We start from the raw sequence: 123,354 nt of genomic DNA on the forward strand, positions 1-123,354 counted from the left end.
CAGCGAATAAGAGTACTAGCAGTTGGATTATTGTGCTTCTGCCTCCAATTCCCATTCATGACATGTAAATATTCCTTATGCCTAGCCTTAATCTAGATAAGAGTTGTAGCAAAAAAAATCAACATATCTTCAAAAACAAGCTTATTACGACAAAACCAAAAATGAGATGTTGCAATGCCAAACAGGTTTAACCACTTTGATCTCTTCGAGAGATTGTTTTGCAACCAGTTCAGCATATTAGAATTCAAAAAATGTCGAAATTGATTGGCAGGCAGGAGGTTTCGCCATACGTTTTTAGCAAAAAAAAAAAAATCTCGAATGATATAGAGAGTGAATTCAACATCATTTCTATACCGGGGACAATGATCGTCATTGGTAAGATGGTGCTTCTTCCTTTCCGCATTGGTAAGAATGGAGTCATGAGCAATAAGCCAAAGGAATAAACGCACTCATTCAGGTCCTTTCCAACTTCAAACAAGGCTGAAAATGTTGCTGGAGCTGTCAGTGGTATTCTAGATATCTTGGTAAGCAGATTTGAGCTTGAAGCATCCATCCAAGATGAGAGCCCACGTAATCTGATCTTTATCTTTTCAAGGGGACGGCGTTAGAGGTGTACGCAGATCGGATCGGATCGGATTGGATATGGCCGAAAATTCGATCCGATCCGCATAATTCCCATCAGATCGGATTGGATATGATATCCGTGTTTTTTAGTGTCAGATCCGATCCGCAAAGCGGATCGGATATCGGATATATTTGCATAATTGAACCTTCTCTTTTTAATCATATTTCTATGTAAAAAATTCAATAAAAATATTTCTTTCACATTTTTAAACTTATTTATTCCTAAAATATTTTTAATCAAACTTTTCTTAAATAACAAAAATAAAATAATACAATATATGAATAATAATTACTAACTAAAACATTCAAACAAGTATATATATATATATTTTTAATTATTATTGTGCAGATCTGCGGATCCGCAGATCGGATATGCGGATGTAGAGCAGATATCCGCGATCCGATCCGTAAAGGATGCGGATCAGATCCTATCCGCAATTTTCGAATCGGATACGGATATTTGCCGCGAATCGGTGGATACAATCCGATCCATGAACACCCCTAGACGGCGTGGGATTCACAACAATCTTGCTGACTACGTCATTAGGGAGCCATTCTTTGATTTTGTCAGCGTCCCAATCCCCTGAAATAGAGCGAAAATTCATAAGGTTACTAGAATAATCAATGTTTCTATTACTTACCTGATTAATATGCATATCCAAACTCCCTAAATTAGGAACCCAGTTATATTTCCAGAAGTTGATGCTTTTGCCATTGCTAACCCGCCAAATGGTGTTTTTAGTGACATTCTCCCAATTAGCGCATACTCCTTTTCAGAGGTTTGAGTTGCTTTGCTTTCTATCTTCTCAAGGAATAATGTTATCACCTCCACCATATTTGGATCGTAATACCCTTTATCTACAGGGCATCCTTCTTCTCAATAAGCCTCCAACCAACTTTCATCATGAAAGCCTTGTTAAGAGTATGGGCATGACAAATACCCAAGTCCCCGTTTTTCTTTTGCTGACCCACTTTTTTCTAACTTAACAAGTGGATATTTTTTGTTCGTTCAGTCTCTCCCCAAAAAAAATTTCTGCATTTACGATCAATGAAATTATAAGTAGTAATAGGAAGGAAGTAAGGCAATTTGCATAGTATATAAAGAAATAGAATAAATGATAGAATTCACTAAAATATTTCTTCCTGCGAAGGAAAGAGAGGATGACTTCCAGGAGTTAAGCCTGGTGTTGAGTTTGCTGTCATCAAAAGTGTTATTTGAGACCTTGAAATAATAAAGAGGAACTCCAAGGTACTTTCCCAGATTGTCAGTTCTGGTAAAACCCAAAGCTTCATTGTTCTCCTCTCTGACCGAGCTTTCAACATTTTTAGAGAAAAAAAATGTGTGTTTTTTCTTAGTTGATCTTTTGTCCGGAACTCTCACAAAAGACACTTAGGCATCTATTAATGATACTAGCTTGCTCCATATTACCTTCAGCAAAAATAATCAAGTTGTCCACGAAACAAATGTGAGATAAAGACGACCCTCCTCTCTTAATATAAATAGGCTTCCAGAACCCATAATTCACATCACAGTTAATGAGTTAAGAAAGACGCTCAATGCACAAGACAAAAATGTAAAGAAAAATGGGATCGTCCTGCCGGATACCCTAGTTGGTTTAAGCTCCTCCATCTCCTCTCCATTCAAAAGAACTCTCATTTTGGTCATAGAAATACAGGCCATAATAAGCTCAACGGTATGCGAGGGAAACCCAATGTCAATTAAGGTTTCCTTAACAAAAGACCATTTAAGCTTATCATATGCCTTCTCAAAGTCGATCTTGATAGCCATCCAGCCTTCCTTCCCTTTTTTATTTCTCATCGAATAAATGACTTCCTAAGCAATTTCTCCATAATCTTTCTCATACGACTGGCAAAAATTTTAGTATTAACATTGTATGAAACATTGCACAGGATTATAGGTCTCATCTATCTTGGATTAGAAACAGAGTCGACCTTAGGTATAAGCATGATGAGCATTTCATTAAGGTTCTCAACACTGATCGGATTGTAAAAAATACTCTGCACCAGGTTACAAAGGTCAGGCCCAACTTTATTCCATTGTTGCTGATAAAAAAATAGCTTGAATACCATTTCTACCGAAACTTTTAGGCTTTTCATACCAAAAAGAGCATCCTTAATCTCCTGATACGTCACATGACAGCCTAGAATATTAAGGTCAGTCTCATTGAGAGGTGAAAACTCTTTACGAAGAACGTAGGGGGGTTATCATGGATGTCTTGATACAGGTTGGCAAAAAAAGTAAAGGCATGTTGTTCCAGATCATTCTTTTCTGTGATCCACGAACCATCCTCTTGTTGGAGGGCAATGACTTTATTTCTTCTCCTTCGAATCATAGTATACCCTTGAAAAAATCTTGTATCGCGATCCCCAAATTCAATCCAGTTGCTCCTAGATTTTTGGTACTATAACAATTCCTCTTGAGTAAGAATTTTCTTATAATCTTTACACAACTGAAATTTCCTTAAGAGCACGCTGAAATTGAAATTCATTGACACTAGCTGTCCAAGAAGCTTTAACCTTCCAGCAGTCCCGAACTATGTTGTCAAAATCTGGGTAAGGTAGTCAAACTGCAACAAAGAAAAAAAAATGCCTTTTTCATTTATTGAGCACAGAAATAGAATAAAGCTGAAGGCAGAGGATAGCATGATCAGACTTCAATATAGAAAGATGTTTAATACAATCATCCGAAAAATTTATTTGCCAATCTAAATTGTCAAGAGTTCTGTCCAGTCTAACTATCAAGTTACCTCTCTTTCAAGTAAAAGGTCATCCAACAAACCCTAGGTCAATCAGGCCATAGCCAGAAATGCAATCGCTGAAATCAGAGCAAGCGCCAGACTAAATCCTAGTGGCACCGTCCGCCTCTCATTATCATGGAGGGTGGCATTGAAATTGCCAATCATACATCAGGGATGATTAGTATTTTCCAACAAAAGATGCAAGTTATTCCAAAACAATTTTCTGTTAACCTTTTGGGGGCTTCCATATACAGCAGTAAGAATATCAACCTTCCAGGTACTCAGATCTCAAAAAGTCCAAATATCACCAGAATGCCCAATAGCATCTTCAACAAAACAATCTTCAAATTCTAATTTATTCCGGACTTCCAGACCCCGATCCCTACTAAAGTGAGTTTTGAAGAGAAGCAAAAAATTTGCATCAAATTCACGTCTTAAATCTCTAATAAGAGTGGAAAAGAATTTAGAACCATCACCTCTATCATTCCAACTGATAATATTCATAAAACCAAAAAAGGAGAGGAAGGTTACGGAAAATCTTAAAATCATTGTTGAGCATTCGCCCTTTAATTTGCTTCAGACTGCGATCCCGGGAAAAGCTTCCCTCTTTATTCTTGTTTACTGGCGACACCATCATATAAACATCAGGAGATCTGTTTGTTGGTTATTAACTGCCTTCTTCTTCATAGCGTCACCCGAAAAGGAGCTCGCCCCCAACCGTTGAGTGGAGAGATCCGTTTTTACAGTATGATGCTCCAGCACCTTAATGGACTCATTTGTCACCAAGAAGGCATTGTTCTATTCTTGCTGTAACCGACGCATACTATCAGGCATCACCGTTTCCAAAGTTTCCATATCTGGGTTCCTACTACGCGATCTGGGGGAGGAGACGCATCAGGAGTTTCAAGAGTATTAGCTACTTGTAATATATACTAATGCAAATTTTGGTGTATCAAAGACTGTGTGAGTTTGGATTACAGTTTGAAAATGGGAGTTTGCATAAAATTGACTTTGTAAACTTGATTTTGATGAAAAATAAGTTTTTGTTAACGTGATTTATGTTTGACAATCTTTATATCAAAATGGATCATGATAAAATAAATATTGTTTGAATTATACTACTCAAAATCACTTTTAGATGAAAAATTACTAAAAAAAATATCAATTCAAATAATGTTTTATATTATCCTATCATTTTATTTTAAATATTTGAATAGATCTTATTAATTCATTTTATAAATTTTTTTATATTAACTAAAAAATAATAAGTAATAATATACATGAAAAAAATAGAACACTAAAAAAAATAATATAAAAAAATAAAAGATAGTACTATACATTTTATAATGTCAAACAAAAAGGAAATGTTCTATAATTTTTTTAGTACTGTTAGTATTCTTTAATTTAAAATTATTTTGGACTATAAATTTTTATTATTTATGACTCTTTTGTTACTTATAATTTGTATATAATAAAAACGAGAATAAAGCACAGTAAGAAATACAACAAAATCGAAAAAAATTTTATACAAACATAATATATAATAATTACAACCAACAATATTTATCATAAATTACAATAAGAAGTAAATAAAATTCATATGAATAAAACCAAACAAAAAATAAAAAATTGAGAAAAGGACGAATAAGTCCCTAATCTTTTGCCCCGCGGACATTTTCGTCCCTGACCATTGAAAAATACTTTTAAGTCCCTGACCTTCACAAAACTTGGACGGATCAGTCCCTCCGTCCAAATGCTTCCGTCAGGGACTGATCCATCCAAATACATCCGTCAGGGACTGATCCGTCCAAGTTTTGTGAAGATTAGGGACTTAAAAGTATTTTTCAATGGTTAGGGACAAAAAGTCAGAGACCTATTTATCCTTTCCTCTAAAAAATTTATACACAACATAAATATAGTATAATAAAAGATAGAAAAAAATTTATATAAACAAAAAATAATAAAAATATTATAAAAATTAATAAAAATAAGAATTTATATCAACAATAGTTGTCATATGAATAAAAAATATAATAAAAATATAACATCAGAACACTAAAAAAATAACATCAGAATACTAAAAAAATAATATAAAAAATATTTATCATATAAATAAAAAATATAATAAAAAATATAAAAATTAAAATATGAAAGAGAGTATTAAAAATAATAAAAAATTAAAATATTTACCTTGGTAGATTGAAACAAATCTAAAAGATTTTGATGAAAAGAAGTGGAACAAAAATAATACATAAATAACTACTATGAAAGTTATATGGTTACTTGGATTTTTTTATGAAAAAGTATAGGATATCAACATATTATCTACCAACTTATTACTAACAATAATTAATTATTATATTTTAAACACATATATAAAGAGACACATCCAGAAAACATATCTATAAAGACATTTCTATTAAACACAGTCATAAAAAATATATTTTTATTAGACACATCCACGAAGACACTTCCATTAAACACAATAATAAATAAGAGTTGGCAGAAGTTGGTAGAAATACTGTTGGTAACGTAGCAAAACCATTCTTTATAGAAGAAGATGAAAGGTAGGATTGGTAGAAAAGGAATAAATTTTTCAGCTAATTTCTCCAACAGTAATCAACTTTCTCTAACGTGAACGCATAAACTAAAATTTTTAACTTCACGTAAACGTATGTTTAAAGGTGAAAGTACTTCTGGGTTCAAAGTTTTAAAAAATTACCAAACATAAAAATGAAATGTTTAAAACACTCAAACGAGCTTCTTTTTTTCGGAACGTTACCCCAAATACACCATAGTGTTTGACTGGGTGTTAAGGTTTGTGTGTAATTATCAAATAGGTGTTTTCATTGACATTTTAAATTTATTGGGTACATTTGAGTTAGTAGTTACATTAACTGGTCATACCTCAATTAATAGGACGGCTGTATATGATTGATTTTAAGTATTTATTATTCATACAATTTGCAAGCTTTTATTCAAAGCTATGTGAAGACAAGTATATGCTTCTTTGCAAAAATTATGAAGTCGAACTATAATCTTTAAAATATATAGGCCTGGTTTAACTAATGACAACTTTTCAAAAACATTTGCTATGTTATGTTACTCTTGTATTTTTCTTAAATCATAATTTGACATCTCTTTGTCTGGTTGCAGTCAACAAACAAACTTGTGTAGTTTTAGTATCATTTTTATTTTGCTATCCACGATTAAGGAACAAAACAGGGTATGCCATTTATTTATGATTATGAAATAACTATGGGTAACTAATCTATTGTATATTCTTTTTCTAGTGGGCACTGATGGTACCTCTACAATGGTGGAATGCTCTGTTCATTCTGGAAAAAGTTTTCAGGATCAACTCTAGCCTTCACTTCTACTAGCCGCTTAAAGTTTTGGTTGAAATATTTGAGACCCCAAGATTGTGCTTCAATATAGCTTGTATTCGGACCATTCACGCCCAAATCAAGGTCCCTGTAATTCAAGTATGCTCGCCTTGGCAACTTTGACACATAAGGCGCCAAGTAATCATAGAGTGTTCTTATCCATTTTATGTCCTTAGTTGCATCTTCATTGGAATCCCAACTAACAGAATATTGGATTCCATATAACATACCCTTTCGGTGAGGGAATGGAGTTGCTGATTCTGGAATCTCACTCATTATTCCACCATATGGCGTCAGGATCATGAATTGTGACTCCTCCAAAACCAGCATCTTCCATAGTCCTTCTAAGCCAGTAGATGAAATCGATTCTGTTACGTAATCAGATTTTGTTTTGAAACTTGATGATGTTATGTTCCTGTTGAGCAAGACCTCTAAGGAGTGGTCCACTGAAAAACCTGCAAAGTAAAGAACAGATTGAATCCAACTCATCTCAGTGAAGTTGCTTCGCTGCAACCCGAATTCTGCGAAACTTTCCTGCATCAAAGGGAGGAGGTTCTCTGCGGTTCCAAGGTACATTCCCGTGAAAGAAAACACCACAGTTTTATTACCAAGTCGAGAAGCTGAATTGGAAACTCCAAGAACTGCATGAAGAAAGAGTTCTGCAGGAAGCTTTGGAGCAACAGTTTGCCACTTGGTGAAAATCTCAGAACCACCATCATCAAGATTCCTTGAAACCTCAAAGATGGTAACTGTTGATGGAACTTGGACAAGCTTGATCTTCCATGCTGTGATGACACCAAAGCTTGAACCTCCTCCACCTCTTATGGCCCAAAACAGATCTTCCCCCATTGCTCTTCTGTTCAGTATCGTCCCATTAACATTGATTATCTGCGCATCGATCACATTATCAGCTGCTAGGCCATATTTCCTGAAGATGGTGCCAAATCCACCTCCACTCAAGTGTCCTCCAATGCCAATTGTAGCGCAACTCCCAGCAGGGAAGCCATGGACCTTGCTTCTATTCGCAATTGCATAGTAGAGTTCTCCCAGAGTAGCACCTGATTGAACCCACGCTGTTTCGTCTTCCATGTTAATGGTTATGGACCTGAGGTTGAAAAGGTCAATGATGATGAATGGAACATTAGAGACATAAGAGAGGCCTTCATAGTCATGGCCACCGCTTCGAACTCTGACTTGGAGGTTGCTGTGTTTGGAACATCGCAGTGCTAGTTGGATGTGGAAAAGGTTGTGTGGAGTGACAATGAAGTTTGGTTTTGGGACTGAAGTGGCCAAGAATCTTGAGTTTCTTATAGAAGCATCCAAGATAGGTTCATAAGAAGAACTGGTTTTGGTGAAGACTATTCCTGAACTTGTGTTGCTGTTAACTCCTAGACCGGACTGAAAACATTGAAGGAAACTTTCATGGCTAGCCGAACCTGATGATGATGCAGAGAAAATTGAGATGAAAATTATGGCAGATAGGAGAACTAAGTTTACAACTGATCTAGTCATTTTGGTTTTCCTTCCTACCTTACCAATGCATTGCAACTCTCCTATTTATATAACCGTAATGCTACGGAGACAATAAAAAATTAATTACGTTTAGGTGAATAATGAGAGATACTAATAAAGAGTTGCATTTCAGATTCCCTAACAAACATTATATCTAATTAATTTAAAATTTGTTTACGTTATTTAAAAAAATGACGTTTTTCTACGTTTTTATGAACACAAATTTATCTTATTTAATATTTATTAATTTTAGCGATAATTAATAAATATTAAATAAAACCAATTTAGGTTCTTTTGTTATATGGCAACTCATGGACTGTTCATTTAAGGTTTACTAAAGAAATCAAATAATCATGGTGATCATTTGGACTAAAGAGTTGTGTTGGAAAATTATTATTATTGACGTCAAATTCCCTCAACAAAATAGTTCCAGATCCTCTGAATAATAGGAAAGAAAATCCGTAGCATTAACTTCTTCTGCCCAACCCTATTTTTCTTGTCTTCTTATTCCTATATCAGTTGAGCTTGCCTTTTTAATTTCATCGGTTCATTGCATCCCGCCAAACTATAAACTTTTGAATGGTCATCGAATATTAATTAAATGGATGTAATCACAATTATTAACAGAAATGACTGCTTAAAATATGATTTGTTACGGACTTAAATATTTATTTAAAATTAATAATACCGTATTTATTAGGATCATAAAATACGTGGCGCTCTAAGATTAAGATTACCTAACAATATTTGGTCAACGAAAGTGGTAAAGTCTAATGAGAACATGTTTCGTAGGAAGTGGCATACGACACTTTTGAGTTTAACCAATAATCGGGTTAACTTGGGAAGGTAAAGTGCCTTATTTCCACCATCTCTGCTTAATAAAATTCTAATTAAGAATTGAGAATAGTCAATATTGAAGTCCTAATAAGGTTTCTGTTCCAGAACAACTTGGTTATGTGGTGATTAGTGATTTGTTGCTTCTCCCTGTAAAGGTCCCGAAATGTGTCATTGTGGCTTGCACAATCCTATGTATAATTTGATCCAATAATCTTTCGTTTTCGTGGTTTTGTAGATTTGCGATTAGCCATTGACTCATTTTTGGACAGGCCCGTAATTAACAAATTAAAGTTCTAAATGTAAATGTAAAAGGCCGCATTATATATCATTAGTTTATTAATTATATATTCATAAAGAAAATGGAATCAAATTTGAATACATCAACTCGCAAGATTGGAATTCTTTAATTAGATATGTTTGAAAATAAACCCGAGTAAGCACCTACACAGGACTGTGTGTATAAGCATAACTATAGAAGAGCCAAGACGATTAGTCGTCAAAGTGTGGATTTAGCTTTGTAAACGCTATAAATTATGAAAGTCAACATAATTGTGCATCCAAAAATGAGTAGGGGCCACCAAAACGTATATTGTCATTAAAAATTTGTTATTGTTTTTTAATTCAATTTTAAAACAACAAAATAAAAATTAACCTCGAATTGGCTTACATTATTGAGGTAGAATAAGAATCCATTTATTTATTCACAAAACACTCCAAAAATTCTCTCCAATAAAAGCGCGCCCACGTGTGTATATATATATATATAACGAGGTTAGATATACAAAAATTAATTATTAATATAAAATATATTAAAAATAAATTAAATAATATATAAATATATAATAATTAATTTTAGTAGTTAATTTTAAGTATAAATAATATTTTTAGAAAAAAAAATAAATATTCAAAATATATAAAGATGAATTAGTCTCTTAAAAAAACTTAAATGTCTCATATTTTAAAAATTAAAAAACTTTTTTTATTTTTAATTAATTAATAACTTATTTATTTTTAAAATAAAAAATTAAAGACTTATTTGTCATTTACTCATATTTTTTATAGAAATCACAGATTTGGTTTTCAGTTGCGGAGTTAAAGTTATTTATTTGAAAAAGAGATAATAAAACCAATAGAAAACGTAGCACATTAATTTTCAGAAGATAGAAAACAAATTATATGTTAGCTATGATCATCAATGTAAGTACGTAACCTTCATGCACATACATATCCAACGTAACTTTCTCGATGCTCATCACTAGCCTCTGTCCTCAGATCTCATCTGATTCTTCACTCACCATGAAAATGAAAGAAAATTATTACTCAGACATTCTCATCATCATCCTGTGTACCTTCCAATCCACATCGATCATTTACTTAGTGCTACCTTACATCTGGATATGGTCAAAACCTGCCGGCCCAAACAACCTAATTTAAAATGGGTATAATAATAACTATGTTAATTAAAATAATAAAATTTTGTACTTAATATTAACTTTTTTTTATTACTATCTATTGTATTAATAGATAATTATGTAATTCTAAAGTTGTCATATTATCAAAAGATTAGGTTGATTTATTGGTTAACTCACTAGTTTGGTTAAACAAATGTCAAAAGTTCAAGTCTCACTTTTTTTCTGTATGCAGCAACTCATTGGTCAATAACAATTAACAAACTCATAAACAAAACTCCAATCTATAACAGATTAATTCTTAATTACTGAGTTGGGAGAAAGATAGTCTAAATTTTTATTTGGAGCTCATATAATGATATAACTTAAATAATTTATTTATAGTAAAAGAACTCCTTGCAATAATTAATCATTTTAAGGCCGCAACTTTCGGGAGTTATATCTATACACAGATAAAAAATATTTTTTATCCTCATTCGGCCTTTCTACAATTTCTTTTTCAACAACAATAGCACTAATAATAACAATAATATATTACCGAATTACAATACATATACATAGTTGATACACATGCACAAAAACATTAACTTAACAAATTAAAGCAGCTAATTACTTTTTATTACATCCTATATTCCTATAAAGATTTTTCTATCCTATTTGCGTCCCAGAGGCAAAAGAGAAGGTATACTTTGTTCGTTTCTAAAGAAGTTAAGAGGATCAACCTTGGTCTTCACATGTACCAATCTATTGAAATTATTCTTGAAATACTTAAGACCCCAAACGCTAGCTTTCTTATAACTTGTGTAGCCATTTTTGTTATTGACCCCAATGTCAAGGTCTCTATAATTGACATATGCAGCTCTAGGGGACTTTGACACAAAAGGTTCCATGTAACTATAAACCCTTCTAATCCAATTCATATGCCTTTCTGCCACGTCATCCCCCTCCTCCATCCAATACACTATATGCTGAATCTTACATATGTTCCCAGCTCTATGTGGGAACGGAATCTCAGATTCTGGAATCTCATCCATTCTTCCCCCGTAAGGATTGAATATCATGAGTGCATATTTTGCCTCATCTTCATAAAACAGAGGCCACAAACCTTCTAGACCTGACTCAGGAATTGGAACCGTCACATAATCTGATTTTCCTTTGAAATAAAACACAGAAGATTGAGTTCTGTTCAGCAACACTTGAGGGGATTCATTGCTTGAGAAACCACCCAGGTAAAGCACTGATTGGATCCAACTCATCTCAGAGCAATCTTGTTTAAGCAAACCCAATTCAGGGAAGCGTTCTTGCACCAGTGGAATGAGTTCATCCACAGTTCCAAGAAACATGGATTCAAATGTGGCTTGTACTGTTAAACTCCCTTGTTTATTACTTGATGATGATGAGTTCAGTCTCTGCAAGATGATCCTGATGGTTAGGTTGTCGTCTAGTTTATTTGCCACAAGGTGCCACTTATGAACAAGCTCCGTTGCGTTTTGTTCTAGAGTCCTTGCAACTCTGAACACTGTTACAGTTGATGGAACCGTAACTAGCTTTATCTTCCATGAAATTATTACTCCAAAGCTTGCTCCACCGCCACCTCTAATGGCCCAAAAGAGATCCTCACCTGCGTTTGTTAAATATTTGTATTATTTTTTTATATAAAATAATTTTCCACGTATATCTAAGGTCACATCATAGTTAAATAGTTATTCAAAAAGAATAGATATAAAGAAAAGTTTAGAAACCAGCAACTTTATTAAATTTGGGCCAACATATAACCATTAAAAGAAAAGTGAGTAATCTCACACCATTGGATAAAATCTCACACCATTAAAAACATCATTGATAGCTTAGCTACTTGATGGCTACAAATAACAAAAGTTGCTAACCCCTTACACTCCTCCAGATATAATTGTATGATTAGGTAAAATATAAAAAATACTAAAATACCATCAGAATTTATTAATTTTTACTATCATTTAACTATTATCTCAATTTTTTTAGTCTAATTTCTTTAATCTAATAATCCAACAGCATACTTTATCTTATATTTTTAAACACTGATAGCAAAAAACAATAAATTTCAATAACCTTTAACATTTTTTTTAAAATATTTTATACTTTCCATACATCAAAATTAAACTTATAAAATACAACATTTTTTTTATCTTCTCTCAACTATCACTTAAGTTTTAATATCAAAAGTGAAAAATAAGAGATGTGTATATAAAACTAGTGTTTGTAATATTACTCGACAATAAACTGATTTGACAATTTCATAAAAGATAGAATATATTATATAAAAGTTTAATTTTGATTTATTAATAAACAATATAAAATCAAGTATTTAATATATTTGTCTCTTTGAATTATCATTCACATGTGGTGTAAAAGATGATTACTCAATTATTTAATAAAAAATTCTATTTTTATTAAGTTGCTTCATAATTAAATACATATAAAATCAAAATTAAATTCATTAAATAAATGACAAGATGTAGCATTATAGTTAAATGAAGAAAAAAAAAAAACTCACCCATGGCTTTCCTGTCAAGTAATCTACCATTGACATCAATAATGTGAGCATCGATGATGTTATCAGCAGCGAGGCCGTATTTACGCATCAAGAATCCATAGCCACCGCCACTGAATTGCCCACCAACTCCTACGGTGGAGCACACGGCGGCGGGAAATCCTAGGGTTTTGCTTTTTTGGCTGATTGCATAGTAAAGTTGACCAATAGTTGCACCAGCTTGGACCCATGCAGTACGGTTATCTGCGTCCACGTGGATCTGACTCAAGTTGATGAGGTCAATGATGAGGAACGGAACTTCTGAAACGTATGAGAGGCCTTCATAGTCATGGCCGCCGCTTCGAGTTCTAATCTGCATGCCATGGCGTTTCGAACATATGATTGTGGCTTGGATTTGGGATATTTCTGAGGGTGTTACGATTACAAGGGGCTTTGATGTTGTGTTCGTTTCGAATCTGAGGTTTTGAATGGAGAATTGGAGTACGGATGAGTATGATGAGTTGGATTTTGTGTAAACAAGCTTAGATGTTGATGTTGAATTATTGGAATATTGATAAAGGCATTCCACCAAGTTTTCGTTATTGTTAGTATCATCATCAAGTGTGCTTGCTGATGAACATGTTAAGGATAAAGAGAACAGAAGAACAATGAAATAACAACTTATAAATTTCATTATATTTTGTGTTGAGAATACTATTGTGTGCTTTGTATATGAGTATCAGATTTATATAATAGTCAATACTAGGTAATTTAATTTGATACGTACCCAAAAGTGTGAATGAAGATTTATTTTTTTATATGATATTGAAGTTCAACACTACCTAAAAATAACATTATAATCAAAGTGTTAATATAAGAATAAAAGAGATTAAAAATCAATTTTGATCATGCAGTGGGAGACAATTCAATCACGTAAAAGTAGACAGATGGTTATTTTGAAAAATATATAGAATCCTCAAACTTGTTGAAAATTTGTTTAGACAAGTCTTGAACAATAAAGATATATATTTATTTCCATGGATAATATATATCTAAAGAAGCTTCAACTTAACAAACGCTACAATCAACTTATATCTCGCTCACACGCAAACTACTTGTTTAGACTTTAGACAAGTCGTGTAATTGAATATGTATGACTAACTGGTATGTTTACTGAGGCTTATCACTTTTGATGGAGCTTATCACTTTTGAAATTTGAAGGCAGGATCTACCTCAGATAGGACTACAACAAAGTATAGTTCATAGTTGTTTGTCTCTATTCAGTATTCAGGATTCCATTATTTAGTGTAAACTTCTCGGAATTATTGTAGTATTGCCCAGTCAAATTCTTCTACGTGTGAAAGTCAACTATGCTGATTGACATCCTGGAATAAAATTCAACCAATAAATAAATATCGTGCGTTGAATTTGAATTTAGTGTAATTGTGTCTTTTTAAATCAAAATCCTTCAGTCGGTTTTGTGACAAATATTGTAACAATTGAAAAGTCTTTGTGTAGAGTATACATTTTGTTTCTTAAGATTTTGAAAAATTTTAAAAATATTTTTTATGTTTATTTTAATTTCATCTTTAATGTTTTAATCTTTAAAGTTTTTTTAAAATCAACATATAGTCTATATTGTTGAGGCGATACAAGACATGTCTTTTTTGTTCTTTTATAATTTACATTTTCAAAAAAGAAACATCCGAAGTTTTAAAACATTTAGAACTCTAGAGCATCTATGATTCACATATGAGATAGTCTTTCTTATATTTACATTTAAAACGTTTATAATAGCAAATTCAATATGAGATTGTCTGTCTAATATGATTCACACATCCCATGTGCACTTATCAATTATACTGAGCAACATAATGGCAATAAGTTTTCTCTGTTTTAGACCTTCCAACCTAACAAATTGCATATAATTGTTAGTAATTGTTCATAATTATCTTAAGCTTTTCCTATCTTTCTTCTAAGTAGGAGTTTATGCGCCCTCAAAATTGTTGAAGCAAGCCGGATCACAATGTTTATCCAGAATCATCACCAACTTGTAAGTAATGATTATCTGCATAACCATTTTATGATCACGGCTAAGAAGCTAATTTGGGATTTCAATTAAGAGTTAGCACTGCCAGAATATTCCCAAGCTCTTCCACTCATTTTGATTCAGGATAAGAAAAATTTAGGACACAGTAAACATATTTTTTCATTTTTATAAATAACCATCTTGAAGCTCTCAAGGTCCTCATGCAAAATATATATTAGGCATTGAAGTAGCCTCTGAAATAATATTGTTATGGAAGAAGGACACCCTCCATACACTGATACACAGAAGCAAATGAATAAAGCAGCTTATTTGATTATATATGCTGCTGACATTCCAAGATTTTAGATCTTACATTATCTATTTGTGACTCTTTGACACGAGTGAAGGTATACTCTGTTCATACCTGAAGAAATTAAGAGGATCAACCTTGGTCTTCACATGTGCCAACCTATTGAAGTTGTTCTTGAAATACTTCTCACCCCAAACGCTAGCTTGCTTATAGCTTGTGTAGCCATTAATGTTATTGACCCCAATGTCAAGATCTCTATAGTTGACATATGCAGCTCTAGGGGACTTTGAAACAAACGGTTCCATATAGCTATATAGCCTTCTAAGCCAATGGATGTTCCTTTGTGCGGCTTCATCCCCTTCTTCCTGCCAAAAAACTAGGTAAAGAACTAAGCACAAGTTTCCAGATCTGTGTGGAAATGGAAGTTCAGACTCAGAAATCTCATCCATTCTGCCCCCAAAAGGAAACAATTGCATAAATACACCTTTGCCCTCATCTTCATTGAACAGTGACCATATTCCGTCTAACCCATCTTCAGGAATGGGATGTCTCAAATAGTCAGATTTTGCTTTATAATTAGTTTGCACTGAAGTTGGATTTCTTTGCAGCAAATAACTAAGGGATCGAGCAACTCTAATCATGAAGACAACCGATTCGATCCAGCTCATCTCGGTATAATCTTCCTTGACCAAACCCAATTCTGGGAAGCTTTCTTGCATCAGGGGAATGAGTTGATCCTTACCTCCAAGAAACACGGCTTCAAATGTGGCTTGTGTTGTTAACTCTCCCTTTTTACTTGAATTCACCCTTTGCAATATGAGATTAATGGTTATGTCCTCATGAATTTTACTTGCCACAAGCTGCCACTTAAGAATAAGCTTAGTTGCATTCTGTTCTAATGTTCTTTTAACTCTGAATACTGTTACGGTTGATGGAACTGAAACTAGTTTGACCTTCCATGCTAGGATGACTCCAAAGCTTGCTCCACCACCACCTCTAATGGCCCAGAAAAGGTCCTCACCCATAGCTTTTCTGTCAAGAAGCCTTCCCTTCACATCAATCATGTGAGCATCAACTATGTTATCAGCAGCAAGGCCATATTTACGGATCAAGAATCCATAGCCACCGCCACTGAAGTGTCCACCAACTCCTACAGAGGGGCATACACCCGCTGGAAAAGCCAGAGTTTTGCTTTTCTCATTGATTCTATAATAAAGTTCACCTATAGTCGCCCCGGCTTGAACCCATGCAGTTCTTTTTTCTATGTCCACCTCAATTTTTCTGTACTTTATGAGATCAATGACAACAAATGGAACTCGAGAAGTATAGGAGATGCCCTCAAAGTCATGGCCACCACTTCGGGTTCGAATCTGCAAGCCATGGCGTCGGGCACAAATTATGGTGGCTTGAACATGGGAAGCATGCCGGGGTGTCACAATGACAAGGGGTTTAGGGGTTGTTTTGGTGGCAAATCTATGGTTGTGAACAGAATACTTGAGTATAGATGAATAGGAGGAATTGGTTTTGGTGTAGACAAGCTTAAAGATTGATGCGGAGTTATGAAGTTGAAGACACTGAAGGAAGTCTTCTTCAGTATGAGACACACAAGACACGAATGAAAATAAAAGGACAATTATGAAAACAGTCAAATGTGGTCTTGGGTCCTTCATTTTTGTTGGTGTCTGTGCACCAGAGTTATTGCAAATTCAGAAACACCACTCTACTGCTTTTTAAATTGACTGCTTTGTCCCAAAATTTAGCACTAATATCAGCTGAATTTTTCTAATAAGAAAAGTGAGCAACATAAATGATCACATGTGTTGTATAAACACAAATGACCTCTAATACCGCTTTTTACATGACATTGTGAAATCCTGTTACCTGATCAAACAATATACTTCTTTTTCTATTTTTAATTTTCCATCAGCTTTTGTTTATGACACGCTTATGCTTCCTGTGAAGGGACATTGAGAGCTGACTGCACTATGGAGTTAGTGGTTTTCTTTCCTCTCTGCCATTCTTACGAAATTACCGTCCAAAATGTGTAGATAAATAAAGTTAATGATAGCTAATGCATAGTTGTATACTAGCACAACTGCGAATAGGATTGGGTAAGCATAATTGTATAGACAGCTAATAATTAAGAACTTGAACAGTTCTGAGAACTTATAAATTTCAATTATTTGGTAGAAAGCTATATGCATTATTTAGTCACGTTCATCACGATGTTGGATCCAGCATCAGCATGATGCTGAAGAGTGATAGGAGCAAAATTTGTACACCACTAAGCAGAAAAGATTTATATAATTAACAGCGAATGAGTGGCATTAATCGATGAAGGAGTAGATAATTAGAGAGAGGACAAACACAAACTACCCCACACTGCGAAATCCAGCCAACAGAGTTGGTTAACGTACCTTATCAAGAATCAAGTTGGGCCAACCCAAAATGATGGCAAAAGAGAAAATAAAGAGTAGTGTGGCCTTGAGTGGGGGAAGAATGTGCCCACTGTGAACAAGGAAAAGAATAAAAATAAATAATCTAACCATGATAATGTGAGAGTTGGAACTGTTATTCAAATGGAGTGTATTTTTATCCTTTAGTGATCTTTTCAGGTGTTAATTTTTACCTTGTTCCTTTGGTTTTTGGACTTTATGATCTACTATCTTCGGCTTCTCTTACATCTCTTAGCTATCAAGGGGGAAAAAGAATGAATACCTTCCATGAATTCATCCAAGTAGCTATTTTCTGAATTTCTTCACCCCAAACTGCTCAGCCACCCAACTTTCACAGCTGCAAGACTTCATCTGCAACATAAACCTACATCAGAAACTTCGATTCATTCATTAACAACACAAATGTCAGACAAGTATAGCAAGTCTTGCTCATACAAAAGTAAAACATAAAGATGATAAAGTAAACACAAACGATATCGTTATCCTTTAGTGACTGAAACCGAAAAAAAAACACATAGCCCTCAATAAATTTTGAATTAGGACTTATTAATCTGAGAATTTCACAAAGAATATGTAATATGGAGTATAGACATATATAACTCACAAGTATATAACTTAGAGAAATAAGTGCCTCAACACAACAATTGGAAAAAGATAATATACATAATAAAAATATTCTAGAAATAAAAATTTGTACACCACTTTTTCTCTATTCCAATTATCTACAGTAGATAAGTATATTAAATTTTCAAACAAAAAGACAACAAAAATAAATAATATCTTATTGTTATATTATTGAAGAAGTTTCTTAATAAAATTTTTTAATTGACAAGATAAATATAATCCCCTGTTATACAACTTTTGAATGATACCAATACAAGACATTTAAAACAAACATAACTCTTTATATGGACCAAAAACAAACAAAATAATGACAAAAACTTAAAATAAATGGTTATTGAAATATATTTGGACCTAAATCAAACTTCTATCTATAAGGGTCAAATCTAGAATTGACCATATTTGCAGAAATAAAAGAATAATCAAGCATCATTATTATTATTATTACGGTCAGTTAGCTTTTTGTTTTGTTTTATGGGTTTTAAAATTGGTCAGGTTATTTGTTTCTTTCAAATATATGACTAAATTCAATCCATTTAATGCTTCAAAGGAAGTTTAGACTAATTGAGCACCTCAATCATACAAGTGATAATATCGCTTTTGGCTTTTGCACCTCAATCATATTAGCCCACATCTAATCATTCTCTATAGTTTTTTATTATTGAAGGACTAAACTAATGACAACTTTCTTTAGAGTGCTAAATTTATATCACCTATAACTTTTGGGTATCAAAGTGATCGTTTGCTAATTACTCTTTTTTTAAGACAAGAATTTCATTGAGACTGAGGAGGAAAATCAACATTTAAAAAAAAAAACGAAAAACAAACTTGATATTTCAAGTAATTACACACTGTCAATAACTTGTCTTTGTTAACTTGTCTTTGTTAATACTGAATTCACTTGGCTCCCGCAATTAAATAATTTAGAAAAGATTGCATCAGAAATTCAGATTACATTAAAAAAAAAAGAAGATAAATAAATAAATAAATAAATAACTTACAGCTGCATTCGGTAACTGAATTAATGGGTACGATCAGAACATCACTCCAATCTTCTTTCTTAGACAGTTAGACATGGTTTTACTTCATCAGATTGAAGCATCCTCTCCAAAACCTGATCAATGGCTACATCAATCCGATAAGATAGAAAGTTAAAATTAGAAATGTCAAAAAGAAAGAGATAATATGTTCAGTACATTGTTTATGGCCACTATTCAAATGCAGTTATCCCTGTGTATCCCCCTCCTCACCCCAAAGTCGTTTCAGAACTCAGTTGTTCTGAAATTTTTACAAATTGTTATGTTGAGGTTGAGCAGCAACCCTTAGGAAGCAGTGTATCATATATCGTGTTTTAATGGGGGCAAAAGAAAGGCTAATTCAATAAAAGTTAGTACAGAAATCAAAATCAATAAGCAACTTCTCAAGGTTATTCTAAATAATCTCCAAAAGTTCCAGACATATTATTATATTATAATAATAATATGTGCCATAAAACAACAATTTTTTTTTTTTGAAAAAAAAGTGCAAACATCATTTTAACAGAAAAGAAAAATTGTTTAAATTCAGATTGACATTAGATCAACACACTTTTTTCTCTATTGCACACACCACCTTCCAAGTAAATGAAGGAACAAGAACATACCCCAAGTTGTGAAACCGAATACCAAGCCATACTCTGCATTTGACCAATCACTTATTGGCAGTAAAATCCAAACTTCTTCAGCCTTCATTTATATACCCCGAGAGGCATCCAAAACCTCACTTAAAATCATAACAATCTCCCCACTTGTCTTCCTTCATTCCTGGAAGTGGCATTTTTAAATCATACAAAAACAATGCACAAAATCATTCACCTACACAACTAAACAAAAGAACAAAACAAAGTAGATTCTTTTCTAGACATTGAAAATCATATTTGAACCCTAACTACTTTGTAATTTCAAACTCTTTTAACTAAAAAAAAAACACTAATGCCAAAAGTGCTTCAAGAATTAGCCTGTATGTGCCACGAGAGCATTCTGCGAAACCTTCCGCATCGAAAACTTCCGGGAAGCCAAGCCATGCGGGAGCGCCATTTGCGATTTGGAAGGTTGGAATCGTACAGATGAAACAAACCCCTCAGGGTTTTGGAATGGGTTCTGATGTGGCTTCGGGCGTCGGTTATCGGGGGCAGTTTCCCCCATCGCCACGGCGGTAACGGTGTAGGTACATTCGCGGGAAAATGGAAACGAAATTGCGAAACGATAGTGACAGTTGCGCAAAAAAAAAAATTAAAGACGAATGTATTGAGCAAAACTGAATTATGGAAGCCCAATAAGAGTCCAATGTGAGCCCATTATATATGCTGTGGTTAGCATCTATCTTAAGCCCACTGACTCTTTTGAAGACATGGAACAAAGAGGTGCTTAGGGATGTGTTCAGAAGAAAGGAGAGAGTTCTTAGAAGATTGAATGGGATACAGAAATCTCCAGAGTATGGCAGCATCAATTTCTATACCGGCTGGAGAAAGAACTCACGGAAGAATTAGAGGGAATATTGAAGCAGGAGGAACTCCTATGGCTACAAAAAAGGCAGCTATGAATTACAGAGGGTGATCGTAAAGATTTTACTTTACAAAAACTTTGATAAGAAGAAGGAAGAACCGTATAGTTAAATTGCGAAATAGTGATGGAAAATGGTGTGAAGATATAGAATGTCTCAAAGGATTAGTAATAAAACATTTTGATGACCTTTACACTGAAGATCAACAACAAAGTTTTCAACTAAACACTACACTCACATACCCGCTTATGGAGAGCGAACACTTGGCTATTATGGAAGCTAATCTCAAGCATGATGAGATAAATAAAGCACTGTTTGGAATCAGTTCCCTCAAGGCCCTAGGTGAGGATGGATATCCTGCTCATTTCTTTAAAGAGAATTGGAAACTGGTGCAGGAAGCGTTTTGCTCATATATCAGGTATTTATGGCTGAATCCGGAAGCTATTGCGGAGGTTAACCAAACTTTAATTGCTCTTATACCTAAAATTCCTCAGCCTGAATTTATTACACAATTTCGCCCAATAGCTCTATGTAATGTGGTATATAAATGCATTGCAAAGATCTTAGTTGCGAGAATTAAACCCACTTTAGCCACAAGGATTGCCCCTAACCAAGAGTTTTGTGCCAAAAAGAACTATACATGATAATATTATTATAGCCAAAGAGATGGTTCATGACATGAAGAAGATGAAGGGGGAGAAAAACTTTTATGGCTATAAAAATTGATTTTGAAAAAGCGTATGATCGTATAAGGTGGGATTTCATTCGGAGGAGTCTTGAAGAATTCGAAATTCCACACCACCTAAGACGCATTGTAATATCTTGTGTTGAATCTGTGTCTTATAAACTCTTGTGGAATGGGTGCAAATTGGAGAAATTCCTTCCAACTCGTGGCATAAGACAAGGAGATCTCTCCGTATCTTTTTGTCATTGTAATGGATAAACTATCACAACTCATAGAGGAAAAGGTCAACGAAAGAAGTTGGAAACCAATGAGGGCTGAGAGACAAGGACCAGCCATTTCACACTTGCTTTTTGCAGATGACCTTTTGCTCTTTGTGGAGGCTTCTACAGATCAAATGAATGTGGTAAAAGGGGTTTTTGAGGAGTTCAGGCTTGCCTCAGGTTTTCAGGTGAATGTTACAAAAATATCTATCTTCTTCTCCAGAAATGTGACAGGACAAACTAAAGAGGAAATAAAAAACCAAAGCAGTTTTATAGAAGCAGATTGCTTGGGAAGATACCTCGGAGCGATGCTAACCAATGCCCGAAAAGGTAAAGAGAAATTTAAGAATTTAATTGATAAAGTAGCAGGAAAGTTGAAGGGTTGGAAAAGTAGTTGTTTATCTTTTGCGGGGCGGATAACTTTAGCCAAATCCGTTATAAGCCCTTCTATGAACTTTGATATGATGCATATGAAGATTCCAAAAGGAATATGTTATGAAATTGAAAAAATGCAAAGAAAATTTGTTTGGGGTGGTGATATGGAGAACAGAAAGTTTCATGCTGTTAATTGGAACACTCTTTGCCAACCAAAATATTTGGGAGGATTGGGATTTGTTGATTAAAAATTTTAAATCAACTTGCATAGATTAGAATTTTCATGAAGCATGGTTAAAGAATTGAAGAAGCAAAGTTTGAGTTGAATACAAATAATCATCAATTGGTTAGATATTGCTAGAAGCTAATATTGGAAGCTTGAAGATTTTCTAAGAACATTCAAGAGAATTGCACAACTACAACATTCTACAACATTGAAGAAACTCAAAATCAAATTGAATTGAAATTAGAAGATTATGGAAACAACATGAATGCAAGTTGAAAGAAGATTCATGAAGCCAACTCATAAAATGGTGGTCGTTACAAAATTGATTTGTGATTCATAAATTATTATTTTAGTAGAAAACTTTGCCTATATAAAGGCACATATGCCTTATGTATTTTGTGTGTTCAATAATGAAATGTGTATGTTTTGAAATGTGAAAATTCTCTCCTTTGTTTTATGAGTGTTAGTGAGTTTGAGAGATGAAAAATATGATAGTGTCATTTATATGAGTGAGTGATCCTAGGGCCAATTAGTTGTGGGTATTATACTTACATTTGGTATCAGAGCTGGTTAATACAGCGTCTGGTGTTTGAGAATTTGTGAGGTGTGAGAGAGTTCTCACATAGTTGTTTATCATAGAGTCGGTATGGCAAACACTTTTAATATTGTGTGGTTCGGTCCCAAGTTAGATGGGAAACTTGATTATAGTTATTGGGAGACTTTGATGTCTACCCATTTGAAGGCCCAAAACCTGTGAAATTTTATTGAACCGGGTTTGCAAGAAGGAGCAGATGTTGCCCAACAAAGGAGAGATCAATTGGCGCTATCTCAAATTCATCAAGGAGTAGATTATACGGTGTTTGGCAAAATAGCAAATTCCAAAAGTGCAAAGGAAGCATGAAACACGTTGAAGCTGTCATACAAAGGCGTAGATAAAGCTCAGAAAGCAAAGCTACAGTCTTTGAGAAGAGAATATGAAAGGTATGAGATGTCGAGCTCAGAAACTGTTGAGCAATATTTTACTCGTGTTACAGATCTTGTCAATAAGATGAGAGTCTATGGAGAAGATATGCCCGATAGCAAAGTGGTGGAGAAAATTCTTCGCACCATGCCGATGAAGTATGACCATGTGGTGACTACGATACTAGAGTCCCACGATATGGATACTATGACGATTGCAGAATTGCAAGGAACCATGGAAAGCCACATCAGTAGAATACTGGAGAAGTCAGAAAAATCAACTGAGGAAGCCCTGAAAAGCCGAGTGAATTTCAACAACGTTGCAGAATCAAGCCGTACACAAGAAGGACGAGGTTGTGGTTTCAGTTTTCAAAGTAGAGGTAGAGGAAGTTTCAGAGGTAGAGGTCGTGGCAATTACAACCAAGGAAGTTACAATAACTTTACACCACCTAATCAAGGAAGAGGTGGAACGAATTTCAGGCCTATCAACCGAGGAAGAGGTCGAGAAAATTTTCATCAAGAAAGAACCAATTTCAACTGTTTTCATTGTGGAAAGTATGGACACAAAGCAGCAGATTGCAGATTCAAAGTGATGAATAATAATCAAGCACACGTTGCAGAAAATCAGCATCAAAATACTGATAACAATTCGGGTACTCAGACTTTATTTTTTACAAGTAATTCAAGTGCTGAAGATGAAAATATATGGTACTTGGATAATGCTTGCAGTAATCATATGTCTGGTAGAAAGGAGTTATTTTCTTCATTAGATGATTCAGTTAAACTATTATTGAAGTTTGGTAATAGTACAAAGATCCCTATTGAAGGAAAAGGGCACATACCAATTAGATTGAAAGATGGTTCTCTGAGTTATATTTCTGATGTTTTCTATGCTCCTGAACTTGATTACAATTTACTGAGTATGGGGCAATTATCTGAGAAGGGATATAAGATGATAACTTATCGTGGATATTGCACTGTATTTGACAACAATGGAAGGTTCATTGATAAAGCAAAGATGACTTCAAACAGAATGTTTCCATTAAAAATTCAACATGTTAATCCCTCTTGCATGAGTTCTGTGATACTTGATGATAACTGGCTGTGGCATATGCGGTTTGGGCACTTTCATTTTTCTGGCCTAAACTACCTGTCAAGAAAAGGACTTGTTTCTGGTCTACCACGGATTCATATTCCCAATTGTGTTTGTGAGATTTGTCAATTGGGAAAGAAGCACAGAGATCCATTCCCTACAGGAAAGTCTTGGAGAGCTAGAAGATTACTTGAAATTGTGCATTCAGATCTCTGTTCTGTAGAAGTTCCAAGTAACGGTGGTAGCAGGTATTTTATCACTTTTATTGATGATTTTAGTAGATATACATGGGTATACTTTCTGAAGCAGAAATCAGAAGCATGTGATGTCTTTAAGACATTCAAGGCGTTTGTCGAAAAACAAAGTGGCTATAAAATCAAAATTCTCATAACAGACAGAGGAACAGAATATCTTGCATGTTCAGAATACTTTAAGCAACACGGAATTCAACATCAACTAACAACTAGATACACTCCTCAACAAAATGGAGTTGCTGAAAGAAAGAACAGAACCATCATGGATATGGTCAGGTGCATGCTCAAGTCAAAACAAATGCCTAAAGAATTTTGGGCAGAAGCAGTCACAACAGCAGTTCATATTTTAAACAGGTGTCCAACAAAAAGTGTTCGTGATAAAACACCAGAGGAAGCTTGGAGTGGAAAGCAGCCTTCCATTCATCATTTCAGAGTCTTTGGGTGTATTGCTTATGCCCACGTACCAGATCAATTAAGGAAGAAGTTAGATGACAAAGGCGAAAAGTGTATCTTTATCGGCTATAGTACAGACTCAAAAGCATACAAGCTATACAATCCAGAAACAAAGAAAGTGATCATCAGCAGAGACGTGACGTTTGACGAGAAAGACATGTGGGACTGGAACACAAAGACAACATGACACAACTGAACAACCAGCATCATCTAGAAGATCGCAAAGAGAACGAAGACTACCTGCTAGATTAGCATATTATGAAGTTGGCAATGACAACGATCCGTCCGACGAAGAAATCATAAATTTTGCTCTATTTTCAGATTGTGAGCCATTGAACTTTGAAGAAGCCTCTAAAAACAACAATTGGAAGAAAGCAATGGATGAAGAAATTCATGCCATTGAGAAGAATGACACATGGGAGCTGACAGATTTACCAACAGATAAGAAGTCGATTGGAGTAAAGTGGGTTTACAAGACTAAGTACAAACCCAATGGTGAAGTTGATCGTTTCAAAGCAAGATTAGTTGCAAAGAGATACAAACAAAAACCAGCTCAAAATAAATGGAAGATACATCAAATGGATGTTAAGTCTGCATTTCTAAATGGCACTTTAGAAGAAGAAGTGTATGTTGAGCAACCTGCAGGATATGAAGTTCTTGGAAAAGAAGATAAAGTTTATAAGTTAAAGAAAGCTTTGTACGGGTTAAAACAAGCACCAAGAGCATGGTACAAGAAGATTGATTCTTATTTCATTGAGAATGGTTTTAGAAGATGTCCGTTTGAGCATACTCTTTATATCAAGTTCGTTGAACCTGGAGATATCTTGATCGTGTGTCTTTATGTTGATGATTTGATCTTTACTGGCAACAATTTGAAGATAATTACAGAATTCAGGGAGGCTATGATAAAGCACTTTGAAATGACAGATATGGGCTTGATGTCTTATTTTCTTGGCATTGAAGTGGTTCAAAGAGATGATGGTATTTTCATTTCTCAGAAGAAATATGCAAATGATATTTTGAAGAAATTTCAGATGGAGCACTCAAAACCAGTTTCTACTCCAGTCGAAGAGAAGTTCAAAAGCTTGATTGGAAGTCTGAGGTACTTAACTGCGAATAGACCAGATATTGTGTTTGGAGTTGGTTTGCTTAGCAGATTTATGGAGGAGCCTTGTACCAACCATTTGCAAGCGGCAAAGAGAATTCTTCGATATATCAAAGGTACTTTAAATGATGGAATTTATTATAAGAATACTAATGAAGTAAACCTTGTTGGCTACGCTGATAGTGATTGGGCCGGAGATATAGAAACAAGAAAAAGTACTTCAGGGTTTGTATTTCATCTTGGTTCTGGTGCAATTTCATGGTCGTCAAAGAAACAACCAGTAGTAGCACTATCTGCAGCAGAAGCAGAATATATAGCAGCAGCAAGTTGTGCAACACAAGCAGTTTGGCTAAGAAGAATTCTTGAGGAATTGAACGAGAAACAAAATACTCCAACAACAATATTTTGTGATAACAAGTCAGCTATTGCACTTTGCAAAAATCCAGTATTTCATGGAAGATCGAAGCATATTGATATTCGGGTTCACAAAATCAGAGAATTGGTGAATGAAAAAGAAGTTGTGATCGAGTACTGTCCAACTGAAGAACAAGTTGCAGATATATTTACAAAGCCATTGAGGACTGTATTATTTTACAAATTGAAGAAGATGCTTGGAATGATTAATTCTGCAAGTTTGATTTAAGGGAGGCAATGTTGATTAAAAATTTTAAATCAACTTGCATAGATTAGAATTTTCATGAAGCATGGTTAAAGAATTGAAGAAGCAAAGTTTGAGTTGAATACAAATAATCATCAATTGGTTAGATATTGCTAGAAGCTAATATTGGAAGCTTGAAGATTTTCTAAGAACATTCAAGAGAATTGCACAACTACAACATTCTACAACATTGAAGAAACTCAAAATCAAATTGAATTGAAATTAGAAGATTATGGAAACAACATGAATGCAAGTTGAAAGAAGATTCATGAAGCCAACTCATAAAATGGTGGTCGTTACAAAATTGATTTGTGATTCATAAATTATTATTTTAGTAGAAAACTTTGCCTATATAAAGGCACATATGCCTTATGTATTTTGTGTGTTCAATAATGAAATGTGTATGTTTTGAAATGTGAAAATTCTCTCCTTTGTTTTATGAGTGTTAGTGAGTTTGAGAGATGAAAAATATGATAGTGTCATTTATATGAGTGAGTGATCCTAGGGCCAATTAGTTGTGGGTATTATACTTACAGGATTCAAAAAGCTGGAGACTATGAATGTTACTTTTTTGTTGAAAATTTTATGGAGAATTCACACTGATAAAGAGGCATTATGGGTGCAAACACTGGTGAACAAATATGGAAGGGATAAAATCCTTCTACATAATATGAAGGCCTGTGCTACGGATTCTCCGTTATGGAAGGAGTTAACTAAACTTCAGGGGCTGTTCTACCAAAACATTTCTCACTCTATAGGGGATGGTAAGGAAGCAGATCTGTGGAGAGATAGATGGGTGAAGAATGAACCTCCGCTTTTGCTGAATAGCAAAAAACTTATTGATAACACAAACCTTAATATGACAGTTAGTGAGGCGGTCATACATAGGCAATGGAATTTTGAATTCCTACAACAATTTCTGCATGAGAAAACTTTATGCAAGATCAGAGCTATACCACCAGCTGAACCAGAACTTGGTAGAGATGGGTTGAGATGGAACCCTGCAAATGACGGTAACTTTTCTATTTCAAGTACATATCGAATACTTGAAAATCATGGAGAGGAAACCGACCAAATTTGGAGGATTATTTGGAAGTGGGGAGGACCCGAAAGGATCAAATATTTTATATGGCTAGTCGTCCGTGAAAGAATCATGACTTCACACAGAAGAGCATGGATTTTTGGATGAACTCAAGCTGCCATAGATGTACTGGTGTAGAGAAAAACACAATACATATGCTGCGAGACTGTCCAGTGGCGTCTAGAGTTTGGGTAAAGCTAATCCATCATGAGCACATACATGATTTATTTAGAGCTCCCTTTAATGCTTGGATCCGATGGAATCTTACCATGGATCTTGGAACCACAAAACAAGAAAACTGGAATACACAATTTCTAGTAATTTGTTGGTAGTTATGGAAGTGGAGGAATCAAGAAATATTCAATCCACCATTCCAAAAACCAATGCAACATTTGCCTTTTATCCTAAAACAGGTGAAACTACTCCAGGAAGCTTTCAAGAAGGAGGGTCAGGGGCAAAACAAAATTGAAACAAATATATGCTGGGAATGTCCACCTGAGGATTGGATGAAAGTCAATACAGATGGAGCTGCAAAGGGAAATCCTGGAATGGCTGGATGCGGAGGTTTAATTCGTAATTATCAAGGTAGATGGATTGCAGGTTTTGTTGCAAATATTGGTTATTGTACAGCTTACTATGCAGAGTTATGGGGGGTTTATTATGGACTCAAAACAGCATAGAAATTGGGATTGAGAAAAATCATTCTAGAAGTAGATTCCAAAGCGGTGGTGGACGTGATAAAAGGAGCAACAAATTCCAATAAACACCCAGATGCAATAGTGAGAAAAATAGTGGAGTTCCTCCAGAGAAAATGACAAACTAAACTGGTACATAATTACAGAGAAGGAAATAGAGGAGCAGACTCCATGGCAAATAAAAGCTTATTTACTGAACCAGGATATCATTTCATTGATCAACCAAATACTAAACTTAGGAGCATCTTAACTGATAATTGTAGAGGGACTACCTTACCCCGATTAATTTCTGTTTTGTAATTTTTTTGTTTTGGGTGTTATGTGGCATTTTGTATACAAAAAAAAAAAAATAATAAATTTCGATCTACAGCACCGATAAGGAAATTTTTTTTAAAAACTAAAATAAAAAACATGCTATAGCACTGACCAATAAAAGTCAGTTCTTACATTTTCTTAAATAAGAATAGGAATAGGACAAACAAAGAAGTAAGAACTAATAAAACTAGTAGTTTGTAGTTTTTTAAATAATTTAACAAAATTTAAATTTATCTATTAAAATATGTTTCATTAGATGGTAAAATTAGAATACATTTTCTTATAATAAATCTAACATAAAAATACAAAACTATTTATAAAAAATCATAACACTAATAAAATGATAGTATATTTAACCTTTTATTTATCTGAATATATAAAGGATTAAAAAATAAAATTAGTCAAACAATTATGAGTTTGAATATTATAAATAGTAAAAGGTATTTTTTTATTTGTTTATAGATATACATAATAAAAGATATTTTTAAAATAAAAATTTATATATTAAATTTTTTTATCTTAATTATATACAGTAGATAAGTCATAAGTATTTTAGACTTATAAAAGAACAACCAAAAACAAAATCTTTTGTTATGTTATTGCGGAAGTGATTTTTCTTAAATCAAATTTTTTTAATTGACAAAACATAAATATAATCCTCTATCATATAACTTTTAAATGAGACTTACACAAGACATTTATTAATTTATATAGGAATTTAAAAATTAAAACAAGAGGGGCGTGTTCTTTGAATTCTGCAATACATGCTTAGAATTAACAATTATTGCAACGTCATGGAATTTCTGTCGAGTTCATCTGAAGCGGTAAAATAGAAGTAAAATGGGGGCATTCCGAGAATTGAACTCGGGACCTCTCGCACCCTAAGCGAGAATCATACCACTAGACCAAATGCCCAATGTTGGATGTTATAATTTGATCCGCTAATTATAATAGCAATTTAATGAAGTAATTGCAACATAAATGTCGATTAACAGTTAGTAGAGATACATGGACAATGTCTTCAGATGAAACGAAGTGGTGGTGACACTTTTACATGTAACGTATGTATCTTTGTTCTCCAAACGGGAACATCACTCAATAAAATACTTCAATATCAATTGAACCTTTTGAAAAAGCCAAAAAGAAAACAACAAAATGAAATAAATACTGCTTCTTGACATTTTTGTGAAAATGCAGCATAATCCAACATAGCCACTTTCAGTAGTTTGGACTGTTTGACAACTAACAAAATTGAGATAATAGATCTGAAATACTTGAAAACAATGTCAACTAGCTGATAATTTCCAGCAGTAAATTGTGGACAGATAGATTGTCAATTCTCTTGGAATTTGAGGAGGATGAACTTGATGACATTTATAATTTTATATACATCTATGTATCTTTGATTCCAAGTTTGGTGTATGTGGCAGACAAATTGCTAAATACAAGAACTAATATGTTGCTTTGCCTAGTCAGATATTGACTTCAATTTGTTGCAGCAGAAATCTATGAAGCATGGACACTGACACGGATACGGGATGTCGGGATATGATCCGATACGAGATACGCGAATTTAAAATTTTTATAAAATGCGAAAATATGGTATATATATAAAATATAAAGTATGTTTTAGATAAATTGTAATGATATTTTAGTATTTTATTGATATTAAAATATAAATTAACTTTTTAATTATTTTTAATATTTTTCAAATATATAAAGTATTTAAAATATATTTTTTTTAATAATTAATAATATATACTATTTCTAAACTAATTTTAAGAATACATGTTAAGAATAAAATTGGACACGCTGACAAATGATGGTATTTAAGTGTGTCATCCGAAATTTTTTTTATTTTTTATTAAAACATGATTGGATACAGAAAACATGCATGTCGGACGAATATCAATGTGTGTCCAATACAGGAACACGACAAATAAAAAAAGTGTTCGTACTTTATAGAACAAAATCGATTACTCATAGTACAAGTTCTTTTTTTCTTAAACATATTTAAGACATGTTTTTAATTTTGATGTACTCTTTTTTATACTTTTTCTTTTTTATATTTTTATTAATACAGTCATTTAATTATATTTTTTTAAATAATTATTCATATTATCAATATAAAAAATAGTTATTTTTATTGACATAACTTTGCATAATTAAATGTACATATAAAACTATTTTTATATATGTATTAAAATTAATTTTTTAAGAAAATATAAATTGTTTCATTTTTACTTTTATATACAATTCATAGAATTTAATTTTGATGCACTATCAGTGTAAAATAGTTTTACATATGCACCCAATTACGTAATATCATATCAATAAAAATAATTATTTTTTACATTAATCGCATAAATAATTATATAAAAAAAAAGATGTAATTGTATGAATGTGTAGAATGCTTTACACAATCAGTGCATAAAAATAAACTCATAATTCACAATGCATCAATAAATATAAATCTTTATAATACACATATAAAGCATATATAAAATATGGAAACCTTTTAAGTATACCAATGCACGGTATTTCGATAAATTTTTATGGTAGATCTTAATTATATATTTTTTCTATAATTCTCTCTTTTAAAGTTTTCCTAAAATATGCCAATAAGTAATAGCTCAAATGGCATAGTCTTTCCATACTCAATTAAGAGGTTGCGGGTTCGAGTCTCCTATCTTTAGTAAAAAAAAAAAAAAAGTTTTCCTAAAATATGTGGTAAGAGTATGCAAAATATTTCTATAAAAAGTAATCAATGGGCTATGCAATACAATTAAGAGTTTTACCCCAAACAGAGTCACGGATCATGCATCATTGCGATTAATCTGTTTATAGAACCACACGAAAGGGGATTGCTATTTTGATAGTTAACTATGGCATCATGGTCATCATTATATTCATCAATGACCCAACCATTATAAATCATATTTATCTATCTATCTATAACTTTACAATAGCAAATTCTTTCTAAATTTTCTTCGTTAATAATTGCTGGGACCCCACATTATATAATGTATATGTCGACTGCATTTATAAAGTTATAATCTTCAAGTGAATCTAAGACACTATCACTGTGCTAATCTAGGGAAGTTTGGCTATATTGATTTCACTATAATGCATGTGGTTGGTGAACAAATGAAAAAAAACAAATATTATGTGTAATATTGATAGTTATATATATTATATATAATATTTTAAGTTCAAGTAAAATAACTATAGGACAAATGATATACAATACACTACATGATTCTTTGTTACCAAAAAACACCTTATCCATTAATAGAAGAAAAATGTTTTGTAGCTAGCTTTATTGTTGTTGTCCAACCCTTGTTTGCCCAACCTAGTGACATGTTAGGTAGGCATATCATAACTCTTTATTTTATGATTTTGACAAATTATATTATTTTATCAAATGTTCTAACTTTATGTACCTGTTGTAAAGAAAAATAATTTTAATGTATTAATAGTATAAATAGAGTCATTTAATTAATTTATCTCTTATGTGGTGATTTTAGAAAGCAAAACTATTATTGATAAAACAAATTAACTCAAAATGTCACCAAAAAAAAAATTAACTCAAAATCAATTTTGATACATAACATATGGAGATATGAATAGGAATTAGTTCTTGTAGAATCATTATATGAAAGATAAATAATTATGATTGAAATACTATTAATCTTTAGTATATATATTTTTTGCCCACCCAAACACACCTGAATAAAGTAGCTCTTGGGGTTAGCAATTCAGAACTCAGAAATCTTAACTCTTAACTTAACTGCAGTTAAGTATTTATTTGAATTTATTATTACTCCATTCTAGTTTATATATTGCATTTGTCAAACCTCACGGGGCCCACACCCTTCTTCACGCGTGCTCTAATCCAACGGTCAGAATTTCACCCGCGATGAACGGAAGTGCATTTCCGAGACCCATTCTGATCCAATCCAACGGCCCAGATTCTCCATGTTTGACTCCTCTCTCTCTCTCATCACTCCCTTCAAAATCAAATCTTGCGAGTGCTCAGTGCTCCCCATCTCCAAACACAGGCCCAAATATTATATTCACGTTCTTCAACTCTCTTTCTGATCCTCCCCTCCTTCATAAACCCTAAGTAAGCTCTTGTTCTCTCGCTGATTTATTTACCCCAAATTGTTGCATTCAAAATTATCAAATTCTCAGAAAGGGAAAGTTTTTTCTGCTTGCTTTGAGCTGGACTGATGTTAGTTTGAAGATCTGTTTCTTAAAATGTGTTCTTTTTTTAATTCAGAAAAAATAACCTGCTTGGCTAGGGATTATTGATTGCTAGGGATTTCTTTGTAAAATTGACTTGGTACTGTTTTATGTTTTTTATTACAAAGTTCGGAGCCTTGCTGTGTAGCTGGCTGCAACAATACAGTTTAGTGCATTTGGTATGCTTTTAAAATAATGGGTTTTGAGCTTTAGATTAGAATTATGATTGGTTCTGAGGGGTGTTTCAGCTGCTTTGTTTTTATTGTTTTGTTTAATATGTAGAGTTTATGAATCTTTCTCAATCAGAATGGGATAAATCATGTTCCTTTTTATGGTTCTTGCTTCTTAGTTCTCTGTTGTGCATAGTAGTCTTTTTCATTTACATTGAAGCCATACTTTAACATTTTCAGGTCTGAGGTTTGAGTTTGAATTTTCTGCTAAGCTGGAGTCAAGCTGAATCAAGATGCCGTGGGTTTCTTTGTTTGTGCCTTACAACAGGAAGTGTGTTCGCTTGGTGGTGTTTTTTCGTGTGATTCTGTAATTTATTTAGCTGAGGTTAGCTATTTTGTGCTGCCATTTATTTTATAAATGTTTCCCTTTTAACCCAGGCTATAATTCTATAAATTCTGATGTAAAGAAAATGCATTTATTACCATATGTTTTTTCCTATGATTTTTGCTTGGTTCGCGAAGTGGAAATGTGTAAGCAAGTTTGTAAGTTACTGTATATGAAGCAATATACTGAACAACACTGCTATTGTTTTGCTCTTTTCATGTCATCTTGTATATGGGGCTTTCTCTTTATGTCCGATGTTCTAATATATTTTCCTTATGTTGTAGGTGAAGCTCCATTAGGTGTAGAGAAACTCCTTTTATTAGTACTCTCTTTTCTTTAACTATCAAAACTGTTGGGTTGGTTGAGAATGAACTTTGCGCCATCGATCAAAAGAAACCGAGCTGTGAGGGAAGTTGGGCAGATTACAATGTGTGTTGGTGTTATAGCATACAATCAATTGATGCTAGTTTTCCAGGTAAATATTCTTCTCCATTTCTGGATTGCAATTTGATTGGAATAAAGGGAGTCTGTTGCGGCTGTATTATTTATTGTTCATACAACACTATTTTCTTTTGCAGGCTGAGTATTTCCGTCAGTTACTTAAACCTGTTACGTAGTCTAGTATTACATACCATTGGTTTGGGGTGGGACTACATTATATTGGATTCCATATTTTCATCATTGAAGGCTGAAGAAGATATGAAAGTTTTAATTTGAAGAAAGTTGTTAGATGGGCTCACTTTAGTACCTAGTATTTTTAAGTTTTTGCTTTCCTTTTAGAAACTTCCATCCAGCTTTGGTACAGAATAATTGCCAGTTGCAAAGGTCAAACCAATACCGCTCACTGCCTCACTCACTGCTCAGTGAGAGCGAAAAAGTATCATTATGCAGACTCATGAATATTTTATCCCAGGAAAGATGCCACTTCCTGTGGCAGGTGAATCAGTTGATAATTATATGAATGCCCCACTCGCTTCTACCCTTGATGTAGCCTTGCCTCCAGGTATGAGGCAGGTGATGCCCTTTGGAAGAGTTAAATTGCAGCCGTCTGAGGTCTGCCCAAGGAATTTCATTATCTTTGATCAAACAAATCAACAGAGCAGGATGATGTTCCATCCTGCTGTGACATATAAGTTTAATACTCCTGGTTTTGATTTTCAAGCTACTTGCCCCCAGGATTTTGAAAAGGGTAAAGTCAATCAACCTGAAAGAGATTTGTCATCTCCGTTTGAAGAGGATTCTAATGACATTGCTGCATTGCTGAGCTTGGAAATGGATGATGAACTAGAAGACAGCATGGATGAGGAAGAAGTCAGCACAGCAAGGACTCACGACAACTATGAAAGTACATCAGATACTTGTTCGAGTTACTGCTCAAAACCATCAAAGAAGAGGTTGTCATCGAGTCTAGAGAAGTCTGCCGGGACTAGGGGTGACCACAAAAAGCAACAGGAGATGAAGAGAATGGTGAATATGCTGAGAAGGATTGTGCCCGGCGGTGGTAACCAAATGGATGCAGTTGCTGTTTTAGATGAAGCTGTTAAGTACCTCAAATCTCTTAAGGTTGAAGTGGAGCAATTTGGAGTTGGACCCTGATCATGAAATTCTGGCAAAATTTAAACTTTCCTCAATATATCGGTTGGCCTTTCCATTCTCGCCACCTTCCTAATTCCCGCTCATTGGAATGGTCTTGCAAAGTAATAAATTTCAATGGCAGTGTGTAAGAAATTACTGTCTGAACTGTACTTAAATTATGTTTGGCAGTGATGTTGGTTTATTTCCGTTTTGAATGGATATTCAGGTTGTCAGACATTTTATTATGCTGTTTAATGTACTGTAAATTTTATTTTATGTGATTGAGCTCTGGTTTCCTTTATACTTGTCCTTTATGCCACTTGTATCTTCTTGTCTTCCACTACTACATTCTTGCATTGGATTTTATTTAACACGCATGCTCAATTTGAAGCATGCTTCTCGAAGTTGACTTTTTGAAGTGTTCTCCAGTGGATTTGGTCGAGATACCAAGAAAGGGAGACCACGTTTTTGTTGACCTTGAACGTAACATCACCTTGACCAAGTTGCCATTGTCATTATTTTTGTTATATATGTTCTGGCCATCCCTTTATTTTTATTATTCTTGGTGATGGCCTGATGGGTCTTAACTCTCAAGAAACAGTCACAGAGCACTGTCATGCATTTATTGATTGTGGGTTACTGTCCCCAAGACCCCCCCAATTTTATGGTGTTAGTGGCGCACCAACGAATACTTTTCTCTCAGTGCTGCTCGCCTTGTAATTTTCATGCAGTTTTAGGTCCCACAGTGATTCACACTCCATCTAGTTGCTTGACCTTTGGGGTTCTAAAATTCTATACCAGCGCAAATATTTTATCTTCCTTTACTTTGATCTTTTGTCCAGTCATCACAAAAGAATCCATTGAGATTCCAAACCATTATTGAGAACAAACCAATCAAAATTCACTAGGCTTGATGTAAATATGTGGTTTGTGACTCGAGCTGCATATTATTCTAGAATTTTGCTAAGAAACACTTTAAGAAAACACTTGTTAACGTTTTGACAAACAAGAACACATGTGAACGCGAGCCACATAACTTGTCCTAGCCAGTTACCGGAGTTAGTCGGGTGACAGAGAAATTGATTCAGCGAGAAACCGGGGTGGATGAACATGTTCACTTTGCAAGTGTGTTATTAACATCGGACAAGAGTATTTCCAAAAAGAACCCAAAAACAATGACACATTCATTAGCATTCCAAAATTTGTATAGTAGGAAGGAAGGGAATTTTCATATATCAAATTGCTGATATTTACATTTATATTTAGAATGTAAATACAGTGGGAACGTAGATCTCGATGCCCTAGAGCACTTGCACCTGCCTGCTTTGTTTTATCTCATTTGCATCTTCAGGGTTTGACATTCTTGAGAAATTTCAAGAGTGTGCCCAAAAGTCCATCCGAACAAGATATGTATTTGAAAATGTTATGACATCGATCATATATTCATATAGGGCTCGCTCTAGATGCCTGCAAAAATAACACGGCTTATATTACTACACAGTTCTTCATGTAGGACTTAAGTCTGAAACAGAGACTACCTGGAAACAAATAAAACGATAAAAACCCATATAAATTGGAAATAGTTGAAGTAACCTAAAACAGAGCTAGCTTAAGGAGTCAGAACCATAACTGATATAGAGGTACTAATGATAAAAACAACAAAAACCATGGATAGGAGTACCAAAAATAAAATCTATATAGGAAACATCATACTAGCAGCATGTGAACCATACTGGTTCACTAAAAATTGTCCTTATTATTATTCTTGGATAGATGCACCATTTCTTTATTTATGCTTGATCATCACTTAAATACACCTTCCATCCACACTATTCAGAAACAATATGGTTGTGAATATTTAACTTCTAATAGTCAGTTTAGTTTATTCCATTTGAAGAATAAAATAAATAAAATTCTGAGTTATGTTATCACGGGATTGTGCTCCCCATGAACCTTACAAACTAAATCTGACATGATCTCATCCATTGCCTTTCTAATATCAACATATTTGTAATTATAAAAGATTTTTGAATGGATGGGATCATGCAATGTTTAACAGAACTCTCTGTATTGATAAAGGTAAAGACATGGGGTAAAAATAGGGAAGATTGGGAGAGTCCATCATTATATCACAAATTAATGACTGAATAATGCAAGTATAACTTAGTCTGAGCACAAACGGTTAAGTTACATGATATAGTACCTGATTCTGCATGCTAGTTGTTGTAGTCCAGCGCTGAGGATTATGAGTAGCAACTGAACTATCAGCAACAAAAGTTAATGTTCTTGATTCTTCCTGTACATTAGAAGCTTCTGCAGGTGGCAATTCTCTCATTACCCACAGTACCACTGCTGATGGTAGTGATGAACCTGGGAGAAGTGAAAGCTTCAGATTTACAGGAGATATGAAATTCATTTCAGAAGGCGATTACCAATTGTAAACTCAACTAAAAGTTGAAGGGAAAACATAGACCATGAAAAATATTTTCACAATTATCACTCTCATGAGAGTATGAAACTGTGAAAGGGCATCAATAGTAGATTCCAGTAAATGAGCCATGAGAACTAATAAACAGCACATACCAACGAAATAATACAAAACAAGTAGAAGAGAGGCGTAAATATCATTCAAAGGCCACTGGTGCCAGTGATACAGTAACTGCAATAGAAAAAGTTAAGGAAATCATTAACCTATCAAAAAGAAAAAAGGACATAGAATAACACTCGGAACCATTTATTCATACATACAGGAATATCAGTTAAAAGCTCTACACAGGAACTTGATACGAAGCACAGTACAGATACAATAGTTAAACCTGCAACCTGAGAAACAGAATACATCAATAATCTATTATTTAAATTTAATGCACAAACATGAATGACAGCATAAGTCATTAGATTGTATGCATGCAACAGATCAAGAAGTAAATAAAGTGCGCTTCAAGCTATGGGTGCTATTCGCTGGCAGACCCACCACACCATTTTTGGAACCAAAAGAAGAAGTTAGAATGATAAAAAGATAAAAAAGAAAGGTTGCATATTTCTAATACTCCAGCAGAAACAGCAAACATAGTACCTTCCACATTTCAGATGAAGGTTGCTCAGCTCTAACTTTTCTCATCTTCAAGTACAATAGGATTCCTGTATATATATTTATTTATAATTTATAAAAGGTAATAAATTAGACTGTGTCTACAAAAGTAGGCATCTCACTAGCTACCAAAACTCATCCAAAATATATAATACACATTTTGAAACTACAAACTCATCCAAAATTTCAGATATTGCTCTTCCATTAGATGTACCTAACAAACTATGGCTTACACATGTTTACTATGTCAATGCCATGTGATCATCCATGTGCAATTCGGCCAGATCTGTAGGAAGTACCGTAGTATTGTACATGGTTTAATCTTTATCATCTAGTTACTTCCCAAGATTCCTATTTTACAATTACATAGTGGTAAGAGAGTGTACAGCTTTTTTTTTTTTTTTGAAAAAAAAGGTCAAAACAGAGAACTTATCATGTCACCATAAAAAGCAGGTGTTTTATTAACATATTTTATTCATAAATCTTTTCAATATTGCATAATGCAGTTACACAAATGCTAAGCAATGAGCCTGATAGATAATCAATGAAATATATTTACACGGGACAAAAAAAGTAGAACATCTACTCAAGTACCAATCAATGCCAAATGTACAAAATTTTAGAATGGAAAAAAGCTTGAATAGAAGAAGCTCACCATAACATGCTAAAGCTGCTCCCAACAAAACCATTGCAATAGCAGAAAGATCCAAGTATACCTGCATGATCTTTATAGTCATTTAAACCATGCTTGAAACATTTTGAAAGACTAAACTATGGGAGCATGCATGATTCATGAAAACTTTCAAATTTAAAGAAGAGAATATCACACATCTGAATAACAGTGACAGCTCAGTGCCCTAAGCTAATTTCACATATGTACCAATAACTAAGCACCACTTGTCCAGCAGCTTCACCAAACCTAATACTACCTCCATCAACTAAACTGTTACATACCCTGGAGAGAGAGAGAATGCTGACTCAGCAGCAAAGGCAGCCAAAAAAGGGAAGAAAATAATCCCTTTACCTTATCATTATTCTAGAAGAAGCAATAAAGAAAAGGGAGGGATAATAGGGCAGGAGAAATGTGTAATCATAAGTGACAATAATTGATGATTGGATTAGTCAGATGAGAGCATCAGGGAGGCGTAATCGTAGGAGTTGAATGCTAATTATGATAATTAATTTGAGGGAAGGCAATAAAAGGAGGAGCTGATTAGGTGAGAGGTAGGAAAAGATTTGGAAAGGCCTAGGCTAGGAGAGAAGAGGAGTCTCAAAGTTCCTCTGTTGTCTTTACTATTCTATTTTATTTCTATATTTCCCTTAAAATAAATTCCAGTGTAACAACTGGTATCAGAGCATCATAATTTCCCTAAAATATATTAAAGGAGCATCATAATTTCATCATCATCCTATCAATAAACAGCACAAATTTTTTCATTCGTTTCAGACAGCAAACTTTGGGGAAAACCTCCATTATTCCTATCTAAAACCTGCTATATTTTGAAAGGAAAAAGAATCTACAATATGGATGTACAATCTTCTAACAAGGTTCCACACATCCTCTTGCAAATATGCTAAGAGGTTGGGTGGCTGTGCTTCATCAATAATTTCTTTGTCCTCATTACTTAAGCAAAAAGGGTCCTTCAATATCTTTCGAGTTTGGTATCAACTCAAAATAAATAGAAGCTTCATACTAAGAGCGTAAGCTTAGACTTGCTTTTAAAAATAAATAAAAATAAAAAGAACTCGTTTATATTCAAGGAAAAAGAATAGCAACAATGATTAACATAAAAAAAAGTCAGTTATCACAATGACACTAATATTATCAAAAGCTGGTGCATGACTGCATGGCATGGTAAATAATAAAACAATACTGAAATAACTGTTTACATACTCGAGAAGCCACTTCAGAATCAATGGGATTTTCTCCTAGGCCAATCCAGATTATTACAGCAAATGCCATCATGATGATGAAAAGTAGCAAGGTAACCTGAAGAATAAATTAATGGAAATGATTCAGAAAAGAATAAATAATTAGATAACTGTCAAATGAAACAGGTAATGTGATGCCACAAAATGAATAAAGCATAACTACATGAGAAGAAACTCAAAGAAGAAATTTCACATACCAAAATAACAAGCTTTTGCCGATATCCAATACGAGAAAGACGAACAGGAAAACACTTTCTATGGCTATCTATGTTTGCTAAATTTGCATGTGAAGTTTTTTCTAACAAAGCTTCTTCAATAAAACTTCCTTCATAGTCATCATCATCATCAGGCTGATGGCAAAGGTCGACCCTGCAAAGGGAAACCCAAGTGTAACAACATAAAGTAGTTCATAATTGGCAGAAATGAGAACAAAGTAGGTTAAAATAATATGAAGGATAATCAGATAATAGTAATACATGCACAAAAGGGGACATGCAACCTAGAACCACCTTAGAAGCTAAAAACAGTAAAACACCCAAAAGGACTCAATCCCCCCACATACACACCCCTCTTTTACCACCATGAATCACTCTTAAATAGTTAAGGCAGAATAGTAAGTGGTTTGAAGTACCAATTTCAGGACAAATATATATTTGACTCGCAAATTCTCAAAAAACAAGTTCTTGGCAAATCCTAGAACACCAAACCGAATATTTAATGCCACTCCTAAAAGATGCATTCTTGTTTGTGAATAACGACTAATGAAGCCTGAGAATTGCTCCCATAAAAGAGAACAATATATCAATAGTACAGTTGTAAAGAGGGAAAGCAAAAGAAGAGAAGTAAGTAAAAAGGAACTAATCATTGACAGAGGTTAATAAAAATAAGAGATAACAGTAAAGACCACTTAAGAGAGACTGTAAATATTTGCTATATATAAAATTACTCTAGCAAACACTTCTAGTGAGTCATCATGCATATTCAAGTATAAAAATTCGAACATCACCAAAATAAGCAAGATTACATACCAGAAGGATAAAAGAAGAAGAAATGCTGCAAAAAAAAGTATTTTGGGGAAAGCTGCAAAACAATTTTCAACATTTCAAACTTCAAACATTTTAATCAAGGATATGAACTCATTGTAGATGTCTAGTCAGTAGAGAATGGGGTCATACCCATAAAGATAAAACCACAAGAGTCTGACCAGCATCTCCATCCATTGCAAGCAGCAAAAAGTGCCAACACCAAGTAAACAAAGTAACCTGAAATTTAATACTGATGGAATCAGGATAAAACAGCTGGGATAAAATATGAAATATTGCTAGCTCACAATTTATTCAGGAAAGCATTATTTTTCAAAATAATGTCCAGAAGTTATCATGTCTGCATAAAACCAAGGTGCAAGAAAATAGGTTAAGCACGTATTAAATAGATTTGAGCTACAAAATTAAAATACAACTAACCCAGATTAGAGGAGCCAATCAATACATGAAACACCTGCAACCCATCATATTTACATAGCATGAGAAACTAAAATATATATACAGAAGCTGTTAATCATAAATAATAGCAGCAAGTAATAATTAGTGAACCTGAAAGCAGAGATTGGCATCAAAAAAGCATTTTCTGATCTTTACAATAAAAATAAAGGATCATTGATTAATATCCCCATGCAGTGTACTAAACCCTTTCACATTTTGGAAACTGGTATATAGTAAGGACATAATTCAAACACCATTGCTATACCTAATCTGCAGTGTACTACAGTACTAACCAGTAAATGGTACTCATTCACTTATTACATGTTGAAAACACTCAAATTGGTAGATTCTGTTAAAAAAAACACTGGCCTACTGACTACTGTAGCAATCTCTGACATAATAGCTTGCATAATGTACTTACTTTTTGTCGAGTCCAGCCAAGCTCTTGATTACGCAAGTGAATCCTAAGCAACTGAGATTCCATAGGCAGAAAAACAGACAGTAAGTAAAGGCAAAGAACTACAGTGCAGCACACTCTTGCATACAAGAGCTTAATGTCTCAACGTTAAGGTACACTAGCCGAATTCTTAAACCGTATGATGATCAAGAGCAATTACAAAAGTAAACTTCTACGTTATTAAAATCTGAATCATGCCCTAAAACCTGCATAATCGTACCATGGTAACAGAACTCACTGCTTAATGATAACATCATATATCCCATGCTAATTCTTCTATATTAATTGATGCTAATGAAGCTACCGAATTCATATATAGAAAACATTTTCCTAGGGCAAGGAAAAAAAAGTAGGCTACAGTTTAGGGATAAAACAATATAACAGCTAAAAATATCAAAATTCAAAATGCAAGTTTCGAAATCTGAATATCTTCTCACAAATTCCCCAATTTTTCAAATTACGCCAATCACCCATCCTCTTTTCATCGTTATTTTTCAATTCCCGTTTCCCCACCAAAACAGCCCTCAAATTGTGCACGACACTAAAAAAACCCCTAAAATTTGCAAATGTACGAACCAATTTCATATCCGAAAAGCAATGCCGGCGCGAATTGAAACATGAAAGAAAGAGGAGAGGAACCTGAAACAACGCAACGAAAGCAACGATTCCTTCAACAAGGGCAAGACCGACATTGACACCGAGCAAGAGACGCGGAAAACAGTTGCCGCCTCCGAGCTCCGACATCTTCCCACGTTGTCCCTTGTCGTATTCGCTTTTGGAAGGAATCGGTTAAAAAAGGTATAATCAGAAAACGAGGATGGGGAGGTGGCGCACACGTGCTCCAGTTTCACGCCATTGGGGATTGGATTGAGATCTGTGAATCCGTCACAGATTACTAGCAGCACCACCACAACCACATGACAGAGTCCAGTGTTGGTTCTCGCAGATTTTGTGGAGGGGCATTAATGGTAATTTTAGCTGAAAAATGTGAAAATCTCGAGAGTTAGTGTGTGTGTCAGTGTGTGTGAGAGAGAGAGAGCGCAAGCGAGAGAGAGAAGGTTGTGTTTGTGTGGAGAAAAGACGCGTTGCTCTTCTCCTCTTTTTTTTTTTTTTTTTCTTTTTGATTTGTCACGTTGTCACTTTTTTAGGTTTTTATGAACAAAGAAGATTCCCCTGATCCCCTCTTTGACTTAATCCCTTGACTCTCATAAATCATAATCCTAATATCGCATCTTTCCTTTTTATTTAAAAGATTTAAAATCAATAATAGCATTCTATATGTGATTAACCGTTTCTTTCCCTAATTAACAAGTTATTGTTTACTGATTAATTAACAGAGAAGCTAAATTATTTCTCTATCTTCTCGAATTTGAGCATTAAAAGTTTAAAACCAAAAGCAAAAAAAAAAAAAGTAAAAGTCAAATATATAAATTTACAATCTATTATTTATTATGTATTATATAATATTAAAATTAAATTTCTTGGATTAATAGTTTAGCTAATTTGACATGTTCTTGAAGATGTTTTTATTTATTTTATTTAATTTATTTAAATGCGTTAATTATTTATTTATTTATTTATTTAATTTGATTGAGATAAATATTAAATTATTTAAAATTTTATTTAATTATATTAACTATAAATAATTAATTATATTAATTATTTAATTTGATTGAAATAAATAAATTAAGTTTACATTAATTTATATTATTTTTTGCCTTATATATTTTGATTATCAAATTTTAAAAGTGTTATGATTAATTATTTATTTAATTTGGTAGAGATAAATATCAAATTATTTGATATTTTATTCGATCATATTAATTATAACTAATAAATTACATTAATTATTTAATTTCACAGGAATAAATAAATTAATTTATTTTAATTATATTAATTTTTTGTCTTATGTATTTTGATTAACATTTTTTAAAAGTTTTATAATTAATTATTTATTTTATTTGATTGAAATAAATATCAAATTATTTAATATTTTATTTGATCATATTAATTATAACTAATCAATTACATTAATTATTTGATTTGATTGAAATAAATAAATTGATTTTGTTTTAATTTGTATTAATTTTTTATTTTATGTATTTTTATTAATAATTTTTAAAAGTGTTATAACTAATTATTTATTCAATTTTATTGAGATAAATATTAGATTATTTAATATTTACTATAACTAATCAATCATATTAATATTTGATTTGACTAGAATAAATGGATTGATATTGTTTTTATTTGCATTAATTTTTTGTCTTATGTATTTTGATTAATAATTTTTAAAAGTGTTATAATTTTTACATGATATATTTATAAGATATTTTTTACTTATTTAACTTACTTTATTGAGCCAAAAAATTATAATTAATTGATTATATTAATTATTTAATTTAATTAATTCAAATATGCCTTATTTGATTCAATTTATTATCACGTTAATGTTTGTGTCGTTGTTTACTAAAAGTTTTTTTTATTTTCTTCCTTGATTCTAAATATTTTTATTCATTGTTTATATTTTATTTTTTATTTTAATATCAAATTTAATATTTTTATTAATATTTTTTTATAATTCATTATTTAATAGTTATATGTCTACCATTAATTATACCGTCATGAATATTTTTTTAATTTATTAAAAAAACACAAATTTCATTCCTTCTTCTTTTATTTTATCTATTTCTACATAAGTTATTCACTCTAAAATGTCATATATAATATAAGAGAATCTCATTTTTTTTACCAATTGTTCTTTCATTGAATAATACTTTTTTTTTCTTATGATGTATTATTTCTATTCTTTGATTTTTTTTATTAAACTATAGAATATTATTATTCATTATTATACTCTATCACTTTTATTTTTTATTTTTTCTAATTATTTAAGTTTTATAAATTTTTATTACAAATTTTATCATTTTTATCACATACAAGTTAATTTACCATATTACATGTTGAGTTTTCTCGATGTTTAAATTATATTCCTTGTGCTTAATTTCATTTCTGATTTGGGGGTTGAGTGATAAAATAACATTAATGAAGACTGTCAGTGCGATCTTTTTCTTTATCTTCTTGGCTTACCTTCCTTTATGTAGGGATTATGAGTAATTATATACAATAATACTTCTGTATAAAGGGTAAGTATAAATTATATCTTATCTTTTTTTAGTACAAATTTTACTATTTATCTTGTATTAAAAAAATATTATAAATTATTTTCAACCAATAAATTTATCATCATTGTGGACAAATATAAAATTTTAAAAACTTATAATTATTCAATGGTTACTTCATTTAGTTTAATATGTTAGTTCTTTTAGTCGAATGTTATCTTAGATTTGTGTTGAATTTAAACACAAAGTACAGCTTCATCCCAGTAAATAAGAGGTATAGTGGCTATAGAAAATATAGCTAGACTCATTTTAAATAAGTGTCTATGCTTTCTTTCAGCTAATCTATTTTGCTTAGGGGTATATGAAAAAGAAAATCCGTGATGTATCATGTATGCCTGCTTTGTACAAAAAATCAGTAAAACATCTTGAGGTATATTCAGTTTCATTATTAGTTTGAAGTTCTTTGATTTTATAGTTTGTTTTCTATATAGGTTTTATACTAAAGAAAAGCATGATATACCTGAGACTTGTTAACTAACAAGAACGTACAAGTACACCTAGTATAAGTATACTAGCGTGAAGACCCGTGTAAAAATTAAAATTTTATTAACATTTTAAAAAATAAAATTATTCAAATTACTTAATATATTTTAAAAAAATGTTCATATCTAATATTAATATTATAGTTTAAAAAAAAATAAATGACAAATAGGTTCTTAACCTTTTTTTTTGGACATTTTCGTCTTTAAGAAAAGGAAAATACATTCAAGTCTCTTACCCCCAAAAAATGTGGACATTTCAACCCTTCTGTTGAATTTAGGCGTTTGAACTGGACGGAAAAGTCTGACCTGGCAGAGGTGGCGCTGACCTGGCCGTTACGGAGCCCACGTGGCAGGGAGTTTTTCGAAACAGGACATATAAGTCTCCGGATACGAAAACGACGCCGTTTCGTTACCTCCCCTCTAAACACAGTTGAATCCCCGTATACAATACCCATAAGACCCATACTTGAGTGAGAGAATTACTGAAAACCCTAAGCCAAAGACAATCAAACTCCTTCGTCTCTGTTTCTCCAAAAAATACAACACATAGAAGAGCAATAGGTGCCGGTTAAAGTTGGTGCCAGAAGCTGAGAAGAAACTTGCTCTGAGGTCGTGGTTGCTGTCTTCGTCAGAAGGTAAGATTGCGATGCTTAGCTAGGAAGGAAATGTGTGTGCATCTTTACAGTGTAAGATAGAATATGAATATGATTGAGGTATATTGGGACTGTGTTGAATAGGGAATGAGTGATTTTGGATTAAGAAATTGGTAAAAATTGAAGTTTATAACTTATGGTAAAAATGAATTCTTGGTAAACTTTGTCTGGTCATAACTTATGCATCGGTTTTTAAAAATTGTTGAAAATTTGTTAGAATTGAAGTTTATTGAAAAATCTTCGAATCAATATAAAGTTTGTAAAATTTGGATTTTTGTAGAGGAAGTTATGATCATTCAAAGTTTGGTGTAAAAATCTGAATTCTGAGCTTGCTGCAGAATTTAGGATTTCTGGTTTGTGTGCGCACGCACAGCCTTGTGCGCACGCACAACCTTGTGAAATCTTGAACCTGTGCGTATGCACATGCAGGGAAGGGCTTCCTGTTTGCAGCACTAGCACAACCTGTGCGCGCACACAACCAATGAGGATTTACAACCTGTGCGTACGCACAGCCTTGTGCGCACGCACAGCCTTGTGCGCACACACAAGTTGGGAAGGTCAGTCTGTTGGGGGCGCTAGCACACCTTGTGCGAGTGAACAGACCTGTGAAATTTCGTACCTGTGTGTACGCACACCCATGTGCGTACGCACACATCTTAAACTTCCAGGGCGTGCGCGCGCACACGTCCTATTTCTCAAATTCAACTTTGTTTTTCAACTGTTTCACCTTTCCAACAAGGTTGCAAGCTTCTATAACACTATTTTAGGACTCTTGGGCCTAGTTTTAGATATTTAAAACATGGAAAAGAATCTAAGGGTTTTAAATGATATTATCTTGAAAAATTAGAAAACGGAGGCTTGGGTTTCGAGTGTAATGAGGATGGTTCGATGGTGTGTGAAGGTAGATTGATATGTGAAGTGAGAAATGATGAACTGTTGAGTTTGGAAACTAAAATGTGAATTGATAGTGGGCGAGATGAGTTGAGGACTCTGAATGAGATGATGGATCCATGTTATACTGAAATTGTTTTCTGAAAACCACTGAAGTATTGATTTTATATTGAGTATATGATACGCTATGCGCCCAGTAGGGACAGCTGTTGGATCCCGCCTGTCGAGGTAGCGGCGGCGGCGTAAGGGCGGTGGTTCGTCTTGCTTGTGTTGAGATGTGAGGTCCGTGGCAATAGTATCCCGCTCGCTTCCTTTCGGAATCACTATAGTGTGCTGGCACTATATCCGGGACGGTGATCCGAGCACGATATCTCGGGGGTTCCCATTATGATTTCTGAAAGGCAACATCTCCATGGAGGTGTGTCGGGTTGGCAGTTGAATCGACAATGTGATATCACAGCCAGTAGGACAGGCATTCATCATGTGCATTTTTATCTGCTTGTTTGTTTTGCCGACTTGCAATTGTATGCCTACTTGAATAACATGTCTATTTGTTTACTTGAACTACTTGTATTATATGCTCCTACTTATGTTTTACTTGCATTGTAATTAATTGTGTCTTCTACTGGGATTGAGGAGGTTCGGAAGGCGGTGGCGATGGGATCGCATGGAGGATAGGTTGGTGAAGGCTGTGGGACAGCGGTATTTGGTTAGAGTAGAAATCTCCTAAGATAGATTACCCGGTTCATTTATGTTAAGGTTTATATAGCTATGCTTATCTGTTTTAGTATGCTTTAAGATTGAAATTTTGTGATGGATATAGAGCTTAGGATTGTCTTTGGCGTCCCGGGGTCTTATATCCTACATCACTGGGCACTGTTACCATACTGAGAACCTCCGGTTCTCATACCATATTTCTGTTGTGTTTTTCAGATGCAGGTCGCAACCCACCTCGGTGAGTTGTCTAGTTGGTGACAGAAGCGGAGGATCTGGATATCTCTTTTGAGTCTTTTTGGCTTATTTAGTATATGTCTCTCGTATTTATATTTTTTCTTGTCTAGAGGCTTGTATTTGAGAGAACAAAATTGTATAAGCTGTTTTTATTGTTTGGTTCTTTTTGGTCTGTATATGGCTAGCCGGTTTAAACTCTGCGAGCCGTGGCTAGTTTCTTATGATATTATATACTTATCTTTTGTTATACTGTATCTATTTCTTGTGCCTTAAGTTAGTAGCTTCGCTAGTACGTTTTGCGCTTTTTCAAATCCAGTTTTTGAGCTATATCCTTCATCGGGCTTCTAGAGTATATTATTTCTTCTATATATATTATATATATCAGCTTTAGAACTGTCGTAACCTTTGATTAACCTTTGTTTTACGATGCAAGGTAAAGCTTAGGCTGATTATGGTGTTACAGTTGCAACCCAATGCTTGAATTTTTGAAAGACTGAAGCCAGCACACCGAGACTAAAACCAGAAGATCACAACATTTATTACATCTATGATTTCCATTTTGCACCAAACAATGCTTAGTTTAATACAATAATAAACTGCTAGTCTAGACTAAAAAGATGTGCTAAATATATAATCTGTAATGCACTCCGGATCAATTGCAATACTGGAATATGTTCTATGAACAAATCAAAGAAACAACATAGCAAATCATAAGTATAGTGTAAACTAACCACAACATAAAACTAACATTATGGCCATTGAAACTCAAAATTCTAACAAATAACTTGTATCATAGACTCAAGTAATACTAACAGTACTATCATTTATATAAATTTCAGAATAATTATTATCTAAATATCCAAGCATTGAAATAGATAACCTTTCCAATCTAAAACCATTTAACATTCTACAATGAATGATATCCAAATATAAGAAACAAATTAAATTTAAAAAAAAAACACATTAATAAATAGTCACAGGTTGATAAAAATTATGGAAGGAGCAGTGAAGAATTTACCTTCACCACAAGAAGATTTTTTGGTAGTGATATGAAGAACTTTAGTAGGCATCCCCACGGGTCCCTTCACCCTGAGGAGCCGAGCAGGACAACTAGAAGCGACAGAAATAGAAGGGGACACAGGCGGCAACTGAAGCAGCCGCGGGCAGAGAACCAGAAGCAGCGGTGGACCTGAATGGTGGTTCAAAAAAGGGGTTAGGACAAAAAGGAGTTAGGGTTTAGCAAGTGCCAACAATGTCAAAAAAATAGAAGAAGGAAGGGAAGAATACATACATGGATGAAGGAGGAAGGGTAGCATCGCAACTCATGGAGGCAAGCAGCGACGGCGGCGAACAACGAAGGTAGCAACTCGCAGGGGAGAAACAAGCTCCTCCATGGTAGAAATAAGCTCGAGGTGGACGCTCCTCGACGACAACAATGGCTGGAATCGTGGGAAGTGGTCGTCGATGGCGAAATGACAACGAATGATGGCGGTGGGGATGACGGCGAGAGAGAAAGAGAAAAAGGAGAGAAGTGAGGTTAATGATATTGAAGAAATGAAAGGAAATGGTTCGCAAAATTGAATTTAGGGTCAATTTTACCAGCAGATTTACCGTAAAAAAAATTTATCGGTAACGCAAAATCTGTGACTAAAACGGCGCGTTTCATTTAATTACCTCAACGTCGGATTCTCCCCTCTAAATTCGACGGTAATGATCGTGCCAATTTTTCTTTTTTTTTTTCTCTCCAATTATTACCAGCGAATTTATCATCGAAAAATCGAATCCGACAATAATTTTTCTACTCGATGAATTTATTGTCAAATTCGCTGGTAAATCTGCCGATAAATCCGCCACTAGGTTTCAACAGTACATCCGATCGTATTCAGTGTTTTTCTTACAATGAAAAATAAAATGTTCGTAATTACTTTAAAATAGTTAATGAAGTAAGTTATAAGGTATTATTTTATTTGGATTCTTAATAATTATAAGAATGGCAGGTTAGTAACTATATTAAAATAGGCACCGAAATAAATTTATGGTACTAAATTTATTTGGATTGTAAATATAATTTTATAAATGACAACTTTGTACAAAGAGATTGTTAATAAAAATTTATAATCTTCATATTTATACCTATTTGATTCATCTATTTTATTTTATTTTACTTTGCTCACAAAAAATTTGTTTGGGTGAATTTTTAAGAAAAGATCTTTTTTTGAGTTATTTTTTTTAAAAGATCTTATGAAAAAGTAAAAATAATTTTATGTTTAGATATCTCATACAAAAAAATCTTTTTATCTATTAATTATGTTTGGGTATAACAATATAAAAGTACTTTTTTGTTTATCTATTACGTGAAAAATATCTTTTTTTCTTAAGAAAAAAGATCTTTTAAAAAAAGATGTAAATTGCAACTTTTCAAAAAAGATGTTTTTTTTCTAGTATTTTTACTTTTATTACTAGAAATTTGTCAAACACGCTAAAATTTTTTTTTTATTAAAAAAGATATTTTTTTGAATATGATAATAGTACCCAAATAAACACAAAATTGAGACTTACTTTTCTTTTAATTAATTATTTAAAAAAGATAATGAAATAGTTATATAATATTTTAACTATGTAATATTTTCTATTTTTAATTTTAATTTATCCACAAAATTGAGACTTAATTTTTTTAATTATTTATTTAAAAAGGATAATAAAATAGTTATATGATATTTTAACTATGTAATATTTCTTATTTTTTACTGGAGTGATTAGACATGATTATTGTTGCACTCATATAAAATGTTGTGATATAAATAATATTAGAAAAAATTAAAAGATGTTATAGATGCAAATTACAACTCTTATACCAATTTATTAATTGAATGAAAAAATATTAATAAATATCTATAACAAAATCACTTTAGCGAATGTGACATAAATTGATTGGAGAAAATATATCATTTTATTTTACAATGAGATCACTATCTTTATTTTATATTGAAATGATTTATTATAAAATATATACTTTAATAGTTTTTTTCAAATTCAATAATTATTCCCGTGTCTGTATAGGAATTCCAGTCAAATATTATTAGAAAATTTTAATTATTCATTTGTTAAAACTTTTAATTATCGAAAATAACTTGTTAAATTTGACTTTTAAAAAATATTTTTTAAAAGTTATAATATTTATGTTTAGTAAATTAAACTAAAAATAATATAAATAATTTTTAATAAGTATAAAAAATAAAAATTTTTTGGTAAAAAAATGTTTAAAATAAAAAATTATAATAGATACAAATATAAGAATTAATTTAAATTTTATCACTATAAAATTAGGTTAGACTTTTAATTTTGATAAGTATAAATTAACTTTAAAAAATACCTAAGTTTTAAAAATCTACAAGCACATACAAATGATTTTATTAAACTAAATTAATCATAATTTGTTTAATACATCAATTACTATTAATGAGTAATTATTATACTTTAAAAATAAATAAAATTATTATTCATTGATTTTAAATTTTTTAATATTAAAAATAGTTAAATTTTTAAATTTAATTAATTTTTTAAAAATTAGAAGAATGATTTAAGATGATATATTGTTATTTAAAATAGTTAGGTGAGTTTTAAATTTAATTAGTCTATAATCAATTAATCACCGATTCACTAGTATTAGTATTGGGAATCTGACATTAAGATACCTGCCACTTTATTTTGACGTTTATAATGATGGATTATGTAAGTTAGATTAGATTAACTACTATAAAACAAAACAAGCAGTCAGATTGCAGCATAAAAGGTGGACTGAACTGGATGATTATGCTGTATTTGACATGTGAATATGCAAATTTCACTAGAAAGTGACAAATTTCATAAGAAATGCTATAATTTAGGTACAGTAGTGAAATATGCATATGTAGTGTGTGAAGGCTTAGAAGAATATTCTTAGGGCATATTTTGGTATAGCATTCCATTTAAGGTGCTAATGGAATCAAGCTGATACCGAAACACACTTTTAAGATCGTGCAAGAATATTCTTACCGTACGAAGGAGGAGGATGAAAATTAAATAGCAAAAGTAATTGATCATGGGGAAGGAAATACACACCGTGGTGGCCGTAGGATGTTTAAATCTAAACCAATTTAAATTAAATCGTTTATCCGATTTAATTCAAATCAAAAATCGATTAAAATCGTACTAATTTGGATTTGATTGGATTTTATTTTTTATAAACCATTAGATTGGATCGATTTTCGATTTTCGAATCTACTTTTTATAACCGATCCAATCCAATTCAAACCGTACAATATGCTATAATATTATTATTTTATTATTATATTTACAATTATACTTATAATATGTTCAATTTTTTATATATTTTTATATTATTCATATATTATTATTTAATAAATATTTTATGTTCAAAATGTTATTTATTTATTTTAACTAACCTATAATTTTATTTCTATTATTTTGTTATCGTTAGTTTTTTAAGATATTGTTGATATTTGTTATGTCATTGTTGATTATTTAAAATTTGATGTTGAGACTTGTTATATGTATTTAATTTTTTTAATTTATAAAATCGTAAATCCAATTCAATCCAAACCGCTTGAAATTAAATCAGATCGGATCAATTTTTTTTTTAAAAAATCCAATCCAAACCACACTGCAACTAAAATTAGTGTTTGGATCGGATGAATTTTTGACTCAAAACCAATCCAAACTGCACCATAAACACCCTAGTGGCGTGGTCAACTATTAGTTTAATGAAAATGTTGAGTAACAAAAAAAATTAGTTAAAAGCAACTAAAATTTGTTTATAATAATTAATAAATATTAAATAAAATAATTTTTAGTTGATATTTTTATCTCTTTAGTATTGTTGTTTTAATTATTTTCGGTACACTAGAGAAAAAAGGACGACAACATTTGAGACAATTTTATTTTAAAATAAGTTGTTTGAAAGAGAGAAAAAAAAAGCTAATTTTACGTAGAAATTAATTTTAATATGAAGCTGAATATGGTATTTTAGTTGAATATTAATATTTAAAGTGTATTATAATATTGTGGAAGTGTAAAAAGTGTCCAACACGCATTCTATGTGTTGTCAATATGATGATACATGTCTAACACGTACTTTACATTATGCTAAAATGATAACATGTGTTCAACACGCATCTTACATGTTGATTCTCTACCTGTACAATCTACTCATATGTAATTACATTAAATAATTTTATTTTCAACAAAAATTTAATATTTTTTTTGTATAACAAAAAATTAGCCTATTTTACGTTACATGTACCAAAAATAAATGAAGAAGAAGAAAAATGTACCAAAAATATTACATTTTATTACACTTCTCTCACCCATGAAAGCTGTTGTTTTTGATAAGTTCCTTCTAATTAATGGTAGCGCCAGTCAACTGTCACAAAGAGCATTGTCACACTCGCATCATATTAAAGCAAAAAATAACAAAACACAAAACAAAGTATTTCATGCCAATTATTTTCACTCAAGCTCATTTTCTGCAGAGTTCATATGCAAGACCAAGAGTTTAAAAATAGAAAAAATAAAAATGCAACGGAATAAATAATATCTTAACTTATTGAGGATCCTTGACAATATAATGATAGCTCATGAAACCAAAAGCATTATAACGAGATCATTGAAAAATACAAGAGTAGTATAGGAAGCACTGCAAATACGGGTAGTAGGTGGAGAAGTCGCTTCGTTTCGTTTTGTCCCGCTCCATCCTGTCCTACTTAGTGAGGCAGTCTTAAAATTTTATCCTATTCTGCCTAACTGTAAGTTGATGGGTTAAATCTGTTCAATTTTTTTTATTATTATTAACTATTAAATAATATATAATTTTACAATTATTTTGATAAAATTATAATTTCTAAAGACATAAAAAAATTATAATTTTTATATTCATAAACATTAAAGTCTTTGTAATTATAAATATCTAATAAATATAATTATAAACCAAATTTTCATCCAAAATATAATTATAAATATTGTCTCCAAAGTAAAATAAATATAATCCAAAACACTCACTTTTTATCCATTTTCTTGTAAGTTGGGTTCGAAAAAGTTGGGTTTTGAAAAAAAAATTGCAAAAATACCCTCTTGCCAAAAAAATACTAAAGTCCTGCGGAGACATCCCGCCAAAGCCGGCGGTTTAAGCGGTGTGTGTTAGGCGGACTTTTACTATTTGACAGTTCCAATTTTTCAGCCCGATCCGTCTTTTTTGGCGGGTTACGTGGGCTGATCTGACCGGTTTAGATCCGTTTGCCACCCCTAACTGCAAGGCAAGAAAAGTTATGTGTAATAGATACATGACACATTATTTATACAAGATTTGAAGTTTTGCAATCTGTTTAAAAAATTTTAATGATATGAAATTGAATTGAATTTTAATAATTGAAATGAATTGATAAAATTATAAAATTGAATTATATTTTAGTATTTAAAATATTTTTTAAATAAATTTAAGTTTTATAGTAAATAATTTTATTTTTTATTAATATAATATTATATTTAATAATAAAATATATTTATTCATTAAATTATATGAAATAATTAAAAAATATATTTTTTAATTAAAATTTTTTCAACTAAAATATGTTTATTTCTAATTTTCTTCAATTTTTTATAACAAAAATAAATTTTAAATGGTCTAAGATTAAGTAACAAAATATTTTATTTTATAAATTATATATAATAAAAATATTTAAAAAGAAATAAATTGGACATCAAAGGACTCTTATGTCTCCTGTATTATATATATAATTTTATTAAATTTCAAATTGTTAGAATGGAAGTATTTTTCAAGCTAAAAAAAAAAAAAAGACCGAGTCACGAATATACTTAATTGATTTGACCATAAATTAAGATTAGAAATTTACAAAAATATCGTTTTATACATACAGTAACTCATTAGTTAATAATAGACTCTTAAATAGAACTTAGATCCACGATGAATTAGTCTTTGATTTGTCGGATTGAAGGATATTCACGACCCAAAAAAGAAACTTATGAAAATTGTCGGCAATTATGTTGATGGTAAATTTTTTATTTTAAGTCTTGATTTATGTGGAGGGTAGTGAAAGATCACTTAAACATAGTGACTTGATCGTATACATTTGACATTCGAACAATAAACGGTTACCAAATTAAAATAGTTTGGTCGTGATATAATTATAATTTTATAGTTGTTAAAATTGCATACAAATAGAACTCATATACAAAAAAGGCTTCAATTTATTTAAAAAAGAGAGGCAAAGAAAGGCATGTTAATGACGGCAGCATTGAGAAGGAGGGAGGTAAAGAAGGAGGGATAGGAGGCGTGGAGAGAGAGTGAGAGTACCGTGTGAGAGGAAGGTAAATAAAAGTAATTAGATTATAAAGATATTTTAAATATTTTATAATTTAAGTGAAATTCGAATGGAATTTTAAACTGATGTATTTGGGTGGAAATTAATTTTAGAAAAAAAAAGAATTGACTTGAATTTTATCTTAATTAAGAGCTTGTTTAAAAATTATTTAAAATAAGAAAAGAATTTTATTTTTTTTAAAATATTATTTCTATCTAAGAATCAATTTCATAATTTAAAATAATTATAATATATTAATAGAATTGAATTCAAGTTTGAAGAGTATGTGTGAGTGAATGTGAAAATGAGAAAATCATATTTCTTTTGATTTGATTTACAAATGAAAAAAAAATCAGAATTAAAATTTTTAATTCTGAAATAGGGTATTTTTTTTTTTTGGTGAGTTATGAAAGATGAGCGTATTTTTTTTTTTAAACTAAAAGTGACACTTAATTTAAGAATTCTATTTAAAGAAAGAGAGATTATATTATTTGAGTTATAGCTAAAGAAAAATACATTTAAATCGTTTGTTACAGTTAATTTTAATCTTGATATTTGAATTTGCGTTGATTTAAGGTCTTTTTATATGATGTTAAATATTTACTTATAAAATTCAAAAATAAAAAAATAAGTCCCATTTTACTCTATTTTTACTTTTACTTAAATTAAGTAAAAATTTTGTAAACACCAAAAAATTCACCAAAAATTAATTAGATTGAAAATTTTCTATTTATTTAATGTGAAAATTTTCCATAAAAGAATTTGCCATATTTTTATTATTTAACTAGATACTTATACTCTACCAAACATAAAATACGAAATGCGTTGAGCGTTTAAAAATTAAAAGTAAACTACTAGAAATTAGAGAATTTACGTAAACAATAATTCTCATGATTCCTTAATTATATAATAGGTAGGTACTTAAACGTTATGTCTAGACATGTAATAATTCCCTCCTTATATAGATCTAATTTAAATGATAATATAATTATTATTAAAGTATAACCATTAAACCCCAAAAGAGAATAGAATCATACAAATTTTTAAATGGAAGTTTGAAGACAAAATACGAGTGACACAACATACAGTACAACTTTTCCAGAATACACAATACTGTTAGAATTTATTTAAAGTTAAAAGTTAAAACTCGTCTAGTGATAGTATGTCTCCAAAATCTTTCCACCATTTCGCTGCTTTTTCATTTTGATTCAGCATGGTTAGTACGATGGCCTGCAAATGGAGATGGAATAATAAAGATTAACAATTAAATTTTCTTTAAATTGAATAAAATTAATATGTAACTTTCTTTTCATACAAATATCTGTCATATATAAGCTTTAATACTTTGAATAAACTACTTTTTTTTATAACACTAATCTTATTTTACAGTTTTAGTTTATGTTGTGATATAATAAAAGATTTAGTTATCTTGTGTCTTAATAAAAAATATTTTAAGAGAATAGTAAAAAAAAATTTAAGTTTTTATACATTTAATTAATACTTTGAAAAATGTAGAAAAAATTATTTTTCAATAAAACATTTTTTATAATATTTTTAAAATATGCTTTTACAACATATGTTAACAAGTTCCTATAATAAAAAAATAAAAGTTTTTCAACTTTTTTTAGAGGTATTTTAAAAATAAAAAATACTAGAGAACTATTAGAATTTATTATTTTTAGTTATTAATTAGTTATCAATATTTAAAGTGTGAGGTAAAAGTATGTTGTCGAATTATTAGATTAAAAAAAAAAAAGAAGAGAAAGATGGATCGCTAACCTTGTACAATATCAATTGAGCTGCATGAGTTTTGGTAATTAATAATGGTCCCTCCTCGTTTTTGAGCTTCTCAATAATCCCCTTCCCATCCTTCAATTACAACATTATAATTTATGTCATACTTAAGAGTTTTGTTCTTTTAATTTGAGGAAATAATCCAGAAACAAAATATTAGAGGAAATTTATAAAGAACTTGTAATCGCGTGATATTTTAATAAAAAAAAAATTATTAAATTAGTCTCTAATTTTTTTTACATTTTTTTAGATAAATCAATTTTTATATCAAGATTTTTTATTAGAAGCTAACTGTTCACCTATGTGGAAGAACTAATTTGAGGTTATTTCTTTTAAAATAATAATGAGACTAATTTAAATTGTTTTTCTATAATTGACATGGTGGTTAATTTATTTAACTAAATAAAAGTTTAAAAATTGATTTTGCAGTTAAAATTTAAGCGTATATTAATACATTATACGGAGAAAGTAAGAAATGTAGTGCTCCTTAAACTTTAAAACTTAAATCTTAAATTTTAAACTCTAAACTCTAAATTCTGAATGCTAAATTCTAAACACTAAATTATAAATTATAAAATTTAAACTTTAAATCCTAAATTATGAATTCTAAACTCTAAATTCAAGCTATTGATATAAACTATAATAAATAGAAAGTTAAAATTTGTTTAATTAACAAAAATTGCATCCCTTTTTATTAAATAAAGAGCGTTCAAAGATGAGCGGAAAGATCAAAATATTAATCTAAAAGTTTATTGAAAATTAATTTAAAAAACTATCTAAACTAGAGAAAATGCGACATTAATAAATGACAAATATATTGAACCAATTTTTTTCTTCCAAAAGTTACAACTTTTTATGGCTGTATTAAAATTGTCATATATTTTGAAATAAACAATATATAAGATTCACTTTATCAATGTTTAATAATGTAATTAAAAGATAATTACAGTAGTTATAATTGTATCATACATACATATATCTCATATAAAACCATCTGCGCTATAATAAAACCAACTGGTTAAAATTTTTAAGAATAAATTTCACCACTTTCGAATGGCCATGAAATGAAAAAATATATACTTAATGGCAAATTTATTTCCGTAGATATATACACAAAAAATGTGATAAGTAACACCTCATATCATCAGTTCATTAAATTTTTTTAATAAAATATTTTTCCAACAAATTTTAAAGGCTAAATCAATCTCTATCTATCTTTACCAAAATTTAATTACAGAACCAATCTCTATTTTTTACTTTTTAGATAAATAATTTAAAAAAATTAATATATTGTTCTTCAATAAAAACATGAAATTTTTTAAAAAAATAAACTATTTGACTAACCTGATTGCTTCCAAATTCTTTTTCAATTTCTATATCGAGAATATGTTCTGCTTTTGCAAACTTCTCCTGCAAAATGAAGTAGGGTTGAACACAAAAATTAATTATAATTATCACGTTACGTACTTACATGTACATAAAAAAATCATATTAATCGTTCATATAAAATATATTTTAAAAAAAATACATATTAAAAATATGTAAAACAATATATATATTTTTTATAACAAATATTTTTGTCACATTAATTAAAAGAGAAATATTAGAAAATCATCACGATTTATTATTTTTTACCATTAATATTTAAAAGTATTAAAAATTATTAGACTAAAAAAATTAAATTAATGATTAAATAATGACTGAAAATAATAAATTTTGATAATCTCCTAACGTTTTTCTAATTAAAAATTATCCTACTTAGGGTTGGACACGGATCGGATACTATATCTGCATTTTTTCAAGTCAGATCGGATTGAATATCGGGTATATCCGCATAATTCAAAAAAACTATTTTAAGATTCTTTTTTCCTGTTTTTACAAAAAAATGTCTAAAAAGTCCATTTTTCCACCTGTTTAACTATATTTACTTCTAAAATATTATCAATAAAAGTTCTCTTAAATAACCAAAAAGAAAAATAATAATAACACAATATCTAAGTTTAATTATTCTAAGTTGAAGTACAACATAAAAAATTAAAAACAAGATATCATAAAATTCATAAAACAACACACTAAAATTTATATCACATTAGGATTTAATTTCTTAAACTATGCTATTTATATAAGACGTGCGGATATACGGATCTGCGAATTTCACCGTCAAATTTGCAATTCGATTTTACCATAATGTAGATCGGATATGATCCGATCCGATGATTCTGCGGATCAAATTGTTGGGAATAAGACACAATTCCCCCTTGAGAAAACACCTTTGACAGAGAAATAAAATAGACACAATCACAACACAAGAATTTAACGTGGAAACTCCAATTACCGGAGAAAAAACCACGGCCGTTGTCAAATGACAACCAGAGAATATCACTATGTGAAAATTGTTACAACACATAGACTTCTTTCTCTCACCGGCACCCCAGTACACCCACACTCTTTCAAAGCAAATATCTAACTACACCTCACAACACTCTCTAATCAAAGAGTACAGAGGAAAAGAAAAATCAGATACAAGCTTAAAGTGTTTCTGACTGGTGCAAAAACAAATGGAGAACTTAGCCTCATATTTATAGCCTAGGCCACCCACTCCATTTGCTATCCTAAGCAATGTGGGACTAATTCAACCAAATCCTAACAATCTCCACCTTGATTGAAATAGTCACACATCTTCAGCTTCCATTGTCAACACCGACAATTCTTTGCTGCCATTGTCTATACCGACAATCATAGTTCAGAGAACTATCATACTCCACCATGAAAGTATACTCACTTGGAATTAGACCACTCCAAGAATTTCGCCTTGGTACAGATCGAAACCTTGCTGAAAATTCATGGTGCAGCTTCCAAATTGGCTTTTCCTGGAAGTTCTTCAGCCATCGACCTAACTCCGCCACACACCTTGCATCTCAACGCCAACCAATGCCCGTGTGCAATTGTGGACCTGATTGCCACAACTCATCCTTATCCATGGCAGTGCGGTAATACCATGAGGATACTTCTTGTCTTCTAGAGAACATCATCTTCTCTCATAGAGAGAGCAACCAGAGATCTTCTCCTTCAACGCCTTGTGCAAACCTGATTGTATCAACACATCCTTGACTTGTACTTGCCACAAGCCAAAATTGATTCTTCCATCAAATTTCTCTATTTCAAGCTTCACAGCACTTGAATATCCTGACATTGTTGCAACCGTATACTGGAATATTATAACTCAACTGTAGACCGTGCACTAGGAAGGGTCCCCAGGAAAGAGAGGTGGGTCACAATGGACACACTTAAATACCAAGTCTTTCCTTAGCCAGAACCTTTTCCAAACTGCACTCTCACAGAGTCACACTGCCTTCCAGCAACAACAACAGCAACCAAAGAGATTAGACTAGGCTGCAACCACAGAGCATACTAAGAATAAATCCCACCGAACCGAAGCTCTGATACCACTTGTTGGGAATAAGACACAATTCCCCCTTGAGAAAACACCTTTGACAGAGAAATAAAATAGACACAATCACAACACAAGAATTTAACGTGGAAACTCCAATTACCGGAGAAAAAACCACGGCCGTTGTCAAATGACAACCAGAGAATATCACTATGTGAAAATTGTTACAACACATAGACTTCTTTCTCTCACCGGCACCCCAGTACACCCACACTCTTTCAAAGCAAATATCTAACTACACCTCACAACACTCTCTAATCAAAGAGTACAGAGGAAAAGAAAAATCAGATACAAGCTTAAAGTGTTTCTGACTGGTGCAAAAACAAATGGAGAACTTAGCCTCATATTTATAGCCTAGGCCACCCACTCCATTTGCTATCCTAAGCAATGTGGGACTAATTCAACCAAATCCTAACACAAATAATATCCGCAAAATTTAAATCAAATGTAAATAATTATCACAAATATACAAATATTATCCGATTCATGTGTAGACCTAATTTTATTAATTAGAGTTGTCCCTAGAGAACGAGTCATCTTAACAATCCTCCATGAGTAAAAGAATAGGACAATTTTTTTTTTAAAAAATAATAGTGTCTTTTATACCAACTTTTAATAGATGTACCTGTAATATGAGAAGTTCAACCCTCGCCATTTGCACATCAAATTCTTGAACATCACCTTTAATATTAAGTTTTTCTAGTATTTCCTCTGCATTTTTATTCCCATCTATGCTTTGACTAATAGCATACCACTGCAAAATATCGCAGAACCAATCAATTGCATTGAAATAAATAAAAATTAATATATACCATACAATTATGCAAGAATGTTTTTTAATGGGAATGACAATATGTCAATATCTATTAAAAACTATTAAAAAAAAAAGAAAAGAGAAAAAATGAAAGAGATGAATTAATTTAATGTATTTAGAGATTGACATTTTGTAACTACTTTTTGATATCTTCTCATTCAATTTGGATTATAAAGCTAATGAACTTTCATATTTCACCTTACTCCTTATCGTGCTGAATATATGAAGCACGGTGGCTAAGGGGAACACCGAATATGATACGACGATATAGGCATATGCACACACACTACTTTTAATTTTTTTAAGACAGAAAAGTATATCATAATATAAAATATAAAGGGGATGCTTCCATAAAGATCCATAAAACGTTTTTTTTTAATGATATTTTTTAATAATTAAAATTTAATATATATAATCATTTAAATTGTGTTATCTTTGTCAAAAGTAGGTCAGACAAATTAATTTGATCGAAAAATAGTGAATCAATTTTTGAATTGGTCTAAATTAATATTATTTTTTATAAAAAATGACTACAATACTCTTATTATATAAAATGACTAAAATACTCTTATTATATATATTAATTTTGAGAATCATAAATTCTAACCCTTTTCTTCTCTGTAGTTATAGGGTTAGAATTTAAAATTTTCAAAATTAATATATATATATAAAATAGGGATATTTTAGTTGTGTTTTATAATAGGGGTATTTTAATAATTTTTTATAAAAAATATTAATTTATATTGGTTCAAAATTTAATCTATTAATTTTTTTGCTAAACTTATTTGTACGGTCTAATTTTAATAAAAATAATACAATTTAATTGATTATATATATTAAATTTTGATTTTTAAAAAACATCTTAAAAAAAAACATTTTTGACATCTTTATCTAAGTGGCTCCCAAATATAGATTGTAACAATCTTTTGAAATTTTTTTATATTAAAATACAAACTATTATCATTAGATATTTTATTTTTTTAATTATATAAAATATTTAAAATAATTATTTATTTTAATAAATAATAATATATACTATTTCAAAATTCAATTTAAGAATATAGGTTAAGAATAAAGTTAGACGATAACACATAATGGTGTTTAAGTGTGTCTAAATGTGTTCACAAAAATAATTTTTATTTTTTTATTAAAATACAGTAAAACACCAAAGCTACGATTCTACGATGCACGGATACGGAACACGACACGACATGAGACACACTAATACATGAATTTTAAAATCTTATTAGACATGGGGACTATATATAAAATATGATGTATTTTTTAAAAAAATAGTAAGGATACTTTGGTATTTTATTGATATTAAAACATAAATTAATTTTTTAATTATTTTTAATATCTTATTTTAATTATATAAAGTATTTAAAATATTTTTTATTTTAATAAATAATAATATATATTATTTCTAAATTTATTTCAAAAATACATGTTAAAAATAAGGTTGGATACGCTGACACATGATAGTATTTAAATGTGTCCAAATTATCCAAAAAAAAATTTATATTTTTTATTAATATACAGTTAGACACGACAAACATGCGTGTATTGGAGTAAGTGCTGTGTTTAAAATGTGTCTGATAAGCAGATACAACAACTGTTACCTAGATTATTTCTTTATCAATAATAGATTTACCATTGTAATTATTTTTTAGCAAGAAAATAAAAAATTTCCTTAGAAAATATTTTCATTCTCTCACTAAAAATTAATTACAATAGTAAATCTATTATTGATAAAAAAAATAATCTAAGTAAAAACAACTAACCAAAGTATCCAAAAAACCACGTGTGAAAAAAGTGTCATCTAAAATGTATCCAACATACTAATACCAGAACACTGTAACTTAGCAATGTTTCATAGTGCTGAATTCATACTGCTATTTAACTGGGATATGAGATTAGTTCATGTTGATAAATGTATGTAAAGTAAAAAAAAAAAAAAAAGATGGAATTGTTATTAACCTTGTGCTGTTTAACATCGACTAGTCCACGATACAGTGCTGGTTTTTTTGTTGTTCTTTTTGCATTGATGGTTGTTTCAAACAATGCCGCAACTGCCATCTTTCCTGGTCCCGGTGGAACTCCGCTAGCAGCATAAGCTTCTTTGAACATGGGATTCATATTGCTCTTCAAATTCAACAATCCAAGAACACAAGCCAGAACAACACATACCCCACTCATTCCTCTCATTACCACTCTTCCCTTGTTGCCGCTCTTACTCGGAGGCTCCGGCGAGCCGTTCGATGATCTTTCCGGCACGCAATTCGGATGGCAAAACCATGATGATCTTGTTGTGAAAACAGGGTGGAGGAGTCTTGCAAATTCAGAGGCACAAACAGAGGTTTGGTTATGGTTATTGAGTATGTTATTCTTATTATTATGGAAAAATAATATGCTTGATCTTGCATATGTAGAACCTTTGGCACCATTATTGGACAGGCGCAATAATGGAGAACCATGAATTCTTATCATTGCAGATTCCATTGTACAAATGAGACTACTGATGATGAAGAATTTGTGAGGTCATTGTTAATCTATATATTTATATTGTAATAATAAAAATCTATAGAATGAAGCTAGGTATATCTTTTTCTTTTTCTTTTTTTTTTTACTATTCTTTGAAAAGAAGACGAAATTATTCTTTGTAGACTAAGATTACATAATTTTTTTTTTATGTTAGAGTGATTCCCACATGTTACACATTTACCATGAAGGATATGGTTAATAAGGTTTAATTGGGTGGTCGTCCATGAGGGTAAATCCTTGCTTATTAATTGAAATGAATGTAGATATATTCCTGACAAATAAAAAGAAGAAAAGAAGATTTGAATATTTTCTTTACCTATCTTCCAAGACTAGAATAAGAATGCTTCATGATTTTACTCATAACTTTAATCGTGTGTTGTATTTCTTGTACACCATTTTTTGTTTTTGGAATGAGTTGGTAGGAATACCGTTCTTTTGATCTTTGTGGAAAATGAAGAAAAGTGTTGAGTATGGACCACCATGTGTCACAACAAATTAGTTGGCTAGAACAGAAGTACAAGAGTTTCAATGTTCCATGATTTTTTTTTCACCATAATCTCCAATCTGGTTGATTAAAGACTAATTTGTTACCGATACGAGTTCTATTTAAGGTTTGTTGTTGGCAGCATTTGAATTTTAACACTTATTTAAACAGACAAGTGAGCTAACGATTTGACTAATTCAAGTTGGTTTTTGATGTTCTATGATAATTACAATAATTTGGATACGGATTATAGGAAGTTGACATCTTGATTTAAATATACAAATGTTAACAATTGAACCAAAATCTAGAGTGCTCTTAGAATAATTCATAGAACAATACCATGAGTCCATGACAAATCTTGGTCCTCACAATACAAGCACGAAGGCTATTAGAACTTTTGTGGTTAGAACATGCATGTCAGAATTTACTAACAACTATGATGTCATATGAAGCCAAAAATCATACCATTTTACCAAACTAAAAATCACTTGACAATTTTGGAACTTTCTCAAGTATCCAAGTTAACTGTCTACTCTATCATTTGAGTTTTGTATCATATTTATTTCATATTTTTTACTTATTTCTCCTTTTTTAATTAACTACGAAACTGGAAACCAATTAAAAAAAGGAAGTAACAGAAACGAGTAAAAAAAAATACCTCTTACATTAGCATCAAAAGGACTAGAAATGAAATTAGACAGTGAATCAAATATAGCCAATCAGTTTCTTATCGGTGAGACCATGTTTTACCGAAACATCAGTACTCTGAATCTCTGATTGCCTTCTCAAAGTACTGATAATAATTTTCCTTGAATTTACAGTTATATAAAACAATATTTTCCTTTGTTGATTTTTTCTTTTCTTAAAAAAATATTAATAATCCTTTACTGTTTTATTAGGCAGATTTTATTATAATAATAAAAATGTGAAAACTCAGGTGCAGTTAACTTCACCAAATCATTTAACGGCTCTCAACTATCAATTTTACGTGAGTTGACTGCACCTGAGTTTTCACCTAATAAAAATGAGAATTTCAAGGTGTAGTTTTTGTAAATTATATAATTACATACTAATTATTTATTATTTTTGGATCATCAATTTAGTATTTCCTTCAAATATTTCATTCAAAATATTTTTTCTTCTTATAAAATAAATAAATTTTAAAATAAATATTTATACGAGTTATAAGTAAAAGTTGTTATTTAATAGAATTATTTTTATTTAAAAATTTTATTAAATAAAATAATTCTAAAATTCTGTTTCTTTGATTTTATTAAAAAATATAACTATTTAAAACTATTTTAGTTAATATTATATACAGATTCTATATTTTATTAGAGAATAGAATCCAGCTAATTCAAAGTATTTCAACGTTTGTATTTTTTATACAACAAAACTTTTTAAATTTTATATAGAAATTGATTGCGCTAATGATTAAACTTTTAATGTTGGCCAAAAACCTCTCATTTTCCAAAGAGTTTATTGGACTTTTTTTTATCCAACGTGCGTTTCTTTGGAACTGACATGTAACTAATATAGTTTTTTTATTGCTACAAGTAGGGCTGGAAGTGAGTCAAGCCAGCTCATGAGCCAGCTCGAGCTCGACTCGTTAACAGCTCGATAAGCTAAGCTCGTGAGCTGGTGAGCCAAGCTTGAGCCTGAAATTGAGCTCATAAATTAAATGAGCCGAGCTTGAGCTTGGATAAGCTCAGTTCATTAGCTCGTGAGCTGGCTCGATTATATATATATATATATATATAACAATCTTAATTATTTAATATTTATATTTATTTTTTACATATAATTTTAATATAGGACATAAATAAAAAATTTATAATTTATTGATAGATAAACAATATATAAAATTGATCTTTTCAAATATTTTTAAAAATATATAAGTTATAATTTATTGATATAAAATTATAGATTATGTATCTATGTCTCTCTTATTTGAGCCAGCTCGTGAGCTCGAGCCAGCTCGTGAGCTTTTGGTGAGTCGAGCTTGAGCTTAAGAAATAAACTTGATTGTTAATGAGTCGAGCCGTGAGCCAAGCTCAATTTTTGTGAGCCAAACTTGAGCTTGGTCTAGCTCGACTCAGCTCGGCTCACTTCCAGCCCTAGCTACAAGTCATGTAAAAGACATATCTTCTATTCCGTAAAACAAATAATTTTTTTATTTGTAGTATTTTTTTTACACAAATACCTGGTATATATTATTGGAAGGTTATCAGGTGTACCGGGAACATCGGTGTTCCAGTTGTTTTAACCGTTGATCTTAATTATAAAAGATATATATAATATATATTAATTGAAATCAACGGTTAAAACAACTGGAACACCGATGTTCTCCGGTACACCTGATAATTTTCCTATATTATTACGTTAACGATAAATAGTATACTTCTTATACTCACTAAATGAAATAGTAGTAATCTAATCCAACAAAATTTGGTTGGAAATTAAGCTCTTTCTCATTGATCAGAGTTTAATTAGAAAATGAATTAATTTTTTGTTAATATCAACCAACATTCTAAAAATTATTTTTTATCTTAAATTTTTAATTATAATTCTAAATCTTAAAAAAAATGAAAATTCTAAAAATAATTTTCAATAAAAAATTAATTAATATTGACTAATTAAATATCAATTCGCTATACTTATCATAATGATCAACATATATGTTCTTGATCTGACTTATTCAAGTTTGTTATGACCCCACTGCCCCATGAATGTGATGTGTGTGGTGTGACTATGAATTTTGAAGATCATCAATGATCACTCATCTGTGTACCTTGTTCTAAAAAAAAATGCAATGAAATTCAAATCAAAACCAAGGAACCAAAATCCATGGAAGTCTCTTATTTTTCATCATCATCATCATCATGGGGAAGCTATTAACAAATTCGAAGTCCATCATTGTCCTCCATTCAAAGCTCCTCTGTTTCTCTATGCTCTATCTCTTCATTTCTCTCTTCCTTGCTCTCTACGCTATTTCCTCTAAATCCAAATGCATATTAAGATCAACCCCATTTGATTATCCCATTCAAGATCCAATCTTTTCTTACCCTTCTTCCTATGGAGAACACAAGTATGCTGTTTCAACCACACGTTCTAAATGTTCTTCCCCAGTTAACTTTTCAGGTAATGCAGAGTGCAAAAACAGAGCATTCTATGATCCCAATTTTTTCTGTTTTTAATGGGTGATGGTTTTTGTGTTTAGATTACCGAAATGTTTTGGAGGAAATTCAGCATTTCCAAATGAACTCTTCACCGGCTACAAGTTCAAGTTCAAGTTCTATGGCGTATATGCAGGGGAATGCTGATAGTTTTGGTGGCAATCTCAGCACACATTTGAGGTTTTCTTATTTCGATCGTCGAAACGACAGCAGGGAAGTTCCATGTGGATTCTTTAAGAGGTTTCCAATTGGAGATTCCGGTTAGTTTCTATCAGTTATAAATTGCCACTGAAATTAAGACTCTGAAAGAAATAGTCCTTTCAGAAAAAAAGAAAAAAAAAAATACTTCCATGTTGTACCTTAACTCGTTTTTCCATGAATGCAGATCGAATAGCTATGGAAAAATGTTCAAGCGTAGTTGTAGTTTCAGCAATCTTCAATGACCATGACAAGATCCGGCAACCAAGGGGCCTTGGATCCAAAACACTAGAAAATGTGTGTTTTTTCATGTTCATAGATGATGTTACCCTGAAAGTGCTAGAACACCATGGATTGATTTCAAGAAATTCCAGTGAACATGTGATAGGTGTGTGGAGGATTGTAGTTGTTTCAAAAGGTGATTTATATTTGAACCCGGCAATGAACGGGGTTATACCTAAATATCTAGTTCATAGGCTGTTCCCAAACTCAAAATTCAGCATTTGGATAGATGCAAAGCTGCAACTAATGGTTGATCCATTGTTGTTGATTCATTCGCTTGTTGTAGCTGAGAATGCAGACATGGCTATATCGAAACACCCTTATTTTGTGCATACAATAGAGGAAGCAATGGCAACTGCAAGGTGGAGAAAATGGTGGGATATCAATGCCTTGAAGTTGCAAATGGAGACATACTGTGAAAATGGATTGAAACCATGGAGCCCCAAGAAGCTTCCTTTTCTCTCAGGTAAATAAACTATTGAATTTCTAGAACTGCTTCTTTGGTTATGCAAAGTTGAAATTGTTCACTCACATTTGCATTAAGACATGAACTTGGTTATCCAAAAGTGTAGTAGTGTTGCACATGCTCCTCAAATGTGGTCCAAAATCTTTGGATCATACCTTCAGTCTAAGGCTCAGCAGCAAAATTTTTAAACCATTTGGATTATTAATTAATTTTTGTTCCTATCCTTCATCCTAGGTACAAAATTTTGGTGCTAATTGTTTTAACTTATGTATGACAGATGTACCAGACAGTGCTCTAATACTGAGGAAGCATGGACTTAGGAGCAACGTCTTCTCCTGTTTGATGTTCAATGAATTGGAGGCATTTAACCCAAGAGACCAATTGGCATTTGCATTTGTTAGGGATCACATGAACCCAAAGATAAAGCTCAACATGTTTGAGGTTGAAGTATTTGAGCAAGTGACAGTTGAATACAGGCACAATCTTAAGCCAAGTGATCATAGGACCACTCCCAAGAGTGCAAGAAAAATTACCAAAAGGGCAAAAACAGATTATTTGTTGCATGCAAATGGCAACTGCTGCGGCAGTTGCCAACATTATCTTTCCGCAATGTGGGGGTGAAACTCATTAGTCATGTTGACATGTTCCCACAGGGATATAGAAAAGAATTTTTTTTTCACAAAAGGCTCCTACCAAAGATTCATGAAGAATTAGCTGAAGGTAATTTTAGTGTAGTCACTGCATTACTGGCAATGAAGCTTCTCTGTTTGAGACATTGACATGACATGGAACAAAATACTGTTTCTCAATTTGATGTTGGGATTGCACCTAGGATTCTGTACAATCGAACTTTCTGCCCAAATCTTGTCTCAATGTTCTTATCCACTCGTACTCAAGCTTGTTAGAGACTTTTTTTTTTTTTGTTAACGTTAGAGACTGTAATATTTTTCATAATATATGCCTATATGGGGATCATTTTTGTACTTTTCATTTTCAAAAATTTCATGTAGGTTAATCATTTTTTGGGCAAAAAAATAAATCCTTATTAGCTAAATAGAGTAAATATACACTTTACCACTAAATGTGAACTAAGTAAACCAAAATTAACATTTTGATTATAAAAATGACCCAACTATCGTTTGATTAGTTAAAAAAATTAGAGAAAATGATAAATAGGTCCTAACCTTTTTTTCCGCGGACATTTTCGTCCCTAACCATTGAAAAATACTTTTAAGTCTCTGACCTTCACAAAACTTGGACAAATCAATCCCTGACAGAGGCATTTGGACGGATCAGTCCTTGGCGGAGGCATTTGGACGGAGGGACTGATCCGTCCAAATTTTGTGAAAGTTAGGGACTTAAAAGTATTTTTCAATGGTCAGGGACGAAAATATCCACAGGACAAAAGGTCAAAGATCTATTTGTCCTTTTCTCAAAAATTAAGTTGCCATTAATTTTAGATCCACGGAGATAGCGTGATAAAATTAACACATGAAAGGCAGTGATGTCGATTTAATCTAAAGAAAAATTCAATACTAGCTTAGTCGTTTTAATGGATAAGAAAAATAAATCAATTCACTTTCTTTTTTTGGCCAAGAATTCAGTTCCGTAATTACAAAAAAGAAAAAGTGCCAACAATATAGTCATTCAATAATTATAAAATGCAGTCGTTCTACACATAACAAGTGCTGGTTTTCATGTCACGTTTTTAAGATTTAGCTCTACATTCTAACATTTAATTAGTAATTTACTAAGCCCGAACAGTTAGCAGGAAATTCGATACAGTAGTCGAGTAATTCACTGAGAACTAGTGCGTTCAGCAAATGCTACACCAAGATAATTGAAAGATTCCATGTGCATCATCATCCTTGCCATGCAAACTATATACGATGAAGGGTACAGAAGGGTGCATTTAAGCTGTCGCAGGATCATTGATCACACCCAAGAAATCATCTTTTATGGTACCAATGCAGAACTGCAAAGTAGAAGGAAAAAAAGGGGGTTATCTCAAGATAAATATTGGAACCTTAAACCATATAAATATATTGAAGATCCAGCAGCACCAAGGCACCAACCACGAGTTACTAAAACTGCTCTAGGCTACTAGTGTAAGTGTGTAACGCATCTCATACAAGTGTGATCTGAATTTAGTTTACCACATTGCAGCATAAAGCAGTACTGATTCTCAACACTAAAGTGCAGTCTCAGCTAGGGTAGGTAGTAAATTACTTGCTTGGTGGTAACCCATTTTTTAAAAATTATTATAAGAGAAGAAAAGATGGAGGAATTAAAACACAGGGTAGGTACCCTCCTAAAACAAATCATAAAGCTACAGAAAACAAAAGAAAAACCAAAGACAAGAAGAAAACTCTCCAAGTCTCCATAGGACTCCACAGAACTAAACATCCTAAAACTAAAACAGAAAAAGTAACCATATGGTAGGAACAATGCATAAACTAATATTCTAGATGTGCAAAGTAAATGAGAGAGTTCCACAAAAGCTAAAAGGCAGTAAAAGAATAAATATGTAAGTGCATACAATTTCGGTAGCATCCACCCGAGTTCCCATAATCTTCAATCTCACTTCACTATCTTTTTGAATTTTTACCTGCACAAGATCAATTGATTAATTCCAAAATCATAACCCATAATTTCCTCTCTTGCTTTACAAGGAGAAGATAAGAAAATACGTACAGAACCATCTGAAGTAGTATAATTTGGCATATCCCCAGACTGAAACTCCATATCATCAGGAATCAACTGAGCAAGGGGGAAAAAGAATAACAGACAAAAAATGTATTAAAAGGTATGTAATAAAGCATTCCAGTTGCGACATAAAATAAAGAAAGCTCACTTTCATTCAGAACTTGCAGAGTGAATGCAAACAAAAAGTATTTGAGGAAGTCCAACCTCATATCACAAATTCACAATTTGTAGCTTGCAAAACTAACATTTCCTCAATTGTCAGACAATTAAAGGAATAACTCAGTATCGGGTTCGACTGAAACCCAAAATTCTCACATTAAGTCATTTTCAGATAGAGAAAAAGTGAAATGAAGAATTGTTCCCATTATCCGAATAATTGATTCTAACTAAATGATCACCAGTCTACACAGTGATCTTTGTGGTGTTCTCCAAACACAGTGACCGAGTTGTATTAATCATGGAAGGCCATTAACAATTTAATACCCATAAATTTCGGATTGCACGACTCATTTCACGTCAAAGAACAACATCCTTTCAGTATTGAAATTTAACTGGCATAATCATAACAAAGTCCACCTCCAATTTATTTCAACCCAAACCCCCTACCTCACCAAAATTAATATTAAGATTAATATAGCCACAAAATTTCAGGGTGTTGTTTCATTGATGCATAATGAAGGATAAACATAATAGCATTCAAAACAAAGACATACAATAACAATCTTTGGGTAAAATATGCAAATAAAAAAAAGCATACATGATTTGAAACAAAAATTTGCACGGGTCCAGCTTCGGCAAAGAATCCCATCTGCACAAACAGAACTCAAGTTAGTAAGCAAAATTCTATAAACCACTGGTTTGCTTAGCCGCATTTGAATCAAGGAAACAAACAGCTTCAAACCTTGTTGACCATGGTAACAACTGCTTCTAAGATCTCCCCTTTAAATGGCCTAAAAACAACACATTGGTACTTAACAGGGAATGTGACAAATCCTGTCCCATCCCTAATCAAACCCTTGCCGATGTTTTCAATCCCAGTAACAGCCACCACAAAGCCATGCCGACCACTGCAGGTGCCTTCAACATCTTTCATGAGCTTGGAAACAAGATTGTCGCGGAGGTTACGACCAAAGTAACGGGGATGCAGCTGCATGTTCCGCTCCAAAACTATATGGAAGAACATTTTCCTCTTTCTTGTGCTTGTTGATGCCCCTTTTGCCATAATATAAGTAGTAGCAACAGAACAAAGAATTAAGATATTAACAATTGATACAAAGATTTAGTGGCAATGAATCTTCAAATCAAACAAAGTCTTGCAACCCAACAAAGGTATTGGATTCTATTCAAGCTAGGATATAATTCACAAAAATCGAAGCTTTACCGTATTTTAAATCTAAACTGATCGCAGGCAGAATCACGGCGGAGCGTGGGAATTAGACGTAGTTGAGTGCTGATGTGGTAGCAGGCGGTGGATGAAGACGAGCCCTTGCCGCAAACGAAGAGAAAGTAAACTGGGAATGAAAATTCACAAGTTAGGGCTACGATAAACAGAAGAAAAAAAAAAAAAAGCTTCAACTTAACGAAGATTTAATTATTAAAAAGGACTTTTAATACTAAAATTATTAAAAAAATAAAACACTATGATAAAGATGACAATGAAGTTACAATTTTTTCAAGTAGAATTTCCTTTACTTTGGAAAGAGTTTAAAAATATTCACCTTGAAAAGAGTTTAAGAGTATTCTTAAAAAGGACTATCCTCTATTTATAAGCAGATTTTTTGATTTATTTTTCTTTGTTTAATTTATTCCAGTTACCAAAAAAAATCTTTTTATAATATTTAAGAAAACGAATCAAATCTTTTTATATTATTTAAGAAAACAAATCAAATCTTTTAATAAGAATCAAATCTTTTTATAAGAAAATAAATATATCTTTAATTATTATTTATTTATTTTTTATAATTTTTATGTTGGTAAATTTTATTTTTCTTAAAATTTTAGTAATTTTTATTAATTATTTATTTATTTTTATTTATTTATTTTTATGATCTTTACCTAACGAAAAAAGGACAAAAGATTATAAAAGTAATAAATAAATAAATAATAAATAATAAAAATTACCAAAATTTTAGAAAAATAAAAATTTTTAATATAAAAATTATAAAAAATAAATAAATAAATAGTTAAGAATTAATATTTTAATAATTAAATCTCCCTAATAATCTTTTAGAGTAATTTTTTTTAAATTAATTAACTAATTAATCCCAAATGAATATTCATAAATATCTATATAACATTGTAAATTAAATAACATATATTAAAGATTATACAAAATAAATAAAAAAATAATTAAAAATATATTTATCTTTTTATAAAAAGATTTGGTCCTTTTTAATAATTTTGGTATTAAAGGTCCTTTTTAATAATTAAGTCTTCCTAACGGTCCTTTAGAGTAATTTTTCCATAATAATATAATAAGTTTAAAAATTAATTCCACACATGAAAATTATTAATTAGTTTGCATATCGGTAATTTTGCAATTTATTTTATGGTATTAAATTGATCTTTACATTTAGGTAATCAATAAGGTTCTGAAAACCGAATCGACCATCGAACCGCTTTAGTTACTGGTTCACTGATTTATTGGTCTAACCGGTTCAACCGAGGTTCAACTGAAAAAACCGTTTTATAATAAAAAATAAATTATAAATAACCACCATAAAACATAAATATAGTTTATATAAAGTATAAACCTTAAAATGTCTTTCAAATTAAAAGCATTGTATGAATATCATCAACCAGAGTATTATAATCTTATCAAAATATAAACTCAAAACTTAAATAACAGAAAAATATGCTAATTTACAAAGAATAAATATGCTAATAATCACATATCCTAGAGAGATGCCCACCAACATACATAAGAATTAATTTACAAAGAATAAATATGCTAATAATCACATTCTATTTGATCTACACAATTTCATTTATGGAAGTGTTTTGCAGTAAGAAGGCAATAATAATCCATCGTATGTAAGTCCAAACAAGCAGCAAATCAAAAGAGTAAATAAATGAAAGAAATATAAAAGCAAGTATATATACCTCAAAAAACCCCTCATGTAAACAATGGGAACCATGTTTATTTAAGATGAGTTGCTTGCAAGAAATTAAAATGTGCAGATACACGGATAGAGTAGGTAGAAAGAGATATAGAGAGTAGACTAAAAAAGTTTAATTTGGTGATTAAACTGCAGCATTCAACAAAGTAGCAAGACCTCTTCTGCAATTAAACTCAACCTAATCACTGAGCCAAACCTTCTCAAAACATAACAATTATCAAAATTTATCACAATCTAAACTCATATCTAACAAACAGCTCAAAATTTCAGGCCATCAACAACACAGGCAACAAAGATCAAACAAATCATCAAATTGCTGTGTGTAATAATAACAATGCATGTTGCAATTGCTCAGATACATTCTTTTAACTTTAACAAAAACTTCATTCAACCCAAGAGAGGGATAATAAATCTTGAATCTTCTTTAGCAAATCCAAATCAGCCATAATACTAAATTGTACCTTCTGATTTGGCAACTAATAAAATATAATAGAGAAATAAAATCTGAAAAAACCATAATTAAAGAAATAAATCAGCAACAGAACAAATGAATTAGAAAAAATTCATTGAATGAGTCAAAAGCATAGAATCAATCCTAAACCAGAATTAATATAAAAAAAAAAGCAGAACAAAAAATTCAAAGTAAACCAAAGAATCAAGAACAACCCAACCAAAGAACACATCAGAATCAACAATGGGGAGGACTACGGAAGAATAAAATTAAATCAGAATCAAACCAACAATCAGAATAAAAAAGTTCAGAATAAAAACAAATCAGAATCAAGCTGAGGCTCCATTACAGTTTCAAATGCAAGGAAGGATGACGGCGCTGGAAACGGAGAGATGGCGACGGAGGCAGGAACAGAGATGGCGCCGGCGACGGTGGAACCTTCGCAACGGAGGCAGGAGGCGAGCCCGGTGACTATGCTTCCACTACTGAGAGTCTGAGACGTTAGCTGAGTGAGGGACCGAGTGAGCTTCGAAGCTCCAACCAGCGACGGCGTTAGGAGCAGTCCGGCGGCGGAACGAAAGGGAGGGACTGAGCTCGCCGGCGTTGAGAGGAACGGCCAGCTCGAGGGTGATGGGAGGGACGAGGGAAAGTGTGCTGCTGCGCCGTTGGAGAGTTAGAGTGAGTTAGGGTTGGTAACTGGTAAGGGTTGGGGGTGGGGTTACTGAATACTAAACGGCTGCGATTTCAGCATTTTTGGGCAAAGTAAAAAACCAGCCGGATTCTGGTTCGGTTCGACTGACCGGTTACCGGCCGATTTAGCGGTTCAAAAATGATTTTCATTTTTTTCAGTTTTGGCATATAATCGAACCGTATTTCTCATTTGATTCTTAAGATTTAAAAAATTATATTTGAATTTATAAAAGTTTTATTTAGTTTTAATATAATCCCACCGTTAAGTCAAAATTAAATAATTAACGAAATATCTTACATGAGTATAAAAAAAAGTAGATAATTTAGAGAACAAGCTCAATAATTATGTACTTATTGAATAAGCCACATTTATATAGGCCATTAGATTTTATTAGATAAAAATCAAAGGCTAATATAAAATAAGAGCATTGATGGACTCTAATAAATATAGAATATTTTAATACATAAATAAATACTTTAAATGGCAATACTTTAATACACAATACTTTAAACAGTAACAAAATTTTTTATTCTTAAATAATTAAATATAAAATATGAATATTTTTTATTTATTAAAATTAATTATTATGCAAAATTTTTTTATAATATTAAAATAATATTTTAAACTATAACAAACATAAAAATATAAAATAATTAAAATTTTATTTTATATTACTTGACAAATAATTAGATTATTATATTTAAAATTTATTAACTAACTATGTTTATTAAAAATATTATTATATAATATAATTTATTTAAAATATTATATATAATGCATGAAAATATTAACTTTTTCATTTTTTTCAAATTTTTTAGAAAAACAAAATAAATAATATAATTTTAAATACATACTTAAATAAAAAAAGTTAATATTTTCATGTATTATATATAACTTTTTTAATAAATTTTACTTTTACAAATATTTTGATAAAAAAATATATGATATAATAATATATTTAACAAAATAATTAGTTAATAAATTTTAAATATAATAATCTAATTATTTGTTAAGTAATATAAAATAAATTTTAATTATTTTACATTTTTATATTATAGCTTAAAATATCATTTTAATATTATAAAAAAATTTGCATAATAATTAATCTTAATGAATAAAAAAACTTATATTTTTTATATTTATTTAATTTATATTTTTTAGAACAAAAAGTTTCTACCTTTATATAATAAAATATGTGATAATAAATATTCTTAATATATATATTAGGGGTGGTAAAACGGGTCCAATCCGTCGGGCCGACCCGCCAAACTCGCTAAAAAAGGTGGATCGGACTAGGATTTAAAACCTGTCTAATTAAAAAAATTCGCTAATCCCGCAAAATTTTTATGCAATTTTTTTATAATATTAAAATGATATTTTAAATAGTTATACTGTAACAGATTTAATATGTTTTCTGATTTTAATGTTATTATACGATTATAATTATTTAATATATAAAAAAATTACTAGATAGTATATATATTAGGGGTGGCAATGTGGGCCGGCTCACTCCAACCTGCCCCGCCTCACCTAGGCCCGCACCGTAAGCGGGACGGGCCGGCCCGCCCCGCCAACTAAAGTGGGTACAAAATGCTAGCCGTTTGACTTTATTATTTAAAAAAAATTAATTGAAATTAACTAAAAAATAATAATTAAATAATTAATTACAAATAAAAAATAGTCAAATTATAATATAACTTTTTATTATCTTTTTTTTTAATTTTTAACTTCAATAAAATTGTTCAAAATAATATTTGTCAATAGAACCATCTTTATTTTAAAAAATAAGTCACATAATTTGAACATATATACGAAATTGTAAAATAAAATAAATAAAGTCACATAATTGGAACATATATACATAATTTGGCAAATTTTTTTAATTTGACAGGTTTCAAATTCTAGCCCGACCCACCTTTTTTAGTGGGTTCGGCGGATCGGCCCGACAGATTCAACCCGTTTTACCACCCCTAATATATATATATATATATATATATATATATATATATATATATAAAAGAAGATTATCACATATTTTATTACATAAAGATAAAAAAAATTATTCTAAAAAATATAAAATAAATAAATACAAAAAATATATATTTTTTTATTCATTAAGATTAGTTATTATACATTTTTTTAAATATTAAAATGATATTTTAAATTACAACATAAAAATATAAAATAAATAAAGTTTATTTTATATTATTTCACAAATAATTAGGTTATTATATTTAAAATTTATTAACTAATTACTTTGTTAAATATATTATTATATAATATAATTTTATATCAAAATATTTGTAAAAGTAAAATTTATTTAAAACGTTATATATAATACATAAAAATATTAATTTTTTTATTTAGGTGTGTATTTAAAATTATATTATTTATTCAGTTTTTAAAAAAAATAAAAAAATTAATATTTTTATGTATTATATATAATATTTTAAATAAATTATTTTTTTTAAATATTTTATGAAAAATTATATTATATAATAATATCTTTAATAAAAGTAGTTAGTTAATAAATTTTGAATATAATAATCTAATTATTTATCAAGTAATATAAAATAAAATTTTAATGATTTTATATTTTTATGTTACAGTTTAAAATATTATTTTAATATAAATTTTTAATATTATAAAAAAGTTTTGCATCATAATTAATTTTATTAAATAAAAAATACTCATATATTTTATATTTTATATTTAATTATTTAAGAATAAAAGATTTTGTTGCCGTTTAAAAAATTGTGTATTAAAGTATTGCCATTTAAAGTATTTATTTATGTACTAGAATATTCTGATATTTATTAGAGTCCATCAATACTCTTCTTTTATATTAGTCTTTGATTTTCATTTAATAAAATCTAATGACCTATATAAGTGTGGCTCATTCAATAAACATATAATTATTGAGTTCATTTTAGACATACCCAAAAATTATTATTTGCGCTAAATTAGTGTGCATAGCAGTAATTTTACAATTTATTTTATTGAGTTTTTATCTGACGGTACTCTCGACAAATTACTTTTTCAAATATTTAAAATAAATTGTAATTCGCTCGTAAATTATCTTTTTAAAATAAAATTACAATTTGCCCAGAATTTTTTTAATTCCGAATTCAGCTGTGATATTTTTGAAAAACACAAATAAATCCATTTTTGAGTACTGTACTCAATTTTATATAACAAAATTTCTAGACGTATTTTATTTTTATTTTTATTATTTTTATTATTATTATTATTATTATTATTATTATTATTATTATTATTATTATTATTATTATTATTATTATTATTATTATTATTATTATTATTATTATTATTACAGAACAAAGGTCTTGGATTCTATTCAAACTAGGACATAATTTAGGAGAATCGAAGCTTATCGTATTTTAAATCTAAATTAGATATTTTTTTTCTCACAGGACCGTAACATGGACACTAATGGATTGAATTTCTATACGAAGAAAAAATTACATAGTTCAGATTGTGGTACACATAAAAATAAAGTAAGAAAATCAAGGAACACATTTAATAGATTTAAAAGGGGCGGAACGTACAGCAGCAGGAAGAATCGCGGCAGAGCGTGGAAATTGGACATAGATGAGTGCTGATGTGGTGGCGGGCGGTGGATGGAGACGAAGCCCTCGCAGCCGACGAAGTGAAAGTGAACTGAGAATGAAAATTCACAAGTTAGGACTAGATAAACAAAAAAAAAAAGTTTCAACTTAATAATATATTTGATCATATTCATACATAGATATCATTATATGTTTTTTAATATAATAGGTTTAAAAATTAATTCCACGCATGAAAATAATAGCCAAATTAGTTTGCATATCGGTAATTTTACAATTTATTTTATTGAATTTTTATCTAACTACTTTCGACAAATTACTTTTTCAAAAATTTAAAATAAATTGTAATTCGCCTATAAATTGCCTTTTTAAAATAAAATTACAATTTGCCCAGCATTTTGTTAATTCCGAATTCGCCTGCGATATTTTCGAAAAACACAGATAAACCCATTTTTGAGTACTGCATTTAATTTTATATAACAAAATTTCTAGCCGTATCATACTTCTTTTTTATTATTATTATTATTATTATTATTATTATTATTATTATTATTATTACACAACAAAGGTCTTGAATTCTATTCAAACTAGGACATAATTCTCGTGAATCAAAGCTTAACGTATTTTAAATCTAAATTAGATAATTTTTTTCTCATACTTAGGACCCTAACACGAACACTAATGGATTGAATTTCTATATGAAGAAAAAATTACATAGTTCAGATTGTGGTACACACAAAAATAAAGCAAGGAAACCAAGGAACGCATTTAATAGATTTAAATGGGGGCGAAACGTACAACAGCATGAAGAATCACGGCGGAGTGTGGAAATTGGACGTAGGTGAGTGCTGATGTGGTGGCGGGCTGTAGATGGAGACGAAGCCCTCGCAGCCGACGAAGTGGAAGTGAACTGAGAATGAAAATTCACAAGTTAGGGCGATAAACAGAAAAAAAAAGCTTCAACTTAATAATGTATTTGATCATATTCATACATAGATATTCTTATATGTTTTTTAATATAATAGGTTTAAAAATTAATTCCACGCATGAAAATTATTATTTGCGCCAAATTAGTTTGCATATGGGTAATTTTACAATTTATTTTATTGAGTTTTTATCTAACGGTACTCTCGACAAATTATTTTTTCATAAATTTAAAATAAATTGTAATTCATCCTGTAAATTGTCTTTTTAAAATAAAATTATAATTTGCCCAGCATTTTATTAATTCCGAATTAGCCTGCGATATTTTCGAAAAACACAAATAAACCTATTTTTGAATACTGCACTCAATTTTATATAACAAAATTTCTAGTCGAATCATACTCTTTTTTTTTATTATTATTATTATTATTTGCAATCCTCTTTCTCATAATCTATTTATATATAGTTTATTCGAATATCAAGGGACTTCTTTTTGGTACAAAAGTATGAAGGGACTTGAGAGTTCATGTCAATTAAGATGTTGGTCTAAATCAGGGATTCACACACTTGAAGCCTGAAATTTTAGTTATGTACAAATTAACGCTATAAAGTATAAACCTTACAAAACTTGCAATTAAACATTAGTAGAAGATAATGTCATTTCACCATTTTATTTCCTCGTCTCATGTTATCTGTAGATTGAAGTTGAACTATAAAGTAAGCAGACGCACCAATAAATTATACCTCAAATAGTATAATTTTTCATATTCAATTAAAAAGTTATGAGTTCGAATCTTTTATCTTTGCTTTAAAAAAAACCTTGATTTGAACACAAATCTTATATTTGGTTCAAATTTTCTATCACAACTAAATATCTTCTTAATTTACATATAAATGGTAAAGAATACTTTTTGTCCCGAAGTTTGATAAAAATTTCAAAAATAAAATTTTAGTTTATTTCAATTTTGTCCAAAAAAATTTCGGCTAATTTTTTAAAAAATTTAAGCCCAATTCAACAACAATTTCATAAAAACAACTATCAATACAAGTAAATCAAGCATAATTTTCATACATTATTGTTAAATTAGTCTTAATTTTTTTAAAAATTTTGCCGTCGAGAATATATTTGATATAAACTGAAAACTTCTAACACAAACTTAAAACAAAATAAAATTTAAGAGTATTTTTTAAATTTTTAACAAACTTCAGAAATAAAAAATATATTTTATTCTAATTAATATTTATTCAATTATGGCAATTAAAATAAGTATTATTAAAACATTGATATTAAAAATACACCGTTATTTACAACATAAATTTTGTTATAAAGAAAAGAATATCTTCATACATCATCAAAGCGTGATGTCCAAACAAATTTTATTTCACCAAAACTATTAACAAAATTTAAAATTTAAGAAAATAAAAAACAATACCCGCAAGGAAATTAATCTCTCTGTAGATATAATACATGACGGAGTACAATAATATCGTTTGATTCATAATGTAGATATAATACATGACGGAGTACAATAATATCGTTTGATTCATAATATTGTTTGATTCATGTAACCAATCCCCCAAGACTTTATTGTTGTTTTGTTGTTGTTGTTTGACAAAAGTTTCATCTATTACGTATTTTACTAATTTACTTCATCTAATAGGCATAAAAGGGGAATCACTAGAAAGTAGGCGCAAGGGAAGACACGATAATTCTAAATTAACTCAATTAAAACAGTCGGATATGACATGTCAAAAAGTACAATATGAGAAAATTGAAATTCAACTTCATCTAAATTTTAAGATGCCACAATACTGTTTTCCAATACGAACAAAACAAAATGACAAAAAAGAGGCTCCTGCAAGCCAAAGCGAGCTTAAAGCCTTCTACCCCTTCTACCACTCTTTCTGCGAGTGCTATCTGAAGGAATCGGGGTCACATCCTCTGAAAATAAAAATAAAAAAAATGAATAAGTTTCAAATGCCATAAGAAATTAGCTCGAATTCTAAAACCAAATAGGTAACTATCATTTTAGTAAGAGAATCAACATTATGATTTTTTTTTCCAAAAGAAAATGGCAACACATATGGAGCATATTGGTTGCATAAATGAGAAGGCAAAAATCAAAGTTAAGAGAATTTTTAAAATAATACCTATACGGCCAATTTTCATTCCAGACCGAGCCAGGGCACGGAGGGCAGACTGAGCACCAGGGCCAGGTGTTTTTGTCTTGTTTCCACCAGTGGCTCGGAGCTTGATATGAAGGGCAGTTATTCCCAGCTCCTGCTTCCAAATAGAGTAAAGTCAGTAAACTTTGAAGACCAACCAAAAATATAGAATCATGAGTTTAACAAAAGACGAAGCAGATAATGAACATGAATTGGAGAAATCAATCAAAATCATAACTAATAGACAACAGATAACCATTGATACAGGCAATATAACACCCGATAAAAAAGTACTAAAAGAGTCGGTGAAGAAAGAAACACCAAAAACAAATAAATATTAGTTATTTAACGACCTTGCATCTAGCAGCAACATCTTGTGCTGCAAGCATAGCAGCATATGGGGATGACTCATCTCTGTCAGCTTTAACCTTCATTCCACCTGATTGCAAGAAAAAAAAATAAGTAGCTGCACCACTATATCCGCCAAGAAGCATAGACTACATGATTTCTTAAGCATCTAATAGGATAGAGACTTTTCTTTATCTCGGGTAGTAACAGTTGAAAGTTAGAACAGTTAAATAAAAAATGAGATTACTATATCACATTATCTGTTTACAAAGGTGGATACTACTATTAAGATTTTACAATTGTTTTCATATGAAGATGCTTTCTTTTTACCATTAGATGATGAATTGTAAGATTTGATTTTGATATGTTTTAAAAGTGTTATTTTTTTAAAGTGTAGCTAAACAAACAAAGTACACTTTTAACACACCGATCTTCATAAGAAGATGTTTTTAGCATCTTCATTTGAGTAGGTGCCAAAGGAAAAGGCAGTTTTATAAAATGGTTTCAGAATAAAAGTATCCACTTAGAACAATCTCAGGTAAAGAGAAAGGTACTCACCGGTGATGCGGACAAGGGTTTCCCTTCCAGACAAATCAGTCACATGCTGCAATGATACCATCGATCCAATTAAAACACAAATTTAGCTAATTCAACTAAAATAATAAGGAAAAGCTGAATTCGGTATACTTACAATAAAGGTGTCATTAAATGATGCAAAGATGCGAGCCACACCAAAAACATGTTCACCCTCTCTAACAGCAGGGCCAAGAGTGACAGTTTCTTCCTTGGGCTCTCTAACCTTTCTCCTAGACTGTAACAAGTAAACCATACACACTCAGAATTGAATGCCCTCACATTTTCCAATTATCCATAAACACAAAAAGCATAAAACATAACCAATTACAACGATACTAAGATTAAGTTCTAAACAATGAATGTATATATTATAACGTTTTAACATTTCCTCTAATCTTGTTTTCAGCTCCTACTAATTGTTTTATCTAAATTATCATAAAGATGTAAACATAATCCCACACAAACAGTCAGATCTTAAAGAGAAAAACAGGAAAAAAGAAGCTTTGACATCAACGGCAAATCAATTCGTAACCGAATCACCATGTAAAACCCTAATACGCTACAATCAAACCCCTTAACTATATCACAAATCATACAAAACGACAAGACATTACCAAAGTGAAAGCACATTAGGAAGGAAAAGATAAGCATGAACATTCATATCGAGAATAGAGCTGGAACCAAGAGAATTGAGTGAATCGAAATCTAACAGAAAGGTTAGCATTCGGAATAGAGATACCATAGCTGATGGCCGAAGGATTTGAAGCTGCTGCTGCTGCTGCTAGGTTTTGGAGTCGAGGCTTGAGAGAGTTCCTGAGTAGCTGAAAAATTGTTTGCCAATATATATGGTTCAATGCCATTAGGGTTTTAAGATTTTAGATTGGACTGCGTTATATTGTTGTTGATGGACTTGGGCCTTAGGCCCATATATCTACCTCTGGACCTATAAGCCCAAAAAGACCTTTAAGCAAAACTACCCAAAAATGCAAATTACAACGCGAATACCAAAAACGTGAACTACAAAAGGATTTTAAAAAGATGAGAAAAGGACAAATAGGTCCTGACCTTTTGCCTTGCAGATATTTTCGTCTCTAATCATTTGAAAAATACTTTTAAGTATCTGACCTTCACAAAATTTGGACGGATCAATCCCTGACGGAGGCATTTGGACGGATCAATCCCTGACAGAGGCATTTAGACGGAGGGACTGATCCGTCTAAGTTTTGTGAAGGTCAGGGACTTAAAAGTATTTTTCAATTGTCAGGAACAAAAATGTCCGCGGAACAAAAGGTCAGGGACATATTTGTCATTTTCTCTAAAAGAAAAAAGTCTTGACCGAAAAAATTGTTTCTGAAAAAAATAAAATAAAAAACAATCAAATTAAGTTGAGTTAGTCTAATAATTAGTTCACTAATTTATAAGTAAGTATTTGTGTTGAATTTTTAATTTATATACTCATCAAGTTATACAATAATATTATATTTTTTAAAAAAACTTATACAGTTAAAAACAAATAAAAATTAGAGTTAGAATATTCTTAACTCATAAATAAAATAAAATTAAATTTATATACAGATAAAATTAACATTAAATCCACACTCTATCTTATCTTATCTATAGTCACACATGTATAAATTGTAGTGAGGATACTCTGATACTCACTTGATGCAAATCTTTGAAATCGTGCTACCGCCATGATTTCCATTTTAATTCCAACTTGTCCGATTCAGTTAGTAATTAATTATTAATGGATAAAAACATATGAACGATGTCTATTATATATATTCCCATAACTGAATCATATATGTTACCTCTTTATTTAGTTTGCTACAAGCAATAATTTTTTTAAGGAAAAAAAGAAACTAACAGCAACAGCACTCTGAAACACAAATACTCTTGTTTAAAATATCTTTATGGAATCTTTTAAAGAAAACAAGTTGATAAAATAAAAAAATCCAATCACTTTTAAATTAAAATAATAAAACTTATATAATATAAATGATTTTAAATTTGATTTTCTTATTTTAATAATATCTTCTCTTAAAAAAATATTCCATATTTTTTCAACAAATTAAAACAGAAAAATACTCACTTTTGTTCAATAAGCATCACGATCCTAAAGTAATACAAATTTGGGTCAAACTTTTAATCAATAAACCACTCCTTTAGCAACATAACATGTGATCGAGGTTAAGACAATATAATTGTTGAAGTTTTAAGAGCGTTAAAAGATTTTAAGGATTTATATAGCACTCCTAAATTCTTTAATTCAATTTTAATTTTAAAAAATGAAAATATTTGGTAACAAAAAAAATCAATCAAAAACAGTCATAACTTGCCTTATTTAGTATTTATTAATTGTTGCAACAATTAATAAATACTAAATAAGATCGCAACAATTAATAAATACTAAATAAAACAAATTCTGATTTTTTTTTTTTTTGTCTCCATGTTGTTGATTTTCTCCCTTACAATTAGTTGAAATTATGTAGTCGCTCTCTAAGGAGCACTATAACTTTACAATATGTCAAATCGTTATTAGTTATGTTATAATATTATAGAAAAACAGTTAACTTTATAATGATACACATATATATAAATTGAAATATAATATAATTTAACAATATAAAATATTACAAAATAAAAATTGCAGCGAATTTGACCTCAAAATAAAATAACGTCTCTGTCACTATATTCCTGTTCGTCCTACTTCTTGGTTCCAGATTTCAAAAGGTGGCATGAAAATGTTGATATATCACCTAAATAATACTCATGAAATGGCCCTCTTTGGTAGCTTTAGTTCAAAATAGTGTTTTAATTGGTCATGGGCGTTTTATCATGTGATTGGGCCATGCTAAATAATTATGATAACTTCGTTTAGTGGATGTTTTGGTGTGTGTCTAAGCTTGAGTAATTTATTTATCTAGAGCTTTTAATTAACCGCATAGACTTATTTTAATTGATGTTTAAATTTATGAAATAATGATATGCCTTGTTTGATTAATTACTTCAAATATGCTGTCACTATGACTCTGTTGGAAAGTTGTTAGGATAATATTAGAGACGATAAAAGAAAGAGTTTAATTTTTAAGTCTTAAGAGTATAAAATGTTTTATATAATCGTTAATTACAACTGTTTTTTTAATGATTATTTATGTAGTTAATATAAAAGATAATTATTTTTGTTTATGTATTATTATGTGATTTAATGCACATATAAAATGATATTATTTTAATAGTACATCAAAATTAGATTGTAAAAAAAAATTGGGAAATACTAGTTGTACAATATTAATCAGCCTTTAATCAGCCTTTAATCAGATTTAAATAATATTTAATTATTTTTTTAGTGTAACATGTTCCTATTTTGTAGATACATATCTATAATTAGATTTTAATTTAAATTTAAATTTTAAAACCCACCCACTTCATTGGTGGTTACGGTGATTTTGCTTTACTTTCGTAACTTCACGTAACAAATACAGTTTTTTAAATTCCTTATTCTACGGGATATTCACACGCATCAGTGAATCCCAAACCAAAAAGGACGCTGCCAGCTGAATTCTCCATCTCGTCTTCATTGGTGAAGACCATCACCACCTTCCAGCTGAAGCACTCTCTCATTTTGCATTGGTGAAATGTATCATTATTTTTCACACATGTATTTATGTAATTTGTTAAGAAATATCATGTTCAACATTTTTAATTATATTTTAATTTAAACATAAAAACACTCTGCTGATTTAATTGGAACAAGGTTGATCTTATTTAATTTTATTAATAAAGTTGTTGCAAATAAAGTATATAATCAACAATTAATTTAAAATTGTGTTGTTATTTTTCGATTATAATACATCTAATAGTATGATATTTTATACAAAATATTTTTAAAACACATCTAAAATCAGTCAACTTTAATAATACAATATAAATGTTAATAATACAATTATGAATGGTCGAATATAATTATATACATAAACTAAAATATTTTCAATTGTAGTTTCTTTTTCAATTGTAACACATCTAAAATATTAAGTTATACAAAAAAATATTTTTAAAACACATCCAAAATCATAAATCTAAAATTTAAATTTAAACATTGAAAAATAATTGTAACACATCTAAAATTATGAAGTTATACAGAAAATATAAAATCATAAATCTAAAATCTAAATTTAAACATTAAAAAATAATTGTAACACATCTAAAATTATGAAGTTATACAGAAAATATTTTTGAAACACATCCAAAATCGTAAATCTAAAATCTAAATTTAAACATTAAAAAATAATTGTAACACATCTAAAATTATGATGTTATACATAAAATATTTTTAAAACACATCCAAAATCATAAATCTAAAATTTAAATTTAAACATTAAAAAGACGTAAATGAGCGCCGAAAAGGAGGAAGGCAGCGTTGAGGATGAGCACGGAAGAGGATGAACGACAGCGGAGGATGACTTCTCGATGTGCACCTCTGAGTTTTCCATGTGTGCCTCTGAATTTTCGACATGGCGCAAACGTGACTTCTCTGCTTCTTTGAGTGTTTTGTACGAGTTTAATTAATAATTTGATAGTTTAAGGTTTATTTTATATTTTTAAAATCAAAATTTTGAATTTTGAATAATTTGATTTTTAGATATGTATTTAAATTATAATATATTAATAATTAAATATATTAAATCTGAAACAAAAATTTAAAATTTAAATTTTAAATTTTAGTTTTTTTAGATTGTATTTTGAATGTATATTTAATTTTAAAAAGACAATAAATCTATTCATAATTTTTAGTTGTGTTTGTTTTAATTTTTTTTAATTATTGTAATAAAAGACTGAATGTTGTACGATTTTTAAAGGATACCTAGTTGAACCGAAAAAAAATCTACTAAAATAAGTATATGTGAGGATTATTCGTCACAAAAATAAAATGGAGATTTGTCAAATTTTCACAAAAATAAAGATCTCTTCTCATAAATAAGTTAAAATGAAAAAAGAGATTTTTGCCTTACGAAAATCCGCTAAATTATATTTTTTATTTACATAAAAATATAATTAACATTATAATTTTAATTATTGTTGAACTTTTTAATATGAAATCTAAATACTATTATAAAAGTATGATAGATAATATACAAATAATCTTATATATTTAAAATTGTTTAAGGTTGAACTAATATGAATAAATTTTATGTTGTATTTTTCAATTAATACTTGTAAATATCCACCAAAATTCACCCGATCAAAATGAGATTTATTATGAAAAAAGAGAAAAAAATAGGATTTTTTTTAAGAGAAAAAAATACTAAACGATTTTTTATAATTATCTCGAAAGACAATGAGGTCCTTAACAAAAAAAATTATTCTTTTTGACATTTGATATTTATTTTTATGAGATTGATTAGTTTCTCTATCAATTTTTTTTCTCTGTATTAACAAAATAAACCTACATGACATGTTAAACTGTTGATTTATCTATTAAAAACCAACTAGAATTGACAAATTCTTTTTTTATTGAGAATCTCGTTGTCTTTTAAGAATAATTATTAAGGCCATTTAATTTTTTTCTTATATATTTTTTCTTTTTTAAAATATACGGTGTAAAACTAAGAAATATTAATAATATGTTACATAAATATATTCTTAAGAGAAATCATTCATAAGAGACTAATCAATCTCATAAAAATAAATATTAAGGACCAAAAAAAGTTTTTTTTTTTTTCAAAAATCTTAAAATTCTTTAAAAAAATTACGAGAGGTGAAGATAAGTATTTACCCTTTTCTTAATGGGAATAGAGCGGGAACTGAGCCCATTATCGCATTCCTGGATAATAGAGACAAAAATATAAAAGTTTTCTGTCTTAAAAATAATAAATATAAACATATCTGCTACTATCTCTCTGTTTGTCTCTGTTCTCTATCTTTGTTGTTTATCAGATATAGTATACAAATAAATCCTAATAAATTTATATTAGTAAACTTATTCATGGAGTTCAAATAAGTTAAACTACATCATGTGCAATTACTCATAAGTTATATTAGTAAATTTATTCATCATTTCCTACTTAATTGATGAATTCTAGTCGAATTAATGTGATAGACAAATTAATACATGAGTCTAACTTAATTATATCCTAATTTTATCCACTTTAGTAACCTCACGAACTGTCCACCTCAAACCAAAGCCCCACAAGCATCTAGAGGATTTTGACATATTTGTTTTTGTCATTTTTCAACACCTCCATAACATTGTATATCCCAATGTCAACCAACCCCACCCTTGAAATTGATGTAAAGTAAATTAAATATGTCCCACTAAACCATAAGAACTTTACTTTCTTCCTAGTAAAAGCTAATCTTTACATTAAACCAACCTATGTTGTACTAACTCGTTGAGTTTATAGCAAATATACCATGATGGCCATCAATTAGTATATTCACATTGCATAATGTATCATCACTTTTTTAAGCTTATTCTTTATAATTATACCAAAAGTAGAGGCAGTAGTAGTCCCTTCAACGCATTTATAAAGCTCTCTTTGACATCCCCAAGAACAATCATATCCTCAACCATCTTTACCTTCAAAAACGAGAGAAAAGGGTAGTTACAGAGTGGTGATTTGTACAGATTTGCATTGCTATTTGGGAGAATGCATATTTCTTTCAAGCCATTTTACTTTCTTATTGTTATTGTTTCATTTTATGTTATTCATCTTCCATTCGCTGAATGCACCATAGCATTTGAGGAGGTAAATAAATTTAGCAGTCACAAAAGCACAAGAGGGAACAAAGTTTACAGGGTACACAAATCAGATTCAAGTTTTCTTTATTTTTTTTCTTCATCTTGTATATTCTTTTTTAATGCCTCTAACTCTTTATGCTACACCAGATATAAAACTACATATCCTTATCTCTCTTTTGTACTGAGAAAACATGATATGCAGTATTCAAATGCTAAGAGATCCAGGTTTATGAGTTTTGAATTTTGATTTTAACTATTTTCAGTTATTATAGCAGATAAATCATCAGAAAACAACTGATATTGCACTTCATGGATTGCTCCTATGGGCTTCAATGGGGTTCTTGATGCCTCTTGGGATTCTTACCATTAGAGGGTCATGTAAAGCAGAACCTGGATCAAGAAGGAGTAGATTCCTTTTCTATCTCCATGTTGTTTTTCAGGTCACACATGTCTTCTAATTTTTCTTGTAAAAAAAAAAAAAATTAAAACTAATCATTTTAATTTTAATTCCCTAAACTATTGATTATTATGTTAAGTCGTTAGAGATTAAACTAGTGGTGGTAGATTATTTTTATTTTTAGTTAGTGGAGTATATAGGATGCTTCTTGAAAGTTCACTGGTGTAATCATTGAAATCTTGATCTTTTGGTTGCAACATAATCATTACTTACTTTAGCTTTAGTAGTGGAGTGTCCAAACTCAAACCTTTTTATATTTGATTTATTTTCTTGTAGACCACAACTTTGATTCAGTTAAAAGCTAGTATATATTAAAAAAAGTCGCTTTGAGTTTTTTGCTTCGTAGGTTATGTTGGTTAGTGTCTATGGATACAAAATACAAAAGCATAGGAAGACTAAAATGTAAGTGTGCATTTCAAAAAGAATGACACTAGTCTGTGTCTCTTCCCACCCTAATCTTCGTTTCAAATGCAGCATTATGTATTCTGATATGATCCCCTTTTTAATTTTTATTTTATTTACCTTTGTAACCACATTGTGCAGAGTCTAACATTGCTTCTAACAGATGCTTTCAGTGCTTCTTGCCACAGTTGGAGCTGCCATATCATTGAAAAAGTTTGAGAACTCATTTGACAACAACCATCAAAGATTAGGTCTAGCACTTTATGCTGCACTTTTGATGCAAGCCTTCATTGGATTTTTTAGACCTCACAGGTGTTCAATTCATCAAATATATTTGTATTTCATTTCATAAAGCAACTCACTAATCCAAATTAGAAAATTTAAAAAAAAAAAGAAAAAAATGCCTTGTAGAAGCACTCATTTTTATACATTTCTAGGTGCACTTTCTTCTAATCTCATAGGTCCAAAATTTGTAACTTGATTTTGCAGAGGAAAGAAAGAAAGGAGTTACTGGTACTTTGTGCACTGGATACTTGGAACAATAGTTTCTCTTGTGGGGATCATCAACATATTCACAGGTTTAGAAGCTTTCCATAAGAGAACATTGAAAAGCACAAGATTTTGGACTATCCTTTTCACAGCTCAAGTCTCTATCATAGGATTGATTTATCTCTTACAAGATAAATTGGAACACTTGAAAAAGCAAGGAGTGATTGTAGGGACTGAGTCAATAGTTCCATCTGACCAAGATAATATTCCTCAAAGGCAAGATCATCAAAAGGAGTTACAACTTGTTGCATGTGCAAAGAGAAATGCACTTGGCAATTTGTTTGACTAATATTATGGGGGTGTGATTCATTAATTTTACTTATTTTTAACCTAGATATAAGGGGTACTGTATTGGATTGTTTTCACTTCAATTAGTTTTTGGTGGCTGCACTTTATGAAGGTTGAGCTTGAAACTAATAGAGTGCATTCATCAAAAAGTAAGTTTTATTTGGTGTGTGTAATTTAAACCCCCCCCCCCCCCCCTTCTTTTCCTTCTTTTTTTTTTTTTGTGTATTCTAAATATTACAAGTGTGGGTATGGATGCTGACCATAGAATGTGTAGATAATTCTGTATGCAGTTGTGAACTTGTGATTTTGGAATAATGATTAGCAGAAAATTAACATGTAGGAAAAAGAAAAGAAAAAAAGAAGCTAAAACTTAACTGGCATAGAGAACTTGTGTCACTAACAACCACATTTTGACAATGCTGTAGTGAACTAGTGATAAATCATAATCTACTTATCACTAACAACCACATCACTGACTTAACTGACCACATAGGGTTGATAAAATATACCTGAAAAACATAACATTGGAGGACCTAATTGTCAACAAAATATATCCTTGTAAGAATGATGAAGAAATAATATAGGCAAGAACCACCCGCATGCTAGATTACGGCCAGAACTCACCAGAAACAAAGCCTTGTATTAACAAATGTTGAATTTATCTATCCAACTAAATATACTAGAACTAATCTTCAGAAGCACCAATGGCTGATTGTTTTAAGCAGAAAACTGCAAAAGCTTCCAAATTGCAATTCATTTACAAGTTACATTACCCAAAACCCAAAGCAAATCTATTGAATGGGTTAATGGCTACATAAGATTTTACTCCTTGCCAGATGTATGGTCCATATACTGTCTAAAATCACCAAGACATATTTTACCTGCAGCCTAATAACTGCTTCCCAGCGATTTAAATCCTCTTCAAGTGACCACTGGTATATCAAGTACCCTAACATTACTTGAGGAGGATATGATATCCCAAGTAAACAAAATACCAACAACCTATAACTGTAACTTCCATTACCACTATTCCCCTTCCCCAGGCCTCGCAGTTTTGTTTTGTCACTATTGAGTATACCTTGGCCTATGAACAAAGCAAAAACAATTTATTTTATGTTATTTTATTTTATTGTTACAGCAATAAAATACACAACTTTTTGTTGAAAACAAAAAGATAAAAGGCATGACGCCACCGTACCAGTGTTATAGACAGCGGCGTTAATGGGGAACCGGGAACACCTTGTTCGCAAAGCCACCATCACCTTTGGTCCACTAACACAACAAGTGTTACTAAGGAAACAATGCATCAACAAAGAGAGGGGGGGGGGGATGTCAAAAACAATACAGACAGATTTGTGTTCTTCCCCGCGAGATTTGGGAGGAGTTCCAGCGACTCAAACCCACTGACGCATTGTTGATTCAAAGCTAGGGTTTTAAGAACAGATGAAATCGAAGATGCAATCCAATTAGAAATTAAGTAGTAAAGTATCAGTGAACCACATATAATTGGAAGATGATGATGAGCAAGTAGCAACTTGGTCTCACAGCTGCTATGATCGCAAAATTTTCCCCTAGGGTTTTGGAATGCAACGGCGAGATTGGTCGGAGGGTGGTGGTGCTGGGCGGTTTCCGTGTGGGTTGCCGTACAGTCGCGGGAAACTAGAATCGAATGTGAGACATTGGCGCGAACCCGAACAGAGAAAAAAAAAAACCCTAAAAGGAAGCTTGACTCGGACCCAAAAAAACAGTTGGAGTGGGTGAGTGGAGGAGGAGTGTATGGAGAGACCAGAAAAGAGAAAGAAGGAAGAGTCCAATGGTGAAAGAAGCCCAGTATACAGCCCATTATATATTGTAGTCTGCATAAATTTTAAGCCTGGTTAGCTTTGAATCTAAATTTAAGCCCAATCTTCAAGTCCAAAAAACCCCCAAGCTTATCTTTTTATTTAGCTGAAAAAAATAATCAAATATTTATATTTAACATTAAATTCTAATTTTTACAATAACCTTTCCATTTGCAATTCTTATTCGTAGAAACAAAAATAATAAATTTGATTGATTCAATTGGTTACTTATTTGTATATCGTAGTTTTATAGTTATTTAGTTTGAATTATTATTATTATTATTATTATTATTATTATTATTATTATTATTATTATTATTATTATTATTAAACAAGAAATAAATTTTACAAGGAATATCTTCATATCATGTTTGAATTCTACAAATATTACACTTTATGCTAGCACTAAACTACGTTACATCTATAATGTATAATCTACAATATTATAAAAGTATAAGGCATTACATAAAATCGTTTAGATAAGTCAACAAATAATATTTCTTCACTTCTTCCCATTAACGTTTTAAAATATATACTTATTATAGAGACTTAAGAAAATTAGAAATACCCTGCGTCTTTAATGTGAAATCTACAATATAATAAAGTTAAAGGCAAACTCTTCAGTTAAAAATTACAACCCTTGACTAAAACTCAAATAAGACATATATGACCTCATAACCAAAGGAAATGTCATAAAGAAAATGGGTTAATGCAGAAGGATTAAGCTCCTCTAATTAAAGTGGTAAAATGAGAAAATAAGTATTCAATCACTATTAAATTTTAAAATATTAATATATGATAAAAATCATAAATTTAATATTAATTAATTCCTTTTTTTTAGTTTACCAATATCTTACTTTAAAACTTTTTCCCCCAAGAAAAACCCCCTCTAACCCAATATTGCAAAAGGCATTCCAGAAAAAAAATGGAAATAGAAACTGTTAGCTTGAAAGTTGAAACTGTGCAATCAAAGATTCTAATTACTCAACTCAAAGGGATTGGTTAAAAAACTCAGCTAAAAGTAGTTGCATTTCAACTAAACCATAGAATTCATGAGTTCGCAAAAAGAAGATTGGCAGATAAAGTTCCAAGAGATTGCAATTGAAATACCTGCAGATATTGAAATTTTGCTGTGGTGGATTCAATCATAGTTAATACATTTTTACATTTGCTATTTCTTCATCTTTAAATTCAATTGAGTGTTTGAATTACACACCAATTTAAGGGTATAATTATGGACTCTATTCATTTATTCAGGCCTCTGTACTCTAGTGAAAGCAGCAAATAGATGCAGGCCTCAACTTCTCCTTGCTCTTAGTGATTGCCAAGAACAGCATTCTATACACAACAATCATTACAAAAAAGATTCCAAGATCAACCCACTTAGAGTGTCCCATTTCCACGTGCCATGTCTTTATTAGAATCTCCCCACCACTAATGTTTATGTTATTCTTACCACCTCCATCTTGGCCCATCATAAATGTTAAGCCTTCAAATTCATTCTTGAATAATCCTTGGAGTCCATACTTTTGAAAAGACACATAATACAGAGGATATTTCCATAGGGGTTTTGGAAGATCATTTGGTAACCTATAGAATCCACCAACTAGGGTCATGATTCCTTGAATTCCACCAGAAATCAACATGCCTATAACATAGTTAGGGGAGACACTTCCCACAACAAGCATGAGGCTCTCAACCCACATAACTATGGCAAATAGCACTGATACAAAGTATACCAAGTGTTCTGGTCCTTTTTGGAATCCACAAAGGTAATAGGATATTAATCCCGGAACCAGAGTTACTAGTAGCATGTATGGAACAGCAGAAAATGTGTTCCCTATGAGAAATGCTGTAACATCATAGTGTCCATTCAATCTCTCTCTTTCAAATACCTAACACCACCCAAAGGAAAATTTCATGTCTATAATACACACAGAGTAAAGAAGAAAGTTACTCAATTGCAATGTAGTGAAACTAGGAGAAAGTTCCATTAACATTTAAATAAGGACCAAGAGACAAACAATTTACCTTGATTTCCTCTAGTAGCGGAGCAAATCCACCAACGAGTGTCATGAAAGACAAAAGACAACTTAAGAAAGCAAGCAGAGATCCTCTGGCCTGAAGCAAGTGCATGACAAAAACAGTATTACCACTCATTAACCTTGATTATTGAAAGCTACAATTAAGGGATATCTTATGGCTTTAATTTCCTGTGTTTACCTGAATAGATCCAACACCAAAGCCAATATCATAGTAGATAGAGCCCAAGCTTAGAGCTATTGCAATAAACACAATAAGGCGCAGCCAGTAATTGCTTAAGTCGCGGAAATAATGCAGTGCAGATCTTCTTATAAGAACAAGGCACTGAATCAGGAACGCAGCATGGTCCCTCTTCTTTTCTACTGCACCAAAATCCTAAAGTCATGAATGAAAAAAATTATTATTAGTCTTTTGAATCTGTGCGTGGGAAATTCTTCTTTTTGAGGAATTTGACATAAACCTCACACGTTGATTTATGTTTGCCACTTCTGTATAAACTTTGTTCTTAATCTGAGACAAGCTATAAGACTTCACAAGGATACTAACAGCTTTCTCTGCAGTTACTCTGCTACCAAAGCCTTCTTCAGCTTCCTGATGAAAGCAATCACAAAAATTCACAGTGTTCAAGTACATGTTTTTAAGCAGAAGAATTAACATGTTGCATCGAATTCACAAATTCTGCATACCTGTTCAAAATCTTTGTTTATGATCCTTAAGTAATGATCAGAAGGATTATGGAGTGTCGGACAAGGAAAACCATTCAAAGCAAAAAACTGCTTTACAAAACAAAAAATGTATTCATTGTTACAAAACAAAAAATGTGCTTCTTGGTAGAAGTTTTAGTTCCAAACCTGATTAGCATCAGAAGCAGGACCAAAATATACAGTTTCACCAGAAGACAGAAGACAAAGGTCATGGAAGAGTTCAAAAACTTCACTGCTAGGTTGATGAATTGATGCAACAACAGTCCTTTGAATGCCATCTTTCTGAACAAGGTTAGCAATTCTTCTCATGACATAATAGGAGGCTGCACTATCAAGTCCACTTGTTGGTTCATCAAGAAACAGGAGTCTTGGGCGTGTTAAGATCTCAATGCAAATGCTGAGTCTCCTTTTCTGTCCCCCACTGAGACCCTTAGAACTCCAGCCTCCAACCCTTGTGTGAATGGCGTTTTGCAGACCCATTTCCCTGAGAGTTACATCAGCTCTTTCCTTCTTCTCTGATACGGGCATGGAATCAGGAAATTGAAGCTGTGCCGAGTAGTATAAAGTTTCCCCAGCTGTTAAAGTTGACAGCAAAGCATCGTCTTGTGTTACATATCCCTAACATCACAACAAAACTCATTTCTTAAATGTTCCTCTATTTATTTTTTGTTTTTAAGGATTTAGAACTTTTGGACATATTTCTTACTGATATTCCATAAGCCAGTTCTTGTTTATGGCCATTTATTAGAATATTCCCTTTCTGCTTTATGTTTGAGCTCAATCTTCCTGAAAAAGAAAATTGCAAAAAATAAAGTAAAATCTCGTTTTAATTATTTAACTACTAAAATCAGTTACTAACATAGAATATACATCAAAATATAAAATATAATATGTATTAAAAATAAAATAAATTTCACATGTATTTGTACATAAATATATGGAGACTGATTTCGGTAGTTGATTTTAACATGCAAATAGTATTTTTGATTATCTTATTAGTCCTTCAAAAGACAAAAATCATTATCATGACAAAATTAAAGCCTCTCAAACAAGTAGTCAAATCAGTCCTTAAATTTTGTTCCGTTAATAAAAAAAGCCCTTATTTACATGCTTCTGGAGTCTAGAGCAACAATGATGACTGCATGTGGCAATGCATGATCACCTGATAAGGCATCAAGAAGTGTGGTTTTGCCACAGCCGGAAGGTCCCATTATAGCCAAAAGCCTCCCCGGTTGTGCATAGCCTGTAAGGCCCTGCAGAATTGGTAGTGTATTCTTTCCGTTTGGAACAGTCACCCACAAATTCTCCCATGTCACTGTCACTCCCTCCGTTTCTTCTCCTTGAATTCTTCGCATGATAACTAATTGGGTTAACTTTATGATTTCATCCTCGACGACTCAAGGTGACGTTTAATAGGTTTAAGTATAATAGTGGTGCGTGCATGCATGGTGTCTAAACACGTTGGATAATGATACGACATTGTCACATTGGCACGAGTTAATGCAACCGCACAACTATAAACAGAACCATAATTGACGTGCCATCCAATGGCTGCTACCGACACATTTAGATATTTAAGCCAATTCTAGTGTGTATTTTTTTTTTTTGGTGACTTAGTGTGTATTTTATTTGATATCTAATTTTTGTTTAATTTATATTTTATAATAAATTTTATTAATTTCAATCAAAGTATTAAACATAATATTTAGTCATTTCATAATTCATAAATATATTAATAAAAACAAAACAAGATACAAAATTAATTCCATATTAAAATTAAAAGCAACAAAATCATAATAAAATCTATATTACAATTATAAAAATAAGAAAAAATAGGTTTGATTTCGGTCAACGCATCCAATCTTATCTGCTATACTCTTAATTCGATCTATTACGAATCAAATTATTAACTCTATTCAAACAAATTGAATTGAATTAGATACCCACAAATAGAATTAGTATCACCAGTCCTAATATAAATGCCATTTAGTAAACATGAACATTGACATATTCTGACGACTATCGATCAACTAACATGTTCAAATTTTCTTTATATTTGAATAAATGACCATTTGTACCTATAAAAGATAATAACATTGACATATATACTCATAATAGATTGAAACTGATCTTGCACCCACAAAAGTTGCCCTCCAAATGACAAAAGTACCCTATTTTGGTTATGCACTTGCTTCGTTATTATCCAAACCTACGTGGCACCCCAACCCTCCAAAACCCCATCCATCTTTAATTCCATTTCTAATTTCAACCACCCATCCCTATTTCATGGCGGCAGCCTCCTCCTCCTCTGCCGCCACCGCCACTCTTCCGTCCTTTCGCACCTTTGCCTCATCCCCGCGCTTTTCTTTCCAACTCTCCCTCTTTTCCAAATCCTTCTATTGCTTTCCCAGCTTGTTATTGCATTTTCAATTTTTCGTAGCCACAGAATTTTAGTTATCATTGCTAGGAGAATCATTGGATTATATTAAATTGATGTCCAATTTCAACTTCAAGGGAACAAAAATTAAAATTACTTGTAAACCAAAAATAAAATAAAAAACAATGAATTCAATTCGACCATTGAAGTAAAACGACCTAACTTAAACAATGCCGCAACTGCAACCGCACAAAAAGAATCAAGAATCGAGCACAAACTTATCGCCAGATCCAAATGAACAAAAAAAATAGCCAGAGAAAGAGACCTGTGCAATTGAAGTTGCTCTTCTTCGATGATCTGCAACAAGGAGAAGGAAGGAAGCGAAGAATGAGAAAATGAAGTGATGACGGAATTGAATTGAAGAGCGAAGAATAGAGAACCTTCTCAGTGTAACTAATTATGGAAGCTTCTCGAGGGAGCCGTCAGGTCCGATCTCAGGGACGAACAACTGGTTTGAAGTCATTTCGAAAAAAATCTCATACTCCGTCGTCAGGTTTGTGATCTCCAAACAACAGCGACGCTTGTGGTTCGACGCCGGTTAAGAACGCAATTTTTGTGGGATTGAACCCAAATCGAAAAATAGCCTCTGATGGAGGCATGGCGTGGTATTCCCCATCTTCCATAGGTGTTTTGTGATTGTTTGGAGCTTCTCACTTTTGATGGAGGGTTTGGAAAAGAGGGAGAATTGGGAAGGAGAGCGCAGAGATGAGGCGAAGGTGCGAAGGGACGGAAGAGCGGCAGTGACGGCAGAGGAGAAAGAAGCTGCCGCCATAGAATAGAGATGAGTGATTGAAATTAGAAATGGAATCGAAGAGGGATAGGGTTTTGGAAGGTGGATGCCACGTAGGTTCGGATAATAACGAAGTAAGTGCATAATTAAAATAGGATACTTTTGTCACACAAAGAGTAACTTTCATAGATATAAGATCAGTTTCGAACAATCATAAATACATATGTTAACATTATCATCTTTAGCATTATCATCTTTTTTTGGTACAAATAGTCATTTATTCTATTATTAAATAAAATAAAACTAAGCCAGTTAAGACTTATGAGTAGGGGTAGGGTCCACACTACGTACTCTTTCTCTCACACATCATGATGAAAATTGATTCTCTCAATTTCTTTTTCAATTGAAGGAGTAAAGTGTGATCTCCCACTATTAATTTTATAAGTGGGACAAAAAATAAATATAAAAAAATAATAAAAAGTTAAAATCACATTTGACACTCACAACTTTTTTTAATAATTGAGAGGATCCACTTGCTGGAACTTTATCCATGGTTTTGGCCGCAAGAAGCTCAATGGCCACCTGCCCACCTCCACATACGCAAACTAGTCACTCCAAAGGGCAAGTTTCCCCTGCATAGATATTAAAAAAAGAAAATGCTATTTGTACATTAATCAACCATCATGCATTTATATATAAATATATATATTATTTAATTTATTTTTAATGTATATTTTATATTTTAATATATATTTTATATTAATGACTAATTTTAATGTACACCTCACATCCTGATATTTTTATTTTTTAATGTTTCAAAAGATGATCATTTACCGCTATTGTTCCTTACAAACATACAACAAAAGTTTGGCTTGAAATATTATCGGTTTTACTTAGAACTATAACCAGTCTACCTTCAACTATTGATATTATGACTTGAAGCTAAGGGCATCTCTGCAAATGAACACAAAGGGAAACTCAGAACTTGGTAAACCTTTTGGCCTTTCATAACAATATCAATTAAGTATGACCAGAAAAGAAAACCTACAACAACATGGTCATTAGACATGGCAAGACAACAGATAAAGAAATGACCACGGAGGATATATTAAAAATTACCTCAAAACTTATCTGAACAAAGGGGTCATATAAAAGATCTAAAACTTGGACATATATAAATAGCTGCAACAAAATTTAAGGGGTCATATAATAAAACCAGGTTTGTGTTCTTGATCCATGATGTGCTTGCTTAATCATATCCCATGAAATCTCCCGAGTAGTAAATAAATAGTTGGGTATTGTCTTATAGCCATTGAAAAACACTGCAAGTATGCAAGAAAAACAAATGATAACACATTACACATGAATTGCTTGAGCAGGTCCGTCAATGGGGCAGCAAGATGCGCATACTGAGCTACAAAGCGTCGATAGTACCCAGTGAGACCGAGAAAATACCGTAGTTGTTTCAAGCTGGTTGGTTTTGGCCATTCAATTATGGCGGCTATCTTGGAAGCATCTACTTGCACCCCGGCACCGCTGACCACATGACCAAGATATTCTACTTGGGTTTGACAGAAGACACATTTCGAAAGTTTGGCAACAAATTGGTTCTGTTGCAGCACTGACAGGGCAGTGTGCAAGTGGCAAAGGTGTTCTTCCTTGGACCGGCTATAAACGAGAATGTCGTCGAAGAAAACCGCTACAAATTTCCGAATATAAGGACGAAACAGTTCGTTCATAGTAGCCTGGAATGTGGAGGGGGCGTTGGTTAACCCAAAGGGCATAACGATGAACTCATAATGTCCCAAGTGTGTTCGAAAGGCTGTTTTCGAAATGTCACTTTCATGCATTTTAATTTGATGGTAGCCAGAACGGAGGTCAATCTTGGAAAAGTACTCGGCACCACCTAATTCATCAAGGATCTCATCAATATTTGGGATCGGAAACTTATCCTTAATGGTAATTGCATTCAATGCGCGGTAGTCCATGCAAAAACGCTAGCTCCCATCCTTCTTGTGTACGAGTAATACTGGGTTGGAGAAAGCACTGTGACTCTCTCTAATAACCCCTGCTTGTAGCATTTCCTCCACCAATTTCTCAATCTCTTCCTTCTGATGATGTGGGTAACGATAGGGGCGTACATTTACCGGGTCTGCTCCTTGTTGGAGGTGAATTTGGTGCTCAATTTCTCTGGGTGGAGGTAATTCGGTGGGTTCTTGGAACACCTCTTGGTACTCTTCCAATACTTGCTGCACTTGTTGATCTTGCTGTTCTGGTGTGGCTTCAAGTTCATTCGGTTCCAGCACTCTTAAATGAATGAAGGAAGCGATGACATCGGCAGTGACCATCTTGTTAAGAGTTCTACCTCCGATTGCCCCTGGCTGGAACAACCGCTCACCTTGCAGCTTTACAGTTTGTCCCCCTACCACGAATTCCATTGTTAAATTCAAATAATTCATTGTTACATCACCTAATTGCATTAACCATTGTACCCCCAAAACAATATCGGCTCCCTTGATATCAAGAATGAAGGTTTCTAACCGGAATCCAAATCCTTGCATATGTAGCGGCACCTGATTGCATTTGGAAACACAGCCAATACACTCGCCATTACCAACATATACATTCAACTGCGGTACTTGAGTGATTGGTAAGCCCACTTTCCTTGCTGTCGCTGATTTCATGAAATTATGGGTGCTCCCCCCATCCACTAATACCATTACTGGGTTCCCTTCACAGGTTCCAACAATTCTGATAGTTTCTGGGTGGTACACCCCCACCATGGCATTGAAGCTTATCTCCACCACGCCTTCCTCCGGAATGGGTGTTCCCAAGCTGGCCGAGTCTCCCTCTGGATTAGTCATTTCGGTCTGCCACCCATGAAGTAACTCATCCATTTTTTCACCTCCCACCAATAGTAGAAAGGATGATTTGCACTTATGTCCTACCGAATACTTTTCATCACAATAATAACAAAGTCCCTTCTCGCGCCGCTATTTAATCTCGGCAGCTGTGAGTCGACGATGAGGAGTATTACTCCCGCTTTGTGAGCCAGGGGGTCCCTTTTCAAGTACTGGGGACTTCAATGATGCGGATGATGAGGGTGGTCGTAGCAATGGTGGCCGAACAGGGCTGAGAGTGGTAGGAGTACCTCCGGCAGTACGGTGGCTGTGTGGCCGCAGATTGAGAGAATTTGCACTATGCTTCTGCTCATGCAGTTTGGCAAGGGCGACCGCTTCCACATATGTCTTAGGCTTCGCAAGCATGAGCTCGCACTTGAGTGCATCGTTCAACCCAGCCGTAAAGAGTGACACTAGCCAATCCTCTGTCAGTCCCGTGACTTGGTTGGACAGATCTTCGAATTGGGACTGGTACTCTGCGACCGTGGGATGTTGTTGAAGATCTTTCAACGCTGCCTTTGGGTCATGAAAAATATTGCGACCGAATCTAGTGATTAGCGCCTCCAAGAATCCCTCCCAAGTATACATGATGCCATTATTTACGCACCATCGATACCATGTATATGCTGGGCCGGTGAGGTGGAAGGACAAGAGCCGCACTCTCCACGCCTCTGGTACCGCATAAAGCTCGAAATATTCCCTGGCTCGGAAGGTCCATTCCTCCACTCCCTCGCCGTTAAAAACTGGTAGCTCGGCCCGAACTCCCTTCGGCCATTGTGACAGATGGAGATTCCCCGTAGAACCTGCGAAATCGAAACTCTCTCCATGTTTCGGTATCGCTTGCTTGAGCTTCAAGCTTTCCTTGAGCATCTTCTCAATGCTCTTAACCGACGTTTCCACTGATCCAAGTCGGCTTTGGGTTTCCACGACCTGAGCGATGGTTTCGATCTGCCCTCTCTGAAGCGCTGCGATCTCGGACCGATGTTGTTGGTAAGCATCCTCCAAGCGGGACAGTGGAGTTCCTGATTCCATTTCCGAATCTTCTCAACGAGAGCACCAATTTGTTAGACTCAATGAATGCAAAATATGAAAATGCACATGAACGGGATGAAAGATGAATGAAATAGAAGAATTAAGCAAAATTCAACAACCACCAGTAGTTACAATGACGCCACCCCCAGCTTCGAGTCCTGGGAGAATGACTCCATTTCACACTTTCGTAATTCTCTATGCCCTCTTTCTCTCTTTACCCCTTACCTTTTATTCCTCTGAGATCCTAACTAACTGCCTATATGGATTGACTATCATGCTCTCCCTCTATTAGTTCATATGGTAATCCTTCATCCATGATGGGGCTCTTCTTTCTCTCTTACTTGTTGGGCCTTTCTCAGTGGCTATCCCACCTGCTGCTTCAACATTCTCTTCTGGTTCCTCAATTGGGCTGCTGTTGTTTTGAGTTTGCTGGTTGGGTTTCTTGTTAGGCGTATCATGAATCCTTTTGAGTTGAGATCCTGCTTTATACATTAAACAAACGTAATTACGAGAACAAGTACCTTTTCAGTTACATTGTGTATAGTCTCAACTGAATCCGTACATTCTGTACTCTATAAACCCTTCCAAGGCAACCTGGACAAGTAAGCCATCTCTTATATACCGTACATTTAACAAACTATGAACTTGGTTCCTATGTCTGAATTTCTAATAGTTAGCGTTGCTAAAAAAAATGTTCAAATTAATTGAAGTCTCTGAGTAGAAATGGATATAACCTTCACAAAATATCTAATATGAAGTAATCTTACCGAAATCCAAATCTTAATATGTATTTGTGCTATTCACAAATAATGTCATTATTCTATTGCGCGTGTTTGATGTGATGATATATACTGTAGGTTTGGCCAAACTGGGAACTTGATTCATGTTGTCTTGAGGGTTAGCTCTGCAGCATTGAAAATTTTCAAATTAATTGAAGTCATTGAGCACAAATAAATGTACCTTCATAAAACTATCTCGAGAAAAGCCTCAATGTAGTCCCTGAACTTGCACTCGAGTCTCAAAGTAGTCCCTGAACTTAAAAGTTCCTCAAAGTCATCCCGAACTTGCACTCCGGGACTCAAAGTGGTCCTTCCGACCATTTCAGCACACGTGGCGCAACCGGAAAGCTTAGCTGGCAGCGTCGTTGACACCTGGGACTCACAACGGCTAGCTGATATGGTAGAGTAAACTCTTCTGACTCAATTTGGTCCCTCAGGGTTAGTTAAAACCCTAATCCCCAAATTTGAAGGCCACATTGTTCAGTCTACTCTCTTCTCGTTGGTGCTGTGTTCTTCTCTTCTCCCTCTCTGAAACCCGCCGGTTATGGCTACCACGAGCAATGCAGCTGGGAGCTCGAACAACCTACGATCATTTGGAAGCATCATGAGGAGAATGAACAGAAACAGAGAAGCTCGTTTGCCAGAATGGTGTGCCTGCGGGTCGAGACCGGTGCTCCGGTGGTCAGGGACGGATTCTAATCCAAGGAGACCGTTCCTGGGTTGCCCAAACTACAATGTAAGTGTTGTTGTTGTTGAATGCTGTATTGGAGGATATAAATTTTGCTGATTGAATTTTCTTTGATGTGCAGACCGTTGGGAAGAAATGGTGTGAATTGTTTTTGTGGGTTGATAAAGTTTTGGAAGATGCCATGCCATGTGATGATAGAACAAGACATTCAGTTGATGATGAAGAATGGAAGATGAAGATGGCTTGGAAATTTGGTAAATTAAAAGCTGAATTTAGGGTTCTAAAAATGGAGGAAATTTTGATGTTTGTGTTCATGCTGCTGATTGTAATTGGTGTTCTTGTATTAAAGCTGGATAGACAGCAGGGTCAACTGTATCTAACAAAAAACAAATGACATGCATGTTATATGCATTCCTTGTTCATGTAGTTGTTCCTATCCTTTTGTTTGAAAGAAATGAAAATTAAGGTGTTTGATTATATGCATACTTCTGTTCCTGGACTTCTTTTCAATGAAATAGAAATGGACAACACTTGAACTAGTCTTAGATTTGTAACAAAGGATAATATATAAAGAAAAGGCTGAGAAAACTCAATTGAATAAAATCATAATTCATAATTCATATTCATATTGGTAATGTTTGATTCAAAAAAGGCATTATAGAGCCAAAACACCAGCAAAATAGATACAAAAAAATAGCCTGCTTTCCCTAAAATCCCCAACACTGGGACAATATTTTAGGCATTGTAAACAACATCAGCAAAATAGATACAAAAAAACAGCCTGCTTTCCCTAAACATAATCATCCTAATCTTCATCTTTTGTGTCTGGGTGCCTTGAATCCAGGATTGGGCACAAACTTCATGAAATTTGCAAGCCTTGTAGCAGTTCCCTGTGTTGCACCTTGCATAGGGTTAGGTGGGGGATTCCTTAATGTATGACTACTTCCTGGTGGGGTAGCAGCAGGTGGGGTGGTTACTGGTGGATTGCTACTTCCTGAAGCTGGTTTTTCACAACCCTTGGCTAACTTTCTTTTTAAAGGGAGCTTTGGCGGCCTAACAGGTGAGGGTAGAACCTATCAGCCAAGAAATGTAACATAGTTAGTAAACTAGGTAAGGATGTGAGTATGATAAATTTAAAATCATATAAGCTCGTGAACCTGTTGAGAGTCATCAGTTGCTTCCGAGGGTGGTTGACTTTGGTCAAGATTGATTTCGGTTGGGGCTTCTGGGACAGGGGCAGCAGAGTTGGCCTGACCTTCACCACCATTAGCAGCAGTGGGTTGTGCAGCGGCAGCCTCTGCAGCGGTAGCCTCTGCAGCAGCAGCTTCTGCAGCTGCAGCAGCCTCTTCGGCAGCAGCCCTCTTTGGACAGTTCCTTCTCGTGTGTTCTGCTTCGCCACAACAACGACATCGAACTTTTTTATATATTCTTTTCATCTTCGTCTTTAACTTCTTACTCCCACTTGGCTCCTCATCAGCATCTTTTCTTCTTTTTTTCTTGAGTGGTCCGGACTTATTTCTAAATTTTGGTGCTTGTGGTCTGTTATATGGTGACTTTTCCCATAGTGCTTGACCTGGAATTGGATTGATATGGAAGGCATATGTGTTGTTATATGCTTCCATGGTCAACCACTGGTGACAGTAGTCCTCCGGTCTCTTACCAGCCTTTGCCAGTGCAGCACACGCATGCACACATGGCATCCCTAAACAACATTCACACAACAACGAAGACAACAACAGTAAGCCTACAACAAAGGTTGATAATGATAATAAGACTAAGACAATGAATTTAAAAAACAGTACCACTCAATTGCCAGAAACCACATGTGCAGAGCCTCTTTCCCAAGTCCACAACCATGTTGGTCGGCCAGCCATGTACTTCAAACTTCTCATAATCTGCGTCACCAGACCACATCGGGACCCAATTTTTTGATTCCTTCCGTATCTTTTCTAACCTGCTGCGTTGTATAGGAGGTAGAACTCCAGTGTTCGAATTCAGCTTCACCTTGTTCCTAGCTATCGATCTCATTGCATACATTCTGACTTCTTCCAAGAGTGTGATAATAGGCTTAGCTCTAGCATCTTTGATCCTGGAGTTGAAGACTTCACAGGCATTGTTGCAGATGTTATCTATTTTAGGTGCATTACTGAAGAATGCCCGGTTCCAAGAGTCTCTAGGCCACTTGTTCAAATACTCCCAGGCTTCCTTATTAACCCTTTCAATCTTTTTGATGATATCAAGGAAGCCATCTTGGCTAGTACACCTTGCACAATCCCAGAGTAGCCCTCTAAGCTGGAGATCCTTCCATTGCTTGTTGAAGTTCTTCCACAGATGCCAAACACAGAATCTGTGATGCACATCTGGAAAAACCTCCTTAACTGCATTTATAAGGCCCTGTTTCAGATACCAAAGAAGGGGTCAGATAGTTGTTATCGGGCAGCAAATATGTCCCTACAGTTATATAAGTGACATCAAAATAGTCCCTAGACTTGTTCAAGTGACATCAAACTAGTCCCTACACTTATGTAAGTGACATCAAACTAGTCCCTACACAGCACTATTATAGAACATTATGCAGAACAGGATAAATGAGTAACAATAGATTGACAGAACATTATGTAGCATATAATCAGTCCAGGGTTAATTCTGCATATATAGACAGCAGCCCAGTGTATTAACATCATATAGATAACTACAATAGATAGGTTGACACTAAATAACTTAGAATTCTTAAGTCACAACCACTGTATAAATAAGTCACAATAGATTAATTCAGCAACTATAGACAGCAGCCATGTGTTAGTATCATCATGTTGAAACACACCCAATAGGTAACTAATAAGTAACAACAAGTGACTTGTTATAACTAATAAGTATTAAGTCACAACCAGTGTATAAACATCATTTTAAGTCACAATAGATTAATTCAGCATATATAATCAGTAGCCCAGTGTGTAAACATCATTTTAAGTGACAACCTATAAATATTGCATACCTTCTGCATATCTGAGATAAAACAGAGGTTGTTCTTCTTATAATCCCCCAGGTCTTGATGGAGTAATTCCAAAAACCATCTCCAGTTTTCAGTGTTCTCAACAGGGACAATTGCATAAGCAATAACATATATATGATTGTTTGCGTCTTGGCCAATTGCAGACAATATCTGACCACCATGCCGGTCTTCAGAAAAGCCCCATCCAAGCCTATGAGGGGTTTGCAACCAGCCAGAAATCCTTTTTTACATCCCTCCAAACAGACATACATCTTCTCGAAAATTGGATCATCATCAGGGTTGGGCTGAGGTATAACCCCAACTGTGACAGTGGATCCTGGATTGCTCTTCAGTAGTGTCAGCCCATAATCTCTCACCATGCCATATTGGGCAGCTGCATCACCATACACAACAGATCTAGCATCTCCTAAGGCCCTGGTCAGTGAAGACTTGTTTAGTTCCAGATCACATTTAGTCTTAAAATATTGTGCAGCCTCAGAGTGTCTCAGATTCGGATATTTTCTTAGTTTCTTCACCAATTTGCAAGCTAGCCACTTCCTATTAGCTAGTCTGTTTTTGGTCTCTCTTGCACAGGTGTGGTCATCCATGAATGTCTTGATCTGCCAGCAGTTGTTCTCAGTATTGTTAGAGGCATACACAAGCCAGCCACAACTCGCATCCTTACACACAGCTCTCATCCTCACGTTATCGTTCTTCTTAAACCAAATCCTTCTACCCTCTTGTATGCAATATTCACGCACAGCCTCTTTGAACTCCATTTTTGTAGTGAAAGTCATTCCAACCTCTAGCCTAAGCTCTCCAAACCTCCCTCATTCTCTAAATGCAGGGAATACATCATCTGAATCAACTTCCTCCAACTCATCCTCAGAGTTTGGAGGAGTCTTCATTTCTTCCAAGTGCCATGAGTCTCCACCATCAGAGTCATTATAAGGATCATCCTGTACATCATGATAAGGAGCAACTGATGATCCAAACTTAGGAATCGGTCTAAAAATGATTTCATCATCCTCAGAATCTGAGTCTGCACAAACAGGACCATTATCTTCAACCATAACAGACTTCTTTCCTTTTATAAGTTTCTTCCCTGGCTTACTTCTCAATTTCACATTACTCTTTCCTGCTGACCTATCCGGAGGCAAGTCTTCTTCACTGGACACTTCATCACCACCAGGCCTATATGCTTCATCCTCTGCACTATCGTCACTGTCATGGCTGTTTGAGGATCCCTCTGAACTAGACAAAGCAACAAAGGCTGTCTTGGGCTGTTTTCCTTTACCAATTGTTCTTGCAATATTTCCAGTAGCAGCAGCTCTTGTCAGTGGCCTCCTTCGACATGCTGCTGCTGGTATTTTTACATTCTTACAGCCTCTCTTTGTTTTAGTCTTCTTGGTTTCTTTTCCTTTGGACCAAGGTTTCGGAATTGCTGTGGGTTGGGGCATTTTTTTTTGTGGGATTTTGGGCTTGCTTTTACTGGGTTGGGCCATTCTCTTTGGTGGTGGATTGGGCTTAGGTCCAAGACTTGCAGTGGGTTGGGGGGAAACTTTTCCTGCTTTGTTTCGGTTACCAGCAGCCAATGAGGTAAGTGGCTCCTTTAGTTTTGTGGATTCAGTAGTATTCTTTGGTTCAGAAGTTGGATTGCATGGTGTTGTGCTGGGAATTGGTTCAGCTGTGGCATTGGTGGTGAGTTTTGGGGTGGGGATAATGGTTGGTATCAGCATCAGCTCCTTGCCAGAAACCACTGGTTCTGCTTCTTCAATATACACAGACTCAAATACTCCATGTTCGTAGTACATATGAATAACCCTCTTGTTCTGCTGAGCCAGGTAACACATCTCCATCAGCTCATTATCATCTGCTATTGCTCTTAAACCAGTTTGCATAGGCCGATTAGGCACCAGCCACCAACTTTGGCTAACTTTGTCATACCCAATTTTCTTGTCATACCCGATTTACTTGTAGAATCTATCTGAACAAACCTGTGGAATTTCAGAAAAATATTCCAAAGACTTAGCAGCCAATATTTACAAAATTAATTTTTTTTAGATAGTTTGTACAAACTCAACCCAAAACCAAAAAACAAAAAACAAAAAACCTTTGATTCATTATCCATTCTTTGGATAATGTCTACGAATCACATGATTTTATCAAATCACAATAATTACACTTTAAACCACAACAACTATGACACACAAAAGAGCACACACACACATAAGATAAACCAACCACTCCTAACACTACTCATAGAACAGAATAATGTATACTATTATAAAGCGGCATACACTAATTTTATGATTACTTTTGCATATATTGGTGTATAAAGCGGCATGCTTCCAGAAATGGAAATCGAAAAGAAAAATTCATACACTAATTTTATGATTACTTTTGCATATTTTTAGTGGTTTTTATGTTGTAACTATATACTTAAACTCACCATTTTTAGCTAAAAAACCACAATAAGAGGGATGACTTAGGAATAATACAATGCCCAACCTGCTATGGAGGTTGCAAAATTCTAAATCAGATAGGTACAAGTGTAGAATTGATATAAATTAACAAGGCAATTCAAACCCTGCTACATCAAAGTTCAAAAAGTTAACCTTGGTCATTAAAGACAATCAACTACTATTATTGACCTAATTTCTAATTATTGTGGAATAAATTTTTTGGTTTAAAAAATTCTACTGAAAATTGTAAGGTGAAAATTATGAGTATTGAAAGTGCCAATCGCCACAGATTCTAGTGTTATTGATAAATGTTTACTTAGTTTTACATAGTTAAAATGGACTCTCATGCTTTCACCAGGTTCTTTCCTAACGGAGGTGCTAGCTTTAAGTCATGCGATCATATGAGGCTAACTCATAGCTTATTATCAATTTATCAGAGTATTTTGGACATTTTTAATAGAACTCTAGAGATATTTGATATGGAGCTGATATTATATAAGTGCTGACTATATTTGTATCACAGGAACCATTTTCAAACACTAACTAGGTGTGCTTAACTATGAGTGAAGCTATTTATTTTTGGATAAGCATGGACATTCGAAACCAAAATGATTGATGAGGAAAATAGAATCAGAAGACAAAAGGATACAATTGTGCCTACATGCCATAAATAAAATGTTTGAAAAGAAGATCATTGACAAAAACCAATATACCTGAACCTGCAATTCTTGAGCAGAAAACTCCAGCAAGGCACCTAAGAGTCTCCTCTTGAATATAGGCAATGCTTCCTCACGCCTTCAAGACATTCAAGAATAGTAATAATATACATTAGGACCTTTTTTTTTCTATTCGAAAAAGTGTAGTCATTGGAAACTTTTTGGCAAAAAAAAAAAGTTCCCAAAAGTCTTCTATGAAAAGCTAACCAGTATCATAATTGTGTATTCCAAGAGAAAAATAGTTAAATGAAGCACATAAAGAGCAGAAGCACATTTCAGCTAAACTTCAGATAATGGCTTATCATCATTTAAAACCATTCATGAATTTTCTCTTCTACAATTTTCATCATCACTCTCACTAATCAGTCAAGTTCAGAATCCATTATCAGAGTTACAAAAAATTTCAACTCCCTAAAAATCTTTACTTCTACTGTGATCATGCAAACTCTGTTAAATAAATACATTGATCAGAGTCATTCTCCTCAAACACATTAACAGTTTGAAAACTCCTCCACTAAGAGTAGTAAACCCTAACACATAGAGAACACGTTTTCATATCATCAAAACACAAGAAACACTCATACTCTACAATTTTGCTTGGCCAAACCACTACGAAAGCCAGTAGTGATCAAACCCTAACACAGAGAAAAGAACAGAGGCGTTCATACCCACCAATTACAATCGAAAAAAAGGCCTGAACTTTGTGAATATTAGATGAACAACAACATCAAAAAACAGAGGAACCACATTTTTTTTCATTTTTGGCTTACCTCTTTCAGAGAAACAAGGCTGCCCAACTTTGTGTATGAAGGAGAGGAAAGCAGCGATGCTCCAGAGCCAACGTCTTCCACTGAAATCGGTCCGGTTAATGGAGGAGCACATGCGCCATTGGAGATTGACGGAGGGAGAAGAAGAAACCACACTCTGTGTTGTGTTTGTTTTGTGTGTAGAGAGGAGGGAGACAAAATGTTATGGAAATGTTGAGGGAGGGACGTAGTGAGCGTGAAACGACGTCGTTTCATGTCATTTTGGCGCCACAGCCAAAACGACGTCGTTTCTGTGAGTCCCAGGTGTCAACGACGCTGCCAGCTAAGCTTTCCGGTTGCGCCACGTGTGCTGAAATGGCCGGAAGGACCACTTTGAGTCCCGGAGTGCAAGTTCGGGGATGACTCTGAGGAACTTTTAAGTTCAGGGACTACTTTGAGGCTCGAGTGCAACTTCAGGGACTACATTGAGACTTATCTCAACTATCTCAAATGGAGTAATCTTACCAGCAATAAACATCACATTATCAAATGCATTTCATAAGTGGAAAATCAAATTATTTACAATAGAAAATAAAATTAAATAATTTGAGACCTTAACTTGAGTCCCACCGTTTTTTAAGGTAGCGTTTGTTTTGAAGTACTGAGACAGAGACTGAGAGACTGAGACTCAGTATCGTGTTTGTTAGTTCAGAGACATGGTACTGAAATTTCTGTTCAGTATTTCAGTACCTCCAAAAAGTAGGGACACAGGGGACTGAAATTTTTAGAGATGGAGACTGAAACTTTAATAACATTTTATACCTAAAATACTTTCATTTCAATTAATTAATTCCAATTTTACCCTTTGTGCAAATTAAATTAGAGTTTTATTATTGTTTCAATTCCTGTCTCCCATTTTGTACCAAACAGAATACTGAGATTTATTTCAATCCCTGTCTCTTAGTCTCTGTCTCTCAATCTCAGTCTTTCCGTCTCTGTCTCTCTACCAAACGCTACCTAAGGGATGTAATCCAATTGTCATAAAGCATCTTCATGATATGAAGGCCCCAAAAATAGAGAGAGACAGGAAGCAAAGCACAAATTATTTTTTACTTTGAATTTTTAAGATTTGTTAAAAAAACACACAGGCAACATTTAACTTGAAATAGCAATACAACAATATTTAGTATCAACACGTATACTAAAATTTGTGAATGCATCACCCCCCAACAAAATAAATATGAATATAAAAAATATGAAGAAAAAAGAACTAAGATTTTCCAAAACGGTGTAATGGAAAGTACAAAGTAGTGTAGATATTAAGTAAGAAAAAACCAATGTCTTACTTCTCCAGCTCCAAGAGGACACCACCACCAATGAGTTTTAGAGCGGCTATACTCCAGCCAGAACAACAGATGCAGTCCCCTCAGGAGTGTGTGGGTGTGTTGGTTCGAATTCTACACTCTCAAAACTGTTACTCGAACCAATTATTAGAGAAAGTCATTGATTTGATTCGAATATTATCCGTTGGTTTCAAAACCAATTTAATTGGTTTGGTTTGGATTCGAACAGATAATCGAGTACCCACTACTCATGCTCACCCAGTCACCCCTACCCCCAAAAAAAAACAAAAAAAAAATCCAGTTACCCCCTTTTTCTTTTCTATCGTTGTTATGCTTCTACATGCGTTGCATTCTTTATTTTATTTTTTTTTTTCAGAATCATGCAAGTAAAGTCCAAAACTTTCGATTTCATATCAATTCTTAAAAATATGTAAATTTTGATGCATTATAAAATTGAGAAATTCTACCAATTTTTTTTTTTGGTGACTTGAAATTCTACCAATTGATCATAGAATTCGTCCTCATTCTTATACAGTTATATTAATTTAAAAAGGGACAAAATCATCACAAAATAAAATAAAAATTATTATAAAAAGGTATATATATTTACAGTGAAATTATTTTTTTTATCATGCGTGAATCTTTTGCATAATTAAAAGAAAAAATTACATTATATAAAGACATAAACAAGCATTTTTAATTTTTGCTGACAACTATTTATATTTGTACCCTAAAAACTAAACTACAAAGAAAATTAACAACTACATAGTAAAATTTATTTAAAAAGTTAGAGTCTGAAAACAAATTGATTACCCTCTCCATTAACCAAATAAAAACAGGGAAAGACTCCAAATAGAACTTGAAAAAGGTTAAAAAGAAAAGAAAGAAAGACTAAAAAAGAAAAAATTCAAAAGATTGGGACACAAAAACGTACCAAGAGCAAAAACAAAATTCGAAAGAGGCTTGATTGATCATCCATGATATGTAAATAGTGGCAGTGGCACCAACTCTATAGCAATGTGGAGGTGGAGATTACAGTGACAGCAGTAATGTAATTAAAACTCTCTTTAATTATGTTGAGATTGTACTATGTATAATGTATTTATAAAATTAGAAAGTAGATATCATTTAGTAATTGAATATCTTTATTTTAAATTTTGAACTAAACTGAGTTTCAATAAGATAAAAAAGAAAAAGATAAGATTAAGATAAATAATTAATTTGAATTTTTAAAATAATCTATAATTAAATAATTCTATTGGCATTCAAATATATTGTGATGTCAACATGCAACATTATTTTGAAAAACCTTCGTTAGCAGTTGAAAACATAATTTATTACATGTCTCATTCAAGCTTGATATCATGGGTTCGACTCTCGTTACAGAAGGAGGGATTCAAAGTTTGAAATGTAAAAATATTTAGCATGAATATTTTGTTTTTTTTTTTGTTTTTGTGTTTAAGTTACGGGTATCATGCACCTTAGATTTTGATTTATGCTAAGATTTTTTTTTTTTTTCAAAAAAATAATAATGATACTCAACATTCAATTATCCGAAAAGAATAGACTGTAAAAAAATATAGAGTAATTACCCAAATCAGTCCCCGAAGATTTTAGAATCGGACATTTTAGTCCTCAAAAAAAATTAATACACAGATCAGTCCCCAAGGTTTTACTCCGGCAGACAAATCAATCCCCAGTTCATTTTCCGGCAGAGTAATTACCCAGATCAGTCCCCAAAGATTTTAAAAACGGACATTTTAGTCCCCAAGAAAAATTAATGTACAAATCAATCCCCAACGTTTCTCTCTGTTAGACATAATAGTCCCCCGTCCAAAAATAAAATAATTATTATTATTAATTGCACAATAATATTGTACTATATTTTTTGTATTTTTTAGACAAAAATAATGATAAATTTATTCATTAAATTCTTATATATATATATATATATATATATATATATATATAGTCACTCAATAATAATAATAATAATAATAATAATAATAATAATAATAATAATAAAATTATTAGATATTATTTTACAAGAAATTCAAAGTTAAAATCATTTGATATTTTTGTATTTAATATAATCAAAAGATATCCTATGTAAAAAAAAAATTATATATGTTTATATTAAAAAATATGTATTAAAACAAAATATTTTAATTTGAATTTATATTAAATACATATTTTTTTAATACAAACATATTTTTTAAAATAGTACATCTTTTGATTATATTAAATACAAAAATATCAAATGGTTTTAACCTTAAATTTCTTATAAAATAATCTCTAATAATTTTATTTATTATTATTATTATTATTATTATTATTATTATTATTATTGAGTGACTATATATATATATATATATATATATATATATATATATATATATATATATATATATAAATACATATATAAGAATCTAATGAATAAATTTATCATTATTTTTATCTAGAAAATACAAAAAATCATGGTATAATATTATTATGTAATTAATAATAATAATAATAATAATAATAATAATAATAATAAAAATAAAATTATTAGAGATTATTTTACAAATAAATCAAGGTTAAAATCATTTGATATTTTTGTATTTAATATAATCAAAAGATGTACTATTTTAAAAAATATGTTTGTATTAAAAAAAATATGTATTTAATATAAATTCAAATTAAAATATTTTGTTTTAATACATATTTTTTAATATAAACATATATAATTTTTTTTTACATAAGACATCTTTTGATTATATTAAATACAAAAATATCAAATGATTTTAACTTTGAATTTCTTATAAAATAATATTTATTATTATTATTATTATTGAGTGACTATATATATATATATAAATAAGAATCTAATGAATAAATTTATTATTATTTTTGTCTAAAAAATACAAAAAATATAGTACAATATTATTATGTAATTAATAATAATAATTATTTTATTTTATTTTATTTTTGGACGGGGGACTATTATGTCTAATAGAGAGAAAAGTTGGGGATTGATTTGTACATTAGTTTTTTTTGGGGACTAAAATGTCCGTTTTTAAAATCTTTGGGGATTGATCTGGGTAATTACTCTGCCGGAAAATGAATTGGGGACTGATTTGTCTGCCGGAGTAAAACCTTGGGGACTGATCCGTATATTAATTTTTCTTGGGGACTAAAATGTCCAATTCTAAAATTCTCGGGGACTGATTTGGGTAATTACTCTATTCATACAGTCAAATCATAACAAAATAATTATTTAAAATTAACTACTCAATAAGATATAATTTATGATTGTCCAATATATAAGAAATAATAGATAAACTTAAAATAAATACATATTTGAAGTAGTTTTTATTTTCAGAAATTAGAATGAGAATTGTGATTCAGTATTATATTTGATGTTAAAATTTTAGTCTTGTGATACATAATTTCAATCTCTTTAGTATTTTTAAAAGTAAAAACATCAAATAATTAAAATTTTTTGAAACGAAAATGGAAACTTTAATAATATTTTTTAATAAATAAAAATATTTTAGTAAATATTCTTATTTTATATTTTAAACCAAACAAAAAGTTAAATCATAATTTAATTTTATATATTTTATACTATACTTAATTTAGTCTTAATCTCTAGATGTTTCTCAATCTCTCCTTTAAATATAATAAGAAATGATATTTGGTCTACATTAACCTTCGAACTTATAAATATGAAAAAATTATTATATTCTTTTAGGATGAATTATATATTTATCTTGTATTTTTATAGTGTCTGATTTAAAAGAATTTGTATAAGACAAATTCATAACTTAATTTAAAACACAACAATTACTTAATATTAGAGTCAAATCATTTTAAACGTATGATGTATCCTAAATTTTAAAGACAATTATATAATTATGAAACTCAATTCAAGAATAAAATTGCTTTTATTATTGTTAGATTTATACTTTTATTTATAACATTTTTAGTTAAATATTTGTATTTACAATATTAGTTATTATTTTAAATTTTTATTTTAAATTTTAAATCTTTAATATTTAAAAAGTGAATAAAAAACATTTATACTAATTAAAAATTAATTATTTATAATTTTTAGTTTTTTACAGAATTACTAACTGAACAGGCCAAAAAGTCAAAGACTAATATTTTACAAATCAGAATTCTATTTAAAAGTTTGTCATCTCATACAAAATATTATTTATATAACTAAATTAATTTATAAATAAATAATAAATTAAAAAAATACTCGATCAAAATTTATTCATTTTAATCATTATTGTATTATTGTACCAAAAAAATAAATTAATAACTAAAAAATAAAAAAAAATAATAAATTTTGATATCCTCCGACATTTCTCATCTATTAAATTAGCTGTATAGATTACCATCCGAACATGCAACTTTTCCCAAGGCCGTGTAACTCTCTCATCATAGAGTTGGTATCACTCATCACTCAAGATGATGGGATCAAGGTGAGCATCTTGATCCTCTTCTATTAAGAGAAGAAATGGAGGCAATTGCAAGTACGGTTTCTATGTCTACAAAAGAATCTACATTGTATGCTTTTGTGCATTGCTTTGTATAAATGGCAATACGCAAGAATGAAGGTGCTGATGAATTTAAAGAATTATTATTGCAACAAGAATGATGATAGTGATCGAAGAATTTCAACAAGGTTTGGTTGCGTGTCTTTTGTTTAATCTACGGTTCTTTCACTTAAATGACGAAATGAATTTGAAGAATACTACTCCATTCTATGGTTATTGCCAATTTGGCATTACAGATTGTGCGCTGTGGGTGTCTGAATTAGCAAAGAAGAGATTTTTTTTCAAATATTTCAAATTTCAAAGACGACATTCTCATGAATCCTGTAAATTAGTTGCTTAATTTCAAAGACGCCATCACAGGTTTTAATTTCTTAACGTTGCAGTGGATGTTGCAAAAATGCTAAGAAAAACATGGCTGTCATCATACAATACGTTTCCCTTCTCTTCATACTTTTTTCAACCATATCCTCACATAAATATGTGTTTATATTGGTTTGTTTCATGATTTTCAACCATGCTGAATTACGAAGAGACCATATATAACCATGCTGATCTTTGACCACAAAAGGTGTGGCATTTACTTTAATTTGGTCCACTTATTTACAATTTGAATCTTTCTAATTCCAATCTTGCTTTGCCAGTTTGGCAGTGCTAATGTTTAGAAGATCTTCATTAATTTGTTTGACTATGAGAACATTGGTTAGTACACGTTACATATATTTTAAGGGAACTTCTATGGTGACATAGAAAGTAATGGCTAAGAATGACCAAGAGTTGACTAGCCTATTAAAAGAGGACAAGTGATGATACAATGAATTGAAGGTGAATCTACAACAGTCTAGCTTTCTGCAAGTCTACCATGCTCCATATGTTTCCAAATTTTCCAAGAATGACCAAGAGTTGACTAGCCTATCAAAAGAGGACAAGTGATGATACAATGAATTGAAGGTGAATCTACAACAGTCTAGCTTTCTGCAAGTCTACCATGCTCCATATGTTTCCAAATTTTCCAAAATGCTTCTTAAGTGGTTTGAACCCTTACCCTAAGGGTTACAAGAAAGGATAATTTACCACTACACTAAGATACTTCTTAGTACTATATATACAAATTATAATATATATATATATATAATAATATTTTATTTTACTTATATTCAACTTATTTTAATTTTAAAGTCACCCATTTTAAAATTAATTATATTTTATTTAACTATAAATTTTATTAAATATATACAAATTAAAAAGATAAACAAAAAATTTTATTAATCACAATTCATTTTTTTTTCTTTTATAATTATATGATATCTATATTTTATATTTTAATATATATTTTATATTAATAAATGATTTTAGTATATACTTAATATAATTGTTTAAAATAATATAATTTTAATTTTTCTTTTTATAAATTAGAATTCGAATTTTTTATTTCAATAAAATTTTTATGCTTTTGAAAGTGCATCTTCTAAAACATATTTCTCCACTATATAATCTCCTGATTGGTTGTGTATTTTAACACACACAAAAAAGAGAATGACTAACTTTGGATCGAGAAGGATGATCATCCAAGAGTCCTTCCAATATTATATTGTGTTTCGTGGAAGAGTCCTAATTTAAACATGATTTTTTATTTATTAGAATTAAATTATAAAATTTTTTTAAATAGATTATTTTTTTTTCACAAAAGATAGCTAATTTTAATAAATGGAGAAGAAGTTTTGTTTCACAAATTTATAATCATTTATATTGGACCAGTATTAGGAAAAGAAAAAATAGAAACTATAATAATTTACTAAAGTTTGTTCACTTAATTGCAAGGTCCAAACATAAAAAATATTTTTTGGGCAATGTAATTACAAGTCTACCTTGCATTACAAGAACACAAAGAACAAAATTTAAAGACTCAAAGAACTCAAGAACATGAAAAGTACCAAACTTAAAATTTTTAGAAAACCAAATTTTTTTTTTCGAAAATCAAAAGAAATCCACATCAGCTTAATGGACATCAGAACTGAACCGGTGTAAGGTTATTGGGTCATTGGTTCAATCAGTGAGTCACTGGTCGAACCGAAACAATTATATAAAATTTAATTATTTTTTATTATAAGTACTTTTATTTTATTTTTATAAAAATAATTATCATTTTCAAATTTTAATATTTTATTAATTAGTTTATATTTATTGTATTATTATATTATTATAGGTGAAAACTCACGTACAGTTGTTTTCATGTGAAGTTGATATTTAAGAACCGTTAGATGATTTGACAAATTTGACTACATATCATCTAAAATTTTTCAACTATTAATTTCATATGAAAACAATTGCGTGTGAGTCTTTACCTATTATTATATACTACAAGTATTTATTAAAAAAATAATATTAATAGATATCATATAATTATAAAAGAAAAAAATAAATTATGATTAATAAACTTTTTTGTTTATCTTTTTAATTTGTATATATTTAATAAAATTTATAGTTAAATAAAATATAATTAATTTTAAAATAGGTGACTTTAAAATTAAAATAAATTGAATATAATAAAATAATATATATATATATATATATATATATATATATATATATATATATATATATATATATATATATATATATATATATATATATATATACTAATAAGAAGCATCTTAGTCTAGTGGTAAATTTGGAAGCATATAGAGCATGGTAGACTTGCAAAAAGTTAGATTGTTGTAGATTCACCTTTAATCCATTGTATCATCACTTATTCTCTTTTGATAGGCTAGTCAACTCTTAGCCATTCTTAGCTACTACTTTCTATGCCACCATAGAACTTCCCATATTTTAAATGCAAAGACTTGTAATGTGAAGTCAATAGTTGATAATCATTAATAATGATTTAGGCAAATTTATCAAATCATCCGATGATTCTCAAATATCAACTTCACATGAAAACCACTGCAATGCATGGAATTTTCATTTATTTTAAGACTTCTGTTTTGGAACCATTACTAGTAAACGTGGTGTTTGTTCATTGTGCTAAAATCCATATTGTACATTATGATCTTTTTTTTTTTTTTTTTAGTTTCCCACGGTATCCCCCAACCCGGCAGGTTAAGGACTAATCCGTCGCGGTATTGAGCTCCATTTAAGGGTTTGCCGCTGGCCAATGAGTTGCTGCATGCACAAGGCGGGATTCGAACCCCCGACACTTGCTTAAGCGGACTAGTGAGCTAACCACTAGACCAACCCAACTTGGTTTGTACATTATGATCTTTATTAAACCATTCTTCCACCTTAGCCCATGACAACAATAAAGACGTCTCACGGCCCACAAATTCAGCCTAACAGAATACACAAATTAAATGATAATTTAGTCTTTATCTTATCTTATAGTTATCTTTATCTTTATCTATATCTTATCTTTATCTACTTTTATCTTTCATAGGCCAATACTCTATATATACTTAATTTTACCTTCATAGTTTACAATTCATTCAATCAATAATCAATAAAATTTCTTCATCTTTTTCTTTCACAATTCTTTTATTTTCCTATTCTTTCACAATTTTATTATGGTATCAGAGCTCCTCTTGAGCTCTGCTGACATCCATGGATCAAGGAGAAAGGGCACACCAACAACTTCATCCGGAGTCTCTTTTGGACCTTTCGTCAGCCCAACACTTTTCTTTCATGGCACTTCCTTTCAATGAAGAAGCTCGTCCTTCAAACCAACTTGAGCTTCTGCCAAGTCCAACTACTCATTATCTTTGTTCTTTCAATACCTTTTCTACTGTTAACAATTCTTCAAATCGAGATTCATTCTTGAATACTTGGATCATTGATTCTGGTGCCACATATCACATTGCATCAAATTTGTCTTGGTTTATTTCTTACACACAAATTTCTCCTATTATTGTTCATTTACCAAATGGTTCTCGAACTACTATTTCTTATAAAGGCATCGTTCAATTTTCACCATCCTTGGTTCTTCATGATGTTCTTTATTTACCTCATTTCAACTTTAATATTATCTCTGTTTCAAAAATTACTTCAGCACTCATATGTGAACTCACTTTTTCATCTTCTTCTTGCACTCTACAGAGCAACAATTTGGGGACAATTGATTTGGCCAGAATGAGAGAGGGATTATATGTCTTTGAACCTAATTTCGGTAAAAATTCATCCACTACACACTCCATAAATTCCATCCAATCTCCACCCATTACACCTTCCAATATATGGCATTTTCGTTTAGAACACCTTTCTGGGCAAAGACTTAATCATTTACATAAACAATTTCCTTTTATCTCTATGCATCATGATGAGACTTGTGACATTTGTCATCTTTCTAAACAAAAGAAACTTTCATTTTCTCAAAGTTTTAACAAAGCCAATGCAAGTTTTGATTTATTACACTTTGATATTTGGGGTCCGTTTCGACAAAATTCTATTCAAAATCATAAATATTTTTTTACTATTGTTTATGATTTTAGCCGCTTTACATGGGTTACTTTATTAAAATCAAAAGGAGAAGTACAGAATCAAATAAAAAAATTTATTACTTTAATTGAAACACAATTCAACTCCAAAGTCAAAACTATTCGTTCCGATAATGGACCAGAATTTATTTTACCTGATTTTTATGCTTCAAAGGGCATTATTCATCAACGTAGTTGTGTTGAAACTCCTCAACAAAATGGAAGGGTAGAACGCAAGCATCAACATATTTTGAATATAGCTCGTGCTCTTATGTTTCAATCTAATTTACCATCATCTTTTTGGTCTTATGCTGTTAGACATGCTGTTTATTTACTTAATAGAGTTCCATCATCCGCAATTAATTTTAAAACACCATTTGAGATTTTATTCAATCATCCACCAAATTATCATGACATTAAAGATTTTGGATGCTTATGTTTTGTTTCTACCCAAATGGTAAATAGATCAAAATTTGATCCAAGAGCCAAAAAGGCTGTATTTATTGGTTTTCAATCTAGTTTTAAAGGGTATATGTTTATGTTTTAGAAGATAAAAGAATTGAGATTTCTAGAAACGTGATTTTTTATGAAAAGATCTTGCCCTTAGTCACAAAAAATGTCCAATTCCAGACACTCAGCTCAACATTGCCAAACATACCTTCTCAAAAACAAGATTCAGTTAGTCT

At 31.7% G+C, this 123,354-nt stretch overlaps 12 protein-coding genes and 1 non-coding gene across 19 annotated transcripts; 3 read left to right on the forward strand and 10 right to left on the reverse strand.

Annotated features, from left to right (window-relative positions):
* Positions 1-6,592: 6,592 nt before the first annotated feature.
* Positions 6,593-8,331, reverse strand: LOC112734581 (berberine bridge enzyme-like 26). Its single transcript, XM_025783958.3, has one exon. It carries the CDS (start codon positions 8,279-8,281, stop codon positions 6,695-6,697), a length of 1,587 nt encoding a protein of 528 aa, XP_025639743.1. The 5' UTR covers positions 8,282-8,331; the 3' UTR covers positions 6,593-6,694.
* A 2,705-nt stretch (positions 8,332-11,036) lies between these two features.
* On the reverse strand, positions 11,037-13,880 carry LOC112734582 (berberine bridge enzyme-like 28). The gene is made up of 2 exons (XM_025783960.3): positions 13,061-13,880; positions 11,037-12,148 (listed from the first exon to the last, which is right to left on the reverse strand). The coding sequence occupies exons 1-2, from the start codon at positions 13,728-13,730 to the stop codon at positions 11,181-11,183; spliced, it is 1,638 nt and encodes a 545-aa protein (XP_025639745.1). The 5' UTR covers positions 13,731-13,880; the 3' UTR covers positions 11,037-11,180.
* Positions 13,881-15,220: 1,340 nt separating this feature from the next.
* On the reverse strand, positions 15,221-21,789 carry LOC112734584 (tetrahydroberberine oxidase). 5 transcript variants are annotated; one of them, XM_072228821.1, is made up of 4 exons: positions 21,236-21,515; positions 20,095-20,254; positions 19,454-19,577; positions 15,221-18,182 (listed from the first exon to the last, which is right to left on the reverse strand). In XM_072228821.1, exon 4 carries the CDS (start codon positions 17,043-17,045, stop codon positions 15,444-15,446), a length of 1,602 nt encoding a protein of 533 aa, XP_072084922.1. In that variant the 5' UTR covers positions 17,046-18,182; positions 19,454-19,577; positions 20,095-20,254; positions 21,236-21,515; the 3' UTR covers positions 15,221-15,443. The 5 variants fall into 5 exon arrangements, 4 of the variants coding, with proteins under 4 accessions (XP_072084922.1, XP_072084921.1, XP_072084923.1 ...); XM_072228820.1 differs by having other exon boundaries at positions 20,095-21,789; XR_011878046.1 differs by lacking the exons at positions 19,454-19,577; positions 20,095-20,254; positions 21,236-21,515 and adding an exon at positions 18,436-18,483 and having other exon boundaries at positions 17,698-17,883; positions 18,005-18,182.
* Positions 21,790-29,996: 8,207 nt separating this feature from the next.
* On the reverse strand, positions 29,997-30,068 carry TRNAP-AGG (transfer RNA proline (anticodon AGG)). Its single transcript has one exon. It is a non-coding gene; the product is annotated as a tRNA-Pro (tRNA).
* Positions 30,069-33,141: 3,073 nt separating this feature from the next.
* On the forward strand, positions 33,142-35,829 carry LOC112734585 (transcription factor bHLH144). The gene is made up of 4 exons (XM_072233693.1): positions 33,142-33,279; positions 33,809-33,953; positions 34,238-34,428; positions 34,824-35,829. The coding sequence occupies exons 3-4, from the start codon at positions 34,321-34,323 to the stop codon at positions 35,547-35,549; spliced, it is 834 nt and encodes a 277-aa protein (XP_072089794.1). The 5' UTR covers positions 33,142-33,279; positions 33,809-33,953; positions 34,238-34,320; the 3' UTR covers positions 35,550-35,829.
* An 800-nt stretch (positions 35,830-36,629) lies between these two features.
* Positions 36,630-43,775, reverse strand: LOC112734586 (tobamovirus multiplication protein 1). The gene is made up of 13 exons (XM_072233692.1): positions 43,129-43,775; positions 42,454-42,504; positions 42,015-42,048; positions 41,727-41,813; positions 41,580-41,631; positions 40,749-40,920; positions 40,514-40,609; positions 39,275-39,335; positions 38,605-38,669; positions 38,277-38,351; positions 38,112-38,187; positions 37,732-37,898; positions 36,630-36,995 (listed from the first exon to the last, which is right to left on the reverse strand). Exons 1-13 carry the CDS (start codon positions 43,231-43,233, stop codon positions 36,972-36,974), a joined length of 1,065 nt encoding a protein of 354 aa, XP_072089793.1. The 5' UTR covers positions 43,234-43,775; the 3' UTR covers positions 36,630-36,971.
* A 13,182-nt stretch (positions 43,776-56,957) lies between these two features.
* On the reverse strand, positions 56,958-64,827 carry LOC112736096 (uncharacterized). The gene is made up of 5 exons (XM_025785443.3): positions 64,064-64,827; positions 61,895-62,023; positions 59,163-59,228; positions 57,804-57,893; positions 56,958-57,254 (listed from the first exon to the last, which is right to left on the reverse strand). Exons 1-5 carry the CDS (start codon positions 64,583-64,585, stop codon positions 57,165-57,167), a joined length of 897 nt encoding a protein of 298 aa, XP_025641228.1. The 5' UTR covers positions 64,586-64,827; the 3' UTR covers positions 56,958-57,164.
* Positions 64,828-67,847: 3,020 nt separating this feature from the next.
* On the forward strand, positions 67,848-70,215 carry LOC112736097 (alkaline ceramidase TOD1). Its single transcript, XM_025785444.3, has 4 exons — positions 67,848-68,252; positions 68,332-68,547; positions 68,673-69,233; positions 69,511-70,215. Exons 1-4 carry the CDS (start codon positions 67,994-67,996, stop codon positions 69,852-69,854), a joined length of 1,380 nt encoding a protein of 459 aa, XP_025641229.1. The 5' UTR covers positions 67,848-67,993; the 3' UTR covers positions 69,855-70,215.
* A 647-nt stretch (positions 70,216-70,862) lies between these two features.
* LOC112734587 (DNA-directed RNA polymerase II subunit RPB7) lies at positions 70,863-76,302 on the reverse strand. Its single transcript, XM_025783971.3, has 7 exons — positions 75,859-76,302; positions 73,321-73,450; positions 72,841-73,151; positions 72,697-72,747; positions 71,928-71,993; positions 71,773-71,841; positions 70,863-71,208 (listed from the first exon to the last, which is right to left on the reverse strand). The coding sequence occupies exons 3-7, from the start codon at positions 73,120-73,122 to the stop codon at positions 71,146-71,148; spliced, it is 531 nt and encodes a 176-aa protein (XP_025639756.1). The 5' UTR covers positions 73,123-73,151; positions 73,321-73,450; positions 75,859-76,302; the 3' UTR covers positions 70,863-71,145.
* A 6,116-nt stretch (positions 76,303-82,418) lies between these two features.
* Positions 82,419-84,669, reverse strand: LOC112734589 (small ribosomal subunit protein uS11). Its single transcript, XM_025783974.2, has 6 exons — positions 84,541-84,669; positions 83,917-84,036; positions 83,784-83,829; positions 83,231-83,316; positions 82,863-82,992; positions 82,419-82,653 (listed from the first exon to the last, which is right to left on the reverse strand). The coding sequence occupies exons 1-6, from the start codon at positions 84,541-84,543 to the stop codon at positions 82,586-82,588; spliced, it is 453 nt and encodes a 150-aa protein (XP_025639759.1). The 5' UTR covers positions 84,544-84,669; the 3' UTR covers positions 82,419-82,585.
* Positions 84,670-90,113: 5,444 nt separating this feature from the next.
* Positions 90,114-92,398, forward strand: LOC112734591 (cytochrome b561 domain-containing protein At4g18260). 2 transcript variants are annotated; one of them, XM_072233691.1, is made up of 4 exons: positions 90,114-90,601; positions 90,816-90,983; positions 91,566-91,714; positions 91,892-92,398. In XM_072233691.1, the coding sequence occupies exons 1-4, from the start codon at positions 90,452-90,454 to the stop codon at positions 92,238-92,240; spliced, it is 816 nt and encodes a 271-aa protein (XP_072089792.1). In that variant the 5' UTR covers positions 90,114-90,451; the 3' UTR covers positions 92,241-92,398. The 2 variants fall into 2 exon arrangements, with proteins under 2 accessions (XP_072089792.1, XP_025639761.1); XM_025783976.3 differs by having other exon boundaries at positions 90,118-90,601; positions 90,819-90,983.
* Positions 92,399-95,175: 2,777 nt separating this feature from the next.
* LOC112734592 (ABC transporter G family member 1) lies at positions 95,176-98,313 on the reverse strand. Of its 2 annotated transcripts, none has more exons than XM_025783978.2 (8): positions 97,990-98,313; positions 97,534-97,613; positions 96,975-97,445; positions 96,810-96,896; positions 96,670-96,714; positions 96,304-96,498; positions 96,112-96,201; positions 95,176-95,975 (listed from the first exon to the last, which is right to left on the reverse strand). In XM_025783978.2, the coding sequence occupies exons 1-8, from the start codon at positions 98,180-98,182 to the stop codon at positions 95,349-95,351; spliced, it is 1,788 nt and encodes a 595-aa protein (XP_025639763.1). In that variant the 5' UTR covers positions 98,183-98,313; the 3' UTR covers positions 95,176-95,348. The 2 variants fall into 2 exon arrangements, with proteins under 2 accessions (XP_025639763.1, XP_025639762.1); XM_025783977.2 differs by having other exon boundaries at positions 96,589-96,714.
* A 7,892-nt stretch (positions 98,314-106,205) lies between these two features.
* On the reverse strand, positions 106,206-109,164 carry LOC112735626 (uncharacterized). The gene is made up of 5 exons (XM_025785153.1): positions 108,656-109,164; positions 108,389-108,596; positions 107,196-107,787; positions 106,551-107,095; positions 106,206-106,466 (listed from the first exon to the last, which is right to left on the reverse strand). The coding sequence occupies exons 1-5, from the start codon at positions 109,162-109,164 to the stop codon at positions 106,206-106,208; spliced, it is 2,115 nt and encodes a 704-aa protein (XP_025640938.1).
* Positions 109,165-123,354: the final 14,190 nt, after the last annotated feature.

The sequence above is a fragment of the Arachis hypogaea genome, chromosome 3, assembly GCF_003086295.3.
Source record: "Arachis hypogaea cultivar Tifrunner chromosome 3, arahy.Tifrunner.gnm2.J5K5, whole genome shotgun sequence".
Lineage (NCBI taxonomy): Eukaryota > Viridiplantae > Streptophyta > Magnoliopsida > Fabales > Fabaceae > Arachis > Arachis hypogaea.

What these genes read in the sequence shown, in the direction of transcription:
- LOC112734581 (XM_025783958.3), bottom strand. Translation starts at nt 8,281, where the DNA reads ATGACTAGATCAGTTGTAAACTTAGTTCTCCTATCTGCCATAATTTTC.
- LOC112734582 (XM_025783960.3), bottom strand. Translation starts at nt 13,730, where the DNA reads ATGAAATTTATAAGTTGTTATTTCATTGTTCTTCTGTTCTCTTTATCC. An exon ending in ACTTGACAGGAAAGCCATGG is followed by an intron (nt 12,149 to 13,060) that starts GTGAGTTTTTTT and finishes TAACAAACGCAG; the next exon opens with GTGAGGATCTCTTTTGGGCC.
- LOC112734584 (XM_072228820.1), bottom strand. Translation starts at nt 17,045, where the DNA reads ATGAAGGACCCAAGACCACATTTGACTGTTTTCATAATTGTCCTTTTA.
- LOC112734585 (XM_072233693.1), top strand. Translation starts at nt 34,321, where the DNA reads ATGAACTTTGCGCCATCGATCAAAAGAAACCGAGCTGTGAGGGAAGTT. An exon ending in AATTGATGCTAGTTTTCCAG is followed by an intron (nt 34,429 to 34,823) that starts GTAAATATTCTT and finishes GCTCAGTGAGAG; the next exon opens with CGAAAAAGTATCATTATGCA.
- LOC112734586 (XM_072233692.1), bottom strand. Translation starts at nt 43,233, where the DNA reads ATGTCGGAGCTCGGAGGCGGCAACTGTTTTCCGCGTCTCTTGCTCGGT. An exon ending in TTGTGGTTTTATCTTTATGG is followed by an intron (nt 41,632 to 41,726) that starts GTATGACCCCAT and finishes ATTGTTTTGCAG; the next exon opens with CTTTCCCCAAAATACTTTTT. An exon ending in ATTCTGAAGTGGCTTCTCGA is followed by an intron (nt 39,336 to 40,513) that starts GTATGTAAACAG and finishes AAGATCATGCAG; the next exon opens with GTATACTTGGATCTTTCTGC.
- LOC112736096 (XM_025785443.3), bottom strand. Translation starts at nt 64,585, where the DNA reads ATGGAATCTGCAATGATAAGAATTCATGGTTCTCCATTATTGCGCCTG. An exon ending in TCGATGTTAAACAGCACAAG is followed by an intron (nt 62,024 to 64,063) that starts GTTAATAACAAT and finishes GATATTTTGCAG; the next exon opens with TGGTATGCTATTAGTCAAAG. An exon ending in CTCAATTGATATTGTACAAG is followed by an intron (nt 57,255 to 57,803) that starts GTTAGCGATCCA and finishes CTCCATTTGCAG; the next exon opens with GCCATCGTACTAACCATGCT.
- LOC112736097 (XM_025785444.3), top strand. Translation starts at nt 67,994, where the DNA reads ATGGGGAAGCTATTAACAAATTCGAAGTCCATCATTGTCCTCCATTCA. An exon ending in TTCCCCAGTTAACTTTTCAG is followed by an intron (nt 68,253 to 68,331) that starts GTAATGCAGAGT and finishes TTTTGTGTTTAG; the next exon opens with ATTACCGAAATGTTTTGGAG. An exon ending in GTTTCCAATTGGAGATTCCG is followed by an intron (nt 68,548 to 68,672) that starts GTTAGTTTCTAT and finishes CCATGAATGCAG; the next exon opens with ATCGAATAGCTATGGAAAAA.
- LOC112734587 (XM_025783971.3), bottom strand. Translation starts at nt 73,122, where the DNA reads ATGTTCTTCCATATAGTTTTGGAGCGGAACATGCAGCTGCATCCCCGT. An exon ending in TTGTTACCATGGTCAACAAG is followed by an intron (nt 72,748 to 72,840) that starts GTTTGAAGCTGT and finishes CTGTTTGTGCAG; the next exon opens with ATGGGATTCTTTGCCGAAGC. An exon ending in AAATTTTTGTTTCAAATCAT is followed by an intron (nt 71,994 to 72,696) that starts GTATGCTTTTTT and finishes CCCCTTGCTCAG; the next exon opens with TTGATTCCTGATGATATGGA.
- LOC112734589 (XM_025783974.2), bottom strand. An exon ending in ATGTTGCTGCTAGATGCAAG is followed by an intron (nt 82,993 to 83,230) that starts GTCGTTAAATAA and finishes ATTTGGAAGCAG; the next exon opens with GAGCTGGGAATAACTGCCCT. An exon ending in AATGAAAATTGGCCGTATAG is followed by an intron (nt 82,654 to 82,862) that starts GTATTATTTTAA and finishes TTTTATTTTCAG; the next exon opens with AGGATGTGACCCCGATTCCT.
- LOC112734591 (XM_072233691.1), top strand. Translation starts at nt 90,452, where the DNA reads ATGCATATTTCTTTCAAGCCATTTTACTTTCTTATTGTTATTGTTTCA. An exon ending in GAGGGAACAAAGTTTACAGG is followed by an intron (nt 90,602 to 90,815) that starts GTACACAAATCA and finishes CAGTTATTATAG; the next exon opens with CAGATAAATCATCAGAAAAC. An exon ending in ATCTCCATGTTGTTTTTCAG is followed by an intron (nt 90,984 to 91,565) that starts GTCACACATGTC and finishes TGCTTCTAACAG; the next exon opens with ATGCTTTCAGTGCTTCTTGC.
- LOC112734592 (XM_025783977.2), bottom strand. Translation starts at nt 98,182, where the DNA reads ATGCGAAGAATTCAAGGAGAAGAAACGGAGGGAGTGACAGTGACATGG. An exon ending in TAAACAAAGATTTTGAACAG is followed by an intron (nt 96,715 to 96,809) that starts GTATGCAGAATT and finishes TGCTTTCATCAG; the next exon opens with GAAGCTGAAGAAGGCTTTGG. An exon ending in CGCTACTAGAGGAAATCAAG is followed by an intron (nt 95,976 to 96,111) that starts GTAAATTGTTTG and finishes GGGTGGTGTTAG; the next exon opens with GTATTTGAAAGAGAGAGATT.
- LOC112735626 (XM_025785153.1), bottom strand. Translation starts at nt 109,164, where the DNA reads ATGGAGTTCAAAGAGGCTGTGCGTGAATATTGCATACAAGAGGGTAGA. An exon ending in GATCCAATTTTCGAGAAGAT is followed by an intron (nt 108,597 to 108,655) that starts GTATGTCTGTTT and finishes AACCCCTCATAG; the next exon opens with GCTTGGATGGGGCTTTTCTG. An exon ending in TTATCTCAGATATGCAGAAG is followed by an intron (nt 107,788 to 108,388) that starts GTATGCAATATT and finishes TATCTGAAACAG; the next exon opens with GGCCTTATAAATGCAGTTAA.